General features: G+C 42.8%; 1 protein-coding gene across 1 annotated transcript; it reads right to left on the bottom strand.

Annotated features, from left to right (window-relative positions):
• Nucleotides 1-55,782: 55,782 nt before the first annotated feature.
• SREK1IP1 (SREK1 interacting protein 1) lies at nt 55,783-138,071 on the bottom strand (the record flags this gene model as incomplete). Its single annotated transcript, XM_073623569.1, has 4 exons — nt 55,783-56,331; nt 82,482-82,554; nt 134,437-134,583; nt 137,999-138,071. Coding segments are annotated over 4 exons (468 nt in total), but the record flags the coding sequence as incomplete, so codon positions are not given.
• Between the last annotated feature and the right edge of the window lie 6,108 nt (nt 138,072-144,179).

Genomic DNA, 144,179 nt, shown 5'->3' with positions numbered 1-144,179 from the left:
CCCAAAATTTGTGATTTTCTTTTACTTTCACTTAATAATAATGGTAAACAGGACAAATAGATTAATCTCTCCAATGGGGCACAGACAGCAGTAAAACCTGATGTGTTCTAATCCATCTTCACTCTATCCAAACCTAAAAAAAAAAAGGTTTTATCTTTAGTTATAATTTATGATACCTGTGCTTGCTGTAATTAAAGTTCCTTAAAAACAATATATATAACAGAATTTTTAAAAATGTTCCTCCCTCTGAGCCCCCTGATAAGTTTTGTGGGTAAAGCAGTGACCTCTAAAGAAGCATTTTCCTGGTTCAAGGCGGGATGAGGATCTTAGAATAGAAATAGTAGATGGGGGGGGGATGCAAATTCCTACCAAGATTATTGAAATACAGAAATGAACAGTACATGCAGTACCTAAACCGATTGACGTGATAGAGAATAGTTCAGGTTGGAAGGGTATTGGTTCTGCCTATTTTTCTGAAAAGCTAAATATCAGCTTAATAATGAGATTGTTCAGCCTGAAAAGATTAGGCTTGTCATTTTTTGCTAGCTATTTTTAATAGTGAAAAAAAGCACTTATCAAAGGAGATCATCCGAAGTTCCGTATTTCTACTTAAGCAGCAAGGACAAGTTGTACATATAGCATTGACATTCTTTTTAACTATTTCTCTGCCAGACACGTAACCATTTAGCTTGCCAAATAAAATGACTGAAAAGAATAGACAGATCAAAATCCTTACTGCTGAAATGGAAAAAGAGTAATTGAATTCTTAAGGAGAGATCAGCTGGTTGTAAACATCCCACATCGGTTTCAGCTTCGTTGCCATTTAGGCCACTCTATTCCATGCAGGATATGGGTTGCAGAGCCTGGCCATTGATTATTCTATTGGAATAAAATATTGTGAGGAATATTCAGGATGACAGTGCTCTATGTGGATCAGTATTCACAGCAGATTGCATTATTCATACAGAAAAAAAGCAGTTCTTTCAAACTATTATGAGTAATAAGTCTATAAAAATGGGACAAGACAGGGATGCCCATTGTCACCTCTACTATTCATCCTCACTCTGGAACCTCTAATTCGCATTGTAAACAAACTACCCGATATTCATGGTTTCAATATCGAAAACAAAACATACAAATGTGCAGCATACGCTGACGATTTACTATTTTTCATATCCCAACCACACATCACCATGCCCAACATATATAACGTATTCTCCCAATATAGCTATATGTCAAACTTCAAAATTAATTACAAAAAATCTGAGGCATTGAATCTAACACTTCCAGAAACCACTTTAAACAACACAAAAAACAACTGCAAATTTAAATGGGAAACAACATCTCTCACATACTTAGGAATACAATTAACTCCAAAACTAGATTTGATGTATAAAGCCAATTTTCAACCACTTTTACAAAAGATTACCAAGGACCTAGAGAAATGGACATTGAAATATTTTTCATGGTTCGGTAGGGCAGCCATAATTAAAATGACAGTCCTACCCAGAATACTATACTTTTCCAAACAATACCCATATTACTACCTTCAAGCTTCTTTAACCACTTGCCGCCCACCATATAGCAGAATGACGGCGGCAAAGTGGTTTCAAAATCCTGACTGGATGTCATATGACGTCCGCAGGATATTGAGGCGCTGCGTTCCCCGGGGGCGCGCATCGCGTCGATTGTTGTTGCGGTGAGTCAGTCTGACACCCCGCAGCACCGATCTAGGTAAAGAGTCTCTGACGGAGACTCTTTACCACGTGATCAGCCGTGTCCAATCACGGCTGATCATGATGTAAATAGGAAGAGCCGGTGATCGGCTTTTCCTCACTCGCGTCTGACAGACGCGAGTAGAGGAGAGCCGATCTGCTGCTCTCCTGACAGGGGGGGTCTGTGCTGATTGTTTATCAGCACAGCCCCCACTCGGATCCTACCCAGGACCACCAGGGAAGCCGCCCAAGACCACCAGGGAAGCGATCCACACTGGACCACCAGGTATGCCCCTAGACCACCAGGGAAATGCCAATCTGTGCCCAGGCAGCTGCCAATCTGTGCCCAGGCAGCTGCCAGTCAGTGCCCACTTCAATGCCTACCACTGCCAGTGCCACCAGGGATGCCCATCAGTGCCTCATATCAGTGCCCATCAGTGCCACATATCAGTGCCCATCAGTGCCACATATCAGTGCCCATCAGTGCCACATATCAGTGCCAACCAGTGCCACCCATCAGTGCTGCCTATCAGTGCCCATCAGTGCTGCATATGATTGCCACCCATCAGTGCCGCCTACCAGTGCCCAACAGTGCCGCATATCAGTGCCCATCGTCAGTGCCCGCTCATTGGTGCCACCTCATCGGTGCTGCCGTATCAGTGCCTGTCAGTGCCGCCTTATCAGTGCCCATCAGTGAAAGAGAAAACTTACTTATTTACAATTTTTTTTAACAGAAACAAAAGCAAAACTTTTATTTTTTTCAAAATTTTCGGTCTTTATTTATTTGTTTAGCAAAAAATAAAAACCGCAGAGGTGATCAAATACCACCAAAAGAAAGCTCTATTTGTGGGAACAAAATGATAAAAATTTAGTTTGGGTACAGTGTAGCATGACCGCACAATTGTCATTCAAACTGCGACAGCACTGAAAGCTGAAAATTGGTCTGGGCAGGAAGGTGTCTAAGTGCCCTGTATTGAAGTGGTTAAATCCTTACACATTCTGTTAAGAAAATTCCTTTGGGCCACCAAAAAACCCAGAATTAGTCTAAACCTACTAACTATGAATAAACAAAATGGAGGCATGGGTTTTCCTAATTTTAAAAATTATTATCTAGCCACACACCTAACTAGAATCATAGATTGGACATGCCACAAAGAGAATAAAGATTGGGTGGGATTGGAGAATAACATGGGACCTATTCCGACATCACATACACCATGGATACCCTGGAACCTGTGTCCCAAAAAACTGAAACAACATCCTCTCATAGGGGCCACCTTAAAAAAATTACAAACAATCAATCAAAGGCATTCCCTCACCTCATCACTAGGACCACTAACCCCCTTCACAACAAATCCTGATTTCTTACCGGGAATGGATGGTTCTATCTACAACATAAACACACCACTTCTAGTAGCACACTGTTTAAAGAATAATAAAATGAAACCCCTATCAGAATTACAAAAAGAAATAGGACAAACACCTCTACAACCCAGGGAATACCAACAAATACATGAATTCATTATGAATACTCAAAAACAAAAACATTTTCTTAGACCATTAACACCCTTCGAAACGATATGCCTTTCAGCCACTACAACCACTAAGAATATCTCCTTAACATATATTTGGTTGCAGTCCAGCGATTTACAGGAACCTAATAGACACAAAACCTTCTGGGAATCAACTCTAAACAAATCCTTTACAAAAGATCAATGGCTACAAGCATGTGTGTTCACACACAAATGTGCAATCTGTGTAAGATTGCAAGAAACATCATTTAAAATCTTAACAAATTGGTACATCACACCAAATAAAATACACAAATGGTTTTCAACAATACCTGGGGATTGTTGGCGCTGCAACCGGGTAGAAGGCACTTTATACCACATCTGGTGGGAATGTAACCTGATTAAACCCTTTTGGAACCAAGTAATCAAGATCATAAAACATATTACAAAAACGAAAATTCATCTAGACGATGCTTGCTGCCTCATAAATATCACCAATTGCGCTCTAAGAAAATATAAAAACTCTTTGACCAGATTCTTAATCACATCAGCCAAAACAGTGATACCAAGACACTGGAGAAACACCACCGCCCCTACAATTAAAGAATGGCTGGAAGAAATACATCTCCTTAAAGGAATGGAAGAGATCAGGGCAACAACACAAGGGAATATAGAAAATTTTAATAAAATATGGCAACCGTGGATTATTTTTAAATATTCTGATTCTTATACAACTTTCACACAGAGATAAACTTTTTATACATAGAAAAAGCGAATTGCCAGTATTTTTCTTCTTTTTTTATTTTATTTTTCTTTCCTTCTCTTTACTCTTCATCTCTATTACTATACTTATAACTAAGGACACCTCTCAGGGGTCCACAAATTTACTCTCCTTTCAGAATAAATAACACATTTTTCTATACAAAGCTAGAGTATTTCCAAATAAATCATTATTGTAACAATAGGCCGGTTAAGAAACCACCTTGGTGGTCTTACCAGTTAATACTCTACCACTGAAATCAATTATTCATTGTCATATGAAACCTATGTACAAATGTTAATATGATTGTACTTGTGACAGACTCACCCGGGATAGAGGCTTTTGGGGGGACTGAATGTGAGCCTCTTGCCTACAGATTATGGGCCCTGGCATTTGGGGTACCCTTGAGGTGTTGTTACTTTGGCTTCGGGTCCTTGTCCCCCAGGACACACAGACTCTGGGGACCCTGTATTTGCCATAGTAGCAATAGTGACTAGAGTCATACTGTTGGGACTCATACTGTGAGAAGATGCTAATGTCATCAACTCCACTCACCTGTCTGATGTCAGCTATAATGTGTTTAATGTAAAATTAGTTTAGTCTGGCTTACCACAGGTTCTAAGGGTATTCAACTCATTGTTGTTTGTTCTAATTAACCCTGTGTTGATGTTTATGGTAATGTGTGTTGAATAGTCAATGAGCTAGGAGACGTAGTCACCTAGTCTGGGTAAATTATTTAGTAAACTAGCTCATGTTAATTAGGTTACAGTTGTATTGTTAAAGGAGGTTCCAATGGCATATAAAGTTTTGTAATTTTGATTCTAAATAAATAGTCCATGTTAGCAGTGAAGCAAGTCTCGCCTTGTTTTATGCTTGAGAGCAGTTGGAATATCTGATATCTGTATCCAGACTACAAGGAAGTGGTATACTGACGGAAGCACTCAAGCGGAGTGTGGGACGTTCCGTGACAGTACTAATGTTATCTTTAAGCACTAAAAAAAGTAATAAGTCTATAGGTTAAAAAACTAACTTGATTTTGGATTATTGTGGCAGCACAGTGGGTATGTAGTTAGCACTTCTGCCTGGCAGCATTGGGGTCGTTGGTTCAAATCCCAACCACGACACTACCTGCATGGAGTTTGCATGTTCTTCATGAGCCTGCGTGGGCTTCCTCTGGGTACTCCGTTTCCTCACACACTCCAAACACATGCTTGGTAGGTTAATTGGCTTCTGTCTAAATTGGCCTTATTATCTTTATGTATGAATGAGTTAGGGACCTTAGAGATTGTAAGCTCGTTGAGGGCAGGGACTGATGTGAATGTATAATAAATGTGTAAAGTGCTGCATAGTACCTAAAATAAATTATTTATGAATGTGCCATTTTCACTGCACAATTATTAGGCAAGTTGTATTTTTGTGGATTCATTTCATTATTGAACAACTACAGTGCTCTTGGTCAATCCAAAATGTTAATAAACCTCAAACCTGAATATTTAAGAAAGTAAAAGTGAGGTTTTGGCTTTCTTAGGAGAATATCTAAGGAGAAATAAAAGTGAGGTTTTAGCCTTCTTAGGAGAATATCTAAGGAGAAGTAAAAGGAGATTTATTGGGCAGCTATTTGTATGCAGAATTATTATACAACTAAATAAAAACAAAAATGTTCCCACCTCACTTGTTTATTTTTAGCTGTTAAAGTGAGAATAATAAACAAACCAAAATTTACAAAAAAAAAACATACATAAAAAAAATAAAAAATATATCAGTGACCAATATAGCCACTCTTCAATAACATTCATAAGGCTTCCATTCATGGAGTTTGTCAGTTTCTTGATATGTTAATGATCAACTTTTTGTGCAGCAGCAACCACAGCCTCCCAGACACTGTTCAGAGAGGTGTACTGTTTTCCTTCACCGTAAATCTCCCATTCAAGAAGGGCTTACAGGTTCTCAATAGGGTTTGGTCAAGTGAGGAAGGCGGCCATGTCATTATTCTTTCATCTTTAACCCTTTCGCTGCCAGGCCCTGTGCTCCATTTTGTACACCCAGAGGGCCAGACCATTTTTGAAATTTTTCCTTTGCTTTTTTATTTTTCACTTATAGCTTTCAGGGTTTGAAAAGCCCCCCCCCTCTCTCTTGCCTAACATGGCGGCCGGCCTGTGTTATACTTAAGTTAGTTTTGTCCCACATTGTCTCTCTCTCTCTGTTGCCTAACATGGCGGCCGGCCTGTGTTATAATTAAGTTAGTTTTGTCTCACATTGTCTCTCTCTCTCTTGCCTAACATGGCAGCCGGCCTGTGTTATACTTAAGTTAGTTTGTCCCACATTGTCTCTCTCTTGCCTAACATGGCGGCCGGCCTATGTTATACTTAAGTTAGTTTGTCCCACATTGTCTCTCTCTTGCCTCACATGGCGGCCAGCCTGTGTTACACTTAGTTTGTCCCACATTGTCTCTCTCTCTCTTGCCTAACATAATGTCCATTGTCCAGCATGGTGGCCGGCATAGTTACATAGTTACATAGTAGGTGAGGTTGAAAAAAGACACAAGTCCATCAAGTCCAACCTATGTGTGTGATTATGTGTCAGTATTACATTACATATCCCTGTATATTGCGGTCATTCAGGTGATTATCTAATAGTTTCTTGAAGCTATCAATGCTCCCCGCTGAGACCACCGCCTGTGGAAGGGAATTCCACATCCTTGCCGCTCTTACAGTAAAGAACCCTCTACGTAGTTTAAGGTTAAACCTCTTTAATTCTAATTGTAATGAGTGGCCACGAGTCTTATTAAACTCTCTTCTGCGAAAAAGTTTTATCTCTATTGTGGGGTCACCAGTACAGTATTTGTAAATTGAAATCATATCCCCTCTCAAGCGTCTCTTCTCCAGAGAGAATAAGTTCAGTGCTCGCAACCTTTCCTCATAACTAAGATCCTCCAGACCCTTTATTAGCTTTGTTGCCCTTCTTTGTACTCGCTCCATTTCCAGTACGTCCCTCCTGAGGACTGGTGCCCAGAACTGGACAGCATACTCCAGGTGCGGCCGGACCAGAGTCTTGTAGAGCGGGAGAATTATCGTTTTATCTCTGCAGCTGATCCCCCTTTTAATGCATGCCAATATTCTGTTTGCTTTATTAGCAGCAGCTTGGCATTGCATGCCATTGCTGAGCCTATCATCCACTAGGACCCCCAAGTCCTTTTCCATCCTAGATTCCCCCAGACGTTCTCCCCCCAGTGTATAGATTGCATTCATATTTTTGCCACCCAAATGCATTATTTTACATTTTTCTACATTGAACCTCATTTGCCATGTAGTCGTCCACCCCATTAATTTGTTCAGGTCTTTTTGCAAGATTTCCACATCCTGCGGAGAAGTTATTGCCCTGCTTAGCTTAGTATCGTCTGCAAATACAGAGATGGAACTGTTTATCCCATCCTCCAGGTCGTTTATGAACAAATTAAATAGGATTGGTCCCAGCACAGAACCCTGGGGGACCCCACTACCCACCCCTGACCATTCTGAGTACTCCCCATTTATCACCACCCTCTGAACACGCCCTTGTAGCCAGTTTTCAATCCATGTACTCACCCTATGGTCCATGCCAACGCACCTTATTTTGTACAGTAAACGTTTATGGGGAACTGTGTCAAATGCTTTTGCAAAATCCAGATACACCACGTCTACGGGCCTTCCTTTATCTAGATGGCAACTCACCTCCTCATAGAAGGTTAATAGATTGGTTTGGCAAGAACGATTCTTCATGAATCCATGCTGATTACTGCTAATGATATCATTCTTATTACTAAAATCTTGTATATAGTCCCTTATCATCCCCTCCAAGAGTTTACATACTATTGATGTTAGGCTAACTGGTCTGTAATTCCCAGGGATGTTTTTTGGGCCCTTTTTAAATATTGGTGCTACATTGGCTTTTCTCCAATCAGCTGGTACCATTCCAGTCAATAGACTGTCTGTAAAAATTAGGAACAACGGTCTGGCAATCACCTGACTGAGTTCCCTAAGTACCCTCGGATGCAAGCCATCTGGTCCCGGTGATTTATTAATGTTAAGTTTCTCAAGTCTAATTTTAATTCCGTCCTCTGTTAACCATGTAGGTGCTTCCTGTGTTGTGTCATGAGGATAAACACTGCAGTTTTGGTTACTGAAGCCCCCCGATTCACTTGTGAAGACTGAGGAGAAGAATAAATTCAATACCTCTGCCATCTCCCCATCCTTTGTAACCAGATGTCCTTCGTCATTCTTTATGGGGCCAATATGGTCTGTCCTCCCTTTTTTACTGTTTACATACTTAAAGAATTTCTTGGGATTTTTTTTGCTCTCCTCCGCTATGTGTCTTTCATGTTCTATCTTAGCCATCCTAATTGCACCCTTACATTTCTTATTGCATTCTTTATAAATTCTGAATGCTGTGGATGATCCCTCAACCTTGTATTTTTTGAAGGCCTTCTCCTTTGCTTTTATATGCATTTTTACATTGGAGTTAAGCCATCCAGGATGTTTGTTCGCTCTTTTAAATTTATTACCCAATGGGATACATTGGCTAATGCCCTTATTTAATATGCTCTTAAAGCAAACCCATCTCTCCTCCGTATTCTTTGTTCCTAATATTTTATCCCAATTTATGCCTTTTAGCAAGGTTTGTAGTTTAGGGAAGTTGGCTCTTTTGAAATTCAGTGTCTTTGTGTGTTTGTGTGTGTTACATAACTTAGTGTCCCACATTGTCTCTGTTGCCTAACATGTCCATCAAGGCAGTAAATGACTGCTGCTGTTACATAAATCATCATTGTCTCTTGCCTAACATTTTCCTGCATGTGCCTTTCTGAGACGATCCTCTGTTTTTTGTATTGTAGAGATACCGATCGTTGTACCCAACAGATGGATGTCATCATCCCCGCTGGTTTACTTGGCCATACCAAGATGCTGGATGCAGCAGGAACAAACAACAAGCACCGGTGAGAGCAGCTTCATTATTCTAAAAAATAGTAGGCGTTATCATGTGTGAAAAAATCAGAAAACATAACATTTGGGCTCAAAATTTTTTCCCCCCTTAAGGTGGAGAGACTTACTTATTTCTGGCTTTAAGTGCAATGCAAACGGATGCCACTGCCACCAGCAAAATATCAGCTGTCTGGAAGTTTTTTAAAACTGATGAAACCAACAAACGCATTGCAGACTGCAAACTCTGTTCTGCCAAAATATCCAGAGAAGGTTCAAAAGTTAGTTCTTATAATACCAGTAATCTCATAAAACACCTCAAAATGAAACACAAGACTGAGCATGGCGAATTTACAGCTGTCACTAGCTCTTGCACTCAGCAGCTGACACTGCAGCAAACCCTTGCCAGACGTGAAAAATTTTCCATGGATAACCCAAGGGCTAAAAAAAATTCTGAAGTAGTTACCCAATTCATCGTTCTTGATGATCAGCCACTATCAATAGTTGACAATGTGGGTTTTCGGCGACTTATGAATCTTTTGGAGCCAAAGTACGAAATTCCCAGCCGCTGTCATGTCACAGATGTCATGTTGCCACAATTACACAACACAGTGAAAAAAAAACACATTACCAACATGCCACAGGAGGACATAAAGGCTATCAGTTTCACCACGGACATTTGGAGCAGTAATGTGAGTCCCGTGTCTGTAATTAGCTTAACTGCACAGTGGATTGATGCCAATTTCACTCTGCACCAAGTCATGCAGCACGCAAAGAAATTTCAAGGCTCTCACACAGGCCAAGCTATAAGTAGCATACTAGAAGAAATGCTTGACACTTGGGCGATTCCCAAAAGTTCTATCCATGTGGTAGTCGGTGATAATGGCAGAAATATGATAAAAGGTGTACAAGATGCTGGTCTTCAGAGTCTTTCATGTGTGGCACATACATTGCAGCTGGCTGTCTCAGAGGGGCTTTTATCACAGCACAGCATTACGGAGGCTGTGGGAGTTGGGCACAAAATAGTTGGGCACTTTATACATTCAAACCTGGCATATTTTCGGCTGCAAGATATTCAGATCCAGCTTGGTCAACACATTAAAAGACTTCAACAAGATGTTCAGTCTCGCTGGAACAGAACTTTTTACACGCTGCAGTCTCTGATAGAGCAAAAACGGGCCATTGGAGTATATGTGTCAGAACATGAGCTGCCTGCAACGATCACTGCAAATCAGTGGAATCTCATGGAGAAGATGATCAACATCTTGGCTCCCTTTGAAGAGTTGACTCGGTATGTGAGTTGTTCAGATTCTTTTGCCTCTGTTCTCTGACATGGAGCAAAATCCACTTTACTGCATCGCTACCTTACTCGATCCAAGGTAATAAATTATTGCTGGCTGCTATTTTGCATTGTTTTTATTTGAATATTGATGATATGATTTTGTTTTTTGTTTTTTGGATGAAGGTGATCTTTTACAGTGTTATTATCACTTGCTTGCATTAAAAAATGTTTTTGTAATGCAAGTGATAACACTGTAAATCTCACCTTCATAAAAAACACAAAACAAAATCGATAATGACAAACACACTGCCTCTGTGTAATGGTTTTGCACAGAGCAAGCCAGACAACTGTTTTTGCCGTGTCATCACCTTTCCTTCTAGCAGTGCCCCCACAGCAAGCTTCCACAGTTGTTGCTTTGCTTGCATGACGTTGTCTAATGTCTTGTGTTTTTCTTCTAGGTATAAAGATCAGTTCTTCTCAAATGCAGATGCTGGCAGGCAGGCCAAAGAGACGTTCGTGCTGGAAATGCAACAAATATCTTCTGTATAGGCACTACAGGCAGGTACATCTGAGGTGCTTGAGAAACCAGCTACCAAAAAGCCTAGCACTGAGCAAAAGCCAGGTACCGGTGTGACTGTGGACAGTGTTATTTTTGTTTTGTTTTTTTTTTTTTTTTATCAATCAGGAGTGCTTTATTGAAAAGAATAAAATGCAGTACAGAAAAAAAAGAGGGTAAATAAAATGGTACATGTGTATGCAGATACATGTAAAAATAGATCATATAATCGAGTATAGGTAAACTCTTACTTACAAAAGATTTAACATGTTGTATCCAATGCAGTTATATAAACACCTTTGGTAGTGGATTGTTGAACATGCTTGGTAAGCCAATCAGGCTTGTCATTACAACAATAGATAAGGAGTCATGAGAGGCGTCTACTAGACTAGTTAAGGAAGCGTGTAAAAGTTTAGTTACATCCTTATTGCGACATTACCACAGGGTTATCCATCCCCTCCCACCCATAACCCAGTGACCCGCCACCCAACTGAAAGAAGCCAAGGGCAGTATCATCCACCAATCCATGGTAGCCAGACCTTGTCGAACTTCCAGGGGCATCCCCGACTAATATACGTTAACCTATAGAGGGGCAAAGCAGAGTTTACCCTCTTTTCCCAGGAGGAAAGGGTCGGAGGGTTAGCCAAGTTCCAGCCAGCGAGGATCTCCTTTTTAGCGTAATAGAAGAGGAGTGAGATTAGAATTTTGCTATGATGTGTCCTGTGTTCATCCTCGTGTATTCCCAAGAGGGCTAACTCAGGTGTTTTTGGAACAGATAGGTCCATCCTAACATTCAAATGATCATACACTCCCAACCAGAACTTTGACAAGACAAGGACAGTCCCAAAACATGTGTATAAACGTGCCTATTTGAGTTCGACACCTAGGGCAATGTGGATCCCTGTCAGGGTATATTTTGGATAGTCTCGCCGGCGTAAAGTAGACCCTGTGTAGAAATTTAGTTTGTGTCAGTTTGTCTCCAGCTGATATTACCAGTTTGGGGCCTTGTTCCAGACAGGTTTCCCAGTCCTCCCTCTCCAAAGTGGGAATATCTGATTTCCAGGTATTCCATAGCCTGTCCATCTTGGGTATCTCCCTAGGGAGCAGCGTGGTATAAATAGCTGACAGGGGCTTTGTTAGGTCACTGCTAGAAAGCAGATCCTCCAACGGGTCTAATTGTAGGAGAGGAGGAGTAGGAAATTGTGCCCTAGTTGCGTGACGTAGCTGTGCGTATCGGAAGAACATCCATCCCGGGAATCCGTACGTCCTTGACATAAGGGCAAAAGACATCAGTTCCCCATTGGGCATAATGTCTCTGAGGGTTTTGATTCCGAATTCCGCCCAGAGCTGAGGATCAGGTATTGTGCGGAAATGGGGCAACTGAGGGTTACCCCAGAGAGGCTGGACAGGCGCCCATTGCCCCTCAAGGGAAAACCTCCTTTGTTTTGTTTTTTTAATTTTTTTTTTTTTTTTTTTTTTTGCCACATCAGACAACCTTTTCGGGGGACTTAAATCAACTTTACAGTTCATTTTCGTTTAAAAGACCCACCAGAGTCTCATCATCGTGGCCTTTGCTATATCAAAAAAAAGGAAACACAAGAATAGTATAGACATAGTATAAAAATGCTATTTCGTATCACACCCATTAATATACTTAACCACATCTCTTTTCCTAGATTTAACTCCCATTCCCTTTTACTTCTATTTCCTCCCTCCCTATCCCCTCCTACCCCCTCCCCGGGTCCCCCCATCCCTCCTCTCCAAGGTCTGTTTTCTTTTTACTCTCCTCCTTTAGTCTAAGGCTTTGAATTCTTTGGCATAACTCCATGTTTTTTTTTATTTTTTCCAGCGGTCCCACCTACCCATGTTTACACTTCCTGTTTCCTCGAGCATGCTCCCCAAGGTCTCCATATTGCAAGTCTCCTCTACAGCATCGAACCACTCCCATATCTCTGGGGACTCTCTCCTCTGCCAATTCCTCGGTATCGTTCTTTTTGCAGCATTCAGTAGCTGCGGTACCAGCGACTGTTTATATTTTTTTGAGTCTCTTGCCCCCCCCATGGAACAGGACCTCCCAAGGGTCTTCCACCACCTCTATTTCCGTGATCTTTTTAATTAATTCTAGCATTTTACTCCAGAAGTTTTTAATTTTGAGACAGTTCCACCACAGGTGACCCATTGTACCTACTTCTTGGCAGCCTCTCCAACAATTGGCTGACCCTTTCTGGTATTTATTAGTTATCTCTGGAGTGAGGTAGCTTCTACTAATGCATTTGTAGTTCATTTCTACCGTTCGGGTGTCCATTGCTGAATGAGCGATCATTTTCAAAATTCTTTTAATTGTGACTAAATCCTTCTTAGTGCCAAAATCTCTTTCCCATTTGGCTATAAATGGCGGTATCTCCAATTTTTCTGAGGTCATCAAAATTTTGTATATTTGAGAGATTGTATTTTTTGAGATTTCCTTATCACACAACCTCTCAAAGTCTGTCAATTGATCCCCGACCTGATAGGGTGTGGTAACGTATTGATAAAGTGGCTTAATTGGAGGTATCGCCATCTCTCTAATCCCCGTGGTTCCCTTCCGTGTGTAAGTTGTTGGAGTGGTATAATTTTTCCTTCGTTCATAATTTCTCTTAGTTGTAATTTCCCCCAAAGTGCTTCTTTTCCTCTAATATTCTCCATCCCTGGTGCGAAAAAATTGTTATCTATTAGTGTGATCAGTGGTGAATTGTAATTCCCATTAACTTTCTTATATACCCCATCCCATATTCTAAGGACATTTCGTGTTAAGACATGTGTACTGTTATCTAATAATCTAAAGTGTGGGGGATTCCAAATAATAGTGCCAAATTGTGCATTACTAATATTTTCCTCTATTTTCACCCATTTTTTTAGCTTTTCCTTCCTCGCCCATTCTACCACCCTTGATAGTACTACAGCTTTATAAAAAATCTGCACATCAGGTACTGCCAGGCCGCCATCTGTTTTCCTTTGTTTCAATATCTGAAAGGAAACTCTGGGTCTTTTGTTTTCCCAAATGAAGGTCGTAATTATTTTTCTTAACTTTCTCAGATAAAACTGGGGTAGTGGCACTGGTAGCATCTGGAAGTAGTATATAATTTTGGGTAATAGAACCATTTTAATGACATTAATACGTCCGATCCATGACAGGGCCTTGCCGGAGAATCTCTTACAGTCTAATCTGACAGCATCAAGTAGCGGCATATAATTACTTGTGAATATCTTTTGGATTGTGTTAGTTAACTTGATACCCAGATACTTCAATTCCTTAGTCCATTTAAAACTAAATTCTTTTTTCAAAGTCGCTTCCTCTGTCTTACTTATATCTATATTTAATACTTCCGATTTATTCATATTTATTTGGAAGTTAGATACCTCTCCATATTTCCTCACTGCTTTTACTAGTTTGGGCATAGTAGAGATCGGGTCCGTTACATAAAACAACACGTCGTCCGCAAACGCTGCGACTTTGTGCTCTTCCTCTCCTACCTTCACACCTCTAATATCGGGGTCTCTTCGTATTGTTGCCAATAGGGGTTCCATAGCTAAAACGAAAAGCAGCGGGGACAGGGGGCACCCCTGTCTCGTGCCGTTTTCCATCTCGAATGGTTGAGATATTGACCCATTGATTTTTACTATGGCAGTTGGATGATGGTAAAGAGTTTTAATCCTCCGGATCATTTTAGGACCCAGTCCCATAGTCTCCAAGGTCTGGATCATGAACCCCCAGTCTACTCTGTCAAATGCCTTTTCGGCGTCGATTGACAGAAGTAGTCCTGGGGGCCCACTCTCCTTCATTTTTCCCAATAAGAGAAGAGTCCTGACCCCATTGTCCCTCCCCTCCCTATTGGGAACAAACCCTACTTGGTCTGGGTTTACTAACGAGTTCATAAATTCCTTTAATCTCTCTGCCAACACTTTTGCATAAAGCTTTGTGTCATTATTCAGCAGAGAGATTGGGCGATAGCTCGAGCATAGTGATTTCTCTTTTCCTTCTTTCAATATAATTGTAATAGAAGCTTTTAGTGCCTCCCTGCTCATCTCAAAGCTGTCCCCCAGACCATTCATGTAGCGACATAGCCTAGGTACTAATGTTTCTTTGAATGTTTTATAATAAAGTATTGTTAGGCCGTCCGGGCCAGGGCTTTTCCCGGATGCCGTTGCTGCTAAAGCTTTCCTGATTTCTTCTTCAGAGATTGGTCTTTCTAATATTTCTCTACCTTCCTCTGAAATCTTGGGAAGCTCTGCCTTTTTTAGATAGTTGTTATATCTTAATTTTCTATTTTTTTAAAGAGGTGTCTTGCTTGGAGACTGAGTATAGGTCTTTATAGTAGTTCTTAAAGATCTCCGCTATACTTCTAGTTGAATATTCCATATGGCCTTCTTTGGTCTGAATTTTTTCTATAAAATTCCTGGCTTTCTTCTTTTGTACCATTTTTGCTAGCTGTTTGCTGGGTTTATTACCCCATCTAAATCTCTCCCAGGCTATCTTATTAAATGTTACTCTTGACTCCTGCTCCATTGCGGTTTTCAGCTCCGATCTTTTAATAACCATCTGCTGGTGTATCTCTTGGGTGTGCTGGCGCATTTGTTTTTTATGTTTTTGTTCTAATCCTGCCAGGTCAGCCCTTAGTTTTTGGATTTTGGCCCGTCTATCCTTCTTCTTCCTCGCCCCCATTTCCACCAAGACCCTTCTGATATAGGCTTTATGAGCCTCCCATAGTGTAGCTCCCGAAACTTCCCCCGTGTCATTTACCTCAAAATAGTTTTCTAATTCTATTGACACCCTCCTCCTCCTTTATCAACTCCTCATTTAGCCTCCACGGCCCCCTATCGGCCTGGCCTCTACCAGTTGTCATTTCCATGGTCATAGGTGCGCGATCTGAGTAGGTTATGTTTCCAATCTTGGACTCTACTACCTTATCAATCGCCCGATGTTCGACTAGTCCTCAATCAATCCGGGAGTAAGACCCGTGCACAGGGGAGAAAAACGTATAGTCTCTTTTGGTTGGATGTTGAACTCTCCAAATATCCACCAATTGGTAGGTGGAGAGTTTTTGCTTTAACTCTTTCAAGTGAACGCAGTTCCTCCCCTGTGTTCGGCCGTACTGTCTAAATCCGGATTAAGACAAAAATTTAAATCCCCCATTAGTATTAGATGTCCTCTCATGAACTTCATTATTTTCCCCAAAATATTAGCTAAGTACTTCGTCGGATTTTTGTTTGGAGCATAAATGTTGACTAATGTATATTTCGCTTCATTTAGTCTACCTCTGAGGCACAGGTATCTACCTTCTGGGTCCACTAATCTTTCCTCCAGCACAAACCTTATTTTCTTTGCAAAGCCAATGGACTCCCCGTGCCCTATTAGAGATGGTATCTCCTTGGTACCAGACTGGGTATTCGTTTGAGAACAATTTAAGTCTCGATTGGAGTGTAATATGTGTCTCTTGCAAGAACACCACATCTGGTCCCAATAATTTTAACTCGTTGAAGATATCCAATCTTTTCTTGGGGGTGTTTAGGCCTTTGACGTTATATGTTATAAATTTTATTGTGGCCATGACCCTTTTTCCATTCTCCTAAATTCTCCCTTTACCTTAGACCTTGGAGAGTTTTCCCTCTTTCTTGATATTGCGATTGGACGGGACCCCTTCCCTCTACTCCCCCTCCCTCTCCCTCTCCCCCCCCATCACCCCCACCACCTCCCCCTTCTCTCCCACCTTCCCCCCCATTGGTCCTCTCAGGACCCTTAGACCAGTGAGGGTCACTTGTAATGTGTCCCACCATTGGTCTCCTTCTCTAAAGGTGGAGCTCTAGGTGTGTCATCCCTCCAGTCCGTACTGCCTTAGTGACCGGACACGCTAGGTTTCTACTGATGGGTCTTCCTCACTGATATTGTGGATTAATTTTGGTCCTAACCCACCCCCTCCCCCCACAGATCCCCCCCACCTCCGCCAGCCCTCTCACATCTGGTCTACGCTCAACTCAATCCAACGTTCATTAGACCAGTCCAGCATCTGGGGCACCTGCAAGCCCAGTTTCTCACAGAACTCCTCTAATTCTCCCGGGAATCTTAGTCTTGCAGATCTCCTGTCCTTGCTGCCTACCAGGCAGGCTGGGAATCCCCATGTGTATTTTATATTTTGATTTATCATTTGCTCCAGTAGGGGTTTCAAATGTCGCCTTCTCGCCAGTGTGTCTTTTGCCAGGTCCGCAAAGACTTGAATTCTTGCCTCTTCAAACTGTAGTGGGGTATGCCCCTTCAATTTAACCCATATCTTTTCCTTATCTTCATAGAACCTGAATCTCACAATAATGTCGCGACTTCTTTCTACCTGTCTGGTATCGAGCCTACCCACCCGGTGCACCCGCTCGATTTTTGGGAAGTCTTCCCCTCCCAGTCCCAGAATTGGGCCAAAGATAGTTGCTACAGTCCTCCTCAAATCCTCCCCCCTATTTTTCGGGACCCCCCTGAGTCTCAGATTTTGTCTTCGATCCCTGTTTTCCTGATCTTCCATTCTGCAGCACATTTTTATCTGATTTTGTTGAGTTATTTTAAGTTGTTCTTTTAATTCGGAGATCTCCTGTTCTTGTTTGACTGACTTATCCTCAGCTTCTTCCACTCTGGTCAGAAGGTTGCCTAAGTCTAACCTCAACATACCAATCTCTGCTTTGATAGAGGTTTCCAGAGCTTTAAACATTTCTGCTAATTCATTTTTTGAGGGCAGTTGTGGATCCTGTCTATGCTCTTCTATTCTAGATGCCTCCAGCGTGTTATCGGCTAGTAATTCCTCTCTTGAATGATCAGGAGTCTGGTCTTCCCTCTCGTTTAGACCCTTCTTCTTTTTGTCTGCCATATTTGATTTTTGGGTTTCTTGATGGGCACTTCCCGGGCTCCCCCCCTTGGCCAAGTATTGCTTAATTGTACTTCCAGCAGCGTTCCCTGGTAGATTATCTTTTGGGGTTTTCGGTGGTCCCCCCTTCCCGGTTTTAGATGTGTTTCGGCTCATACTAATTTCCTGCTGAGCTATCTCAGTTTGATTTTAGTCTGTGTGTCCAACACTCTCAAAGAATAGTCCCGGGTACAACTCTCCCCAGCTAATTAACCAATAGATCTGAGGTTGTCAGTGTAGATACAAGTGTGGCACTAGTATGCTATTGGCGACTTGAATGAAACTCTATGGCACTGAGTTTGGCCCCGTGTCGCAGTGTCTGGCAAGCATGTTTCCAAGATATTTTCTGGTGTACCAGTATTGTGATAAAAAGGAACTCACAATGGTAGCTTATGAGTATGTTAGACGTAGTCTAACTAGCCTGAGCCTAGCTTCCAATGCTGTAGGAGTGATGCTAGTAGGACAACATAGTGTAAAAGTACAGTGCTGCAATTTCACAAAGTGTACAGAATCCAACCCATAAGCCTTGTGTCTTCTAAAGGCTGCCGACTCTGTCTCCTACAGGCATGTAAACACTTCCACTGCCTCTATTGTGCGTTGCGATGGATACTACTGGGAGTATATCTACACTTATTTACCCGGTCCACCAGCATCGGCTCATCAAACTCCCTAGTAATCTACAGGTACTCCTAAGCTATAGGGTAAGTATACAGATGTAGGAGATGTATTGGTATCTTAGGCTTGTTAATTATATCCCAGCCTTCCCTCCAATTGGGTGCGGAGATTGTAGTATAGCGTGTTAGATGCAGCTTTGGTTGTATCCAAAGGACTTTTATATTTCAGCAAGATATGATATATCAAGCTTCATCCATAGTCAACCAGTGCTCAAGGGTTAACGAATTTTAAATCACATTTCCTTATCACTGGCCAAGTTCGTGCTGCATAGTATATACAGCGGAGATACCCACCATCCCTTCACTACATATACCCCTAAGCCACAGGGTGAGCATACAGGCGCAGGGAATGTATTAGTATCATATGCTTGTTTATTATATCCCAAGCCTTCCCTCCAATGTCGGTGCGGATATCGTGGTATAGGAAATCAGTTGCAGCTTTGATCGTATCTATAAGGTTTTTGTATTTCAGCAAGATATAGTGCCCCTATTTTCATCCGCAGTGTATCAGTGTTCAAAGGTTAACGAGCTTAAACAACATTTCCTTGCATTTGGCAAAGCTCATGCTTCATAATATATACAGTGGAGAGACCCACCACCCCTCCACTGTCTCACCTAGTTTAGTAGGGACAGCAGGAATTACCATACACACGCTGCTCAGCAGATTTCCTAGCTTCGCAATCTACAGTCTTACTTCTCCTGGCGTGCTCCTTATAAACTTTACACTCTTACCTTTGGAGATGAGTATTTTTCGTGAGTCTCTTACCACCGTTACTTGTACTTCTACCTTCTATTCCCAACTATTTCATACTTCCCCCAGCTGGGGTCAGATGAGTTCAGCTGTCAGGCTTGCCTGCCGCTATCAGGGCTCTGGATCTCCCAGCTTTTATCTTCCACTTCAGCGTTCAGTCCCGGTCCTGTCTCGCATGCTGCCAGTACTCAGTGCGGGGGGGGGGGAGGGTGGGCGAGGAGCTCCGGTCGGTTGATCGAGGCCGTCACCGCAACTATTTCTCTCTGTTCTACGTGTACAGATAAATCAGCTCCTAACACACAGGCCGCTGCGCGGTTCTCCCAGCGGGATGGCTCTCCATATCCTCTCCATCCCCCCTGTTTGCTTGTCCTGATATGAGAGAGAGCCGGCCGGCACGCCAGCAGGATGACACACCTCCCACTCCTCCCTTCCCTACAGACGTCTCACGTCCAGTGTTTTTCAAGAAATTGCTTATTTATCTACATTTGAGAACAGTGCTCCCACAGCTGCTACCATACAACTAGAAGCATATCTTGGAGAGGTCACTGTGCCTCGTTCGGACAAACCTCCTGAGTATTGGGCAGTCAATAAACTGCGATTTCCCACTCTAGCCCAAATGGCACAAAAATATCTTTCAGCTCCTTGCAGTAGTGTGGAAAGTGAGAGATTGTTCAGTACAGCGTCACACATTCTGACTGACACCAGAAACCGACTTCTAACTGAACTTGCAGAGATTCTTCTGTTTTTCAAAAAAAACTTGCCACTTGCGTTTGAATTGGAAAGTAATCTACCACATGTTACTGTCCAACTGTAAGGCATCATGCACAGTTGCACGCTGCAGCTCAAAGCAACTGCTCCACCTTGCATTTGAGCGTTTTTTTTTGCGTTTCCTGTTAACTCCCCTCCATGTTGGCCTTTAAAAAAAAAAAAAAAAATATGCCTTGTTAACTCCATGCCACCTTTTTCCTTAAGTGAAAAAGTGAATCACCTATAGTGTGCACATTGCACACTATAGGTGATTCAACGTGCAATGTATGGGGGACACATAGCCTAATATGGAGCGGCATAGAGTTAACACTACAGGCAATCGAAAGGCTCAAAAACAGGGAGCTCAAACGCCTGTAGGAGCAGCTACTTTGAGCTTTATTGTGCATGCGCCTTACTGCTGCTAAGTCCTTGGCTCCTTGGCCTTGCCATCCTGGAATGACCCTAATTTTGGTCTGTGAAAAATGTTTTTTCACGAGTTTCATAAGAAGTTGGACTAGAAGCTAGCACTTTTTTTTATTATTTAAAAAATGTTTACAAAATAATGTTAGTTTTGAGGTACTGTTCAGTTGCTCCTCCTCAGGCCTAACATTATTTAACTGTATTGCACTTGGGTTGGTTGATGTGATGACGTGAACTTGTGATGTTTGTTTTATACGTGGCATCATCAACAATGATGATATTTCATGTTCTGTGTGACATTTGAGCTTTTCATTTTCAAGGCATAATGCCTGTACAATGCAGCTAAAAGCATCTGCTCCTCAAGGAGTTTGAGCTTTTTTCCTGCCTGTTAACGCCTCCCCTCCATGTCAGCCCATTGCACACTAGTTTCAGGAGTTCAGTGGCAGGAAAGTTTATAGGCAGAAAAAAATCCAAAGATTTCCATTTCCAATTTCTTTGGATTTTTTTTTCTGCCTGCTGCCTGTAAGCTGCCCTGCCACTAAACTTCTGAAACTGCATAGTGTTCCTTGGCCAATGGCCATGAATGAACACATAGGCTAACATGGAGGGGAAGAGGTAACAGGTAGAGAAAAAAAAAGCTCAAAAGAGCTAAAACACCTGGAGAAGCAGCTGCTTTACTGCAGCCTACATGCCTACCTAACACACATCCTTGCCATCCTAGAATGTTCTGTCTGTGAAATGTTTTTCTCTTACACATCTGTAAGTTGAACTGGAAACAAACACATGTTGTGTTTTTTTTGGTTTCTGAAATTTTATAAATAATGTCTTGTGTTGTGAGTTGACTGAGGTACTGTACTGCTCTTGCTTCTCCTCATGCCTAAACATTGTGAACTTGCAATGTACATGTCATTGATGACATTGACATTATTTTTTATATAATATATCTGTGCAATTTGCGCTTTAACAGCTTTGTGACCAGCAAATAAACATTTCTTTCATAATCTTTTGACTGCGTTTCAATTCCTCATATTATGGTGAAAATGTGTAATTTTTCAGTATTTAAAAAAAAAAAAAAAAGGTCACATGACCAAAATCAGGTATTGGTAATTGGTATCGGCGAGTACATGATGTCAAGTATCGGTACTCGTACTCAGTGTCAAAAAAGTGGTATCGGTGCATCCTTAGTGAAAATTGAACAGACGCAAAAGTGTAAATATACAAATTTCTCTAAAAATCTGAAGGTTTTAATTTTTCCATTACAGCTTTCAGAATTTGTGAAAGACCCCCAAAACCATATATTTTCTGAAAGCATATGACCTCTAGAATAAAAAGAAGGTACTACTGATTTTTTTAGACCCCGCGACATTTGCGCAAATGTTTATCAAACCAATATATTTGCAAAAAGTACACTAAAACCATTGTTAGCAGATAAAAACACAGCTAATTTCACAAAATTCCTGCTAAATCCCTACTAAATATAAAAGCTTAGCTTGTATTGAGTTAATAAATAACAAATATTTGTAAATTTTAAATTATGCCTTTTTGAGAAATAGTGAAAATCGGAGGAATGCAAATGTTTTTGAAAATCTGGAGGTTTTCCATTTTCACTTACAGCTTTCAGAATTTGTAAAAGACCCAACAAACCATATATTTTCTGAAAACACATGGCCAGTAGAACAAAAAGAAGGTGCTACTTATTTTTAAGGCAGCACGATATTTGTGCAAGTGTTTATCAAACCAATATTTTCGCTAAAAAAACCCACTAAAATCATTAATAGTGCTAAATTGCTACTAAAGCATCGTTCACATATGGCATACTAAAGCCCATGGAGGGTCATGCTAACCCGCACAGGGATGCACAAATGTTCTATGCATCCCCGTACATGCAGTCCCATTTATGTCAATTGGGATGCAACGGAGGCACAGGCATAGTTGCTGTTCCCAATCTGACATCCATATGGGTGTGTAAACATGACCCCGAACGCAGACAGTGTGAGCTCAGGGACTTGCATGCGTACCTAAATGGATGTAAAATTGGGAGCAACGGCTCTGTTGGTGCAATTGCTACATCCCAAATGACATCAATGACATCAATGGGACTGCCTGCATCCCTGTAAAGGTATGCTGTGTATGCCCTGTGTAAACAAGGCCTTAGGCCCCTTTCACACAAGCACACCGATTGGATCTGCCTGTCTGTTTTTTAGGCAGGCCCAATCGGACCACCCATTGTTCTCTATTAAGAGGCTGATATAAATGGACTAAATGGACTAAATGGACATGTGTCTGTTTAAACCCACCTGCATCCGATCAAGTCCAATCCGCTAAAAACAGAGGGATGGGGATCACATTCCCCATCCATATAGCAGATCGGATCGGACTGCCCCATAGAGAATAGAGAAAATAAATAGCTTGGCTATGACTAAGCACCGCATTCGGTGTGAAACACGTCAACGGCTGTGCAGTTAGTCTGTACCCACCACCTATGATGCCTTATATCTATTTTTATATAGTAAAGGTGAATTTTCTAGAGTGCGGCTATCCAGCTATTTATTTTCCCTATTACCTCTGTTGCAAAAAGAGCCAGCACCCTGCTTGATTGTGGAGACAGCTGATTCTAGGAGGTAATTACCTTGGAGCGGGCAACAAAGCTAATAAAGGGTCTGGAGGATCTTAGTTATGAGGAAAGGTTGCGAGCACTGAACTTATTCTCTCTGGAGAAGAGACGCTTGAGAGGGGATATGATCTCAATTTACAAATACCGGACTGGTGACCCCACAATAGGGATAAAACTTTTTCGCAGAAGAGAGTTTAACAAGACTCGTGGCCACTCATTAAAATTAGAAGAAAAGAGGTTTAACCTTAAACTACGTAGAGGGTTCTTTACTGTAAGAGCGGCAAGGATGTGGAATTCCCTTCCACAGGCGGTGGTCTCAGCGGGGAGCATTGATAGCTTCAAGAAACTATTAGATAAGCACCTGAATGACCACAACATACAGGGATATACAATGCAATACTGACACATAATCACACACATAGGTTGGACTTGATGGACTTGTGTCTTTTTTCAACCTCACCTACTATGTAACTATGTAACTATGTAACTTCCATGCCCCATAGAGAATAGCGAGCCGTGTCCGTGTCCGCTCTGCATCAGCGGAGAGGACGCAGACTTGTCATCTGCCTGCTCAGTGGGGATCAGCAAACAGGTCCCCCGCTGAGCAGGCAGATCTGCTTGAAAGAGTCTGCTCCATGTGAAAGGGGTCTTATTAGAAGCGGCCGGTCCATTAGGGGCGCCTCCCCCCTGTAGTGTTCTGGTCTCATGCATTTGCATATGGGTTTTTTTTTCAAGCCACATGATTAGAGCCTGAGGCTCTAATTGGCTTGAAAAAGGTTGGGCTTGTGGCGTAGAGCATTGCACCCCGAACCCACCCACTTGTGACAATAGCAAATGAATATATATTTGAGAGCTGGGTGATAGGAGATCAGAATTTGGTACCACATCCCATTTAAACAGAAAAAAGGGGAGGAAGGGGCAGGTGGAACTTTTAAGGTACCAGAAAATAGAATAATCAATTTAGAAAAATATACATTTTATTTAAACAATTCTTTAAAATCGCAGTAAACATTTACAAGAATCTCGTATCATTTCTTTTGACACGTACAACCACTTCTTACTCTACATGTTTTGCTCAGAAGAGCTTCCTCAGGAGATTTTTGGAAGTGTCGCATGAAGTAATATATACTATAAAAGAAACAACAATTGTAAATGATTGTGCTTGAAAATTGTTATGAATAAAATTGCATGGCATGTCAAGATAAAAACAAGGGGCGGCATTTTCCATCTCCAGTCCTTCGTTTTTTTTGTCGGTTTTATCAGATCATCTTTTCAGTTTAGGGATGGAAGATTAAATTGGTTCCACTTTCCTTATTATCTAGAATCAAGGTAAATGTTTTGCGTTATTCATTACTACACCCCTCACAAGATCACTCTGATTTATACCAATATGTTTAATTTAATTTATCCTCTCTGGTTACAAAAGGTCTTCTCACTTTGTAAATCCTGGCTTCGGTTTATGAATCAAAATTAATACTTCATGAACACAAGCATCCGGTAGGCACTCATTCTCAGTTCATCATTATCATGTATAAAATGTAATTTTTATAATATGTGATTATTTCATTATAACAATGTATACAGGTATGTCTTATTGACATGCCATGCGATTTTATTCATGGCAATTTTCAAGCACAATCATTTACAATTGTTGTTTCTCTTATAGTATATATTACTTCATGCGACACTTCCAAAAAACTCCTGAGGAAGCTCTTCTGAGCGAAACATGTAGAGTAAGAAGTGGTTGTACATGTCAAAAAAAATGATACGAGATTCTTGTAAATGTTTACTGCGATTTTAAAGAATTGTTTAACCACTTAAGGACCGCCTAACGCCGATTTACGTCGGCAAGGCGGCACGGGCAGGCAAAATCACGTACATGTACGTGATTTGCCTCTCGCGGGTGGGGGGTCCGATCGGACCCCCCCCCGGTGCCCGAAGCGGTCCCGTTCTGTTCCCCGGCGATCCGAGATGAGGGGGAGGCCATCCGTTCGTGGCCCCCCCCTCGCGATCGCCGCCGGCCAATGGGAACACTCCTTTGCTGCTGTATGCTAAACAGCAGCAAAGGAAATGATGTCATCTCCCCTCGGCTCGGTTTTTTCCGTTCCAGCGCCGAGGGGAGAAGACATCAATGTGAGTGCACAACACACACACACACAGTAGAACATGCCAGGCATACAAAACACCCCGATCCCCCCCCCGATCGCCCCCCGATCCCCCCCCAATCACCCCCCCCCCTGTCACAAACTGACACCAGCAGGTTTTTTTTTTTTTTTTTTTTTTCTGATTACTGCATAGTGTCAGTTTGTGACAGTTACAGTGTTGGGACAGTGAGTATTACCCCCCTTTAGGTCTAGGGTACCCCCCTAACCCCCCCTAATAAAGTTTTAACCCCTTGATCACCCCCTGTCACCAGTGTTGCTAAGCGATCATTTTTCTGATCGCTGTATTAGTGTCGCTGGTGACGCTAGTTAGTGAGGTAAATATTTAGGTTCGCCGTCAGCGTTTTATAGTGACAGGGACCCCCATATACTACCTAATAAATGTTTTAACCCCTTGATTGCCCCCTAGTTAACCCTTTCACCACTGATCACCGTATAACCGTTACGGGTGACGCAGGTTAGTTCGTTTATTTTTTATAGTGTCAGGGCACCCGCCGTTTATTACCTAATAAAGGTTTAGCCCCCTGATCGCCCGGCGGTGATATGCGTCGCCCCAGGCAGCGTCAGATTAGCGCCAGTACCGCTAACACCCACGCACGCAGCATGCGCCTCCCTTAGTGGTATAGTATCTGATCGGATCAATATCTGATCTGATCAGATCTATACTAGCGTCCCCAGCAGTTTAGGGTTCCCAAAAACACAGTGTTAGCGGGATCAGCCCAGATACCCGCTAGCACCTGCGTTTTGCCCCTCCGCCCAGCCCACCCAAGTGCAGTATCGATCGATCACTGTCACTTACAAAACACTAAACGCATAACTGCAGCGTTCACAGAGTCAGGCCTGATCCCTGCGATCGCTAACAGTTTTTTTGGTAGCATTTTGGTGAACTGGCAAGCAAGCACCAGGCAGCGTCAGGTTAGCGCCAGTACCGCTAACACCCACGCACGCACCGTACACCTCCCTTAGTGGTATAGTATCTGATCGGATCAATATCTGATCCGATCAGATCTATACTAGCGTCCCCAGCAGTTTAGGGTTCCCAAAAACGCAGTGTTAGCGGGATCAGCCCAGATACCTGCTAGCACCTGCGTTGTGCCCCTCCGCCCGGCCCAGCCCAGCCCACCCAAGTGCAGTATCGATCGATCACTGACACTTACAAGGCACTAAACGCATAACTGCAGCGTTCGCAGAGTCAGGCCTGATCCCTGCGATCGCTAACAGTTTTTTTGGTAGCATTTTGGTGAACTAGCAAGCACCGGCCCCAGGCAGCGTCAGGTTAGCGCCAGTACCACTAACACCCACGCACGCAGCATACGCCTCCTTTAGTGGTATAGTATCTGAACGGATCAATATCTGATCCGATCAGATCAGATCTATACTAGCGTCCCCAGCAGTTTAGGGTTCCCAAAAACGCAGTGTTAGCGGGATCAACCCAGATACCTGCTAGCACCTGCGTTTTGCCCCTCCGCCCGGCCCAGTCCAGCCCACCCAAGTGCAGTATCGATCGATCACTGTCACTTACAAAACACTAAACGCATAACTGCAGCGTTCGCAGAGTCAGGCCTGATCCCTGCGATCGCTAACAGTTTTTTTGGAAGCTTTTTATTGAACTGGCAAGCACCAGCGGCCTAGTACACCCCGGTCGTAGTCAAACCAGCACTGCAGTAACACTTGGTGACGTGGCGAGTCCCATAAGTGCAGTTCAAGCTGGTGAGGTGACAAGCACAAGTAGTGTCCCGCTGCCACCAAAAAGACAAACACAGGCCCGTCGTGCCCATAGTGCCCTTCCTGCTGCATTCGCCAATCCTAATTGGGAACCCACCACTTCTGCAGCGCCCGTACTTCCCCCATTCACATCCCCCAACGAAATGCAGTCGGCTGCATGAGAGGCATTTTTATGTGCTCCCGAGTACCCCTACCCAACGAACCCCCCCCAAAAAGATGTTGTGTCTGCAGCAAACGCGGATATAGGCGTGACACCCGCTATTATTGTCCCTTCTGTCCTGACAATCCTGGTCTTTGCATTGGTGAATGTTTTGAACGCTACCATACACTAGTTGAGTATTAGCGTAGGGTACAGCATTGCACAGACTAGGCACACTTTCACAGGGTCTCCCAAGATGCCATCGCATTTTGAGAGACCCGAACCTGGAACCGGTTACAGTTATAAAAGTTAGTTACAAAAAAAGTGTAAAAAAAAAAAAAAATATATATAAAATAAAAAAAAATAGTTGTCGTTTTATTGTTCTCTCTCTCTATTCTCTCTCTCTATTGTTCTGCTCTTTTTTTACTGTATTCTATTCTGCAGTGTTTTATTGTTATTGTTATTGTTATTGTTATTATGTTTTATCATGTTTGTTTTTCAGGTATGTAATTATTTATACTTTATTGTTTACTGTGCTTTATTGTTAACCATTTTTTTGTCTTCAGGTACGCCATTCACAACTTTGAGTGGTTATACCAGAATGATGCCTGCAGGTTTAGGTATCATCTTGGTATCATTCTTTTCAGCCAGCGGTCGGCTTTCATGTAAAAGCAATCCTAGCGGCTAATTAGCCTCTAGACTGCCTTTACAACCCGTGGGAGGGAATGCCCCCCCCCCCCCCACCGTCTTCCGTGTTTTTCTCTGGCTCTCCTGTCTCAACAGGGAACCTGAGAATGCAGCCGGTGATTCAGCCAGCTGACCATAGAGCTGATCAGAGACAAGAGTGGCTCCAAACATCTCTATGGCCTAAGAAACCGGAAGCTACGAGCATTTTATGACTTAGATTTCGCCGGATGTAAATAGCGCCATTGGGAAATTGGGGAAGCATTTTATCACACCGATCTTGGTGTGGTCAGATGCTTTGAGGGCAGAGGAGAGATCTAGGGTCTAATAGACCCCAATTTTTTCAAAAAAGAGTACCTGTCACTACCTATTGCTATCATAGGGGATATTTACATTCCCCGAGATAACAATAAAAATGATTTAAAAAAAAAAAAATGAAAGGAACAGTTTAAAAATAAGATAAAAAAGCAAAAAAATAATAAAGAAAAAAAAAAAAAAAAAAAAAAAAAGCACCCCTGTCGCCCCCTGCTCTTGCGCTAAGGCGAACGCAAGCGGCGGTCTGTCGTCAAACGTAAACAGCAATTGCACCATGCATGTGAGGTATCGCCGCGAAGGTCAGATCGAGGGCAGTAATTTTTGCAGTAGACCTCCTCTGTAGATCTAAAGTGGTAACCTGTAAAGGCTTTTAAAGGCTTTTAAAAATGTATTTATTTTGTTGCCACTGCACGTTTGTGCGCAATTGTAAAGCATGTCATGTTTGGTATCCATGTACTCGGTCTAAGATCATCTTTTTTATTTCATCAAACATTTGGGCAATATAGTGTGTTTTAGTGCATTAAAATTTAAAAAAGTGTGTTTTTTCCCCAAAAAATGCGTTTGAAAAATCGCTGCGCAAATACTGTGTGAAAAAAAAAAATGAAACACCCACCATTTTAATCTGTAGGGCATTTGCTTTAAAAAAATATATAATGTTTGGGGGTTCAAAGTAATTTTCTTGCAAAAAAAAAAAAACTTTTTCATGTAAAAAATAAGTGTCAGAAAGGGCTTTGTCTTCAAGTGGTTAGAAGAGTGGGTGATGTGTGACATAAGCTTCTAAATGTTGTGCATAAAATGCCAGGACAGTTCAAAACCCCCCCAAATGACCCCATTTTGGAAAGTAGACACCCCAAGCTATTTGCTGAGAGGCATGTCGAGTCCATGGAATATTTTATATTGCGACACAAGTTGCGGGAAAGAGACAAATTTTTTTTTTTTTTTTTTTTTTTTGCACAAAGTTGTCACTAAATGATATATTGCTCAAACATGCCATGGGAATATGTGAAATTACACCCCAAAATACATTCTGCTGCTTCTCCTGAGTACGGGGATACCATATGTGTGAGACTTTTTGGGAGCCTAGCCGTGTACGGGACCCCGAAAACCAAGCACCGCCTTCAGGCTTTCTAAGGGGCGTGAATTTTTGATTTCACTCTTCACTGCCTATCACAGTTTCGGAGGCCATGGAATGCCCAGGTGGCACAAAACCCCCCCAAATGACCCCATTTTGGAAAGTAGACACCCCAAGCTATTTGCTGAGAGGTATAGTGAGTATTTTGCAGACCTCACTTTTTGTCACAAAGTTTTGAAATTTGAAAAAAGAAAAAAAAAAAAAGTTTTTTCTTGTCTTTCTTCATTTTCAAAAACAAATGAGAGCTGCAAAATACTCACCATGCCTCTCAGCAAATAGCTTGGGGTGTCTACTTTCCAAAATGGGGTCATTTGGGGGGGGTTTGTGCCACCTGGGCATTCCATGGCCTCCGAAACGGTGTTAGGCAGTGAAGAGTAAAATCAAAAATTCACGCCCTTAAAAACGCTGAAGGCGGTGATTGGTTTTCGGGGCCCCGTACGCGGCTAGGCTCCCAAAAAGTCCCACACATGTGGTATCCCCATACTCAGGAGAAGCAGCTAAATGTATTTTGGGGTGCAATTCCACATAGGCCCATGGCCTGTGTGAGCAATATATCATTTAGTGACAACTTTGTGCAAAAAAAAAAAAAAAAAAAAAAAAGTGTCACTTTCCCGCAACTTGTGTCAAAATATAAAATATTCCATGGACTCAATATGCCTCTCAGCAAATAGCTTGGGGTGTCTACTTTCCAAAATGGGGTCATTTGGGGGGGGGTTGTGCCACCTGGGCATTCCATGGCCTCCGAAACTGTGATAGGCAGTGAAGAGTGAAATCAAAAAGTTACACCCTTAGAAATCCTGAAGGCGGTGATTGGTTTTCGGGGTCCCATACGCGGCTAGGCTCCCAAAAAGTCCCACACATGTGGTATCCCCGTACTCAGGAGAAGTAGCTGAATATATTTTGGGGTGCAATTCCACATAGGCCCATGGCCTGTGTGAGCAATATATCATTTAGTGACAACTTTTTGTAAATATTTTTTTTTTTTTTTTTTTTTGTCATTATTCAATCACTTGGGACAAAAAAAATAAATATTCAATGGGTTCAACATGCCTATCAGCAATTTCCTTGGGGTGTCTACTTTCCAAAATGGGGTCATTTGGGGGGGTTTTGTACTGCCCTGCCATTTTAGCACCTCAAGAAATGACATAGGCAGTCATAAACTAAAAGCTGTGTAAATTCCAGAAAATGTACCCTAGTTTGTAGACGCTATAACTTTTGCGCAAACCAATAAATATACGCTTATTGACATTTTTTTTACCAAAGACATGTGGCCGAATACATTTTGGCCTAAATGTATGACTAAAATTGAGTTTATTGGATTTTTTTTATAACAAAAAGTAGAAAATATCATTTTTTTTCAAAATTTTCGGTCTTTTTCCGTTTATAGCGCAAAAAATAAAAACTGCAGAAGTGATCAAATACCATCAAAAGAAAGCTCTATTTGTGGGAAGAAAAGGACGCAAATTTCGTTTGGGTACAGCATTGCATAACCGCGCAATTAGCAGTTAAAGCGACGCAGTGCCAAATTGGAAAAAGACCTCTGGTCCTTAGGCAGCATAATGGTCCGGGGCTCAAGTGGTTAAATAAAATGTATATTTTTCTAAATTGATTATTCTATTTTCTGGTACCTTAAAAGTTCCACCTGCCCCTTCCTCCCCTTTTTTCTGTTTAAATGGGATGTGGTACCAAATTCTGATCTCCTATCACCCAGCTCTCAAATATATATTCATTTGCTATTGTCACAAGTGGGTGGGTTCGGGGTGCAATGCTCTACGCCACAAGTCCAACCTTTTTCAAGCCAATTAGAGCCTCAGGCTCTAATCATGTGGCTTGAAAAAAAAACCCATATGCAAACGCATGAGACCAGAACCCTGCAGGGGGCGGCGCCCCTAATGGACCGGCCGCTTCTAATAAGACCCCTTTCACATGGAGCAGACTCTTTCAAGCAGATCTGCCTGCTCAGCGGGGGACCTGTTTGCTGATCCCCACTGAGCAGGCAGATGACAAGTCTGCGTCCTCTCCGCTGATGCAGAGCGGACACGGACACGGCTCGCTATTTTTTTTTTTTAAAGAATTGTTTAAATAAAAATTATATTTTTCTAAATTGATTGATTATTCTATTTTCTGGTACCTTAAAAGTCCCGCCTGCCCCTTCCTCCCCTTTTTTCAATAGCGAATTAATATTCACTATTGTCTTCCGGCTTCTCCTCCTGGCCAATCAGGATGGATAAGGTTGGCTGGGAGGAGAAGCTGAGGAAGCCATGCAGGGGTGAGTGCGGTGGGGGGGACCGTCACTGTGGAGGGGTGAGTGCGGGTGAACCTGGGGAGACTTACTAGGTTTGCGTTTAAAAAAAAAAACATTACTTTTTACATTTTTTTTTTTACGGTTAATTTTTACAATTATTATTATTTTTTTTTTTGGGGGGGGGTCTTTGGTGAGAGGTCTAAACAGACCCTCATATCTCTTTTTTTGAGACAGAGAAAGGGACTGAAGATAGTCCCTTTCTCTGATGCACTTTACTTGAATGAATGAGGAATCTGTATATAGATTATATTCATTCAGAAAATGACATGTCAGTAGATATACAGTGCCTTGCAAAAGTATTCACCCCCCTTGGCATTTTTCGTGTTTTGTTGCCTCACAACCTGGAATTAACATGGATTGTTTGAGGATTTGCCTCATTTAATTTACAGAACATGCTCACAACTTTGAAGATGTGTCTTTTTTTTTTTTTTTTTTGTGAAGCAAACAACAAATAGGACAAAAAAAGGCCTTGTGCATAACTATTCACCCCCCTAAAGTCAATACTTTGTAGAGCCACCTTTTGTGGCTATCACAGCTCCAAGTCACTTTGGATAAGTCTCTGTGAGCTTGCCACATCTTACCACTGGGATTTTTGCCCATTTTGCCCATTGCTTGTGAACAGCAATCTTTAAGTCTGACCACAGATTTTCTATTGGATTGAGGTCTGAACTTTGACTAGGCCATTCCAACCCAATTACATGTTTCCCCTTAAACCACTCAAGTGTTCCTTTAGCAGTGTGTTTGGGGTCATTGTCCTGCTGGAAAGTGAACCCCCGTCTTAGCCTCAAATCACACATAGAGTGGTACAGGTTTTGCTCAAGAATATCCCTGTATTTAGCACTATCCATCTTTCCCTAAAACCCTGACCAGTTTCCCAGTCCCGACTGCTGAAAAACATCCCCACAGCATGATGCTGCCACCCCTCACTGTGGGGATGGTGTTCTTATGGTGATGTGTTGTGTTTGCGTCAGACATAGCGTTTTCTTTGATGGCCAAAAAGTAAAATTTTAGTCTCATCAGACCAGAGCACCTTCCTTCATACATTTTGGGAGTATCCCAAATGTCTTTTCGCAAACTCATAACGTGCCATTTTGTTTTTCGCTGAAAATAATGGCTTTCTTTCTTTGGCCACTCTGCCATAAAGCCCAACTCTATGAAGCATACGGCTTATTGCCATCCTATGTACAGATACTCCATTCTCTGCTGTGGAACTCTGCAGCTCCTCCAGGGTTACCTTAGGTCTCTGTGCTGCCTCTCTGATTAATGCCCTCCTTGCCTGGTCCGTGAGTTTTGGTGTGCGGCCATCTCTTGGCAGGTTTGCTGTTGTGCCATGTTCTTTCCATTTGGTTATGATAGATTTGATGGTGCTCCTAGGGATCATCAAAGATATTTTTAACCTAACCCTGACTTGTACTTTTCAACAACATTGTCCCTTACTTGTTTGGAGAGTTCCTTGGTCTTCATTGCAGTGTTTGGTTAGTAGTGCCTCTTGCTTAGGTGTTGCAGCCTCTGGGGGCTTTCAAAAAGGTGTGTATATGTAATGACAGATCATGTGAGACTTAGATTGCACACAGGTGGACATCATTTCACTAATTATGTGACTTCTGAATGTAATTGGTTGCACCAGAGCTTTTTATGGGCTTCATAACAAAGGGGGTGAATATATATGCACATACCAATTATCAGTTTTTTATATCTGAAAAAGTGTTATATGTATATATTTTTCTAATTGTACTTCACCAACTTAGATTATTCTGTTCTGATCCATCACATATAATTCCATTCCCTGAGCTCCGTCCATTACTCCTGATATAATCACTCCTAGACTGCTTGTACTGCTCTAAATTGCTGGATTACCCTCATCGGGACACCTACAACACCCTACACTAACTTCCGGAGCGATTGGATGAACGGCGGCCCGAGCGGAGCGGCGATCCTTTACACGGCGGCCGAATTCAGGCAAGTCCGCGGCTTCGGCCTACTCCTGGAGGTCCGTGGCCATCTTGGTCCTCCCCTGCCTCAGACCTACTCCGAGATAACTGTGCCCCACTACTGCTCAGGTACTGAATAACCACCGAGGGGATCTGGAATGCATTCATCCTTATTCTGATAGACTTTCCTGGCCCCCAGTACCCCAAAAGGAGCGGCGGCCATGTTTAGGCTAGGTCGCGGCCTAGGCCTGTGTGTAGGAGCCGGCGGCCATTTTGGTACCCCTACTCATCCAACCTGTGCTGCACCTTAGGCTTGTTGCCTTTTTGATCACTTGTGAGCAACTTCTTTTGGGATCCCTTTACACTCCCCACTGTAGCCTCAGATTGCCAACACCCCAAATGGAGCAATAACATACTGAGTACTCGCCACATAAGAGCACCCTCTACCCCTGGACATATTAGTGGCCTTGTGACCCTAGCCAGGACTCTCTCCTATCCCACAAGCAGTTAATTTTGCCAACACGAGATTGGGGACTCGCTGTGTGATACCCCAGGCCTTCACAGCATGTCACCAACTAAAGCACAGAAGGCAGCGGCGGCAAAACTTGATCAGTATCGCCGACAAGACAAAGAGGACATGGAGGAAGATGGAGCCTCTGAGAAAACTGGAGGGGGAGAACGAACGGCGAGTGACACTGACAAACTCCTTGAAGCAATCACCTTTTGCAGAACTTCACTCACGGCACAAATTGAGGAAGTCAAGATGGATATTTACCTTATTAGGCAAGACTTTCAAAAGCTCAGAGACAGAGTGAAGGAAGCCGAAACCAGACTGAGCACGGTGGAGGATGCCATACCACCCCTACAAACATCTTCAGATCGCGTACAACGGCAAATACACCAACTCCTTACAAAACATGATGATATGGAGAATAATAATAACAAGGAAAGGGGCGCCTCTGAATATATATCACAAACAAATTTTATTAAAAACAGCAATATCCACTCACATGAGGGTAGAAGAAGTTGCGTTCAGGTCAGTTGGCTGAGCAGTGGAACTACAAGTCGCAGCGGTTCCTGCAGGGGATGTGAGATCCAGAGATGGGAAATAGCTGGTGCAGCCAGATGCAGACTTTAGTAGTAATCAGTCCAACACATATCCTGTGTTTATCCTGGCGATTTCCTGGATATCAGGATAAGGGTTCCAGATAAGAGGACAGGAGAAGGGGGGGACGTCACTGCGACTGTAGAGCCGCGCTGCCGCTCACCGCTGTTAATGGAGCGCCTCTGAGCTGTAACACGGCCGGCCGTGTGAGAGACCAAAGCGAGGCTTGGAAGGCAAACAGAGCGTGGCACCCGGTGATGACGTCACATTAGTGCGACGCGTTTCTGAATCGGCTTGCCTAAGGAACCATGCACTTTTTGATGTGAACTGTCTATCACTACACACGGCAACTTTGTGAATGTGACAGAGAAACGTTCCCGAACCAGCGCAAGTAAGTAGTTTAAATCCTAGACACCTACAGTATAAGAGTCCACTTACTCTCCGGGGCTCCGGAGAGGCAGAAGTCCTACTGACAACATGCATTGTGCAGTGAGACTTTACCCCACACAATACTGGGAAGCAGCACCATGATTACTGGAACTTTTTCTGGATCTTATTCGCTGCAGTTAACTGGAAGCAAGGGGATTGGGAGAACATACCATATCTTGTACAAATTACATGGATGATATCTTTCATTTTACTCAGTCCCAGAGAACTTAACCAGATGTTTCGCATTCTACATATAACCAGGAAGATGGAATGTTTCCCAGTTAGGAACAAGTTAAGGGAATATGCCCGCACCAGTTTGGGACAGTGCAGGGCAGGGAGGGGGGTGGGAGTTCATTTGTTTATAGTTTGGATAAACTTTATTGTGCATACCAATCACAGAAAACAGGTAACATCTCGAATGATATGTCCATGTGAATGTTCATATATGTCGTGCGCTACAAGATTGATGCAGCTATGTTTACATACTAAGAACACGTGTGCCTTACACATACAGAGCAAATTGCTTACCGTAACTGTTATATTAGATATTAAAGGGTTTTGTTTATGGCATCTTTGAAGTTTCTCACATGGAATGTGAGGGGCATGTGTGAGAAATTTAAGCGCGCAGCAGTCCTCACATTCCTCAAGAAACAACATGCTGATATAGTAGCATTGGTGGAGACGCACGTTGAGGGAGGTGACCAGATGGCACTTCGCCGGCCATGGGTTGGATGGGTGTATCATTCTACCCATACATCTCATTCCAGGGGAGTCTCAGTTTTGATAGCCAAGTCGGTACATTTTGAGTTATGTGAGTTGTCCACGGACACACTAGGCCGATATGTCTTTATCCATGCTAAATTATATGGAGAACCCCTACTTATATTGGCTTTTTATATACCACCCCCATTTAACATCTCCATAATTAAAGAGGGACTATCGTTCATGGCCCGTCATCCAGCTATATCTGCAGTTTGGCTAGGCGACTTTAACACCACACTAAACCCGACTTTAGACAGGCTCCAACTTACTTCGCCTACCCGCAATACTCCTAATGAGACTAGGTTCTCTAAGCTCATCTCCACCTTCCACTTAATAGACACATGGCGCCACAAGTTCCCACAGGCCAAATCATACTCGTGCTTCTCGTCTTCTCATGGGTCCATGTCCCGTATAGATTTTATACTCATCTCCCGCAGATTGACACCAAGACTATCAGAGGCTGTATTTTGCCCCAGAATACTCTCAGATCATAGTCCTTATTGGATTACATTAAGAATCCCTATAGCAAAACCACCACGGACATGGCGTTTGAACCCATTTTGGCTCTCTCTTCTACCTGAGGATGATGAGCTTATGGATAAATGGAAAATGTACTTTGTGGAGAATGATAAGTCTGCATCGCCATCCACAGTATGGGATTCCTTTAAGCTATTTGCACGCTCCACATTAATTACTGCTATCAATAAAATTAAGACAAACTCTTCCAGTGCCCTCGGTAAGGCGCTGGAGGATCTATCCTCTGCCGAAAGAGACTTTGCCAACACCCCGTCCCCCATAAACGCAGACATGCTTAAACTACAAACTAGAGTAGTAAACCAACTACAATACCAGAAAGCTAGACAAAAAATATTTTTTTCCAAACAGAAAATGTTTGAACATGGGGAAAAAGCAGGCAAGTGACTTTCCCACAGTTGACAGAGGAACAGATAGAACTACTAGAGGCACCCCTTAGCACAGACGAAATTACAACTGCTATGGCCAGTTTTTCTAGGTCTAAATCTCCAGGTTCAGACGGGCTCCCAATCGAGTTCTATTCCCAATTTAGCGAAATACTAACCCCTAAACTACTAATGTTATACAATCATCTCTTTGAAACTGGGACTTTACCCCCATCTATGACAGAGGCAACAATAGTCCTCATCCCCAAATGGGGAAAGGACCCGGGATACCCAGAATCCTATCGTCCAATATCCCTTTTACAGGTTGATATTAAAATATTAGCCAAAGTACTATCCATTAGGCTTAATCAAGTAATTTTATCATTAATACATGCAGATCAGGCTGGGTTCATGCCTGGTCGCAACACCTCGTTTAACCTCCGGAAACTATATATTAATTTACAGGCTACACACGAGGAGGTTAGCTCACGGGATGTGGTGACTTTAGACACAGCAAAAGCCTTTCTCTGGAGATGCTTGGAGGGTTATGGCTTCGGCCCAAAATTTATTAAATGGGTGCAATTTTTATACGAGGTACCTAGGGCCAGAGTGGTGGATAATGGGTGGTCGTCTCAGATGTTTAACCTCAGCAGAAGCACGAGACAGGGCTGCCCCTTATCCCCATTGTTATATGCCCTTGCGGCAGAACTCCTGGTGATGTCCATCCGAGCGAATCCGGAGATTAAAGGACTTAGAATGGGCTCTTTAATTGAAAAAATGAGCATGTATGCAGACGACACGCTTTTATATTTAGCAGATTCGGGACCATCATTATGTACCGCACTCCACACGATTGAACAATTTGGAATATTTTCGGGGCTGAAAATCAATTGGGACAAGTCCCAAATTTTACCAATTGATAGCTTCCCACCCCAGAATCCCAAGCCAGACTACCGCTTCAGAGAGTTGATGTTATTAAATATTTAGGGATCCATATATCTAGATCCCCTGCAGACTATGTATCCCTCAATATAGATCCTCTCATCGCTACGATTAAAAATAAAATACGAGTTTGGTCCAAACTGCCACTGGGAGTCTGGGGACACATAAATTTAATCAAAATGATACTACTCCCTAAAATACTGTATGTTCTCTGGCATACTCCGGTATACTTACCCTTGAAACATTTTAAATCTTTAGAGTCCCTAGCATGGCAAACACTCAAGAATCCAACGGACCTTGGTGGCACAGCTCTTCCAGATTTTAAACCTATATTACATTGCAGCACAACTGTCACAGATGTTCCACTTAGATAAAACGGACAGCGAGAGATTTCTCACGTTCTTATGTCCAAAGTGGGCGCAACACACCAAGGACTCGATATACGCAATAGCATCGGGCTCAGGAGGGATGGAGATAGGAGAAAATAGACATACCATGTTATATCACTATAGGAAAATATGGGATTTAGCTGCCTCTAAACTTGAAATTCCACAGATCAATGATTACACGCCGATATGGCATAACAAGAACCTCTCCGAGTTTAATAAAATTCATGATACATTTATATGGTCCATGCAGGGAGTATTTTACCTGCACCACTTATTCAAGGATGGACATCTCAAAACCTTTGATACACTTAAGGAAGATTTTACAATTCAGAACCAGATATTCTTCAGATTTTTACAAATCCGGCATGCGTCACAGTCACAATTCCCTGACTCCCTCCCCAACCCCACACCTAATATTCTTATGGCAGTAATTAAGAGTACAGACCCTCATAAATTGATCTCAGCCTTTTATAACATGCTCTCAATCCCTGTATCTACTAAAATAGCATTTGATCTCACACCAAGAGGGGGAAAGAGAGGTGGGACCAATAGAGGATGAGGAGTGGGGAGAGGCATTGGAGTCCTGCAAATTTGTGTCCCCCAAATTATCAGACCGTTTGTCGCAGCTCTACATAATTCACAGGGCATATCTTACACCCCTTAGAGTGACAAGATATAAACGCACACAACCCACCACATGTCAGATGTGTGGGAGGGAGACGGGCACTTTTTTCCACTTGATATGGACATGCCCTAAGATTCAAGGCCTGTGGGAACAAATTGTGACTTTTCTACATGACACAATGGGCTCACCCTTAGCCCTAGACCCAAAACAATGCCTCCTAGGTATAATTTCAGATACGATTGACAAATACACCAAAACATTTCTACATGAAACACTCTTTGCAGTAAGAAAGGTTATAGCCAAAAAATGGATGAGACAAGCGCCTCCTAAAATAGTGGAATGGAAGGTGGAGGTGAATAATACATTACCGTATAAGAAATGCATATATATTAATAGGGGTTGCCCTGCCAAGTACAATAAGATATGGGATCGTTGGCTACAAGAATCTGCTACCTGTGTCTAACGTAACTAAATGGTTATAAGGTGATATCTCGGATGTGAGTTTAGATGTGTAGTCGCACGTGTCAAATGTATGCACCCTGAATATCCTCACAGGACAAGTTTTGTGTACTCAATATCATAAATACTGAACTTACAACAATTAATGTACTGTTACCATGTTCATGTGTTACCACAAGCATATTATGTATGCACCAGTTGATCAATAAAACCTTGTTTGATTAAAAAAAAAAAAAAAAAAAGCCAAGGAGGGTGAATACTTTTGCAAGGCACTGTAGCAGCGACCGCTGCCTATATCCATTGTATGGGGGGGGGGGTTGGTAAACACAGGTTTACTAAACCCCCCCCAAGCCCCAACTTCATCCCCACCATGTTCCCCAGCCTGACAGATCATAGGAGATCAGTGCAGGGTGAAGCTGCGGGAGGGAAGGAGAGATGCCACTCGTAGTGGCCATGGATGGGTGGGGGGGGGGGGCAGTCACATTAGGGGTTAATAACTCTGATCAGCGGATTGTGATCCCCTGATCAGAGTTATAGAATTGTTCAGCAGAGTCTGCTGAACAATTTTGATATGAGCTTATGGTCATTGAAGTGACCATAAGCTTATAGGAGAGGGAGAAATAAGATCCGTACACCGTACGGACTTGGCCATCTGCAGGCACTTCTGTAGCTCTGTATAGCGTACGGACTTGGCAGTGAAAGGGTTAAAGCCTTTACTGGCTAGCCACGCAGTGGAGTACTTCGATGCACGAATGCGATGGAGCATTGCCCTGCATAAATATCATGGTCTTCTTGAAAGATGCAGACTTTTCCCTGTACCACTGCTTGAAGAAAGGGTATACTAAAAACTGACAGTAGGTTTGGGAGTTGATTTTGAGTCCATCTTCAACCCGAAAAGGTCCAACTAGCTCATCTTTAATAATACCAGCCCATACCAGTACCCCACCTCCACCTTTCTGGCACCTGAGTCAAAGTGGATCTCCGTGCCCGTTACTGATCCAGTCACAGGCCCATCCATCAGGTCTGTCAAGAGTCACTCTCATCAGTCCATAAAAACCTTTGAAAATCTGTTTTCAGATATTTCTTGGCCCAGTCTTGACGTTTCAACTTACTGTATTGTTCAGTGGTGGTCAGGTTTCAGCCTCCCTTACCTTGGCCATGTCTCTGAGCACTGAACATCTTGTACTTCTAGCTACTCCAGGTAGGTTGCAGTTCTGGAAAATGACAGCACTGGAGGATAATGGGTTCCTGGTAGCTTCACGTTTGATTCTTCTCAATTCTTTGAAAGAATACAAGGAGAGGAGGCGCCTCTAAGTGCAGTATTAAAACCAGTTTTAATAAAAACTCTGTGCAAAACACTCACATTTTGTAGATTAACATTAAGCATGTAATGTAACTAGAAGTCCAGGAGGAGAGGGGTCCGTCAGGTCTGTCACTAACTGGCGCTGAGTCCTGCTGTGCGTGCGGCTGTGCCCGAACACCGCTAAAGCCGGCCGCGGTGATGAGGTTCCAAAGCGAGGCCTGAGACGCTGATGGAAAGCAGGCGCGGAGCTGTGACGTCACTGGGATGCGACGCGTTTCGTGAGCGTGCAGGCTACGATAGCACGGTAGCCGCGCTCCTTCATCAAAGCTGCAGAGGGATCGTGGAAGTGGTTTAAGAAGAGAATGGGGGCGGGGACTGGAGAGAAAAGGGGAAGAAGGAAGAGCGGATTGACAGGAACACAGTGAGGGGGAGGGAAAAGGACAAAGGATGATGGCTGTGTATCTGGTTTATCCAAAGAATGACAGGGTGTAAATCAATATGTAGGGGAATGTATGTGTAAATAAAATAAAGGTGGATATGAAGATTTAATTAGAAATAAACATGAAAGTGAGAGTAAAAGTAAAAATAAAAATAAAAATAAAAATAATAATAAAAGTAAAAAAAAAAAAAAAAGAGATGATAGTTTGAGTAAAAAGAACATTAAGATTAACATTAAGGTTAAGATTATTAATACATCTATATACATGTACGAATATGTGCATATATGTGCACAGGTATGTATTTTGTCAGGTGCATGCGCACGCATAAGGGGCCCACTACTAAGTGGCCTCCATACATGCGCCGCTCATAACAACATAAAGGGAAGAAAAGGGGCCTATTCAAGGAAAGGGGGGGGGGGGAGCCCATGTAGGTAGAGAGGTACACGGGTTCTATAGAATTCATTTTCTAAAAAAACAGTCAAAATACAGAAAAACAAAAACAAAAAACAAAAACAAAAACAAAAGCAAAAACGGGGAACCCATCAGACCTTCGGAGGTCAGTGTATGATTATCATTAAAACAGCTTACTCATTTGGTTATAGATGGTAAACAGATATAAAATAAATAGATAAAAGAGTACATTGAGGTATAATATTGTGTTTACAGAATAGTTGCAATCTCAATGCTTTCGTTGATTCCTCCCGGCGAGAGTACATCTAAGGTATAGATTCAAAAAGTCTCACGTGCACAGAGCTTTTTGAATCTTTCAGCCGCCGGGAGAGACCTCGGAATTTGTTCAATTACCCACACTTTCAGGCCCTCAGTAGAACCTTGGTGGGCTAAGGAGAAATGTCTTGGGACACTATGAGGATCTGTTCCACCTTCTATGAGCCTTCTGTGTTCCCCAAATCTTCGTCTCAGGGCTCTAATTGTCCGGCCCACATACATTAGGCCACACGGACACATTAGGCCATAAACGACGAAGTCGGATGAACAGTTATAGAATTCCTTTAGCACAAAGGTCTTACCCTTAGTGGTAAAGGACTTCTGTCCATGCTGAATGAATTTGCAGGTTTTGCACAAGGCCTTACGGCACTGGTACATGCCTACTAGGGGGATCAGTGTAGGTACAGACGATGCTGTTGGAATGGATCTGAACTTGCTGGGTGCAATCTTACTTCTAAGGTTGGGATCCCTGCGATAGATCACCTTGGGGCGAATTGGGAGTGATGTTTTTAGATGGGGGTCTTGGTGTAATATCCCCCAGTGTTTTTCCAGAATCTTCTCCATACCTTTGTACTTATTATGAAAAGTGGTTATAAACTTGCTAGACTCACCATAAGTCGACGGATTAGTTTTGGGTTTTGGTGGTTTACCTTGCAGGTAATAACTAAAAGCATCTTCCACCAAGGGTTCGGGATATTTTTTGTCATGGAACTTTCTCTTGAGAGTTTCACTTAGCTCGACATAATCTGAATCCTTGGTGCAGTTCTGACGAAGCCGGCAGAACTGTCCTTTTGGAATATTTGTAACCCATTTGGGAAGGTGACAACTGTTAAAGTGTAAATAGGAATTACCTGCTGTAGGCTTAGTATAATTTTTAGAAGTAATGATGGAACCATCATGTCCTAATTCCAGATCGAGAAAAGCAATGGTAGCCGGGTCAGTAACTGACGTGAAGGACAACCCATAAGGGTTGGTATTACAATGTTGAACAAAGGAGTTGATTAGGTCAATATCCCTAATATCCTAATATCCCTCCCCCTCACTGTGTTCCTGTCAATCCGCTCTTCCTTCTTCCCCTTTTCTCTCCAGTCCCCGCCCCCATTCTCTTCTTAAACCACTTCCACGATCCCTCTGCAGCTTTGATGAAGGAGCGCGGCTACCGTGCTATCGTAGCCTGCACGCTCACGAAACGCATCGCATCCCAGTGACGTCACAGCTCCGCCCCTGCTTTCCATCAGCGTCTCAGGCCTCGCTTTGGAACCTCATCACCGCGGCCGGCTTTAGCGGTGTTCGGGCACAGCCGCACGCACAGCAGGACTCAGCGCCAGTTAGTGACAGACCTGACGGACCCCTCTCCTCCTGGACTTCTAGTTACATTACATGCTTAATGTTAATCTACAAAATGTGAGTGTTTTGCACAGAGTTTTTATTAAAATTGGTTTTAATACTGCACTTAGAGGCGCCTCCTCTCCTTGTGTTCTTTTGCAGATTATTGGGGCTTAGGTTCAGCTCTTCCAGGAAGGCAGCCATTAGTGTGGACTTCGAAATACTTGTTTGAACGTTTTATTTAGTCCCCTTTTTTTCCCCACATAGACTTTTGATGGACTTTATCAATTATCACCTCCTGCCATCTACATAATGGGTACATAGGAATGCCCAGCAATTTTGCGCCTTTACTTGCCTACAGTGGAAAAAATTTTTGAAACCGAACTGTGCTGCATGCTGGTATCCTGTTATAATACCCGATGTTTTTCAAAAATACCTGATGTTTTTAAAAATACCTGATGTCTTAATATTTTAAATAATATTTTAGGTTTATACTTTAGGTTTATTTTATGTTTACTATTCTCTTTTTCTTTTTCTTTGTACTAATTTAACTCATTTCATACACTCCTGAACATTATGTAACATTAATCCTTTATTTTACCTCCAATTGTACCGCACACTGGTTCCCCTTTTTCTATATTTCTATCACGTTAACACCATCTGTACATATGGATATTATTTCTAAAATAACCGCAAAAAAATATGCAACTACCAACGCAATATTTGCAACAATGTCCTCTGCAGTTCATTTTTCTGACACGATTAAGTTGCAAGGTAGGACACGTCAGAGCCTCTGTGGTAAATTCAAACAATTAGAGAGATTGATTTGCACCACCAATTTTCATTGGTGGGACAAATTCTTCCTACAACTATATATCGACTTAAAAGTTTCCCCTAGAGGCCTGCGTGTGATGAAGGATTGTCCCCTCTACCTGAATGAAGAGCTAAATAAGGAATGGACTAGCATTGCAGAATTCTGCACCACTAAGTGGATGGGAACACTCATTTCTCACCGTACGGATAAATTTAACTCAGCCAACCAACAAATCAATTCCCTCATTGAAGAGATATCTAGATCCTCTACCGAGATTCCATCATCATGGTTAGAGATACTAAAAGAGAAAACACAAAAAGATGAGGATAATTTCATAAACAAAAAAATGGGGAAATTGAAACGTGACCTGGATGATTATAACCTCAATAGGATTTTTTCATGGAATAAAAAGAATAGGCCCTATACACCCCCCACTCATACTAATTCTCATTCCCTAAGCCATACTAGGCAGGACCCCGTATCCCTTAGTCACCCCCCCATACCTCTCATGAGTATTCGTTTTTCAAACGATAGAATTTCTAACATACAGCAGCGGAAGAGTCGTCACCTACAGTTTTCCAACCCATTGCCTCGTCATCCCCACAATGGCGATAATAACAAAAAGGATGAACTCATCCGTGCTTTACACCAATTCTACAATAGGCCCCTGAATCCACAAACCCCGACTTCATCCATTTCCTCTGGCCCCAGTGTTTCAGTTGCTCCCATTGAGGTCCCAAACAAGTCTAGTGGTTCTTCTCTCACTCCTAACCCAGTGAATTCCTCCATTCCCACTAAACCAGAATCCTCTCAAATTAAGACACTATCTACCCCGAACAATCCAATCTCTTGTGGTCCCCCATCTGCACCCTCTTCCAGTATTATACCATCTCCTATTTGTTCTTCTTTTTTAGCGCCCAGTCCTCCTCTTGCACAAACCTCCCGAAAAAGAAAACTCATAGAAGAGGATGCAGAGGGGGACAGAAGAGAAAATCAGACAAACACACTAAAATACCCCAAACTATAAAAATATTCAACTTATCTTCACATATGTTATCCCATGCAGATTTATCCCTCCTTGGTCGAGGACTCAACTTTGCGCCAACCAATAAACCAAACCCTTTTGTTCTCTTTAAAGATCTAAATGCTTATGTACGTAATCTTACTTTAAAAAGGCACTTTCATATCCAATCCGAAAAATTAGCTAATACCCCATGCAACCTCGATGCCCAGATCAGTTCCACTATAGTACCACCTGAACTCAGCCCTGAACTCTCTTCAGATGCGGATAGTTCTGACGTATTTGATAGTGATGACGCATTGCTTCACATACTGACCCAGCATCTTGCAACATCCCCTCCAATTATCCATACTTCATTAAAACCGAAGTCTATATTTTTTCCTACACAATCTAAGGGCCCTTATATAGAAGCATTCTACAGAATTGTCTTCTCAGACTTAAAGAAACTGTGCGAATCCTCCTCGGCCTCCAAGTCCAACAACTTATCCCCCCCAGAAATTAAAGCTCTTGACCAAATCATTCATAGAGACGATCTGGTAATAAAATCTGCCGATAAGGGAGGAGGTATTGTACTACAGAATAAAGCAGATTATCTCAAGGAATCATACAGGTTACTTTCAGATAACAGGACATACGTCAAACTTTCTAAGGACCCTACTACCGAATATGCCATGGAAGCTGACCAACTGATTTCCACTGCCCTGCAAAAGGGTATTATCTCCAAAACTGAGAAGTCTTTTTTGCATAAGACCTTCTATCAGGTACCTTATTTTTATCACCTACCTAAGATCCATAAAAGCTTAGAGGATCCCCCAGGCAGACCTATCGTGGCAGCCATGGAGAGTGTCACCACTGGTTTCAGTTTATATATTGACCAATTCTTACAACCCATAGTTGCCCAGCTACAATCATATATTCGGGATGGTACTCACCTTATGGAAATGTTGTCCCCTTACAAGTGGGAGCCTACCTACATCTGGCTCTCACTAGACGTATGTTCACTGTATACCTCCATTCCACACGACTTCGGACTGAAGGCACTGGAGCATTTCCTATCTGCAGATCCTTTGATTAACATGCGCCAAGCAGAGTTTGTTGTGCAAGCAGCAAGGTTTTGCTTGACGCATAACTATTTTTCCTTTAATGGAGAGTACTACCTACATATACAGGGCACAGCAATGGGGGCAAACTTTGCACCATCTTACGCTAATCTAGCGATGGGTCTATGGGAAAATAATTTCATCTACAAAAACAATCCCTTTGCGGCCAACATCATATTCTTTGGTAGATACATCGATGACCTAATTATCATCTGGGACGGGGATATTGACCTAATCAACTCCTTTGTTCAACATTGTAATACCAACCCTTATGGGTTGTCCTTCACGTCAGTTACTGACCCGGCTACCATTGCTTTTCTCGATCTGGAATTAGGACATGATGGTTCCATCATTACTTCTAAAAATTATACTAAGCCTACAGCAGGTAATTCCTATTTACACTTTAACAGTTGTCACCTTCCCAAATGGGTTACAAATATTCCAAAAGGACAGTTCTGCCGGCTTCGTCAGAACTGCACCAAGGATTCAGATTATGTCGAGCTAAGTGAAACTCTCAAGAGAAAGTTCCATGACAAAAAATATCCCGAACCCTTGGTGGAAGATGCTTTTAGTTATTACCTGCAAGGTAAACCACCAAAACCCAAAACTAATCCGTCGACTTATGGTGAGTCTAGCAAGTTTATAACCACTTTTCATAATAAGTACAAAGGTATGGAGAAGATTCTGGAAAAACACTGGGGGATATTACACCAAGACCCCCATCTAAAAACATCACTCCCAATTCGCCCCATGGTGATCTATCGCAGGGCTCCCAACCTTAGAAGTAAGATTGCACCCAGCAAGTTCAGATCCATTCCAACAGCATCGTCTGTACCTACACTGATCCCCCTAGTAGGCATGTACCAGTGCCGTAAGGCCTTGTGCAAAACCTGCAAATTCATTCAGCATGGACAGAAGTCCTTTACCACTAAGGGTAAGACCTTTGTGCTAAAGGAATTCTATAACTGTTCATCCGACTTCGTCGTTTATGGCCTAATGTGTCCGTGTGGCCTAATGTATGTGGGCCGGACAATTAGAGCCCTGAGACGAAGATTTGGGGAACACAGAAGGCTCATAGAAGGTGGAACAGATCCTCATAGTGTCCCAAGACATTTCTCCTTAGCCCACCAAGGTTCTACTGAGGGCCTGAAAGTGTGGGTAATTGAACAAATTCCGAGGTCTCTCCCGGCGGCTGAAAGATTCAAAAAGCTCTGTGCACGTGAGACTTTTTGGATCTATACCTTAGATGTACTCTCGCCGGGAGGAATCAACGAAAGCATTGAGATTGCAACTATTCTGTAAACACAATATTATACCTCAATGTACTCTTTTATCTATTTATTTTATATCTGTTTACCATCTATAACCAAATGAGTAAGCTGTTTTAATGATAATCATACACTGACCTCCGAAGGTCTGATGGGTTCCCCGTTTTTGCTTTTGTTTTTGTTTTTGTTTTTCTGTATTTTGACTGTTTTTTTAGAAAATGAATTCTATAGAACCCGTGTACCTCTCTACCTACATGGGCTCCCCCCCCCCTTTCCTTGAATAGGCCCCTTTTCTTCCCTTTATGTTGTTATGAGCGGCGCATGCATGGAGGCCACTTAGTAGTGGGCCCCTTATGCGTGCGCATGCACCTGACAAAATACATACCTGTGCACATATATGCACATATTCGTACATGTATATAGATGTATTAATAATCTTAACCTTAATGTTAATCTTAATGTTCTTTTTACTCAAACTATCATCTCTTTTTTTTTTTTTTTACTTTTATTATTATTTTTATTTTTACTTTTACTCTCACTTTCATGTTTATTTCTAATTAAATCTTCATATCCACCTTTATTTTATTTACACATACATTCCCCTACATATTGATTTACACCCTGTCATTCTTTGGATAAACCAGATACACAGCCATCATCCTTTGTCCTTTTCCCTCCCCCTCACTGTGTTCCTGTCAATCCGCTCTTCCTTCTTCCCCTTTTCTCTCCAGTCCCCGCCCCCATTCTCTTCTTAAACCACTTCCACGATCCCTCTGCAGCTTTGATGAAGGAGCGCGGCTACCGTGCTATCGTAGCCTGCACGCTCACGAAACGCGTCGCATCCCAGTGACGTCACAGCTCCGCGCCTGCTTTCCATCAGCGTCTCAGGCCTCGCTTTGGAACCTCATCACCGCGGCCGGCTTTAGCGGTGTTCGGGCACAGCCGCACGCACAGCAGGACTCAGCGCCAGTTAGTGACAGACCTGACGGACCCCTCTCCTCCTGGACTTCTAGTTACATTACATGCTTAATGTTAATCTACAAAATGTGAGTGTTTTGCACAGAGTTTTTATTAAAATTGGTTTTAATACTGCACTTAGAGGCGCCTCCTCTCCTTGTGTTCTTTTGCAGATTATTGGGGCTTAGGTTCAGCTCTTCCAGGAAGGCAGCCATTAGTGTGGACTTCGAAATACTTGTTTGAACGTTTTATTTAGTCCCCTTTTTTTCCCCACATAGACTTTTGATGGACTTTATCAATTATCACCTCCTGCCATCTACATAATGGGTACATAGGAATGCCCAGCAATTTTGCGCCTTTACTTGCCTACAGTGGAAAAAATTCTCAATTCTTTGGCAGTTAATTTGCGTCTTTTTTCTCAACACGTTTCTTGCAACCCTGTTGACTATTTGCAACAGAAGTTTGATGGTTCTGTGATCACACCCCAATATCTTAGCAATTCCAAGAATCCTGCATCCCTATCAAAAACTTTTTACAATTTTTTTCTTTTCAGTCAGTTAAATCTCTTTTTTGGCCCATTTTGCCTGAAGAAAATAAGCTACCTAATTAATATGCATGCCTTGATATAGGGCTTTGATCTCCTTAGGCCACACCCTCCCTCATTATGCAAATACACATCACCTGATATGCTTAACTGCTTGCCGACCGCCGGCTGCCAATTGACGGCTAGGCGGCACGACTCTCGTTGAGGGAGGGAGTCATATGACGCTCTCGCCTTCCTGGCCCACCAGGGGGTGCGCGCGCGCGCGCGCCCGCCATGTCACTGAGGACTCAATGCGCGTGCCCGGCAGCTGCGATGTCCGCCGGGCACCCGCGATTGCCCGGTAACACAGTAGGACCGTGGATCTGTGTGTGTAAACACACAGATCCAGGTCCAGTCAGAGGAGAGGAGACTGATGGTGTGTTCTCAGTACAGAGGAACACCGATCGGTCTCCTCCCCTTGTGAATCCCCTCCCCCTATAGTTAGAATCACTCCCTAGGAACAAAATGAATCCCTCGATCACCCCCAAGTTTTAACCCCTTCCCTGCCGGTCACATTTATACAGTAATCAATGCATTTTTATAGCACTGATCGCTGTATAAATGTGAATGATCCCAAAAATGTGTCAAAAGTGTCCGATATGTCCGCCGCAATATTGCAGTCACGATAAAAATTGCAGATCACCGCCATTACTAGTAAAAAAAAAAATAATAAAAATACTGTAAATCTATCCCCTATTTTGTAGGCGCTATAACTTTTGCGCAAACCAATCAATATACGCTTATTGCGATTTTTTTCTATCAAAAATATGTAGAAGAGTATGTATCGGCCTAAACTGAGGAAAAAATTTGTTTAAAAAAAAAAATTGGATATTTATTATAGCAAAAAGTAAAAAATATTGTGTTTTTTTTCAAACTTGTCACTCTTCTTTTGTTTATAGCACAAAAAATAAAAACCGCAGAGGTGATCAAATACCACCAAAAGAAAGCTCTATTTATGGGGGAAAAAAAATTAAAGTTATGCTTACCGGTAACGTCTTTTCCTGTAGTCTTTCAGGAGAGCCACTATGAGAGATAGTCTCCTTCTCTTCCTCTAGGAAACACTGCGCCAGCCCATAAATTCTTACTTCCCCTGCCGGACCTCAGTTTTTTCAAGATCACCTCCGGCCAGCTGGGGAGACACAAGAACACATTAATAACATACTATCCAATAACATTATCATGCTGCGTTCTGGTCTTTTATGAGACCCCCCAAAGTTTCGGATGGGTAACTAGGATTGTCCTGAAAGACTACAGGAAAAGACGTTACCGGTAAGCGTAACTTTAATTTTCCCTTTCTGTCATTCAGGACAGCCATTATGAGAGGATAATCGAGCACTTACCAATTAGGGTAGGACTACAGCTTGCAGAACCTTTCTCCCAAAGGCCTGCTCACCTGCCGACACCAGGTCCAGTTTGTAATGCTTTACGAAAGTGGAGTAACTGGACCATGTTGCTGCCCTGCATATTTGCTCTGGCGTTGCTCCAGCCTTCTCTGCCAGGGAAGTTGCCATGGCTCTGGTAGAGTGTGCCCTTATACCCATAGGGATCTCCTTCCCTGCTAATGCATATGCCTGACCAATAGTTAATCTAAGCCATCTGGCAATCGTGCGTCGAGACGCTCTGAATGCCTTTCTGGTCCCAGAAAACAAAACAAATAAAGAGTCAGACTTTCTTATTGTTTTAGTCTGTTCTATGTATTGTAGGATACATCTCCTTACATCCAAAAAATTAAATTTCAATTCCCTTTCTCCTGAGGGGATGGGACAAAATGAAGGTAGGACTATTTCCTGGCTTCTGTGAAAACCTGAAGCCACCTTAAGGAAAAAATGCCGGATCAGTCTTAAGGACTATCCTGTCTGGAAAAATAACGCAAAAAGGAGGTCTAATTGATAAAGCCTCAATTTCGCTGCCTCCTGGCAGTTGTCACTGCTACTAAAAATAATGTTTTTAAGGTTAGTTCCTTTAACAAACATCTGTCCAAAGGCTCAAAGGGGATTCCCGTTAGGCTCTGTAGGACTAAAGATAGATCCCACCCGGGAAAGGGTGGACCTCGGATAGGTCTCTGTCTGGACACCTGACTTTTAAGGGTACCTATGACGTGAAAAGATCCACTTCCCGGGGTCCCCATTTTTTGGATATGAGATTGAAAACCTCCTGGTTGAGGGCCCAATTTCCCTCTCTCAGTCTTTTTCGACTGAGAAAGTCTGCTATCACGTTCCTCTCCCCTCTCAGAAAAATTGCTAAGAGTGAGAGAGTGTTGGTCTCGGCCCAGTTTAGAATGTCTGTTGCTAGGGCCAGCAGAATTCCGCTTCTGGTGCCTCCCTGCTTGTTTATATAGGCCAAGGCAGACGAGTTGTCTGACCGCACCTGGATATGGTGGCCCTGGAGTTCTTTTTTGAAAAATCTGAGGACTAGGCAAACTGCCCTCAGCTCTTTCCAATTGGATGATCTTTTTAGTTCGTCGCCCTTCCACGTGCCCTGCGCTAGAAGGGATCCCAGATGTGTCCCCCAGCCTTTGCCGCTTGCATCTGTGGTTACTATCTGAGAAACTGGGATAAGCCACAGACGTCCCTGTTCGCTTTCTTCCTCCACCACCAGAGAGATCTCTTTACCTGATGAGGAACATGTACTAAGGTGTCTAGATCCCTCTGACTGTGGTCCCACACCCTTAGTACAAATGACTGCAGGGGATGAAAGTGTAGTCCTGCCCACTGCACTGCTGGGAGAGTAGAGGTTAGAAGGTCTAGCGTTGACATTATGGACCTTTTGGAAATCTGTTGGTTGCACTGGAGGGAGGCTACTGCTCTGTCCAGTTTCATAATTTTCTCTCTCAGGAGAAAAACTCTCAAGAGCGTTGAGTCCAGCAGGTATCCTAGGTACATAATGCGCTGTGAAGGAATGAGGCTGGACTTTTCTAAGTTCAGCAGCCACCCCAGTCCTGTTAGCACCCTCTTTGTTAGATCGAGATCTTTGATTAATTGTTCTGGGGATACTGCAAACAGGAGCAGGTCGTCCAGATAGGCTATAACTGACACTCCCTGGAGTCGCAGGAAGGCCATGGCCTCTGCCAGGACCTTGGTAAATATGCGGGGCGAGGATAGCCCGAAAGGCAGTGCTTGAAATTGTAGATGCAGTATTGCACCGTCCAGGTCTATTGCTATATGGAGAAACTTCTGAGACGTTTCTGCGATAGGGACGTGTAAATACGCGTCCCTGAGGTCCAGAGACACCATAAAACAATTGTGTGGTAGCATGGCTCTGATCGTGAAGATTGACTCCATGCGGAATCTTTTGTAGGAAATTGACCTTTTTAGGGGTTTTAAATTCAGAATCAATCTGAATTTCCCTGAGGGTTTTTTCACCATAAATACGTGGGAATAAAACCACTCTCCTTCCTCCCCCTTTGGAACTCTGCGAACTACGTTCTGAATTTCTAGTTCCTTTAGAGCTTCTAACAAAGCCTCGGCCTTTGCCGTGCAGTTGGAAAGCTGCGTGCTAAGGAACCTTTGCAGGGGAGGTCTTGTGAATTCCAGGAGATATCCCCTTCTTATGATCCCCAGGATGAACCGGTTGGGGGAGATGGTCTCCCACTGTGGAAGGAAGGCCCCCAGTCTGCCTCCCACTGTACCTGAAGAGTCATTGATCTTTACGGGCTTTTTCAGGAGGGCGAAAAATCGCCCCTCCTCTGCTCTTGCCGGAGGAAACACTAATAACTGAGGTCCGGCAGGGGAAGTAAGAATTTATGGGCTGGCGCAGTGTTTCCTAGAGGAAGAGGAGGAGACTATCTCTCATAGTGGCTGTCCTGAATGACGAAAAGGGAAAATGATAACAATTTCATCTGGGTAGTGTTGCATGACCGGGCAATTGTCATTCAAAGTGCAACAGCGCTGAAAGCAGAAAAATGGATTGGGCAGGAAGGGGGTGAAAATGCACTGTATTGAGGTGGTTAAAGCAGAGTTCCAGCCTGTATTAAAAAAAAAAAGTCAGCAACTACAAATCCTGTAGCTGCTGACTTATAATATAAGGACACTTACCTGTCCGGGTATCCCCAGGGGTAGGCACCCCTAGCCGATTCGTCCATCGGCTTTGGGTGCAGGCATCCTTACTATAGGAAACAGGAAGTGAATCCTTGTGGCTTCACAGCCTGTTTCCTACTGCGTATTCGCAAGTTGTGCTGCACTTTCTGAATGGTCTTCTGGGACTTGTGTGTCTCCCAGAAGGCAGCGGTGGGGAAGGAGGGGGGGGCCAAAAGTTTTGTAGATCGCGACATTGTTGTGCGGCGATCTTACCTGAAAGTGGGAGCGGGTACCTGGTTTTGACAAGCGGAGTTTCCCCTTTTGAATGACAGCTACAGCACGGTCAGATAATGATGGCTACAGCATGGTCGGATAGTTCTGGGAGGGCGTACAATGATGTCCTCCCAGAATCGTGCTCCTGGGGCGCCCATGGGAGTGTCCATGCTCGCCAGGTTCTCAGGACCCCGTGCATCACAGATCAGGGTAAAGGGATAATGCGAGCGGCCTTTTATCACGTGATCGCTCCATCCAATGATGGAACGATCACTGTCGACAAACCGGCGTCATGTCTGGTTCTCTCCTCTGCTCACACTGATCATGTGAGCAGAGGAGGGAGAAGCTGCAGTGTGAGGCTGCTTAGATTTTTTTTTTTAATGTATTGCAAGTGCCCAGCAGTACACATCTGTGCCCCATCAGTGCATATCTGTGCCTCATTAGTGTCCACCAGTAAGTGCTCATCAGTGCCACCCATTAGTGGATCCTCATCAGCGCCCATTAGTGCCGTAAAAATGTGTAAAAAATGTGTTTTCATTTTCTTTCCACGTTTTCCAAAAACTTGTGGGAAAAAAATGACATGTTCAAAATACTCATTATGCCTCATAGAATATATGTTGGGGTGCCTTCTTTCCAAAATGGGGTCATGTTGTGGGCGTTTCCATTGTCCTGTTGCTCCGGGGCCTTCAAAAGTGTTATAGGTTGTCAGGAAATTATATATGTAATTTATGCTCCTAGAACGCCTGATGGTGCTCCCTGCATGTTGGGCCTCTATATGTGGCCAGGCTGTGTAAAAGTCTCACATGTGGTATTACTATACCCAGGAGGAGTAGCAGAATGTGTTTTGGGGTGTAGTTGTAAGTATGCTTATGCCATGTGAGAGAAATAACATGTTAATATGACAATTTTGTGAAAAAAAAAAACTTATGCAAAAAATTGTGGGAAAAAAAAAAAAATTGAAAAAACTCACCATGCCTCTTACTGAATACCTTGACATTTCTACTTTCCAAAAAGGAGTAATTTGGGGGGTATTTGTAGTTTTCTGGCTTGTTAGGTTCTCAAGAAATGAGATCCATCAGTACATCAGGTGTGATCAATTATCAATGATTGGCACCATAGCTTGTAGACTCTATAACTTTCACAAAGACCAAATAATATACACTGATTTGGGTTATTTTTTTACCAAAGATATGTAGCAGTATAAATTTTGGCCAAAATTTATGAAGAAAAATTACTAATTTGCTAAATTTTTATAACAGAAACAAAGAAATATGATTTTTTTTTTACAAAATTCAGTCTTTTTTTATTTATAGCGAAGAAAATACAAAACCCAGTGGTGATTAAATACCCCCCAAAGGAAAGCTCGATTTGTATATATAAAAAAAAGAAAGGACAAATTCATATGGGTACAGTGTTGCATGTCTGAGTAATTGTCATTCAAAATGTGACAGCACTGAAAGTTGAAAATTGGCCTGGTTAGGAAGGGGATTTAAGTGCCCAGTGGGCAAGTGGTTGAATCCAATAAGCATTAAAGTTTATACAGCTTGGATTTGGACAATATGCATAAAAATGATGATTTGGTCAAAATACTCACTTGCCTAATCATTGTGAGCACACTGTATAAATTCTAACCGTTAATTCCTAAGCATTACCATACAACAGCATCTTAAGAGGCCCTGCCATCGTAGTGAAGATTTTAAAAGTAGTACCTGTAAAATAAGTCTTAAATAATAAGTTCACCTTTTAACAGAAATTTTTTTTTTTGCGATTTTTTTTTTTTTTTTTTCTTTTGCAGGTAAAAAAAAAAAAGAAAAAAAAAGTGCATTAACCATTTTCGGTTTAAGGAGCCTGGAAAGCATTGCACCCACAATCAGCAGATCTCTGATGCCATGCATGTCTTCCTGCAGACTGTCAGTGTAAAACTGCCTGCCCATACAATGTACAGGCAAGCAGTTTTAAACTGACAGGAAGAATCAATGAAATACCAGAGTGCTCAACAGTGTTGTGCTAGTTCATTGAGAACTACAAGCTAAATGCCACAAAGGTCGTCGGTAGTTGTAATTCATTCATTCACAGATCACTGTGAATAAATTACACGGCCGGAGTCTGTTTTCTTTAGATTTTGGCAGCAATGGGGGGGGGGTTTGGAGAGAAGATCCCGTGCTCAATGCCATAAAGGGAGATTGGGGGGGGGGGGGGGGATTTGGTGCGGGTTCCAGTATATTTGTAACATGTAAAATGTTACACCCTGAATATGGCTGTACTACGTAACATGTTACAAAAGGTGAACTTATCCTTTAAAATATTTGCATGTTGTCTGTGCTACTGTACACCACTCCAATCCTGAGAAATCTTCTGCTAAAGTCCATAGTGAAACCAACACTTACTAGAATGTCAGTCTGATGGTACCGCTAGCTCTTATTTGTTTCTTCTGTTGACCACCACAGGAGAGAGATTAATGGCACAAAGATCAGCAGGAGGAACCAGTGATAGTGGGTGGCGGAGGAGACCAGCACTCCCAAAGTGTCAGGCTCCCTGCTGACTTCAAAAGAAGATTTCTCAGCATCAGAGTGGCTTTCAGTGGCAAGGGCAGAAGAAATTTTTAGGTATTTTGAGACTTCTTTACAGGTATGGCTTCACTTGTCTACTGCAGTCTCATGGTCACTTTAAAGCGGAAATAATGTTTGTGCTGAAAATTTCTTCCATCAACCAATCCTATGCTTTTTTGTGCCAGCATACAATATGCCAGGGGGTCAAAGCTGTGCTGAAATCAACTCAATTTAAGCAAGTATTTACAAAAGATGTTTTATTTACTATTAGATTGTAAGCTCTTATGAGTGGGGCCCTCTTAACCCTATTTTATTGTATTGTAACTGCACTGTCTTTAATTGTAACTGCACTGTATTGTAACTGCACTTTAATGGGAAACAAACAATGATACAATGTGTGCCACAAACTAGCAGACAGATGTGCCACTTTCACCAATTATATAAATGAGCAAGAATAGTATAAACAAAAAGAACCCTCAACAGAGTAAAGAAACGCATCCGTATAAAAATTATCCCATTTCTTTATTCTTTTGTAGTACATACAAAATAATTCTAATCAGGCTTATTCAGTAAAACAGATTGTTATATTTTGCACATCATCAACCCCTGATTGGACATGTCTGGTTGTGTCAATACAATGTGACCCCAATCAGCAGTCTGAAGTTTTTTTCATTGCTTATAACTCAAAATAAACAGCGTGCAAGGCACACTGCTCATAATATTTCATACATATGCTTGTTTGTATAGAATCAGATATCCATGCTTTGCTCCAGTAATGATTTGCTCTCGGTAGCAGTCCTGGCTATTTTCCATAATGACAGAACCCAGGGGCTTTCATTGTGCACAATGTTCTGGCTATACAGCACAAACATGAGTCAGTCACTGCTGGAGGAATCCGATCGGCTTGAAGAAGATGAGGAATGGCTCTCAGGTTTCCCTTTTTTTTTGCCTTTTTTGTGATGTTTTTCTTTTTTAGGCTTTTTCTCTTTCTTGTGACTTTTACTCTTCTTTGCTTTGGGGCCATCTTCTGAATCACTCGATGAATAGGATCTGCAATGAAATAATAAATGCAAAAAGTATTTTTACTTCATAATAGAGTGTGGGGTGCATTTAGAATCTACGTGGGTTACAGTCACATCTTCTTGAAACCTGCAGGTGGACAATACTTAACGGAAGATCAGCATCATCTCTTTAAATATTACTTTTACTGAGAGTTCTTTAAGGCTCCGTTCACATATGTGTGAATTGAATATGTTTTGAACTGCATACGAGCTGGTTCATATATGTCCGGGGTGGCCGCGGCCCATTTTTAAAAAGAGTCCTGTGTGTTTTTTAGTTTAGGTGTAATTTCATATAAAAATTCACACCTGAACCAGTAAACAAAACCACACCGGACTCCTTTTAAAGACCGCGCTGAAACCGCAGCTGGACATATGTGAACCGAGCCTTAAAGTATGAATGATCAATATTCATAAAATCAAAACTAGTGTTTGTATGGAAGGAAATTTCAAAGTGGTTTGCTTCTTTTTCAGGCTGTATTCCATCACAAATACATTCACAAACATGTTAATATAATAAGTAAAACCACAAACGCCTGTTAATGCACAATAAAAAAAAATAAAAATAAATGATATCAACTGTGTTTCTAATTAAATCCTTAAAAGAGAAGTATGAGTTTTTTCTCCCCCTTTTATACTTGCCTAGGTGCATGTAGCATGGGACCGATGCTGCATCTGTCCCCTGCTGTCTCTGCACTGAGAACCGAGCGACCGAACATCGCCGATGTCTCGGTTCTCACAGATCTCCGAGCGGAGAGCTGCTGCCTGTCAATCAGCAGCTCTCCGCTCTGCCCCCCTCACACTCACTGGAGCGCTGAGCTGTTGAGGGGCGGGGAGCGGCCATCTCAGTCTCTTAGCGGCTCGCTGAGAGTCTGAGACAGGCATCAGTCCAGGCACCTGGCGGATCCAGACCGTATTGTTGTGATGATGCGGTGCCTGGACTGATTCCAGTGATGTCATCAGAGAGCGGATTTCAGACCGCTCTATGCTGAAAACGGGTCACAGGAGTGCAAAACGAATTGCACTCCTGTGACCCTTGGGAGAAGCCCAGCCAAACGAGCTCAGGCTGGACTTCTCCTTTAATAACCCTTAGTTACACATTATCCAGTCATTTCTCCCCTTGTCCTTTTAACCTCCCTGGCGGTATGATTATTTCGGATTTTAGGTGCTGAAAGCGGTACCATTATTTTGCATGGAAATTTGGCGTTTTATATTGTAGGTCTGTAAATCTTAACAATAACACACTTAAATCTGTCCAAACCAGAGTCTAGTAGATATCCCGGGTATGATAAAGTTTGAAACACAAAAACATAAATTATAATATAATAAATAAAAATAAATAATTAAAAAAAATTTTAAAAAATAGTAATAAAATTAATTTCCCCACAATTCACTATCGCTCAATTCTGCAAGTGTTCTAATTTATTATCGCTGTTTTCTAGCTGGTCTAAAGCCACTTTTGACGTAAAGGGACACTTTTTGGTTGCTATGGACAATCTCCAGTTTCCAGGCAGAAAGAACAGTGTATATCATGTAAAACTGCATGCAGGGCATGGGCCAGAGCACTGGGGACAAAAGGGATGTGAAATCATTTCATACAGTACTGTAATCTGTAAGATTACAGTACTGTATGTGTTATGATTTTGACAGTTTTTTGAATTTGCCGCCAGGCTCCGCCCCCGTGCGTCGCGCCGCTCGCAGGGAACGGAGCCTGGCACGGAGAGGCTTCGGAGGAGGACGGAGCCCTCGGACACTGCGGGGGACATCGCAGGATCCCGGGGACAAGGTAAGTAACGCCGCCCCAGGATCCTGCAATGCGATCCCGAGTGTGGCTCGGGGTTACCGTTAATGGTACTGAATTTTAACCCCGAGCCACACTCGGGAAAACCGCCAGGGAGGTTAACAGAATTTTTTAATTTGTTCTGTTTCTAATTATTTTTAGTGATACTTTTAAAAATGTGCAAGACTAAATAAAAGTGAATTTTACATTTTTTTTTAATCCTGAAAATACTTTGACATTTTTATTTTTTATTTTTTTAATTGTTTTTATTCAAAAGAAAAAAAAAATCTACAAAAAAGGAAAAAAAAGAAAAAGAAGACACAAAACAAAAGAACAAAAAGAACACACAAACAATAAACCCCCTAGAACGCTACATACTATTAGCAAACTTGTCCCCAAACCCACCCTTTCTCCCCCTCATTCAGAGGCCTCTAAACAGAAGAGGCCCATAAATGTAATTTAACCACTTAACAACCGGCCCATAGCCGAATGACAGCAGCAGGGCGGTTGCTTAACTCTGGGATCACGTACTATGACGTCCTCCCAGAATTCCCCTCTCTCGCGCCCCCGAACACATCAGTGACCGGACCCGGCGCATCACGGATGCCGGTAAATGGCTGCTGATCGCGGGCGTTTACCATGTGATCGCTCCGTCAAATGATGGAGCGATCACATGTAAACAAACCGGCGTCATCTCATGACGCCGGTTCCTCTCCTCCCCTCTCTGTACTGATCGGTACACTGTGAGCGGAGAGGGGGATGGATCGATGGATGGCAGCAGCACTGTGGGCTGGATGTGTAGTGCCCACAGCGCTTCACAGCCATCCATGCATCCATGCTCAGCCATCCCTAATGCTCTGTAATGCCCTGCAATACTCTGCAATGCCCCAGAATACTGTGCAATACTCTGCAATGCCCCAGAATACTGTGCAATACTCTGCAATGCCCCAGAATACTGTGCAATACTTTGCAATGCCCCAGAATACTGTGCAATACTTTGCAATGCCCCACAACACTGTGCAATACTTTGCAATGCCCCACGACACTGTGCAATACTTTGCAATGTCCCGCAACACTGTGCAATACTCTGCAATGCCCCGCAACACTGTGCAATACTTTGCAATGTCCCGCAACACTGTGCAATACTCTGCAATGCCCCGCAACACTGTGCAATACCCCGCAATACTCTGCAATACCCCGCAATACCCCACAACGCTGTGCAATACTCGGTGATACCCAGCCATACTCTGCCATATCCAGCCATACTCTGCCATACCCAGCCATACTCTGCCATACCCAGCCATACCCAGCCAAATACCCGGCTATACTCGGCCTCTGTATGTGGCCAGGCTGTGGAAGTCTCACACATGTGGTATCGCCATACTCAGGAGGAGTAGGAGAATCTACTTTGGGGTGTAATTTTTGGTATGTACATACTATGTGTTAGAAATATTGTATAAATGGACAACTTTGTTTTAAAAAAAAAAATGCGTTTTAACCACTTCCCGCCTGCCGGCTGTCATACGACGTCCTTGACTTTGTGCGGGGATATCTGAATGATGGTTGCAGCTACAGGCATCATTCAGATATCGGCTTTTTTAGCCGGCGATTCCCTACACCATGAGAACGATCATAGCGGCTGTTCCACTGCTTGATCGTTCTTATGGGAGGCGAGAGGGGACGTCCCCGCTCCCGCCGCCCTCCGTTGCTTCTACCGACTCACCGCTATGATCAAAGCCAGGGTCTTTTTTTTTTTTTTCTTAATTTCAGGCTTCCTAGCCTAGAGGTGAGATGTGGGGTCTTATTGACCCCATATCTCACTGTAAAGAGGACTTGCCATGCCATATTCCTATTACAAGGGATGTTTACATTCCTTGTAATAGGAATAAAAGTGGTCAAAAAATTTTTTTGGGGGAAAAAAGCATCAAACTAAAATAAATAAAGTAAAATGAACAATAAAAAAAAAAAAAAATTTTTTTAAAGCGCCCCTTTCCCTGTGTGCCTGCATGCAGTAGCGAACGCATACGTAAGTCCCGCCCACGTATGAAAACGGTGTTCAAACCACACGTGAGGTATCGCTGCGATCGGTAGAGCAAGAGCAATCATTTTGGCCCTAGACCTCCTCTGTAACTCAAAACATATAACCAGTAAAAAATTTTAAAGCGTCGCCTATGGGGATTTTTGAGTAGTGAAGTTTGGCGCCATTCCACAAGCGCGTGCAATTTTGAAAGGTGACATGTTGGGTATCTATTTACTTGGCGTAACTTCATCTTTCATATTATGCAAAAACAATGGGCTAACTTTACTGTTTTGTTTTTTTTTAAAGCACAAAACTTTTTTTTCCAAAAAAAAAAAGTGTTCAAAAATTGCTGCGCAAATACCGTGCGAGATAAAAAGTTGCAATGACCGCCATTGTATTCTCTAGGGTCTTTGATAAAAAAACATATATAATGTTTTGGGGTTCTATGTAATTTTCTAGCTAATAAATGATGATTTTTACATGTAGGAGAGAAATTTCAGAATTGGCCTGGGTGCTCCAGAACGCCTGATGGTGCTCCCTGCATGGTTGTCCTCTGTATGTGGCCACGCTGTGTAAAAGTCTCACACATGTGGTATCGCCATACTCAGGAGTAATAGAAGAATGTGTTTTGGGGTGTAATTTGTGGTATGCATATGCGGTGTGTGAGAAATAACCTGCTAATATGACAATTTTGTGAAAAAAAAAAAACAAAAGTAAAAAAAAAATAAACTTGATTTTGCAAAGAATTGTGGGAAAAAATGACAACTTAAAAAAACTCACCATGCATCTTTATAAATACCTTGGAATGTCTTCTTTCCAAAAAGGGGTCATTTGGGGGGTATTTGTACTTTTCTGGCTTGTTAGGGTCTCAAGAAATTAGATAGGTCGTCAGTAATTCAGGTGTGATCAGTTTTCAGAGATTGGCACCATAGCTTTTGGACTCTATAACTTTCACAAAGACCAAATAATAGCCACTGATTTGGGTTATTTTTACCAAAGATATGTAGCGGTATAAATTTTGGCCAAAATATATGAAGAAAAATTACTAATTTGCAAAATTTTATAACAGAAATGAAGAAAAATGCATTTTTTTTTTAAGATTTTCCAGTCTTTTTTCTTTTATAGCGCAAAAAATAAAGAACCCAGCGGTGATTAAATACCACCAAAAGAAAGCTCTATTTGTGTGAAAAAAAGGACAAAAATTTCATATAGATACAGTCATGACTGAGTAATTGTCATTCAAAATGTGAAAGCACCAAAAGCTGAAAATTGGTCTGGTTATTAAGGGGGTTTAAGTGCCCAGTGGTCAAGTGGTTAATAGGTCTATTTGTAGTTTTTTTTCACTCAATATTGACAACGATCAGCCCAAGCTTCATACATTTTTCTAATTGGATCCAATTAACCACTTGAGTCCTGGAAGATTTTACCCCCTTCATGACCAGGCCACTTTTCGCCATTTAGCGCTGCACTACTTTAACTGTAATTGCGTGGTCATGCAATGCTGTACCCAATTAAATTGATGTAAATTTTTCACACAGAGTTTTCTTTTGGTGGTATTTGATCACCAGTGGGTTTTTTTTTTGTGCGATATAAATGAAAAAAGACCAATAAGGAAAAAAACTAATTTTGTACTTTCTGCTATAAAACATATCCAATAAAAAAATGAAAGAAAAAAAAAAAAAAAAATCGAATTTCTACATAAATTTAGGCCAAAATGTATTCTTCTACATGCCTTCAATTAAAAAAAAAATCCCAATAAGTGTATATTGATTGATTGCATGGAAATCAGAGAGTCTACAAACTATGGTGTATATACTGGAATTTTTTTGATTACTAATAATGGTGGTGATTAGCGACTTATAATGGGACTGCGATATTGCGGTGGGAAAACTGACACTTACTGACGCGGGGGGGGGGGGGGACTGACAAACTGACACTAATACAGTGATAATATACTGTAAACGGTCACTATATTAATGACACCGGCTGGGATGGGGTTAACATCTCCGGGTAATCAAGGGGATAAATGTGTGCCTAGTAAGTGTGCCGCTTTTACTAAAAATCAGTTTGTTTCTTCATCCCACTTTGTCAACACAGGGCTCTGTTTAAAGAGTAAGGCTGGCCATACATGTTCAATTTTCTTGTACAAACTTTCCTTTAGATTTACCAAAAAAACATAATATGAGGTCAAAATTAAGCAACACTTACAATTGTATCAAATTGGGCAGAACCCTTGCACTACATAATTGAAGATAAATCTAAAGAAAATTGTACAGAAAATTGTAAGAAAATTCTATAATGTATGGCCAGCCTACTCCATTTTTGTCGTGAAAAAAAAAAAGCATTCCTATGAGTGATCTATGTACATTGCAAGAATTTAACAAACTTCATTGCAGATTTCTACATTTTGCTATTCTGACAATATAGTTGTTTGTCTGTGTCCAAGTGAATCTGTACGAGAGTGATTTTAGAATTATCAATTAGCTGCTGCACCTACAGGGCTCTAATGAGAAAATTAGCAGGGTTTGCATCCCTTTAGTGACTTCTCTTTGGCAGTATCTCACCAAAAAATTACATTTTTGTTGCAGGGGATATGTAAAATATGACATGTATCTTAGTGCAGACTTCTGGGAAAATCAGTAAACCAATCACAGTATTTTTAGGGGGGGTGGGGGGTGGAATCAGACCTGCGGAAGTTCCATTTCTGGGTGGAACGCCATTTTAAACAAAAATACTACAATTGCTTTAGTCCATAGGGGTAAAATATGTGGCGAGAGTTAAAGTAAGAGATAAATATAAAGATTTTTAATAAGTATATACTGGTTAAAACAGAGATATTTTATTTTTGCCTTTTGCTAGGTAAGATTTTAAAGAGACTGGCAGTGCATTAGGTGACTATTGATCAGCAAAGGTTTGAAAATTGGCCAGCCATAAACCAATCATTATTTGCAGGTGTTCAGTACTGGAAAGTGGTTCTTGCTGTGAGAACATACCAGCTAAAGCTATTGATCAACAATGGATTGAGAAGTGACCTATCAGTGTGCCTCTTTATGTAGAGCATAGCGGTTAGTCTCATCAGTTATAGATGTAAATTTACAGTAAAGAAGTCTAATATTAGGTCATATAAGTGACATTACTAATATGTTCACTTTTTTCCCCACATAAACTATGTTATAAAAACTACACTTAATGCTAAATCCTTAAATAAGTTTGTTTCCATATTTTCCCCTTTTATGAGTGAAAGTATAAAGTATATATAAGCCAAACCACTAAAAGCTCATATCATTTTTAACATGTGTTTTGTTGAGGTGATAATACTCATGTGGCTGATACTTTTTCACCAGTCAAAACTATTTTTAGGGCATGGCAGGTCACTTTTATTGAACAAAACAAAGTTCACATAGACATCAGCTGCCCACGCAGGGGTTTCTACCATCAACATGAAAAGTCAAATGAAAGCACCAAGCTACCTGGCTTCCTTGCCAGCAGCACCAGTGCTCTCCTTACCAATCTCTCTGAATGAATTGTCCAGCTCTCCTGGTTCAATTGGCCTTTGGCTCAGCGCCCCACTGCATGGCCTACGCCTAGCCTCTGGATAGGGGTTCTCCAGACATCCCGATAGCAGCCCACCTGACTCCTGGGAGGAGACCTGCTATCTCCTAGCTGGGGCTCCTCTGACCCTTGAATGATACCTCTTATCTCTAAACTGGGAGCTCTGAGATATCCTCAGGCTTGAGTATATAAGAACCCTGCACACCTGTGTACTCACACAGGCCACAGGCACCCAGCAAAGCCCTGACACAGGATTGAAAAGTTCCTTCCCACCCAATACACTTTGGAACCTTCAAGCTCCAGGCCACAATTTAGGACTACAGAATATAGAGAAAACCAAAAACACAGCTCTCTCCACTCAGTCTGGAACTTCACATTAGATCTTAATGCAAATCCTGTGTCATTTTCTCTTACATTTCCACTGTGGCAGGGCCTTGCACTGTCACACATGCTATTTTAAAGATATTTTTCAATATTCTAAAATAACACATGGCAATCCTACCATGAAAGTTATTGTTCTGGCATTTCCTGTTATGAGGCGACAACTCTCTCACCCTGTCACATGCACCTGTTATTATTACTACAAGCAGCCATGGTGACACACATTACGTAGCCACGGTCCATTTTTTAACGATCAGAAGGTTGGTTCAGAGCAGTGATGTGCAGATAACACAAAAGTAAGTTCATGTAGACAGGAAGGGGCTAAAAGAGTCTGTAGTAGATCAATAGCACTGATAAAAGGATGATAACATGTGAATACAAAATGGTATTTTAAAAAAAAGCTGTGACAAGTATTCATCATACATAGGGGAACATTTATAAAAGCAGCTATTAATGTGCAATCTGCATGCAAAAATGTTAGCATGAATGTTTGCAACTAAGCAACAGATCTAGAGCTGATTGACTATGCAGCTAAATAGTGACTGCCAGGCATCTGCCTATTTTCTTTCTTTTCCCACAATTTAAGCACCTCTTTTGCGAGTTAATTTAACAAGTTATAGACACCGAGTGTACTACACAAACAAAATGTAATCTAAAAACTTTGGAGTCGCAACCCCTTTTCTTACTCTGCAGCTCTCTGCATTTACTGGCAATTCCCAGCTGTCAATATGAAGATGTAATTGCAAAATATCATGCCCTGCTTCTTAAAAACGGGACAGTATTTCCTCTACACGTTTTCTCTAAGTATGCTGAAATTTTGTCTCTGATCATCTGACTTTCTTTGGTCTCTCCTACATAAAGAAGACCTCATGGACATTTTAATGCATAAACCAGATAAGATGAATCACACATGATCCTCCTTATATTGTGACTGGGATGAACCATTTACCTTTAACCGCTTCAGCCGCAGAAGATCTTACCCCCTTCCTGACCAGAGCACTTTTTGCGATTCGGCACTGCATCGCTTTAACTGACAATTGCGCGGTCGTGCGTCGTTGCACCCAAACAAAATTGACGTCCTTTTTTCCCACAAATAGAGCTTTCTTTTGGTGGTATTTGATGAGTAATGGCCGTGATCTGCAATTTTTATCGGGACTGCGACATTATGGCGGACACATCGGACACATTTTTGGGACCATTGGCATTTATACAGCGATCAGTGCTATAAAAATGCACTGATTACTGCAAAAATGTCACTGGCAGGGAAGGGGTTAACACTAGGGGGCAAACAAGGGGTTAATTGTGTTCCCTAGTGTGTGTTTAACTGAAGGGGGGAGGTGACTGTGTAGGGGAGATGACAGATTGCTGTTCATACTCTGTATGAACAGACGATCTGTCTCTTCTCCCCTCAGAGAACCGGAAACTGTGTGTTTACACACACAGATTCCAGTTCTAAGTGTGTCAGCAGCGATTGCGGGAGACCGGATCGCACTCGCATTGGCTCCGGGGGAGAGCAGCGGGGGCGTGCGCACCCCCCCCCCAGTGGTCACAGGGCAAAACGCAGTAAAACTGTGGCGGCTGGTCGGCAAGTGGTTAAAGATGCTATTACAACGATTATATTAGTATTATGATAGCGATGACAGTATTATTTGGGGTTTATTAACACCCACACTTCAAAGTCACAAACTATTCTCTCTATTTTTATGGAACCTGAATGGAAAATGTTATGGCATAAATTCACATTTCTGTTAGTATTCTTCACATAAAGACCTGTATTCAATTCTCTCTCTTCGGATCCGCCTGAAAAACGGACAGGCAGACCCGATCAGTCTGCCCATGTGAAAGGGCCCTTATACATAATTGGATTAGTGCAAACAAAAGATTCCTCATTCATACAGATATTACCACAGGATGGAGTCACCTTAAACCCCATTGTAGTTTCCACTTGTTTGCTGATATAATAAAAAGAGGTCAACAAAATGGAGAATTACTAGTAGTGACATCAGAGCCAACTAATAGGCAATAAGCTTGATAAATTGTAAGTATTGTTATTGCCGTAATATTTTTGGCTTTAGGAAGGAGAGTCCGTAAGACCGGAAAATGAAAAGCCCCTAATAATGATGTGTGAAGATCAACTTCCCAATAGCCAACATTGGCAAACAATTTTTTTTATCAAACAGGGTAAAAACTGCGCTAAAGACCCTAAATATATATGAAACCTCAAACCAGCATCTCTTCTGTGAGATATAGCACAGTCCCAAATTGTATATTCATATACAGAGTTGCACTGTAAATAAGATAGAAACTTAATGCTCCAAACACCAGTGATCTGATAAAGTCCAAACGTGATGCAAATACAGTGGGGCAAAAAAGTATTTAGTCAGCCACCAATTGTGCAAGTTCTCCTACCTAAAAAGATGAGAGAGGCCTGTAATTGCCATCATAGGTATACCTCAACTATGAGAGACAAAATGTGGAAACAAATCCAGACAATCACATTGTCTGATTTTTGAAAGAATTTATTTGCGAATTATGGTGGAAAATAAGTATTTGGTCAATATCAAAAGTTCATCTCAATACTTTGTTATATATCCTTTGTTGGCAATGCCAGAGGTCAAACGTTTTCTGTAAGTCTTCATAAGGTTGTCACACACGGTTGCTGGTATGTTGGCCCATTCCTCCATGCAGATCTCCTCTAGAGCAGTGATGTTTTGGGGCTGTCGCTGGGCAACACAGACTTTCAACTCCCTCCAAAGGTTTTCTATGGGGTTGAGATCTGGAGACTGGCTAGGCCTCCAAACAGATCTTGACTGCTCTCACTAAATCCAAAGAATGTAGTGACTTTTCTTACGTAGAACAGGGTTCTGGAAAAAATGAAGGTAGAACAACATCCTGGTTTAGATGAAAACCTGAAACCACCTTCGGCAGAAAGCTAGGATGAGGATCCAATACTACGCTATCCTTATGAATAATTAAATATGGCTCTTTACAAGAAAGAGCAGCCAATTCTGATACCCTTCTTGCAGAAGATATGGCTACCAGAAAAACTAGCTTCCTTGTCAAAAGGACCAAGGGAATATGTCGTATCGGCTCAAAAGGCTGTTTCTGTAATGCCAACAGAACTAAAAATTCAATTCCCAAGGGTTCAGGAGTGACCTAACTGGTGGATTAAGCCTCGTTACCCCCTGTATGAAGTTACAGACCAAAGAATGTGAAGTAGTCGTTGAAACAATACCGATAAGGCCGAGACCTGGTCTTTGATAGTACTCAAGGCCAGCTTCATCTCTAACCCCATTTGCAGAAAGGCAAAGATTCTACCTATGACATACTTTCTGGGATGCCAACCCCTGGATTCACACCAGGAAACATATGCCTTCCAGACTCTATAATATATGACTCTAGAAGCTGGCTTCCTTGCATTAATCAAGGTAGATATCACGGAGTCTGAAAGCCCACGATTCTTCAGAATGTGGGTTTCAATAGCAAAACCGTCAAATTTAGCGTTTGTAAGGTAGGATGGAACACTGGTCCCTGCGATAGCAGGTCTGGACGTGGTGGTAGGGTCCATGGGGCCCCTACCGCCATCTTTACGATCACTGCATACCAAGATCTTCTGGGCCACAAGAATCACCGACTTCCTTTCCTGCTTGATCCTGCAAAGAAGTCGTGGTAGCAGCAGCAGAATAGGAGGGAATGCATAAATCAGTGAGAACTAATAAATCTGTACCGTATGCGAGTGGATCCCTTGTTCTTGACACAAAGTTGTCGACTTTTTTTGTTGAACCTGGATGCAAACAGATCTACGTCCGGGATCCCCCATCTTTGGCATATAGCCAGGAAGATGTCGTTGTGAAGAGACCATTCCCCCGGGAACAACTGCTGGTGACTTAAGTAGTTCGCCTGCCAATTCTCTACCCCTGGAATAAAGCTTGCTGATATGCACGGCACATGCTTTTCTGCCCAGGTTAGGATATGGTTTACCTCTCCCTGGGCTGCATGACTTCTGGTGCCCCCTTGGTGATTGATATAAGCCACTGTTATGGCATTGTTGGATTGAATCCTGACAGGACAATTCCTCAACCTGAATGTCCAGGCCTTTAGGGCTAGGTGCGCTGCCCGAATCTACAGAATGTTGATGGGCAAGGTCCTTTCGGTTCTGGACCATTTTCCTTGGACAGTCGCCTCTTCCAGGACTGCTCCCCAACCTGAAATTCTGGCATCTGTTGTTACCACCTTCCAGGTAACTGGTAAGAAGCATTTCCCCTTCTGCAGATTCTTGGATATCCTCCACCAACTGAGCCTCTGGCACACTTTTGGCGACAAGCGCATCAGAAAATCTAGCTCTTGGACCTTCTTGTTCCAGGCAGACAGGTTACTGTTTTGCAGCAGTCTCGAATGAAACTGAGCATAGGGAACTACTTCAAATGAAGCCACCATCTTTCCCAACAACCTCATGCAAAGGCGAATAGAAGGACCAGTCTTCGCCCCGACCACCTGAATCAGCTCCTTTATGGCGCTGATCTTTGCCTGGGGTAAAAACACCCTCTTTTGGGCTGTAGCTATAACCAGACCCAAGTACACTAGTCTTCTTACTGGCTTTAAAGAAGATTTCTCTAGGTTGAGGACCCAACCTAGGCATTCCAGGTAGTTGACTTTAGTGACCATGCTTTGGTCTAAGCGGGCTACCGACCGGTCTATAAAGAGCAGGTTGTCTAGGTATGCTATAATTGTTATACCTCGAGTCCTTAATCTGGCCAGAGGTTTTGTAAACATCCGAGGTGCAGTAGCTAGACCGAAAGGCAAGGCTACAAACTGAAAATGACGTTTTTCCACTTCGAAGCACAAATATTTCTGATGAGCGGGGAAAATAAGCACATGAAGGTATGCATCCTTGATGTCGATTGATGCCAGAAGTTCTCCTCCTAGGATGGAGATTACTGATTGGATTGATTCCATGTGAAAAGAGCTTGCTTCAGGAACCAGTTTAGATCTTTGAGATCTAGAATGGGTCTGACATCTCCATTTGGTTTTGGCACTGTGAAAAGGTTTGAATAAAACCCCAACCCCTGCTCTTCCATGGGGATCACCATGATCACTTTTTGCGACAAAAGTCGGTCTAACGCTTGAAAGAGAGACTTCCTTTTCTCTGGATCTTTGGGGACATCTGACCTGAGGAAACGAGGAGACAGGAATTCTCGGAACCCTAGTTTGTAACCTAGAGCTATTGTGGAGACCACCCATTTGTCTCGAAACTCCTCCTGCCAGGCCCTTGAGAACTGCAGAAGTCTCCCCCCCCCACTAGAGCGAGTGGGGCACCCCTTCATAAAGAGGCTTTAGCGTTCTGTCTTGTAGGTTTCCTCCCCCAGGACTTCTTTTGTCCCTGGGGTTGACCCTGAGGTTTACCCCTTGAACCTGCCGGTGGAGGCCATCGCGACTGCCTGGAGGCTGATGCCCCTGGCACTAGAGAAAGAGCCCGTTTAAATGAGGGACGTTTACTTCTCTTCTCAACTGGCAAAAGGGTACCTTTCCCACTTGATATCTTTTGGATATATTTGTCCAAATCATCCCCAAACAGCTTTTCACCGCAGAAAGGAAAACCAGCCAGGAGCTTTTTGCATGGCACTTCGGCTGACCAATTTTTCAACCATAAGATTCTACGCATATGCACCAACCCAAGCGTAAGGCAAGAGGTTTATAGAATAGAATCTCTGATTGCGTCAATTGCAAAACAAAGCCGCTGCTAGCTCGGCTAAATCCTGGGCCTGCTGTTCAGGGAAAACCTTGAGCACCCGTTTCAAATGGTCTCTCAAGGATTGACATACCCCAATTGCCGCCACTGCAGGTTGAGCCACTGAACCTGCCAAAGAGAAAATGTTTTTTAACAGGAATTCCAATTTTTTATCAGTTGGATCCCTAAGCATTTGTGCATTGTCAACCGGATAAGTCAAACTTTTATTCACAGAGGATATAACAGCATCAATTGCTGGTATACTCCACATCTTAGTAAATTTTTCCTCTATAGGATAAAGTGTTGAAAACTTTTTAGGAGAGAAAAAATGCTTATTTAGGTGATCCCACTCAGAATACATAAGCTTTTCCAGCAATGAATGGACAGGAAAGGCACGCAAAGCCTAAGGAGGCTTTAGTGAACCCAAACAAAAAGTGGGGTTTTCAATCGACTCAGTTAAGGGTAGCTTAAATGTGGAGCGGACCATTTCAGTAAGAGAATGCACCAGCAATTTCTCAGTTTTGTCAAGCTGAAGAAGGTCCTTCCCCACTTGATCCCTCGGAAGCGGAGTCATCAGTCTCTTCACGGTCCCCTGAGGGGGATTCGTCTTCCCTCTCCCACTGTTTGAGGATCCTGGGTAGAAGGGGACCTAATGCGTTTTCTTCCACTCTGTGAAGATGCGATTAAAGCTCCTAACCTTTCCTCCAATCCAATCATGGCTGAGGAAAAAACCTCCTCATTAATATAGACAGGGGCCGAACGGTCGGAAGCAATTACAACCCCTGATGACCCCGATGGCTCACTCTGACCAGCCTTCCTAGGCCTTTCGGGGGGGGGGGGGGTGATGCAGAGGGAGGGTCCTTAGAGCCTGAGGGCGACCCCTTAGTGCCCCTGTTTTTTTTGGTATTTGTACCTCCCCCTCTGACCATAGTGCCAGCGCTGTATTTTGGCTTAGGCCAACAAGGCCCAGGCCTAGGGTGGCACTTTGTGGGGGGCGGCGGCCGCCCCCCCCGCACGAAAAAAGGCCGCCTCTGCCTCCCGAGTCAGTCCATTGCTTTGCTGGCCGAGCGTCTCTCACATGGAGCACACACAGCGTGTGCTCACAGTCCCCCCTCCCCTTCTCCTCTGCACAGACGGAGAGAGAACTTGTCAGTGTCTCCTCCGGTGTTGTGATTCCAGGGTCAGATTGTGTCTTCAGTGGGCAGACTCAGCTACAGTCTGCATATCCTGGAGGGTGAGAATAAAATCCCTATCCTCTTCACCAGGGATCCTCAAACTACGGCCCTCCAGCTGTTGCAGAACTACACATCCCATGAGGCATTGTAAAACTGACATTCACAGACATGACTAGGCATGATGGGAATTGTAGTTCCTGGACACCTGGAGGGCCGCAGTTTGAAGACCCCTGCTCTTCACTATCTCTCCTTAAACCTCACACAGGGCTTATCTGTGCTTTGACTTTGTTTCTATTATCATCTCCCTGTGATCTGAAATACGGACTCTCTGATAATTAACCCTTTGTGTCCTTGCTGTGCTTTACTACTCTGCTTCAATGGGCACATGTACACGGCTGCTTACATATATGGGTAACTCTTTACAGCTCAATATCTGCAGGCTGGTGATTCTGGAATCAATGGCATTTAACACCTTAGTGTCTGCTTGTATATGTGGTTAACCTTTCATAGCTATTTGTATCTCTAAGCCCCGGTTCACATTGATGCTACTTTGAAATCATGCTATTTCACTTGAAGTAGTGCGATTTCAAAGTAGCAAGGTCAGCGTGATTTCAGGTCCTACTTGATAGACATTTGTGTGGCTTCATTTACAGATGTCTATTGAAGTCGCACCTGAAATTGGCAAAAGCAGTACAGAAACTACTTTTGCAAATCGGTGCAATGCTGCAAAATCAGTGTCGCACCGATTGGAAAAGTGCCATTGCCTCCAAATCGCATGACAAATTGCTCCAATGTGAACCTAGGCTTAGGCTCAGTTCACACTGGCTTTGATGGGCACTGACGAGGCTGCACTGATGAGCACTAATGAGGCAGCTTTGATGGGCACCGATGAGGCAGCTTTGATGGGCACCGATGAGGCTGCTTTGATGGGCACCGATGAGGCTGCTTTGATGGGCACCGATGAGGCTGCTTTGATGGGCACCGATGAGGCTGCTTTGATGGGCACCGATGAGGCTGCTTTGATGGGCACCGATGAGGCTGCTTTGATGGGCACCGACGAGGCTGCTTTGATGGGCACCGACGAGGCTGCTTTGATGGGCACTGACGAGGCTGCTTTGATGGGCACCGATGAGGCTTCTTTGATGGGCACTGATGAGGCTGCACTTGGTAACCACTTTTAACCACTTCAATACTGGGCACTTTCACCCCCCTCCTTCCCAGACCAATTTTTAGCTTTCAGTGCGGTCACATTTTGAATGACAATTGCGCGGTCATGCAACACTGTACTCAATTTTGACCAAAAATGATGCTACTACATTTCTTTGGTAAAAATAACCCAAATCAGTGTTTATTTGGTGTTGGCAGTGATGGGGGACAGACAGATGTTTTATGGGGACACTGACATGTGTATGGGGACAGGGGTGACAGTGGTGCTTGGTGTACTGTTTGTGGGGTGATCTGTAACAGCTCTCTGTGTAAAATCATTCTCGCACAGAGAGCTGTCACAGATCTGCAGTCCCCCCCACCGCACTGAGCTTGGCGGGGAGAACTGTCACAGAGACATGCGTCTCTGTTTACATTGTGACAGCTGTGATTGGACACAGCCGTCACGTGATCGGGAGGGCCAATCACAGCGCCCATATCCCAATCTCTGCTCAGCTGGATTCTGTGATCATAATGATCACAGGACCAAGCCGCAGCGTGCCTTGTGGCTGTGCTGCGAGCACTCGCTCTTAGGAACGTTCCTGAACGTCCACTCAGGACAAGGAAATCACCACCCGGCCGTTTATGTGCAGTGGCCGGGTGGGGGGTGGTTAATGTACAGAGAGAAAGAGGTGGAGCTCTAAAAAGAAAAGGTGGGGCCTAAAGAGGAAAGGGTGTGGTTTACAGATGACAGGGTGGGTCTTAAACAGGAAGGGACTTGGCATTGACAGGAAAGGGTGGGTCATATTTAAATTAGGGGGTGCACAAGTTTAGTCAGGCCTAGGGCAGCACAAAACCTAAATACACCTCTGCATAGTGCTAAGCACAAATGCAGAGGTATTACCAAAAAAATGCACCCACTGCTGAGCAAATAGTCCAGCAACTGCTGCTGCTATAAATGCTCACCCTGATGTTAAGTTAACGTGCCCTGGGAATGCCTGTGTCACCAACACTCACATGCCCCTGTCTGCTCTGTGTCCCTCCGTCAGCTGAATGCACCTGAAAAATGGTGCACTTATAGCACTCATAGCTAACACAGCCCTGCGTTGTGAATGTCTGAGAGGAGGGGGGCTGATGGACGGAGAACCGCTGTGTAATGTCGGCGGCAGCAGGAGCGGCGCGGCATACCGCCGACTGGCCCGTGCTCCCTCTGCCTCCTGGAGAGAAAGAGATACTTCTTCTCCAGGTGGGGGACGTTAAAAAGAAAAAAAAAACCCCTTCCAACATCTTACCTGGGGCTTGGGACTGGAGGAAGTGTGCAGCTTGTACTGACACAGAACGAGACTGACAAGCATGGAACAGGTACGTGCTTTTGACAGCCCCCGGTGGCGACTTTAGGCATGACAACATAGGAAAAACCCATAGGAATTAAAAAATTCCTTAGGCATCTCCCTTACCTTATCCTACTGCAGGGTTCTGTGGTAAACCAAACAGACCCAATCTTCACCTGTCACGGTGGGCTCCGTTAGAAAACCTTCAAGGACCGGGGCCCCTTTTTATCGGGGGTTCCATACCATTGGACCCGTAAAAGCATCCTGCCAGGAAATATGGCTGAAAACCCCAAAACACTGGGTCCCGGGGTCCAGCTCTCTAAAAAGAGAAGAGTTACAGGCAAAACCTCATTTTTTCCGACACAAGCCTGGGTACCATTCAATTTGGCCTAAAAAGACACTTTGAATGGATCCGGCTGCAAGGCTTGCCCCAGCAAGGCTTACTCCACCTGAGCTCAGCACATCTTTACTCGTGACCAACACCTAAGACACTGGCGAAAAAACTGGAGGTACTCCCAGTAAGGGGAGGGGTTGTATAGGGAGTTAAACTTCCTGTCTAGGGTGTGCCAGTGTCCATCACCTGAAGGTGCCTATATAACCCATACAGTAATTACTGTGGCTCTGTGTCCCGTAATGTACAATAAAGAAACAACATTTCATCTTCCTGATATATGCCTGCTGTACAATGTACTTGTATGAAAAAGTATTCTGTTCTCTTTGTATCAAGACTCATCCACCTTATCAACCATTCAGTGTCCTTCACCCCTCTCTGACAATCCCTCCACTAGCTTCCATTGACCCAACGAATAAAATTCAAAGTACTAATAATAATTTACAAAGCCATCCATAACTCGGCCCCCAGCTACATCACTAACCTAGTCCCAAAATACCAACCAAGCCGCTCTCTTCAGTCCTCCCAAGACCTCCTGCTCTCTAGCTCCCTTGTCACCTCCTCCCATGCTAGCCTCCAGGATTTCTCCAGAGCTTCTCCCACCTTTTGGAACTCCCTACCCCAATCTGTCCAACTGTCCCCTAATCTATCCATCTTTAGACGATCCCTGAAAACCCTTCTCTTTAATGAAGCCTATTCTGCTTCTAACACTGTTTTACTTCCTCCATCAGCTCATCCCCCACAGCCATTACCTTTTGTATCAATTGACCCTTCCTTTTTAGATTGTAAACTCCCAACGAGCAGGGCCCTCCGATTCCTCTTGTACCAAATTGTAATGTAACTGTAATGTCTTCCTTTATTTTGTTAAGCGCTGGGCAAACTGTTGGCGATATACAAAAACCTGTATAATAATAATTACTTCCTTTATGTGAAATCCCTGGTGTTCCTGCCAGTCTCTCTGCATTCCTATTAAAGACTGACCAAACAAAACAGGAGAGCACACAGTGGTCAGTTATCCAGCTACTGTATGCTGGAAATTCAGCCTGCTCTCCTCCAATGATCAGACTTGTCCTGACACCCCCCCCCCCCCCCCCCGCACAGAATTTCACTAGGAAGCTCAGTGTGTACTGTTGTTTTTCCTCCCTCCAGATCTTATGCTGCTATATGCTATAAACAGAGGGAATGTGATCACCTATAAAAAAAAAAAAGGAAAAACGTATTTATCAATTTTTTTTTTTATATCTATACACACGTTTTGCCTTTCATTTCGATTTTAAACTGAGTGGGTTGTTTTACAAGGTGATCGTTTACAATCACTTTAACAGAACTACAGTACAGATTGCAAAACACTACGCTTGCAATTATTTGACTTTGGGCAACAAGGAATGCATTTACCTGGTCTCCGTATAACTACAATTCCCCCCGCCTATCTCTGTACTTCGACAAGTACTAACATTTCGACCGCGTTTGTGGAACCAAAATGTACAACTTCACTTTTGGTTTCTGGTGTCACTTTCCCTGGCTGCAGATAAAGCTAATGAAGCGATGGAAGGGAGGTGAGACACCAGGGTCTAAGAGACCCCTGATATCTCATTAAAGAGAAATATCACAAAGACTTTATATCATATAGGGGACTTTTTCAGGTCTAAAATACAGATTTTACCACGAGCAAAACAATAAAAATGGCCATGGTAGAAAAAAGGTTAAAGTGTTATTAAAGTATAAGTTTAACTTTTAACAAAAAATAATGCATGCACATTTTTTGCAGCTTAAGTGTATCGTTGTGCCCATACATCATACAGGCAAGCAGATACAATATGACAGGAACAGGGCCGTCTTTAATATTGATTGGACCCTGGGCAAAAAATTTCTTGGGACCCCCCCCCTCCATGCAGTTTCGCTCTCCACCTGCTCTGAGACATACAATAAATAGCAATTAGACTCAAAATCCGTTTACTGAATCAGATCAGGCAGCGATTGTGATTGTTTGCCAGAGCTTACAGTGTATCATTACCACTCCCTGACTGGTTGCTAGAGGATACAGCACATGATTTCTGCTTGTTTATTGGTTGCTAGAGATTACTATACACCAATACTGCTCACTAATTGGTTGCTAGAGGTTACAGCACATCACCTCCTCACTGCCTGCACACCATGGACTGGGGAGGTGAGGGGACCCATTAATAGACAGAAAACACTTAGGGATCCTAGGACTTCTGGGATCAGTGGCAGTGCTGGGTGGAGGGGAGGGTGTGATCAATGGCAATGCTGATTTTTTTTTTCACCGACTACCAATATAAAGAGGAGTTTCAACACTGGCCACCAATAAAATAGGGGTTTACACTGACCACTAATATAATAGAAGTATTCACAGTAACACCAATGTAAGGAGGGATTTACATGTTGTACCAGGAGGATTTGGATTTTGTGGGAATTTCAGAGACCTGGTTCAACAGCTCTCATGATTGGCTGGCAAACATTCAAGGGTATACCCTATACTGCAAGGATACAAAGGGTAAAAAAGGGGGAGGGGTATGCCTATATATCAAGAATAATGTACAAACGAATGTGAGAGATGACATCACTGAGGGAGCTAGAGAGGAGGTGGAATCCTTATGGGTAGAGCTCCAAAGGGATGAAGCTAAGGGGAAAATAATACTGGGAGTATGCTATAGGCCCCCTAACCTGAAGGAGGAAGTGGAGACGGATCTCCTATCACAAATTGGATTAGCAGCAAGGATGGGAAGTGTTATCATAATGGGGGATTTTAATTATCCAGACATAGACTGGGCGGAGGGAACCGCGCATTCATTTAAGGCTCGCCAGTTCCTTAATGTCTTGCAGGACAATTTTATGGGTCAGATGGTAGACGCACCAACTAGAAATAAAACATTACTGGATCTACTGATTACCAACAATACAGACCTGATCAAAGATGTGGAAATACGGGGCAATTTAGGTAACAGCGATCACAGGTCAATTAGTTTCAGTATAAATCACACAAATAGGAAACATAAAGGGAATACAAAGACACTGAATTTCAAAAGAGCCAACATCCCTAAACTACAAACCTTGCTAAAAGGCATAAATTGGGATAAAATATTAGGAACAAAGAATACGGAGGAGAGATGGGTTTGCTTTAAGAGCATATTAAATAAGGGCATTAGCCAATGTATCCCATTGGGTAATAAATTTAAAAGAGCGAACAAAAATCCTGGATGGCTTAACTCCAATGTAAAAATGCATATAAAAGCAAAGGAGAAGGCCTTCAAAAAATACAAGGTTGAGGGATCATCCTCAGCATTTAGACTTTATAAAGAATGCAATAAGAAATGTAAGGGTGCAATTAGGATGGCTAAGATAGAACATGAAAGACACATAGCGGAGGAGAGCAAAAAAAATCCCAAGAAATTCTTTAAGTATGTAAACAGTAAAAAAGGGAGGACAGACCATATTGGCCCCATAAAGAATGAGGAAGGACATCTGGTTACAAAGGATGGGGAGATGGCAAAGGTATTGAATTTATTCTTCTCCTCAGTCTTCACGAGTGAATCGGGGGGCTTCAGTAACCAAAACTGCAGTGTTTATCCTCATGACACAACACAGGAAGCACCTCCATGGTTAACAGAGGACGGAATTAAAATTAGACTTGAGAAACTTAACATGAATAAATTACCGGGACCAGATGGCTTGCATCCGAGGGTACTTAGGGAAACTCAGTCAGGTGATTGCCAGACCGTTGTTCCTAATTTATACAGACAGTCTATTGACTGGAATGGTACCAGCTGATTGGAGAAAAGCCAATGTAGCACCAATATTTAAAAAAGGCCCAAAAAACATCCCTGGGAATTACAGACCAGTTAGACTAACATCAATAGTATGTAAAATCTTGGAGGGGATGATAAGGGACTATATACAAGATTTTAGTAATAAGAACGATATCATTAGCAGTAATCAGCATGGATTCATGAAGAATCGTTCTTGCCAAACCAATCTATTAACCTTCTATGAGGAGGCGAGTTGCCATCTAGATAAAGGAAGGCCCGTAGACGTGGTGTATCTGGATTTTGCAAAAGCATTTGACACAGTTCCCCATAAACGTTTACTGTACAAAATAGGGTCCGTTGGCATGGACCATAGGGTGAGTACCTGGATTGAAAACTGGCTACAAGGGTGTGTTCAGAGGGTGGTGATAAATGGGGAGTACTCAGAATGGTCAGGGGTGGGTAGTGGGGTTCCCCAGGGTTCTGTGCTGGGACCAATCCTATTTAATTTGTTTATAAACGACCTGGAGGATTGGATAAACAGTTCAATCTCTGTATTTGCGGATGATACTAAGCTAAGCAGGGCAATAACTTCTCCGCAGGATGTGGAAACCTTGCAAAAAGACCTGAACAAATTAATGGGGTGGGTGACTACATGGCAAATGAGGTTCAATGTAGAAAAATGTAAAATAATGCATTTGGGTGGCAAAAATATGAATGCAATCTATACACTGGGGGGAGAACCTCTGGGGGAATCTAGGATGGAAAAGGACCTGGGGGTCCTAGTAGATGATAGGCTCAGCAATGGCATGCAATGCCAAGCTGCTGCTAATAAGGCAAACAGAATATTGGCATGTATTAAAAGGGGGATCAACTCCAGAGATAAAACGATAATTCTCCCGCTCTACAAGACTCTGGTCCGGCCGCACCTGGAGTATGCTTTCCAGTTCTGGGCACCAGTCCTCAGGAAGGATGTACTGGAAATGGAGTGAGTACAAAGAAGGGCAACAAATCTAATAAAGGGTCTGGAGGATCTTAGTTATGAGGAAAGGTTGCGAGCGTTGAACTTATTCTCTCTGGAGAAGAGACGCTTGAGAGGGGATATGATTTCAATTTACAAATACTGTACTGGTGACCCCACAATAGGGATAAAACTTTTTTGCAGAAGAGAGTTTAATAAGACTCGGGGCCACTCATTACAATTAGAAGAAAAGAGGTTTAACCTTAAACTACGTAGAGGGTTCTTTACTGTAAGAGCGGTAAGGATGTGGAATTCCCTTCCACAGGCGGTGGTCTCAGCGGGGAGCATTGATAGCTTCAAGAAACTATTAGATAATCACCTGAATGACCGCAACATACAGGGATATGTAATGTAATACTGACACATAATCACACACATAGGTTGGACTTGATGGACGTGTGTCTTTTTTCAACCTCACCTACTATGTAAATATGTAACTATGTAACATTGACCACTAATGTAAGGGGGGCATTCACACTGGCCACTAGTGTGAATGGAAGGATTCTACACCAAGCACAAATGTAATGAGATTTACACTGACCACCAATGTAACATTTAGCCTGCGCTCACATTTGTGTGTGTTTAGAACGCATGCAAAATCGCTTTCCTGACACCACAGAAACTACTGGCCTTTAGCAGATACACAGCAGTGCCGTTAATTGTTTTTGTGTAATTTTGAAATAGGGTTTGGGACTTTCTTCCGCATTTGTAGTGCATAGAGCAGCCCGTTGAAATGAATAGGCTGCCCTACACGTGACCTACATCTTTATCCACCCTGTCAGTACACCTTTGCATCCTAAAATCTTTGCTAATCTCTGCACCCCAAACCTCCCCCATCCACTCCACTCCAATCCCCCTCCCCTTTATCTCTACCCGCCTCCTCTGCTCATCTTTGCACCCACCTTCCTTACCTCCATTCCTCCCCTCCTTGCTCACCTGTGCATCCCAAACGGTAATTCCTTCTCTGTCAACCTCTGCACACCCCACACTACCCTCCCCCCCCTAACTAATTTGCTTACCTTTGCAGAACAGGCTGATGTTAGGCTTAATGACCACAGTTGCAGGCAGGACTTTCAAGCATGCCCCTTTACCTCCCCAGTGGGCAGCATTCAGTATAGGTGAATATGATCTCAGGGGGGCATGATATACATATGAATACCGCCTCTATTTACTGTACATATCAATGCTGCTGGTCCGCTACTATTTACATATCAATGCCAGTATTTACATGTAAACACAGGCTCTGCAGGTGAGCCATCTGTACACAATAGGGCACAGCTGGGCAGCATTAGTAACAGAACTTCACACTGAGATATCAGGACACAGCATGGGACTAAAACCTCAAGGGACAAGGGAATTTAAACTGGGATAGTTGGCAAGTATGAGACAGATGCTTTGGGCCCCACAACAAGGACAGGGTCCCGGCCAGCTGCCCCTTTTGTCCTGCCTTAAAGACGGCCCTGGACAGGAACACTCAATGAATTATAACAGCGCTCCACAGGGTCGTAGTAGTTCATTGAAAACTACAAGCCGACTTGTATTTTTCCATTTACAGAGAACTGTGAATAAGTGACACGGCTGGGTGGGCAAAGCCCCGCTCGGCCGTGTTTTTTTAAAAATTGTGACTGATAGCAGAGGAAAGAGGCTGTTAGAGCGGGGGATCGGGGGCCGGTACGTTCGTAACATGTTACGAAAGGTGAATTTATCCATTAAAGTAAATATTTTTTATCATAAACCAATTGTAAGATAACTTACAAGCTCCAAGGAGCTTTCTATTTACACTGTCCCACAGACATGTTTCTACAAAGGTTTGATGCCTTTGCTGGTCCTCTGCGGTGTGCTGCTGCTGACACTACAACTGTATGAGCAGCTGTTCACAGCACTTTAAACACGGGCAGAGGGAGAGGGACACAGAGGAAAGGCCACCCTTCTCTTCCTCCACAGTGGTGAATGACAGCGGCCATTTGCGCACGCATAGGCAGCGCGAGGGCATATACAGGATTCCATACGTCTGAAGTCCTGAGGAAAGATTATTAATTCTTGTATTTCATGATTTTAACAGTTCCTTAAAGTTTAAAGTGGTTGTTAAGCCACTATATTATGATCATGCCATCCCCTCTGTTAAATAACATTATGTATCCAAGTGTCGTTGCTATATAAAAAAGATGCCGACTTCTACCTTATATCAGCGCATCTCCCGGAACTCACGTGACTGCTGAGCTCTCTCCTCTTCCCAGGTGACAGCTATAGCAGGAGGGGCTGAGAACTCCCACTGACGTCAGCCGGGAAGGAGAGAGAGCTGAGCGGTCACGTGAGAAGGACCATCTTAATGAGAGGGCACACCTGGGCACTGCCCAGGGGCCCCAGCAGCATGGGGGGCCCCTGCATTTTCCCCATGCTCCTTGAGCCCACGCTGCCCGGAAATTGGGGGCCCCATGATGGCACAGAGTGATGGATACACAGGGGAGGCAGGCTGGCAGCGGTGCGCCGTGCAGAACGTTACCTATTTCACAACCAGCAGGGAGGGGTGGGGCCGGAGTGCCAGTGATGCTCTGACCCCGCCCCATGCAACTTGAATGCTTGGGACTCGGAGGCTGCGGGGTAGGAGCTGCTGAGTCGGCAGCACTGAGAGCCCACCTGCGGAAGTGGCATTGTGGATGGTGTCATGGTGAGCCCAGCTGTCCAGCGTTACTCTTATGATCCCTGTGTGGGTTTACGATTTTATTGCTTTGACTTGATGTCATCTTCCCCAATATTATGTATATTGGCTTTCTTGCATGTTTGAATTTTGATACTTCAATAAAGCTGTTTTAGTACCAGAAAATTGATCAATCCTGGTGTAGTGACGGTCTTATTTCTTGATTCCCTAAAATGTCAGGACAATACATGTATCTGCCAAATTACCCCTTTTTGAAAAGTAGACAGTCCAAGGTATTTAGTAAGAGGCATGGCAAATTTTTGGAAGTTGTAATTATTTGTCACAATTTTTTGTACTATGAAGAAATTAAATACATTTTTTTTCACTTTTTTTTTCTACATACTGTCACCAGCGAAGTACCTTATCACACTTACTACCCTGGCCACTCACAGTGGCTGGGTACCGAGCAACGTCATCTGCTGTGTCCACCTAGTGCACATGTGCTATGCGACATACCAGTACATCACCTAGCTTGGCTGTGCTGCCTGTCCGAGGTAAATGTACGGTTGACGGCAAGAATAATTTATTTGAAAAAAATACAAGGCGTTTTATGAATGGCAGCCGTGCTGAGCAAGCGACCCCTTGTGGTCAGTGTGCAGTGGGGCAGCCACTAGCATAGAACCTGAGCAGGACATGGAAGATTGCGGCCATCATTGTAATAGCACCGACCACAGTGATTTCCAGCTTCCCCAGAAATTAATCAGGTATAATTAATGCATACTTACATTGTGCCAAGCTGAACCAATGTACTTATGCAAAACAGATCATTTCTGAGGAACAACTTAAAAAAAAAGGACACACATTTTGCTTTTCCATTAGACTGGATTACTTGTTTAGTGCTCCAGTTTATTACTGCTTACGTAATTCAATGTTAAGTCTCTTGTTAATACCCAACACAGGGTTTTGATCAGAAAAAAACTAAACTATATATGTTGCTTTATAGCACTAAACTGGGTGTTCAGGGCGTTCAGCCCCCAAAAAGCCATTACACCAAATAGCAACTATTTTATGAAGACCATTTAGATCTACAGTAAGTAAAAAAAACCCCCAAAAAACATAGTATCGAAATGAAATTTTGAGGTTACGAGTCATATGAAGAAGTATATACAGAGCAGCGCATTCACAAAGCCACATTCTGAAATCATTTTAAAAGATTACCTTTTCTTTTGCTTCTTGGATTTCGTTTTCGCCTTCTTTTTCTTCAGCTTCTTCTTATTCACTTCTACCTCCTCTGTTAAAATGAAAAGCGGTCATATAAAAATCAGAACATTTGATCACTATGGATAAACAGCAAAGCCATTTGAAACACCATATTATCTCAGCAGTACACGTTTGGCTTCCTTTATTCTGCACTAAAAGTTTGATATGAAATGCTTCTATGTGAAATTTCATGGAGTTATACAAAAAAATATTCACAAAAAAGGACCAAAAAAAAAAATCACTGGATTCAGCCTCAAGCAAACCCATATTTAGAGACAAACCGTGAAAATGACCCTATACATTTATAGGTACCAGTATCTTGAGGGGGTAATTACAGTCATTATACCGTACTGCTCATGCTTAGCTGTGCCCTGGAAACCTCTCAATGTTTGTTAGCCACTTCCAGGTTTGCAGGATGCACCGCATCCCACAAAGAAATGCAAATGTATCAGTAAACTGACAGAAACCAGGCTGCTCTAATAGAAATATATCCATGTGGGTGCGTGTCCTGGGACTCACGCCCTTTGCATTTGGGGGGACACGCACCTGCACCCACATGGATGTCAGTTTGGGAGCAGCTGCTGTGTCCTAATTGGCAAGAATGGGACTACCTGCTCGTGGATGCATGGAACACTTGTGCATTCGGTGCAGACAAAACATGACCCTTACACAGGTGTACACTTAAAGGGGCTGTAAAGTCTCCAGATTTTTCACCTTAATACATTCTATGCATTAAGGTGAAAAATCTTCTGTGCTGCAGCTCCCCCCAGAGCCCCGCTTTTTCTTACCTGTGCCTGATCCATTCCAGCGATGTGCACAAGCCATTGACTCCTGCTGCTGTCAATCAAATCCAGTGACACGGGAGCAGGGCCAAGTCAATGGATGAACCCCAAGTTACCTTCTCAGGCAGCCCGACTATGCCTGCCCTTTCTGCCCAGCCACTCCATTCATAAAAAATATTACTGCAGCTTCTAAGAATGAACTGTGATCAATCATTCGCCCGTCCTCCATTTTTAGATCCTGTTTCAGTCATAAAAGTTTTCGTATGGCTTCTATGAATGGAACAGCTGAGTGGAAAAGATCGGGCACAGTCAGGCTCTCTTGATGAGAGCCTTTGACAGACCCTTAAGCCTGGTACCCTCTATTCGTTTTTTCCGTTCAACCCAGTGGGTTGAACAAAAAAAAAAAGAATCTGTCAGCTTCAGTCGGAGCAGCTGTACTAATGATCCAATGTTGGTACAGCTCCCCCACTGAGCTGTTGTGTTCTGACAGGGGGGACGCCCCCCACCGCCAGAACACTTTGATCAGTGCTCCCAGCTATTGGCTGATAGTGCTGATTGGGAGCCGGTCGGCTGCTGGTTTTACAGCATGCTCGTCCGACAAAAGCCAGCCGAATGAACCAGCTGGCATACACACGGGTCGAATGTCAGCCGGTTGTTATTGAACCGGCCGATGTCAGCTGGCATTTGGCCCATGTATACGGGGCTTTAGTTGTATAAATCCCCTATGCACTGAAAGATTGCAGTGGCGGTGATAGGGGAGGCATGGGTGGAAGAGGATTACAACTAATAGAAGAGGCATCAGCATGACTAAGTTATATCCCTTGTGCTGAGTTTTCTGTTTTTTATTTTGCTTCACTTATAGCAAACACAGCTGCTCAGCCCCATCATAAACAAAGAAAACTAGGTAGGATGTTTGGGGGTGTAAAAGTGTTCACTTCCCCCCGAAATTTGACAGTCAACTTAACAAATATAAACATCCTGGCTACTATGCTGGGTTTAAATTCCCTTGCCATCAGCTGCCATTTATAAACACCACTGGAAGAAAAGAGCCCCCCTAAAACCTTATGTTTACTTTCAAAGTACTCCACCAACACCTCTTTTCTTCATCACAACTGAGGTCACATCCTCCCTCATACCAGGTTTTGCAGTGTGCAGTGGCAGCCATGAAGGATCAAGCAGAAGGGGAAGAGCTGTGAAGTTAAATGTAAGAGCCACTTTTCTGTCAGATTAGGCAACCCGTCAGATTTGGTAACGGAAGTGATGCTACCAACAAAATGTGCTTACTGCGCATGTTCCAGCATGGTCACTATGCATTTTAATAGGTTTCCTAATCTGACAGAACACGAAGGCGGCAGCGGAAATCTTGTTACACCCAGGCAAGTCTTGAATATCACACGTATTTTAGCAATAAACTGAGCTTACATATACTGAAATATACTATATCAACGCGACCAACTGAGGGTGTCAAAAAAATGTCCTCGGCTCCTTATGACTATCAGTTTGGTGGTGAGCAGTGCAGGGTGTACCAAGATGGCCGCCACCGTATTCTGACTGCAGCCTTGCTGCTGGTTTTCAAATTTAACATGAAAACAGTATCACAGATTTACAATACTGTATTCCACTATATAAGCTGACTTTACTGCTAAAACCAGAGCTGCAACTAACGATTATTTTCATAATCGATTAGTTGGCTGATTATTGTTTCGATTAATCGGTTAACCTTAGAAAAAAAGTGTGGTGTAGAATTTAGTTAATATGTAAAGTTTAAAAATAAGGCAATTTATTAATAAATATATCTATGCAGTGGTAAATATAAATAACCAACTATATGGTTAGGGAACAAAATATCTAATCCACTCTGAGAATAACAGACAGAAGAGATACACTGTATATACTATTAGAGGAGAGATATACTGTATATACTATTAAAGGAGGCGATATACTGTATATACTATTAGAGGAGATATACTGTATAAAGGGTGAATCTGGTAAATATCAGACTCAGATCAAATATTTTTTTTTATTTAAAAAACAAACAATGTCTTCCTTCAAAAAAAAATTTCATTTTAAGAACATTCATTCGATTTTCTAATCGTTAGTGGGGTCAAATCGACGTTCATTTTAAACTACAGTGACGGGAAAATTTGGAAATAGAAAACTTCTTGGTCAAAGGAATTTTCAGACAGTGTATGTGGTTTTCGTTCAGAAATGACTTTCATTTTAAAAACAGAATGTTAACAACAAGTAAAAATCTCAAGCATTCTTTCATTCAGCGAATGTACAAAGATTTTTCGTCTGAATATTCTCGTCTGAAAATTGATCCGTGTGGCCAGCATAAGGCTCGGTACACACCTATGCAGTTTGCTTTTGATCTGTTTCTGCAGTGCGTTCGGTTTTTGCGCACGTGATTTTGCTACGATTTGCGTTTTTGCAATTTTGTTTGGCCAATTTGTTGTTGGGCAGATTAAAAAACAGAAATTGCTGCAAAAATGCATTACATACTTTTCTGCAGCTTCTCCTTTGAAGTATGTTGAATCAAAAAAGCACAGTTTTGCTTTTAAAAAGAAACCTGACCCTTTCCAAATACGCAGCAGCTGAAAAAAGCATAGATGTGAACGTGTCCCATAGGAAACCATGTAAATGAACTGTAGTGCGTTTCTGCAAAAAGCACCAAAAAACATAGATGTGAACAAAATCTAAGACATTTAGTAACATAATGGGGTTAAAAAAAAAAACTAAAATTAGCCCTTTATAGTACAAAAAAAGCAGATAATCACTACTGCAAGGGGTTAATTTTTTTACTGTAGAACTGTGAAAGTAATATTTACAGTAGCAATTATTTGCTCTTTTTGTACTATAAAGGGCTCATTTTAGTTTTTTAATCCCATTATGTTACTGGCGGATTAATCGATTATGAAATTAGTAATCAATTAATTTCATAATCGATTAGTTGTTTTAGCCCTAGCTAAAACAAGTGTGAAATTCCAGACCTGGGTTTAACAAGGCCATGCTAGAACACATTGCGCATGCGCAGTAAGCAATTTTTGCTGGTAACGTGACTTCCGTTAGCAGATCTGATGGGTCGCCTAATCTGACGGAACACCATCTTTGAAAGTGCCTGCTTAGTAGGAGAATCTGCCATTAAAGCCCAATAGAATTTCAGTTTAGGTCACCTAAATACATTCTAGATGTATTAAAACAAAAAGGTGTGCAGGTTATTTTCTTTGCTAAGCAGCCACAGCCAGGGTACACACAGTGGTCTCTAGGTAGTGTGCTGACAAGCCACCTTCCAAGTCAGACCTACAGCTTTCTAATTAGCAAAGCTCATTTCCTGGCTGACTGAGAAATTCTGCGTTTGACTTGGCAAGGGGAGCGCCAGACACCTGCAGACAGACCACTGCTTCCACACAGTGAGCAAGGTTCCTTCTCTACACCATGCTGGCAGAGACTTTTCTACTTTTGGCTGTGGCTTTCTAAAGAAAAGAAATTGTAAGACTTTGCACATCTTCTGTTTTGATGTACCTGGCATGCAGTTAGCTGATTGGAACTAAAGGATTTAGTATATTAAGTTGATCAATTTAAGGAATTAAACAGTAAAACCTTGGTTAGAGAGTAACTGGGTTTAAGAGTGTTTTGAAAGGCAAACAAAATTTTGAAATAAATTTTGACTTGATATACAAGCGATGTCTTTATATACAAGTAGCATCATATCACAACTGAGTATAGAAGAGAGGCGCCTCTAAGTGTAGCAATATGGTTACATTTAATGAAGGGTACAACATTTAGCAACAGATTGCTACACTTAGAGGCTCCTCTCTTCTCTTTTATACTCTGTAGCTCCTGCTGGATTTTGCTTCTAATCCCCTTGTGGAGGCTTCCATTTGTGGATGGACATTTTATGGCTACACAACCTCACATTGCTATAATCCTTTTATATGGACTATAAGGACCTATGAATAAATGGTTGTGGAACAAATCATTTGAGTTTCCATTTTTTCATATAGAGAAATTCGCTTTGATATACAAGTGCTTTGGATAACAAGCATGTTTCTGCTCGCAATCCAAGGATTTACTGTAAAATCAAGCGGTGGCATAACTGGAAACACAGCAACAAGTAACACTGGCCGTGCGATTCCTTTATAAGTTAAAAACATAGCTACATGTACAGTATCTCACAAAAGTGAGTACACCCCTCACATTTTTGTAAATATTTTATTATATATTTTCATGTGACAACACTGAAGAAATGACACTTTGCTACAATGTAAAGTAGTGAGTGTACAGCTTGTATAACCGTGTATATTTGTTGTCCCCTCAAAATAACACTCCTAAATGAAAATGTCCAAATTGGGCCCAAAGTGTCAATATTTTGTGTGCCCACCATTATTTTCCAGCACTACCTTAACCCTCTTGGGCATGGAGTTCACCAGAGCTTCACAGGTTGCCACTTGAGTCCTCTTCCACTCCTCCATGATGACATCACAGAGCTGGTGGATGTTAGAGACCTTGCACTCCTCCACCTTCTGTTTGAGGATGCCCCACAGATGCTCAACAGGGTTTAGGTCTAGAGACATGCTTGGCCAGTCCATCATCTTTACCCTCAGCTTCTTTAGCAAGGCCATGGTTGTCTTGGAGGTGTGTTTGGGGTCCTTATCACGTTGGAATACTGCCCTGCGGCCCAGTCTCTGAAGGGAGGGGATCATGCTCTGCTTCAGTATGTCACAGTACATGTTGGCATTCATGGTTCCCTCAATGAACTGTAGCTCTCCAGTGCCGATAGCACTCATGCAGCCCCAGACCAGGACAACAGGACATGGTTCCAGTAATCCATGCCCTTAGTCGGCCTGTTTGCAGGCTTTCTTGTGCATCATCTTTAGAAGAGGCTTCCTTCTGGGACGCCAGCCATGCAGACCAATTTGATGCAGTGTGCGGCATTTGTTCTGATCACTGACAGGCTGACCCCCCACCCCTTCAACCTCTGCAGCAATGCTGGCAGCACTTGTACGTCTATTTCCCAAAGACAACCTCTGGATACGATGCTGAGCACATGCACTCAACTTCTTTGGTCGACTATGGCAAGGCCTGTTCTGAGTGGAACCTGTCCCGTTAAACCGCTGTATGGTCTTGGCCACCATGCTGCAGCTCAGTTTCAGGGTCTTGGCAATCTTCTTATAGCCTAGGACATCTTTATGTAGAGCAACAATTCTTTTTTTCAGATCCTCAGAGTTCTTTGTCATGAGGTGCCATGTTGAACTTCCAGTGACCACTATGAGAGAGTGAGAGTGATAACACCAAATTTAACACACCTGCTCCCCATTCACACCTAAGACCTTGTAGGACTAACGAGTCTTATGACACTGGGAGGGAAAAATGGCTAATTGGGCCCAATTTAGACATTTTCACTTAGGGGTATACTCACTTTTGTTGCCAGCGGTTTAGACATTATTGGCTGTGTGTTGAGTTATTTTGAGGGGACAACAAATTTACACTGTTATACAAGCTGTACACTCACTACTTTACATTGTAGCAAAGTGTCATTTCTTCAGTGTGGTCACATGAAAAGATATAATAAAATATTTACAAAAATGTGAGGGGTGTACTCACTTTTGTGAGATACTGTATATTCCTCCAGAATCCAGACCTATGTCTGTGTTCTCTACCAGGATCTGAGCCACAACAACCAACACCATTTTTCAGGTCTGTCCGTTCCTAGTTACATAGTTAGTCTGGTTGAATAAAAAAAGACACAAGTCCATCCAGTTCACTGCTAAACTAGGAGCACCAGTCAATGCTAACTAGCAACCAAAATAAAGCAGAGCTAAAGTGCAGTATGGTGGATCAAAAGAAGGAAAGCCATTACCTCATTATCATAGGCATGAATATCAGCACATAATTAGATAGCAAAATTCAGCCTTGTGGAAGCAGTTGGATTTGCAGCCTGTCAGCTGAAAAAGCTGCAGTAGATGAGCAGTGCTACTACAAATTCCAGCATGCACCAAGACTGCCACCATTCTAAGTTCTTAACAGCCACATGCACTCCCTCAGGCTTCCTCACCCTTTCAACTGAAGCGCATTACTCAGCATCAGAACTCTCCCGATCAGAAAGACGTCTTGGCCACCGCTGTGTCCAGGCAACTACCCATTAAAATGAGATTAATGACTTCAACACAGATACAGTGCTGTGAAAAAGCATTTGCCCCTTCCTGATTTTTTTTTTGCATATTTGTCACACTTAAATGATTCAGAATAGATCATCAAAACATTTTAATATTACACAAAGATAACCCGAGTAAATACAAAATGTTCAATACTGTTCCAAGTTTTCTTCATTTGCTTTCATACTTCAAAGAAAAAATGGATGAAGTTTACATCAGTTTTGCCATGGAGATGAATGGATGCTCATTTTTCATCCATCAACAGATGGATGAAAAACAGGCAAATGGTCCGCATGCGCGAGAGGGTCCCTAGAAATGGCTTTGAGACCCTTTCCAGTCCGATACATGTCAATTACTTTGTTTCTCACCTGTTCTTGGATTTCTTTAAAATGCGACATGATGTGTTGCTTTGAGATCTTTTAGCGTGCTTCACTTTGTCAGGCAGCGATTTCTTGATTCAACGGGTCTGGTATGCAATCTAACTCAGGCTCCAAAAATGGTAGCTAATCACAGTTCATTCATGGGTTAGCAATGAGGAGAGGCAATTGGACAGGTTTACACAGCTTTTTTCTCTTAATAAATGAAATCATCACTTAAAAACTGCATTTTGTATTTATGCGGGTTATCCTTGTGTAAAATTAAAATTTGATCGATTATCTGAATCATTTAAGTGACAAAAAAAAAAAAAAAAAATCATGAAGGAGGCAGATAATTTTTCATTTATAAATGTTTTGTATATAAAATAGAAGGTTATTTTATTATTGGGAATAGTGCAGAAATACATTTAAAAATGAATTCAAGTGAATGTTCAGTGCCCCATTCAGGGGTTCCTAGGTGCGGCACTGAACAGGGTTTTCTGCAAGGCTACTTGAATTGTATCTCAGATTCTACTTCATGTTAGTTTACCAAAGGAAAGGTTTGCTTTAAGCAGCAGTTAAAGCACCAGCCCAGTTCACACAGAGAACAATTTTAGGATAATAAGATATGACTGTATAATTGGTACCCATGTGGCAGCTTTCATATGGAAATTATATTTTTCAGCTTTATAGTGTAGGTAAGCATAAGAATATTTAGAAAAACACAACGAGAATATTTTATGTGATGTGTGCACAATGACATAAATAACACATTATTGTAATCACAAAGCAGGAACCAAGCTTTCTTTGTCTGCCCATGGATGGCACATTACAATGATCATACTCTTAGAGAGCTGAAGCCCCATGGGATATCAAGCTATGTAAACATTGAGGTTTACTTGAGAATAAAGACTCCAAGAAACACTACTTTTTCTTTTATTTCAAGAGCAGCTCTCACTGTTGTAAAAAAATGGCATACTTTTATGTGTTAAATTGAACGAATATTAAACACAAGTATTGCGATGTGTCAAACCCACAAGTATTAGAGGCGCATATATATATATATATATATATATATATATATATATATATATATATATATATATATATATATATATATATATATATGCTCCCTTATATCTTTTATTGGCAATACCAAAACTCCAACTGCCCTTAGAAGACTTGCGCATTAATTGTTAATGACACCCAAAATGCATTTTGCAACTGCAGTGCATTTGAAGTAACCAAACCACATGGTACACAGCACTAGACAGAGAGGATGGGCCAGGAGCACCAGCAGGAGACCCGAGAAGAGGAGGCTCGTGGCCGCTCTGGGCAATTCCATTGCGCAGAACAGGTAAGTATACAGTGGATGTTTGTTATTTTTTTTTACATTTTTACCTTTCCATATGCTTTTTAACCTTTACATTACAAATAACTTTTAATAGGGGGTTAAACCACAGTATTTAGATTGTAGAACATGCAGAGTTTGCTAGTGTGAAGACCCAACACAACTTTTTTTTACTAGTGAAGAGCCAAGGTTTGAACCAAACCCACAGCAAACAAATCACATAATAGCAGACTGTTGGCCTAATTAGCTGTTGTTGAAAATGTAATGCATACTATATTACCAAAAGTATTTGGATGCCTGCCTTTACATGAACTTTAATGTCATCTTAGTCTTAGGCCTGATTCACACCTATGCATTTTTAGTGCATTTTGCAGATTTGCACTGCAGAACGTGTTCCATAGGAAACCATGTTAAATGGGCTGTAGTGTAAATATGCAAAAAGCACTAAAAATGCATAGGTGTGAATCAGGCCTTAGTCTGTAGGGTTCAATATTGAGTTGGCCAACCCTTTGCAGCTATAATAGCTTAAACTCTTCTAGGAAGAGTTTAGGAGTGTGTCTATGTAAATGTTTGACCATTCTTCCAGATGCGCATTTGTGAGGTCAGGCACCAATGTGAATGAGAATGCCTGGCTCACAGTCTCCGCTCCAATTCATGTTAAAGATGTTCTATCGGGTTGAGGTCAGTCAAGTTCCTCCACCCCCAACTTGCTCATTCATATCTTTATGGACCTTGCTATGTGCACTGGTCCAAATCATTTGGTGGAGGGGGCATTTTGATGTGGGGTTGTATTTCAGGGGTTGGGTTTTGCCCCTTAGGTCCATTGAAGGTAACGCTTAAGGTGTCAGCATATCAAGACATTTTGGACAATTTCATGCTCCCAACTTTGTGGGAACAGTTTGGGGATGGGTCCCTTCCTGTTCCAACATGACCGCGCACCAGTGCATAAAGAGGGCCCATAAAGACATGGATGAGTGAGTTTTGGGGTGGAGGAACTTAAATGGCCTGCACAGAGTCCTGACCTCAACCCGATAGAACACCTTTGGGATGAATTAGAGTGGAGACTGTGTGCTAGGCCTTCTCGTCCACATCGGTGCCTGAGCTCACAAATGAGAGAAAGAGATATAAGGACATATACAAACATACTATATATTGTGTAAGTGCAGCAGGGTGTACCAATATGGCAATTAGAAAGGTCCTGATGGAAAGTAAAGCGGTACACACCCATTAATATGTTAAAGATGGCTGCAACAGGAAGCGGAAGTGACGTAATGGTCTGGGAGTACTGGGTGGAGATTAAGGTGTAGTAGGAGTGGTAGATGGCATAAAAGAGGACCAATGGCTGGTGGCTCTAACTTCTAAAGACACCCTGTGGGAGGGGAAGAGCAAGTTAGGTAGAGTCAACTGGTGAGGTCACATCCGGCCTGCAAAACGCATCCGGGTTTGGCAATTACATCTGTCATATCCACCTTTTTAAGTGAGGTATCCAATTTTGTGTGTTTTTTACACTAAAGTGGAATCACGCTATGGGGGTCCCCCTTGTTTATCCTTTTACATGTGAGAGATATTGAGAAGTACTGAATCTAACTGCTGCAGTGGAGGAATAGAGGAGTGTACATCTAAGAAGCCTATGTGAGCCAGAGAATGTCTGCATTACAAGCGTGTATGACTCTCAATGTTTATGCATAGAGTCCACGGTTTTTGGTGAGTGTGGGAACACCAGGAGGAGGGCATGGCACTGTGGCTTTTGTACCAAATCTAGAGAAGCAGCTGCACACCATCACAAAGGAATGGAAGACAACACCAGTTTATTTTGCACCAGCCCAATACTGCAGGGTTAATATTGGACACTGATTAATTATATTTGGGTAATATATGTTTAGTTATTTTGTGGACTGATATTTGCATTAACATATTAGAAATGGATTTAAAAGAGGCAGCACTGAGAGTTTGGGAACCATTGCGATGGAAAATTCCTATCTATGCAGCCCCGCGTAACAAAAGGGTGGGAATGCTGGTGACATAGTTGACCATATGGTATATTTGGGCAATGCCATTTACCAAATTTGGCCATGTGGTCAATGATGTCCCCAGCATCCCCACGCCCCTTTGCTACATGCAGCTTACAGGGCAGGGAATTACCCGGCCGCAGGTGATTGGGCTGATGGCCTGCGATCATGCAACAACTTCCTGTGGGTTTGGACAAAACTGGGTTTGGCTTGACCGTAGCTCACCACTATTTTCACTCTTTTACAGCCTCCGACAAGAATATTGGTCCTTAAAATCTAAATGGTGAAGAAAGATATATACTTAATATATTCAAGCAGCTGTGTGAGTTTGTGTGTGAACTGAATTGTGTTGTAAATTGACTTTAAAAGGGAAGCCACACCCACAATTAAAAACCGGTGAGCAGGCAGCTCTTTATTGCAGAAGGTACATACTATGTGTATTCTGCAATAAGACACACTTGACTTCTACTGTAGTTTTACACTTTACACAGAATACACTTTCATTTTAGAACGTCAGTATTGTAATAGCATTACAATGGTTATTTTTCACAAGCTTAAAAAAAATCTTCTTTTATGTTGTGGGTGTTGCCTGTCTGTTGCCCATCTCTTCCTGGATTCCCTGCATACTTTGTTGCTTCTCTTCTGCTGTTTACTTACAATTTCTAAGGACTACATGTCCCATGGTACCTTCCTATCTGAAAGCATTGAACCCTGCATTGACTCCACCTCCTGGAACTCCTCCTCTCAGCACCTCTGTAGTTTAGAAGGCAGGCTCTGTGAAATGTGTAACACAGCCACGCTTACTCACAGGGTATAGTCAATACGTGTCACTGAGTTCAAGTAAGTAAATGTGTATGGATCTTCACAAAGTAAGTTTACCAACTTTGAAAGATTGTTCAAAGTAATAGGAGTAGCCTAGAAGCAACTGATATACAATGAAAATAAATATACAAATTTTAAACTGTGACCACAGGTTCACTTTAATTCCCTCTAAATGTACTCAGAAATGAAAACTTGTCAATTTATGCTGTAATCGTAAATTATAGTCTAGCTCACTCTTTTGAAAACTAAAATGACACAGCCAGAACATTAAAAAAAAAAAAAAATCTGGGATGTGACTAGTTTATCTGATGAGCACATTAGTTGCCTCTTCCTCCAGTAAATGTTTTTAAAATAAGCCACTGTTCACTTTTCAGTGGCGGTGCGTCCATTAAGGGCGCACGGGCGCCGCCCCCTCTCTCCAGCCACCCCCCCTATGTAAAATAAATAGATTCATGCATTGCATGAATCTATTCATGGCTGGTGTAACCACCCCCTATTCAGGCGTCCAGCCCCTTTTCAGACGCCTGGATTCCAGCAGTGGGGGTGCTTTTTTAAAGCACCTGATTAGAGCCATAGGCTCTAATAGGATTAAAAAAAATGTGAACTGCGAGTGCAGAGCATTGCACTCGCAGCTCACCCAGGTGTGTTAGCAAAGCAAATGAATATTTGCTTTGCTAACACTGAACCACCTCTCAGCCAATCAGGAGGCGTGGATCTAATACCCGTCACCTGATTGGCTGAAGACACAGGTGCCCTGATTGGATGCCAGAATGGAAGAACGGGAGGACAGAGAGCCATGGAGGACACAGGAGCTCGCCGCTGTCACCTGCTGCATGGCTCACAGCTCGCCGCCGTCACCAGGATGGGGTAAGTGTGTGTCGGTCAGACGGTGAGTGGGGGGGGGTCACACAGGCTGCATATGATGGGCACAGAGGCTGCATTTGATGGGGGACAGAGGCTGCATTTGAGATGGCACAGTGGCTGCATTTCAGATGGCACAGTGGCTGCAATTGAGATGGTACAGTGGCTGCATTTGAGACAGCACATTGGCTGCATTTGATGGGGCACAGTGGCTGTATTTGATGGGGCACAGTGGCTGCAATTTATGGCACAGTGAGGCTGCAATTGATGTTTTTTTTCCCCAGTATTTTTCAGAATTCTTCAGTTTGTTTGCGTCCCCCCCCCCAAAAAAAAATTTGAGCACCAGCCAACACTGGGCCATTCAATTCCTTCCCCGAATCATATTAAATACAAATATTAACAATATTAGATATAAACCCCATCACTAAAATCGTGTGTATTCTTTGACTTGTAATTGTAATTTCAAAAGTCATTATAAACTTTTATAAATTTTCAGCTTTCTTTCAAATAAAAAATTGTAAAGCCACGAAGGTTCTTGTTCAGGCATTTCCTATTATAGGGAAAAAACAGTTTGCACCAATCACTTTCCTATGTTGTCACCCTGTCATATATACTTCTGGCGGACAAGTGGTCATGCTAACGCTCATTGTGCAACCATGTTCCAACATTGTCACCATCCGGAAGCCCACCCTGAGTAATGCCAGTAGCCATCGCTGGAGCGCATACATGTAGATAGGAAGTGATTTTAAGAGGCTAGGCTAGATGAGGAGATCAACACCGAGATGCAAAGAAAGGACAAAAAAAAAGTGAGAATTTCTGAAAGAAAAATTAAAGTCAGCTATTTATAACATTGTATTAGCAAAATGAACGCCATTGAGTTAGAGTCTTAATCAGCTTTAACTGAACAAGTTTGATGCAGACTGCACAATCTGTGAAAGTGTATAATAAGCCCAACTACTGTGTTCAGCAAAGTTATAAATACACAGATTTCATAAAACAGTGGAATTTACAATTTTAGGGGCAGGGAAAGTAAAATACCTAAGAATACATCTAAAAATGGACACTATTATACAGCCTTTCCACATTACAGTGCATTTATTTCTAGAAAGTGTACAAATAAAAAAGTGTAGAACGCTCCCATTAAGTGAAAGTGCGGATGTCAGTAAATTGCATCTAAAATAGAATGAAACAATCAATGGTTTCTGTGAAATCCCAGAAACTACACAATTACAGGAGCAGAGATAGGAGATGGAACAGCCAATCTGTCATTTCCAATACCAGCAGTTGATTTTTCTTTTAGTTGTAGCATTAACATAATAGAGCTGTTACATTTCAAGTGAGCTTGTTAAGCTGTGACAATTTAGAGGTGCCATGCAGAGAAAGATCTGAAATCATCCACTTTAAATAATACAAATGGCAAATGTCTAAAATGTCAGATCATTTCCAAAGAATGTTCAATGCTACTCTTCTGTAGGGGTGTTAAATGCAAGTACTAACAGCTGAAAATAAAAGTAACTATCTTGGATTTGATGTGAAAGCACCTTCTTTTTGGGTACGAGCAACTTACCTGACTCATTAAGATTAGAAAGCCCACTATCCTTAAAGTGGATGTAAACCCAATGTCATCCTTTCTAAACTACTGCCATAGGGGTTATCTATAAGGATATACATGCCTCCTGCGTGTATCTTTACCTGTCAAATGTCTCCCTTCTGTCTGTTATTCAACCCGAAAAAAACTGCAGATTCTGTGGGCGGGGTCTGTTGTCTGGAGCTCGGTGGGTGGAGTCGTGATGTCAGTAGACTCCCCGCCCACCTCTACACTCCCCTTGTCAATATGCATTTTCTCCTGTGTATTTCTTACACTGAACTTCCTGTCTTTTCACATCCAGTGAAAAGACAGGAAAGTAACCACATGACTTCAGCATGCCAAATCATGCTGAGGTGTGGAACAGCCAATCCTTACAGAGCTGCTGAAGAAAGGAGTGGGAGGGTATTAAAAAATACTGCATGTCTTAGGCTAGTGCACGAGATATGTAAATCACCTGTCACTCACAGCAAGGGGGAGGATTTGACAAAGTTTTTCTCAGTTTGTCAAGATTTATCTCACTGAACACTAAAAGGGGATTGCTCAGAGCTGGATTAACTCTGTGTGGCAAGACTGGGCTCAAATGATAGGAAATCTTATACTCTACAGTATGATATATATAAAAAATAATTTTGGGTTTACATCCACTTTAAATAAGGAGGAAAAAATGTTTTAGTTGAAAGTTACGACATACAAACACCTTTTGTTGTGAATGCAACCACTTTTTTTCATGTTAAATTTACTGGGAAAAAAAACACGAATGCAAATGTGTTCCACTGCGTAACATAAACCCGTAACAGTGTACCGTGCTGCTACTTAAAGCGGGGTTCCACCCAAATTTTGAACAATATCTGTATGTATTCTCTTCCTTGCCTAGATGCTGACATGCTGTTTAAAAAAAATTAAATCGCTGTAATTACCTTTTATTTTTCTATTCTTCTTTGCACTTCCTGGTTCTCCTCCCGTGGGAGTAGCGTGTTTCTAGCCTCTGAGCCACTGAGCATGTGCGGGAACGAGCGGTGAATGCTGGGAGCACAGCATTCACCACATCCAGGAAATAAATGCTTGTGGGCATCAAATGCCCACAATGAAGATGGAAACCGCCTGCAGTGAATAATATAAGTTATTCTTTCCGACGAAATCTGACACAGGCGGACATATTACACACAATATGTGAGTATGTAATGCTGAGAAGAAAAGTTTGTGAATGAACTCAAAAAAAAAAAAAAAAAAACGATAGATAGGTGGACCCCCGCTTTAATACATAAAATTACCCAAAAAGAAGTGACGCTGTCATCAGTATTCAAACTAATAAATGGTTCACAGTAGCGCGTGCATCACTTGTGAGGAAAATTAAACAATCACAAATATTAGCAGTGAAAAATAATAATAAAGTGTCATCAGTGTACACAAACAAAAATCAGGCGAAAGTCAGTGCAAAGATTAATACAATTAAAAGTCCGTACCAAATTTATCACATAACTCCACAGTGAAAAGTCCAAATATTCATCACACTGCTGTGTGAGGACTTCTAAGAAATCAATACCACCACCACCATGATAAAACTAACCCTTCTCACTTTATAATCGCACCCACCAGACCATATTGCCCCCCATTCTCACGAGAAAGCGCTTTAACTACTTGGCGCCAGCAGTATAGCCAAAAGACGGCTACAGCGTGGGTTTAAATGCCGGGAGGGCGTACATGGACGTCCTCCCGTTCTCGCACTGCGCATGTCCTTGGGACTCGGCTGATAACAGTTTGGATAAAGGGACAATCACAGCGAGGCCCTTTACCACGTGATCATCTGTCAGCCAATGACAGCTGATCACGGAAGTAAACAGAAGCTGGTTATCGGCTCCCCCCTCACGCTGTCAGCTTGAAGGAAAGAAGAAATCCGTTAACCAGCTTCTGTTGGAGGGACATCGGTCTCCCCCAGTGCCCCCTATCTGTGCCTCATCATCAGTGTCACTTATCAGTGCTGCCTATCAGTGCCACCTATCCCTGCGCATCAGTGCCACCCTTCAGTGCAGCCTATCAGTGCCGCCTTATCAGCGCACATCAGTGCCGCCTTATCAGCGCACATCAGTGAAGGATGTAAAAAAAAATGTTTGTTTTTTTGTTTTACCCTTTTTATTGGTTGCAATAGATTGACTTGTGACTGTCTTTTTTCAACCAGACTAACCATGTAACTCAGCCCCCTGTTTTTACTGCGCGTCTGAAATAGGCCCTAAAGAAAACCTGTCACAAACCTGGACAATACAAACTGAGAATATCATATTAAAATAAGCTGAGTTACAATCAGTGAAAACCAGACAGTAGATTCAGACATATACAGTAGACTATAGTAGTTATTTGCAAGTCTTAGTTTTTCCTGCAGAAGTGAAAGACTCTCACGCCTCCTATGTTTTCCTATTTGTAAGTTAATGTGATGAAAATCACTAACCAATAGGCAGACTTGGAAGTCAGCAAGGGGTGAAAAGAAATCTGAAGTTTCCTTTAAGGCCTGGTTCACACCTATGCAGGATTCAGTTTGCATATTCCACGTGCATTTTGCATTTTTCAATACATGTTTTTGATCCATTGAAGTCTATGAACCAAAAACCAGAAAAAAGTCCCTGGCTCTTTCCATAAAATGCACAGATGTCAACATGACCCATAGGAAACCATGTTAAATGGACTGTAGTGCGTTTCTGCAAAACTGAAAATGCACAAAGAAAATGCATAGGTGTGAACCAGGCCTAAAAGTTGAGATTGACAAATTCAGTTGCCTACATGTCTAGGTCTAATTGTTTTGACATGTGATTTTCACTGGAGCCAACCTCTGCTTATTCATTATTTTCATATGTACTTTATAAATCTTACAGATTATGTTTAGTGAGGTTGAATCTAAATGATTGTGCCTGTAGTTTAAGATCCCTTTATTTACATTCATACAAAAGAATGAAGGATCATCCAGACATAAAATGCCACAGAGCCATGCTCTCAGAACAATTTACATAAAAAGAACATTTAACTGGAGCATAGTCTGACACCTCAATGTAAATGAGAAAACTTGCTCAACAATGTGCGCTCTTAGAAAGTAGCGTAGAATTCGGTAGGAAAAGATCTCACATATACACAATACAGAAGACATCACTTAGGAAGGTAGGGGGTTAACTTTAAAGAAAACTTAAAAGGACAAATGTTAAGCTTTAGTCCACTTAAATATAGATTAAAAAAAATGTATGTCTTTAGCATGTGTGTAAAAAAAGCAGAAAAAGAGTAAGTTTTAAGAAAGTTCAATCTTTCATGTTGTATATTAAAATAGTATGTCTCATAACCTTTGATGCCATAGGTGTATGTCATGAGGGGTTTAGTAATATAACCGTCCATGGTAATTACTTGTTCCCACAAAAGTTACAATTAAAATCAATCAGACTAATACACCTGCATATGTGCCAGTCTTGGCAATCTTTAAAATGCAGGGTTTTAAAAGTATGATTATGTCGACTTTTGTCATGTCATGTCAGACAGAATCTTAAAAAAACGATTAACAGGAGTTTAAAAAAATAGGATTTTTAAAACAGCTTACCTGTAAAATCCTTTTCTTTGAAGTACATCACGGGACACAGAGCCATAGTAGTTACTATGTGGGTCATAGACCACCTTCAGGTGATGGACACTGGCACGCCCCAAGACAAAAAGTCCACTGTCTAAATAACCCCTCCCATTACTAGAAGTACCTCAGTTTTTGTAGCAAAGCAATATATGTGTATACCAAAGAAAGGAGGGACCTCTGTGTCCCGTGATGTACTTCAAAGAAAAGGATTTTACAGGTAAGCTATTTTAAAAATCCTATTTTCTTATCGTACATCACGGGACATAGAGCCATAATAGTTACTATGTGGGATGTCCCATAGCAATGGCAACTGAAGGGAGGGAGACACAACAAAATTAGGGCACTAAGACGGCTTTCACACCGAGCCGCCACTATATTTCTATATTTCCACTATATAGCAACAAATAAAAAACACAGTCATGCTTACATAACACTAAAAGAAAGTTCTATCTGTCTCAAAATATCTATATAAAAATTTGGGTATAATGTTGCATGACTAAGAAAGAGCCCTTTCACACCGGGCCGCCTATAGCGTCGGCGGTAAAACGCCACTATTTTTAGCGGCGTTTTACCGTCGGATTTGCGGCGCATTTCGCCCGCTAGCAGGGGCGCTTTTAGCCCCCGCTAGCGGCCGAGAAAGGGTTAAAAGCGCCCGCAATGCACGGCAATAGCGGCGTTTTGCTGGCAGTATCTCAGCGGAGCCCCATTAATTTCAATGGGGAGCAGCAGTGGAGGAGCGGTAAACACACTGCTCCTTCTCCGCTCCAAAGAAGCTGCTGGCAGGACTTTTCCTGACGTCCTGCCAGCGCACCGCTCCAGTGTGAAAGCCCTCGGGCTTTCACACTGGAGACAATGGAGCAGCTGTTTGAGGGCGGATTGCAGACGCTATTTTTAACACTATAGCGCCTGCAAAACGCCCTCGGTGTGAAAGGGGTCTAAGAGACTAGGGGACTTATACTGCAGCCTGCAGTACACTGCGCCCAAAGGCAATGTCCTCATGAACATTTACATCTACTTGATAGAATCTGGTAAATGTATGGACTGCAGACCAAGTTGCTGCCTTGCAGATCTGAGCCATGGAGGCTTGGTGATGCACTGCCCAGGAAGTACTAACAGCCCTGGTAGAGTGTGCTTTAATATGAAAAGGTGGAATTTTCCTTTTTAAACCATAAGCTTGACCAATCACTTGACGAATCCATTTAGAAATAGTAGATTTCGACGCTGCCTGTACTCTTTTAGGACCTTCTGGCAACGCGAACAAAACATCTGTTTTACGAATCTGAGCGGTCGCTTTCAAATAGACCTTGACTGCTCTCACCACATCAGGAGAATGTAGTGACCTTTCTTCCGCAGAACGAGGTTCTGGAAGAAATGAAGGCAGAATAATATCCTGGTTTAAATGAAAACCTGACACTACCTTCGGTAGGAAATTAGGATGAGGCAACCTTATACAACCTTATCCTTATGAATAATCAAATATGGCTCTTTACAAGATAGAGTGGCCAACTCTGATACTCTTCTTGCAGAAGATATGGCAACCAAAAAAAATTAATTTCCTTGTCAAGCGGACCAAGGGAATATCTCGTATTGGTTCAAAAGTCTGTTTCTGTAACGCCGACAGGACTAAATTTAAGTCCCAAGGGTTCATGGGTGACCTGACTGGAGGATTAATCCGTGTTACCCCCTGAATAAAGCTACGAACCAGAGTGTGTGAAGCAAGTGGTCGTTGAAAAAACACAGATAAAGCTGACACCTGGCCTTTGATAGTACTAAAAGCCAGCTTCATTTCTAACCCCATCTGTAGAAATTCAAGGATCCTACCTATGACATATTTCCTGGGGTGCCAACCCCTGGATTCACACCAGGAAACATATGCCTTCCAGATTCTATAGTATATGACTCTGGAGGCCGGCTTCCTAGCATTAACCAAAGTAGAAACTACTGAAGCTCCCAGCCCACGGTCTTTCAGAATGTGGGTCTCAATAGCCAAACTGTTAAATTTAGCGTTTGTAAGGTAGGATAGAATACCGGACCTTGCGAGAGAAGGTCTGGCTGTGGCGGTAGGGTCTATGGGTCCCCTACCGCCATTTTTACGATCTCTGCAAACCAAGATCTCCTGGGGCACAAGAATCACCTCCTTCCCTTCCTGCTTTATCCTGCGAAGAAGAGGCAGAAGTAGAAGAACAGGAGGGAACGCATAGATCAGTGAAAACTGATCCCGCAGAAAAAAAAAGGCATCTGTTCCGCATGCCATCGGATCCCTTGTCCTTGACATAAAGTTGTCTATCTTTTTGTTGAACCTGGACGCAAACAGATCCACTTCCCGAATTCTCCATCTTTGACATATTGACAGAAAGATGTCGGGGTGAAGAAACCACTCTCCCGGGAACAACTGTTGGCGACTCAAGTAGTCTGCCTGCCAATTCTCTATTCCTAGAATGAAGATTGCCGATAGACAAGGAATGTTGCCCAAGATAGGATATGATTCACCTCTCTCTGGGCGGCACGACTTCTCGTGCCCCCTTGGTGATTGATATAGGCCACTGTTGTGGCATTGTCGGATTGGATTCTGACAGGACAATTCTGTAGTCTGAGCGTCCAGGCCTTCAGGGCCAGGCATGCTGCCCAAATCTCTAGAATATTGATGGGCAGGGTCATTTGTGATTTGGACCATATCCCTTGGACAGATGCTTCTTCCACGACTGCTCCCCAGCCCAGAAGGCTGGCATCTGTTGTTACCACCTTCCAGGTAACTGATAGAAAGGATTTTGCTTTTTGAAGATTCTTGGATATCAACCACCAACTGAGGCTTTGACGCACTTTGGGGGATAAACGCATTGGAAAGTCCAGAGCTTGGACCTTCTTGTTCCAAGTTGACAGGATACAGTTTTGCAGCAGTCTCGAATGAAACTGCACATAAGGAACTGCCTCGAATGAAGCCACCATCTTTCCCAACAATTTCATGCAAAGTCGAATAGAAGGATTCTTCTTTGCTTTGACCAGCTGAATCAGTTCCCTTATGGAACTGATTCTTACCTGGGGCAAGAACACCCTCTTCTGAGCTGCATCTATAAACAGACCCAAGCACTGTAATCTCCTTGATGGTTTTAAGGAGGACTTCTCTAGGTTGAGAATCCAACCTAGGTATTCCAGGTAGCTGACTGCGGTGACCAAACTTTGGTTTAAGCGGGCTACCGACTGATCTATCAAGAATAGATCGTCTAAGTAAGCCAGAATCGTTATGCCTTGAGCTCTTAATCTAGCTAAAGGAAGAGCCAGGACCTTTGTAAACACTCGGGGTGCAGTAGATAGACAGAAAGGCAGAGCTACGAACTGAAAATGAAGATTTTCTATCTCGAAGCATAGATATTTTTGGTGAGTAGGAAAAATAGGCACATGGAGAGAAGCATCCTTGATGTCGACTGACGCCAGTAGTTCTCCACCTTGTAAGATGGAGACTACTGATCGGATTGACTCCATACGAAAAGAGCGGATATTCAAAAACCGGTTTAGATCTTTGAGATCTAAAATGGGTCTGACATCCCCGTTTGGTTTTGATACCATGAAAAGGTTTGAATAAAACCCTAATCCACGCTCTTCCAAGGGGACCACCGATATCACTCTTTGAGACAAGAGATGATCCAAAGCTAGGAGAGACTTCTTTTTTACTGGATCTCTGGGAACGTTTGAGGAAAACTGGCCAAGAGCTTTTTGCATGGCGCTTCGGCTGACCAATTTTTCAACCATAAGATTCTATGCACATGTACTAGCCCTAGCATAAGCCGTAAGGCCTGGAAAATAGAATCTTTCATAGCGTCTACTGTAAAACATAATGCCTCTGATATCCCGGCCAAATCTTGGGTCTGCTGATCAGGAATAACCTTGAGTACCTCTTTAAAATGGTCCATTAAGGACTGAGATACCCCAATCGCTGCCAGCGCAGGCTGAACCACCAAACCTGCAAACGAAATATAGGTTTTTAAAAAGAAATTCCAACTTTTTATCTGTTGGATCCTTTAGCATTGTCTACTAGACAAGTCAGGTTTTTGTTCACAGAGGATATAGCAGCATCAATTGCTGGAATCCCCCACTTTTTATTAAACTCTTCCTCCATAGGATAAAGTGTTGAAAACTTTTTTGGAGGAAAAAACTTTATCTGGGTGCTCCCACTCAGAATACATATGCTTTTTTAACAATAAATGGATATGAAAAGCATGAATAGTTTGGGGAGGTTTTAGTGAACCCAAACCAGAAGTGGGCTCATCGACTGACTGTGCTACCGGCAGCAAAAATGTGGAGCGGACCAATTCAGTGAGAGATTGTACCAACAACCTTTCCTGTGAACCTGATCCATCCATATTAGACTCTTCAGAAGAGGAGTCACCAGCCTCTTCCTGGTCCCCTGAGAGATCGTCATTTCTCGCCCCCTGTTCCTCAGTTTGAGGGTCCTGAGTAATGGACGGGGCCTGTTACGCTTAGTCCCACTCTGGGATGCTATTAAAGCATCAATTTTTTGCTCCAAGCCAAAAATGGTTGAGGAAAAAACCTCTTCAGTAATATAAACAGGGGCTGCAGTGTTAGGAGCAGCTGCAACACCCGACTTCCCTGATGGCTCACTCTGACCAGCCATATCACTCTTGCCATCTTTTTTGAGATGGTTTTAGGCTTACCTGTGACTGTAGAAGTCTTTCTAGAGCCCTTTTTTGAGGTGTTTTTACCCACCCTTCCGACCATAGCCCGATGCACAAAGCAGAGGTACTACCAGAAGGAACGCATCAACTGCTTGAGCAATAGTCCAGCCCTGCCGCTGCCATTAATGCTCAGCCTGATGCAATAGTAAATGTGTCAAAATGCCTGCGTTACCAAACCTCTTTCATGCCACCCTTGCTCTTGTGTCCCTCTGCAGCTTGCAGCAGTAACAATGGTGCTTTTAAAACACACTCTCCCACGCTGGACATTGGAGAACGCCAAGCTAAGCCCCGCCCCCCTCCGTCGCCTACGGCCCCCCCCCCTCCTCTCTTTACAAAAAAGAGCTTTCCCAGGCAAGCGCAGGCCTCTGATCCTATGGGATAGCTCCTCGTGAAGAGGGGGAGAAAATAGCACAGGTGGGGGGCGTCTGGTGGGGAGAGGGAACCCCCCAGACTTACCGAGTACTGCTGCTGGCTGGAGGAAAGAAACTGCTTGTTCTGGACACAATGTGAGCTCTCTGAGGAAGCGTGAGAAGGTATGTGCTCAATACAGCCCCCAGTGGTGACACATAGGCATGACAACATTTACTAAATTAAAGGAGACATTTAAAAGACAATTTCAAAAACCTTCTTAGAAAACTCCACTTGCCTTTTTCTGTGGTAAAACCAACAGACCCAATCTTCACCCTTCACGGTGGGTTCCGCTGCAAACCTTCAGGAGCTGAGGATCCTCGGGGAAACCCACAATCCTGGACTTGTAATAGCACCACCACCAGTAAAAATTTTATGGCCTTAATACCAAAAAGTACTGGATCCCGGGGTCCAGCTCTCTAAAAGAGAAGCGTTTACAGGCAAAACCTTGGTTTCTTCAGATACGAGGCCCGGTTCCCATTCAATTCGGCCAAAAAGACACTTTGAATGGATCCGGCTGTATGCCTAGCCCCAGCAAGGATTGCTCCAGTGGAGCTCAGCACAGCAACATCTTTAGTCGTGACCAACACCTTAGACACTGGCAAAAAAACTGAGGTACTCCCAGTAATGGGAGGGGTTATATAGGGAGTGAACTTTTTGTCTTAGGGTGTACCAGTGTCCATCACCTGAAGGTGGCCTATAACCCACATAATAACTACTATGGCTCTGTGTCCCGTGATGTACGATAAGAAAGAAGTGTTCTGCTTAGGGCTGACAAACAGGGATTATTTTATACATTCAGTGCAGCTTTTTCTGGACAAATTTTTGTACCTGCAAGTTAAAGGCATAATGTGCTAGTAGGCATTGCCTACTTGCACATTATGTTAAACTTACTTGAAAATGAAGCTCTTCCAGTGCAGAGATGTCAGCGCTGCAGGTGCTCTCATCTTCCCCATCTTGCTTCCGGGTTCGCAGACTCCAGCTCTGTAACTGGCCGGAGCCACGATGAGGTCACTCCCACACATGCGCGCAGGATCCGCCGTTCATGGCACAGGGCTTCCTTCAGCGCGCATGCGCCAGTGATGTCACTGACTGCATGTACACTAAATATCTCCAGATATTAGTTTGGAATCATCACATTACTACAAAATCTTGGGTTCCTCTTGAGAAATTTTTGGCTGGCCGTAACTTGTCTCATGCTCCGTGGATCTGCCAGGAGTGTCCTATTATTGCCCATGTGCTAAAACTGTGGGACACTTTGAATGCTCAGGGGCACCTGTATTCCCCACTCGCACCCCTAGGGGGTTTCCCCTGATTCATTCCTGGGGAACACCTCTCATGCTTTTGCATGTGGGCAAGGGATGTGGAAGCTTCAAACATGCGCAGGGCCTAGTCTCTCTGGACTGGCTCTGTGCTCAGTTTGGCTGATGGACGATTGGCGTTATAGACAGTTACATCATTTTGTTCACAGCCTACCTCATGCCATTAGACCCCCATCCTCCTTGACTCCGTTTGAGAGACTATGTATGTCAGCGGCTCCTATCCCTCACTATTTCGGTTCTCTAGGAGATGTTACAGTCTTCCTAATCTCGGAGCAAGCCAGTCTATATATGGGAGAGAGACTTGCGGCATATGTTCACGGAGACTCAATTGGATCACCTACATAGCCTTACCCACACGAGTTCTGTGGACACAAAGATGCAGGAGAATAGCTTTAAGCTATTGACCAGGTGGTACCGAGTCCCTGTCACCTTGGTCAGGATTTATCCAGCAACCCCGGATGTCTGTTGGAGGGGCTGTGGGCTTCGAGCTACCTATTTACATATATGGTGGGAGTAGGCTTAGGCCTTTTTGACTAGATATTAGAGCCCAGATAAAGAAAATACTGGATATTGAAAGGAGTGACTCTCCTTTGGTGTTTTTGCTCCACATGCCATCCATCCCCCTGAGTAATTACCGTAAATTGGTACTGCCCCACCTTCTAATTGCAGTCAGGCATTTGATCCCCATCCACTGGAAGTCAGACCATATTTCTGGACTGGCTGACTGGATCCATTTGGTTAATAACATGATGGCAGCGGAGGAGTGGGTGACAAAGTGTAGGGACAGACATGGCAAGTTTTATAGTGTTTGGGCTATCTGGATAAATTACACCTCTAGTGCCCCCGCCACAGGCGCCCTAGCCTTTTTCCTCTGGACTCTATTTGTCTCTATCTTTATTGCCGGAGACCCAAACTGAATTGACTTTGTATATTATTGAGATTAAGACAGGCTTGCTAAAGACCCCCAGACCACCTTTAATACCAATATTTATGATCCTGGTTATAGTGCCAACCGCTTTTGTTTCATTTAAAGGTTGGTTGGCTGCATAGTCTATTCCCCTTCACCCCCTCCCCCTTTTTTAATCTTACTTTAGCCCACTCCATACATCCCCTCTTATTTCTGTCCCATGTCACATTCTGTTTATGTCGTCATATATAAGTGTTCAGCTCTTGTTTGGAACGATAGCTCCTAAGTCCTACCCCTAGTGAAAAAAAAAGGATCTGAGGGTCCTAGTAGATGATAGGCTCAGCAATGGCATGCAATGCCAGGCTGCTGCAAAGCAAACAGAATATTGACATGCATTAAAAAGGGGATTAACTCAAGAGATTAAGCGATAATTCTTCCCACTCTACAAGACTCTATTTCAACCACACCTGGAGTATGCTGTCCAGTTCTGGGCACCAGTCCTCAGAATAGATGTGCTGGAAATGGAGCGAGTACAAAGAAGGGCAACAAAACTAATAAAGGGACTGGAGGACATTAGTTATGAAGAATGGTTACGAGCACTCAACTTATTCTCTCTGGAGAAGAGACGCTTGAGAGGGGATATTTCAATTTACAAATACCATACTGGTGACCCCACAATAGGGATAAAACTTTCTAGCGATAGGGAGTTTAATAAGACACGTGGCCACTCATTAAAATTAGAAGAAAAGAGGTTTAACCTTAAACTGCGTAGAGGGTTCTTTACTGTAAGAGCGGTAAGGATGTGGAATTCCCTTCCACAGGCGGTGGTTTCAGCGGGGAGCATCAAAAGTTTCAAAAACTATTAGATAAGCACCTAAACAACCACAACATACAGGGATATACAATGTAATACTGACATATAATCACACACATAGGTTGGACTTGTGTCTTTTTTCAACCTCACCTAATATGTAACTATGTTTTGCTTGGGGATCAAATAAATACTTATTTTACTTATTTTTACTCACTGAACGGCAACTCAATTTATAACATTTGTATCACGCGTTTTTGTTCTGGATATTTGGTTGATATTCTGTCTATATCTCTATTTTCCCCACTGTATGTGCCTTGCCCCCCACCCCCACAGACAATCGAGCATTTACCCATGCATTGCAAGGTAGAACCCAATGCATGGGAATATTTAAAAAGCAGCCAGAAGTTGGGCTTTATAGTAAAAGTTACCAGTTTTCTGTGATGCAGTTCATTTTTTTGAAAAAAAAAAATGTATTGGGTTTTTCATAGTACAATTATATAGAGTACAATAGCTCTAAAACAGTTATATATATTCAATTCAACAAAGGAGGTGAAGTTCTGAGTAGGGGGGGGATTGGAACAGGTGAGTCATATCTACCTATACGACAATGTTAAATCAATGTGACACATACAGAAGTTACATAGTAGGTGAGGTTGAAAAAAAGACAAGTCCATCAAGTCCAACCTATGTGTGTGATGTATGTTGTGGTCGTTCAGGTGCTTACCTAATAGTTTCTTGAAACTATCAATGCCCCCCGCTGAGACCACCGCCTGTGGAAGGGAATTCCACATCCTTGCCGCTCTTACAGTAAAGAACCCTCTACGTAGTTTAAGGTTAAACCTCTTTTCTTCTAATTTTAATGAGTGGCCACGAGTCTCGTTAAACTCCCTTCTGCAAAAATGTTTTCTCCCTATTGTGGGGTCACCAGTATGGAATTTGTATATTGAAATCATATCCCCTTCTCAAGCGTCTCTTCTCCAGAGAGAATAAGTTCAGTGCTCGCAACCTTTCCTCATAACCAATATCCTCCAGACCCTTTATTAGCTTTGTTGCCCTTCTTTGTACTCGCGCCATTTCGAGTACATCCTTCCTGAGGACTGGTGTGCAGAACTGGACAGCATACTCTAGGTGTGGCCGGACCAGAGTCTTGTAGAGTGGGAGAATTATTGTTTTATCTTTGGAGTTGATCCCCTTTTTAATGAATGCCAATATTCTGTTTACTTTGTTAGCAGCAGCTTGGCATTGCATGCCATTGCTGAGCCCATCATCTACTAGGACCCTTAGGTCCTTTTCCATCCTAGATTCCCCCAGAGGTTTTCCCCCTAGTGTATAGATTGCATTCATTTTTTTGCCACCCAAATGCATTATTATACATTTTTCTACATCGAACCTAATTTGCCATGTAGTTGCCCATCCTATTGATTTGTTCAGATCTTTTTGCAAGGTTTCCACATCCTGTGGAGAAGTTATTGCCCTGCTTAGCTTAGTATCGTCCGCAAATACAGAGATTGAACTGTTTATCCCATCCTCCAGGTCATTTATGAACAAATTAAATAGGATTGGTCCCAGCACAGAACCCTGGGGGACCCCACTACCCACCCCTGACCATTCCGAGTACTCCCTATTTATCACCACCCTCTGAACTCGCCCTTGTAGCCAGTTTTCAATCCATGTACTCACCCTATGGTCCATGCCAACGGACCTTATTTTGTACAGTAAACGTTTATGGGGAACTGTGTCAAATGCTTTTGCAAAATTCAGATACACCATGTCTACGGGCCTTCCTTTATCTAGATGGCAACTAACTTCCCCATAGGTTAATAGATTGGTTTGGCAAGAACGATTCTTCATGAATCAATGCTGATTACTGCTAATGATACCGTTCTCATTACTAAAATCTTGTATATAGTCCCTTGTCATCCCCTCCAAGAGTTTGCATACTATTGATGTACTGATGTACTGATTAACTGGTCTGTAATTCCCAGGGGTGTATTTTGGTCCCTTTTTAAATATTGGTGCTACATTGGCTTTTCTCCAATCAGCAGGTACCATTCCAGTCAGTAGACTGTCCGTAAAAATTAGGAACAATAATCTGGCAATTACTTGACTGAATTCCCCAAGTACCCTCGGGTGCAAGCCATCTGGTCCCGGTGATTTATTAATGTTAAGTTTAAGTCTAATTTTAATTCTGTCCTCTCCTCTTAACCATGGAGGTGCTTCCTGTGATGTGTCATGAGGATAAACACTGCAGTTTTGGTACTGAAGCCCCCCGATTCCCTTGTGAAGACTGAGGAGAAGAATAAATTCAATACCTTCGCCATCTCCCCATCCTTAGTAACCAGATGTCCTTCCTCATTCTTTATGGGGCCAATATTGTCTGACCTCCCTTTTTTATGGTTTACATTCTTAAAGAATTTCTTGGGATTTTTTTGCTCTCCTCCGCTATTTGTCTTTCATGTTCTATCTTCGCCGTCCTTATTGCACCCTTACATTTCTTGTTGCACTCTTTATAAAGTCTGAATGCTGATGATGATCCCTTAACCATGTATTTTTTGAAGGCCTTCTCCTTTGCTTTTATATGCATCTTTACATTGGAGTGAAGCCATCCATGACTTTTGTTCGCTCTTTTAAATTTATTACCCAATGGGATGCATTGGCTAATGTCCTTATTTAATATGCTCTTAAAGCAAACCCAGCTCTCCTCTGTGTTCTTTGTTCCTAAGATTTTATCCCAATTTAGGTCTTCTAGCAAGGCTCGTAGTTTAGGGAAGTTGGCTCTTTTGAAATTCAGTGTCTTTGTATTCCCCTTATGTTTCCTATTTTTGTGATTTATACTGAAGCCAATTGACCTGTGATCGCGGTTACTTAAATTGCCCCGTATTTCCACATCCGTGATCAGGTCTGTATTGTTCGTAATCAGTAGATCCAGTAATGCTTTATTTCTAGTTGGTGTGTCTACCATCTGACCCATAAAATTGTCCTGCAAGACATTTAGGAACTGGCGAGCCTTAGACAAATGTGTGATTCCCTCCGCCCAGTCTATGTCTGGATAGTTAAAATCACCCATTATGATAACACTTCCCATCCTTGCTACTAATCCAAATTGTGATAGGAGATCTGTCTCCCCTTCCTCCCTCAGGTTACGGGGCCTATAGCATACTCCCAGTATTATTTTCCCCTTAGCTTCATCCCTTTGGAGCTCTACCCATAAGGATTCCACCTCCTCCCTAGCTCCCTTAGTGATGTCATCTCTCACATTCACTTGTACATTATTCTTGATATATAGGCATACCCATCCCCCTTTTTTACCCTCTCTATCCTTGCGATAAAGGGTATACCCTTGAATGTTTGTCAGCCAATCATGAGAGCTGTTGAACCAGGTCTCTGAAATTCCCACAAAATCAAAATCCTCCTCGTACAACAGTATCTCTAGTTCACCCATCTTCTCTTTCTGAGAATACTACCTTGAGGTCCTTTGCCTCAATTTAGCTCCTAAGTCCCTAAAATCGTTCTTTAGGACACTCCATCTGCCCTGACTTTGTCATTGGTGCCAATGTGCACCATGACAGAAGGGTCTTTCCCAGATCTCCCAGTAATCTGTCCACCAGATCCGTGATGTGCCGAACTCGAGCGCCCGGTAGACAACATACTGTTCAGCGCTTCAGGTCTTTGTTACAGATTGGCCTGTCTGTCCTAAGAATTGAGTCCCCTACCACCAGAATCTGTCTTTCCTTTCCCTTCACCCCCCCCCACTCTCACTGGAGGAGTTCTTCCTCCGGCAGCTAGGAGAGTCCCTCAGCTTCAGCAGTGCTGGTCCCTGACTGGTTTCACAAATGTCACTCAATGAAGTGTACTTATTGGGATGCTCCAGCCCTGGATCGGCCTCCCTGGCACTTCCCCCTCTACTCTTCCTGTCACCCATTTACTCTTTGCTAGTGCCTGCACCCGCCTCTGTGCTGGCACCTCCCATGTACGTTCCTGGCTCTCCTTTAGTGTGGAGGGACTTCTCAGTGCTGACAGTTGCTTCCCCAGATTCAGAACCTTCAGAACCTTGGCTTCCAGGGAAACAATATGCTAACATTTTGCACAGCAGAATTCACCCTTGATCGCATGATCAAGAAACGTATACATGTCGCTAGATGTACACTGAGTCTGCTCTCCACACCTGCCGGGCATCATACCTATTAAATTTAATGAGAATTGGGGATTATACCCTGTTCAAATTATCTAACAACTAGCTTCCTGACACTAATACTCAAGACAATACACAGGTACTCAACAATACACAGGTACTCAACAAGACACAGGTACTCAACAAGACTATACACAGGTACTTGCAGACCTACGTGCACTCGCAGAACTAAGCGCACTCGCAGACCTACGTGAACTCGCAGAACACTCACAGACCTACGTGTACTCGCAGACCTACGTGCACTCACAATACACAAGTACTAATGATCCACACACACACACTACTCAGACAGTACTCAGGTACTCACACTACACTGGTATTACGACCCCCTATAACCTCCCGTTTTAAACTCTGGTTTTTAACTCACCACTTAGACCAGTTCCACTAACTCTGGTTTTTAACTCACCCCTTAGACCAGTTCCACTTGGACAGAGTTCCAGCAGACTCAAAGTTGAGCATGATAACTTATACCATAATACCCTCTGGAGTGGAAGCATGGTTTGGATATGAAAGACTGGTGATCTCAGATATTGGCCTAGCAGTAACAATAACTACGGGAATTACTAGTTTTAGATATAAGAGAGTCATGGACATGAAAGAGCTGCATGAGTCAGTGAATGTCCTTTGGCGGTCGAAAGGTAGCAGGGTCGGACAGATTGGATACTTTGAGGTTGCCCAGTGAATTGGTGAGATCTCTTTTCAAATACCAGTCGGTATAGCGGAATGGTTGCATGACTTCTTGTAAGACTTTCTGGGTTAATGTGGCCTCTATATATTTACGCCATCTCGTGAAGAAGCGTGAGGTAGAATGAAAGTTCAGTGTAATGGTGTCCAGCCTCTCTAAGTAGAAGAGCGATAGCATAGCGCTTTTCACTGCCGGTAGACTGGGTGGTGTTGGTGAAATCCAGTGGGACATAATAGTCCTGCGAGCAACCAAGAGACACAGATGGGCCCACTGTGGAATATTTGGGGGTCCCAATGCAGTTGAAGAGGATGCTGGTGGTGTGTAGCTAAACAAACATAGTAAACGATCTTTCGGAATCCGTGTTTTATTGATTTTGCAGATGTGGGCAAGTACAGAGTCCCAGTAGGTGGTGATGGCTGTGCAGTCCCAGAGATGGTGTAGCAACGTGGGGCGAGATAGGGAGCACCAGGGGCATTGCGCTCGAGTTGGGTCCGCTTTGTTGATGCGGAACGGGTAGTAGGCCCTGTGCATGATCTTAAATTGTGTTTCACGCCACGTTTCTGATATAATAAGTTTGCGGACTTGTCTGTATCCCTCAAGGATTTTTTCCGACAGTTCATTGTCACCAAATAGGTTAGACCATTTTCGGAATGGTTTGAAGTGGTATTTTTATGATTGGTGTTTTATAAGATAGGAGTAAAGACTGGAGATGGAATAATCGTTTCTCTGAAGCACAGTATCAATGAAGGACTGTTGGAAGGGATCGGATTTAGATCCATAACAAGACATCAGATAGTCAGTTAATTGATGATAGAAGAAAGTGTGTGACGGTGGCAAGGAAAATTCCCTTGACAGGACTTGGAATGGTTTGAACTTGCCAGGTTTGTCATGGTATATGGAGGTTACTTTCGTGAGGCCCTTGATTTGCCATTAATTAAATGCTTTGTGGAGAGTGGATGGGAGAAACATAGGGTTGCATTGGATTGGTAGATAGCATGTGATACTTGATGGTAATCCCAGCAGTTTCCGTACCTCTCTCCAAGCGGTGACTGTATCTCTGATGAGGACACTTGATTTGAGGTGTGGTGGTAGAGCGCTAGGATTGGAGTGGAGGATGGCTGAAAGGGTGTGTGGGGAGGTCAAAGCACCTTCAAGTAAAATATTGCAGTATTTAGACTTTCTATTCAGCCAGTCTAGGCCCTGTCTAAGTAGGCATGAGAGATTATAGAAACGAATATTGGGTAGACCCGCCCCACGCTCGGACTTTGGGAGGCATAGTTTTTGTAACGCAATGCATGGGTTTTTGCGGAACCATATAAAAGTTGTTAATGCCCTATAGATTTTTTGTACATCAGAATGTCTTAATAAAAGAGCTATGGTCTGCATTGGGTAGAGTAGGCATGCAAACGACACCATTTTAAAAAGGTGACATCTCCCAAAGAGCGAGAGGGGAAGGACCGCCCAACTCCTTAACAATTTTTGTTATAAATGGGGGATAGTGGAGTACATATAGACAGGAGGGCTCATGTCCTATACGGATGCCTAGGTATGTGATATATTGGGTTGCCATAGCAAACGGGGATAAAAGTCTCCATTTAGCAGAAAACTGTGGGTGGAGTGCTAGAACTTCGCTTTTATCAAAATTTATGCGAAAGCCAGAGCTTAGTCGAAAGGCCACAAAAAGTTCTTGGAGTCTGTCAAAGTCTGTGAGGGGGTGAGCGGAGAATAACAGTATGTCATCTGCGAATAGAGCGGAGAACTTGGTTACCCATAGTGATACCACTAATCCCGTCGTGTGAGTTGAGTATTCTGGATAGGGGCTCAATGGCGATATTGAAGAGTAAGGGGGATAGGGGGCTTCCCTACTTTGTTCCCTTTGTTAAGGGTATCGAGTCCGAGACGAAGTCAGGAGTGACAAGATGCGCAGTTGGCGATGCGTACATTTGTTGTAAAAATCGCATGATTGGGCCCGAGAAGCCAAGTTGCTCCATTACTCTGAACAGCCAGGACAAACTAACGTTGTTGAAGGCTTTTTCGGCATCCAGTGATATAATAGGGACGCCTTGATCGGGGTGTGTTTTGATGTGTTCTAGTGCCATTAAAACCTTACGTATGTTTAGAGTGGCTGAGTGTCCTGGAACAAAGCCAGATTGGGCCGAGTGTAGTAAAAAAGGGAGTAGGGGGGCTAAGCGCAATTCGATGATTTTAGAAAGGATTTTGACATCCACGTTAATTAGGGAAATTGGGCGGTATGAGCCCCGTAATAAAGGATCTTTCCCTTTCTTGGATATCAATTTGATGCGTGCCTGTGTTCCAGTAGGGAGGTAAGGGCCCCCATCCCACATGGCTGCATAGACATGTTTCAGGGTGTCGGGAATAAAGTCGTTGGTCAATTTATAGAATTCAGCCATGTAGCCATCTGGACCTGGGGCTTTGGCAGATGTCATATTTTTGATTGACAGCCAGATATGGTCAGAGGTGATAGGAGTGTTAAGTCCCTCTAGCTGTGCAGTTTGATGTTTGGGCAAACGGGTCTTAGCCAGGAGATCTTCCGCAGTAGCTTGGTCAGTCTGGTCGGCTGTGTATAGTTCAGTATAGTACTCTGCAAGTAGGTTGCCGATTTTGGCAGGCGAGGTAACCAGCAAGCCAGTCGCATCTCTCAGGGTAGAGATATGGGTGGGTTGCCTTGGTCCCGAGCACAGTACGACATTTTAGCTGCTTCCTGTTCTGCCCAAAGTTGAAATGTACGTTTAGCCTGACGCCATGTTCGTATATTATCAGGGGTGTGGTTTAGAGTTAAGCGTTTGTGTGCCAAACGTAGAGCTTCACTGGCTTGCCTGTATTGTTGCCTGGCATGTTTTTTAAATTGGGTGGTATAGGAGATGATTTTTCCCCTCAGGAAGTTTTTACCAGCTTCCCAAAAGAGGTTTGGTTCGGTGATGTGAACTCCATTAGTGGAGGTGTATTCATTCCATGCTTCATATAGCATGTGGCGGAAGTCTTCATTGTCTGCCAGATATGAAAGCGCATGCGGGTGAGGGTTTAGCATGTGTCATGTGTATTACGATGGGACTGTAATCAGAAATTCTGGCATCTGTGATTTCCGAATCGCATAAGGCAGTCATTAGTGCAGGGGAGGCAAAGAAGTAATCGATGCGGGAGAAGGAGTTATGTGGGGGCTAGAAAAAAGTATACTCCTGATCTGTCGGGTGTATTAGACACCATGAGTCTACATAGCGCATGGAGGCGATGGAGTGTGCTAGAAGAGTTGAGTCAGGTGTAGGGGGGATAGGTTTATGTGTTCTGCGAGTTGGGTCGCTTGTACAGTCTGCTAGTGTGGACATGGCAGGGTTGAAGTCCCCACCCACTAAGTGAAGGGTTTCGGGGGCAGTAAGTATCCACTGCACCATGTCTTGGAAGACGGAGGTGTCTGGAGAGTTAGGAGCATAGAGGTTGGTAATAGCAACTTGTTTGGTCCCTAAAGTCACGTGTAGGGTCAATTTGCGGCCTTTCGAGTTGGCCTTAACATCTCTAACAGTGTGTCTTAGGTTTTTGTGTATCAGAATAGTCACTCCAGCCTTACGGCCAATTGCTGGTGAGCCGTACACCGAGTCTACACATAGTTTACGAAGACGTGCTAGATCATCTGCGGACAGGTGTGTCTCCTGTAAGCGAGCCACATCTGTCTGGAGACGCTTCAAATGTCTAAGGATTGACATACGCTTGTGGAGTGGAGGCTTGCAAAGGTGCCCCCCTGTAGGCAGAGCATCTGCAATCTGAGAGTCACCAAAGTATCGTAGGTCTCCTGAGGGCATAAGTACAGAACAGGTAAATATGGTCAGTAAACAGTCATAACTGCAATATAGAAAAAATAGCATAACACAAATTTAGGTGATAAAAACACCTAACACATATTAAAGACTTCACTTTTTTCAACATGAGATTCTACTACCTAGCTTGGCTCCCGCCAGTTTTTAGCTCCTCTTCTGATGCCCGTAAGTGGGCTACGGGGAGGAGGGGAGAAGGGAGGAGGGGAGAAGGAAGGTGGGGGAAGGGTGGTGGGCGACATGAAAGTCAGAGGGATGGAGGTTTGGGAGGGAGCGTGACTCCAGACAGGGGGGCAGGTGCTAGTGGGTGAGAGCTCAGCTTATCGGTGGGTTCATGGAGGGAGCAGTGGAGCTGAGTAGCAGCTGGAGCCTCTATGGCGATTTCTAGTGTGGGCCATAGAACAACTTGGTGGTAACAGGAACATAAACATTTAACTATTAAACATAACCAAGCATAAGTAGAATAGCAGGTTAGCTCAATTACCGCAACACAGAGTCAGATAAAAAAAAAGAAAAAAAATAGGAGCATGAACAAGGGGGGGAGAGGGGGGAAAAGAGGGGGGCACAATACTACCCGCATTGTTGTTTGGGTAGTGCGGATGGAGAGGACGCTAATGGAGAGGTTGAATTCTCTGTAGAGTTGGTGTGCTCCATTTCCATGCCCAGGGCATTGATGTAGCTTTCTGCTTCGTCAGGTGTGGTGAAAGTAAGTGGTTCACCTTAGTGCATTTGGACGTGGAGGATTGCTGGGTAGGCTAATGAGAACTGGATTTGGTTGTTGTGCAGTGGTAGAGATCAGAGAGAAGGATTTACGCTGTTTTATCACCTCCATTGAGTAGTTCGCAAAAAGCAGTAGTTTTGCACCATCTATGGACAGCGAACGTGTGCGGCAGAACTTCTGCATTGGCAGTCTTGTCAGCATAGTTGAGATATTTGACTATGACGTGGCGAGGTTTGACACGACTTTCTGAGTATTGCCCAATGCAATGCGCCCTTTCAATGGTGCAGGGTATGCGGAGACACAGTTGCTCAGGAATGATTTTTGCATAGATATTTGTGAGCAGAGTAGTGGAAACTGATTCAGGGAGTCCAATTATGCGTAGATTGTTTCTTCTTGAACGATTTTCCAAGTCGTCGAGTTTGTCCCATATATCTCCATTTGTGGCAGTCAAGCGTGCTAACATAGCCGATGCGGCTGTGAATTCATCCTCCAGGGATGAGATCCTTTCTTCTGTATGTGTGAGTCTCTGTGCCTGTACTTCTATGTGCAGCTGTTCCAGCCCTCTGTGGACTGCTGCATCCACAGTGGCAGCGAGTGTGGGGCCTAGCAGAGTTACCACTGCCTGTGCTATTCCAGCAGGGAAGGCAGGGTCAGCAGCTGTTGTTGTCCCTGAGGCTGAGGGAAGCTGTGGATGTATCTGCAGATGTGCCTGCAGCGTCTCTGCTGGAGATGGCGCGGCCGCCATTTTGGCTTCGGCCGGCGCCATCTCTCCCGCGGGGGGTATCGCGGACGATGCCGCAGGTACTATTGCTCAACAAAGCGATCCAAAGCGATTGCCCACCAGGTAGTGGGGGTGGAGGGGGGTCTCCCCGAAGCGTTTGCCGGTGGGTGTGGCCGGTTTTACGAGGAGCGCGGCGGGAGCTGAGGATATCTACCTCTCCCTCATGTGGTACCGGAACGGGAAGTCCCAGTTCATTTTTTAACTAGGTGTCCTTATATGTCTGCATTAATTTAGGAGCTCCCTGCTGTATTTTTTTGCATCTGACAGATTCTCTGATCCTTTCCTTGTGTAAGACATAAAAACCCCCAAAGTACAAGTGCTTTTACCAACTTGCAGGAAATAAAAATATAAAGATACATGGGTGTATACAGCATTAAAGTTAACTTGACCTGATTTAAAATGTTTCTAAGGCAACAACAGTGCTAAAGTGCTGCATTTGCGATGCCTACAAGTACCTGTGTTAGTCTTTGTCTAATTAAGTCTTAATTAATCCTGTGTTCTAGAAGCAACTTAGATCTAAGTGAGTCTCAAATTTCTGTCCCTGCTACCTTATGTAACAAAGCCCACCCTGTAAATCAACAGTCATGTTGGCTCAAGTCAGGGAATGTTGGCTAGGGTCATAGAGAGGCTGACAAAGATATGAACATTCCCAAACCATCTCATCCCAAATGGCCAATATGGGCAAACATTCTATAAGGGCCAGTAAACACAGGGAATCACATAGGAATGCATTGTGCGTTCCTCTGAAATTCACATGCAGTTCTGTGCAGTACAATTTTAGCCCATTCATGTTGGCCAAAATACAGAGGGAACATGTTCCAAAGAAGAACTTGGCCTTTAGGTCTTGTTTACACTTGCTTCAAAATGTGGCATTGGACACGATTTTTTAAAGCACTCTGAATGCCAATCAAAAGCATACGTCACTAAATAAAATGGTAAGCTTACAGTCCCGTTTGCTTTGCTTCAAAAATGATACCTTCTTGGTGCTTCAAAGCCTCCATAGAAGTCTACGACGATGCTTAATTACAGCACCTGCAGCTTTTGAAAGGTTTTAATACAGCCTGCACTGGTAAACCAACGAGCTAACCGGAAAGATGACTTCAGCAGTTATTTGCAGTTCATGTGTATATATTCTGGAAGGGTCTGTTTAGACGTCACATCTGGTGTTCAGAGTGGAGCAGCAGCAAGGTGAGCAGGGCCTGGACTGGAGCGGAGCAATTAACAGATGACACACATGGGTCGGAGTGGGGATCGGAGAGAGAGAAGGAGAGAAGGATCAGCAAACCAGGGGATCAGCAGAGCTGGGGGACTGGAGCAGGAGAAACTAGCAATGGGAGCAATATAGTGGGAGGTGAGCGGGGACCAGAGAGAAAGGGATCAGCAAAAACCAGAGGATCAGCAGAACTGGGGGTTATTACCTAGCAGGGGGGTGTGCCGAACAGGGGTACTAATGAGCTGGGGATCTGCTGGGCCCTTTAAGGAGCTGAAAACCAGGCAAAAGTAGCAATAGTTATAGGTATTTTGGTTACCTGGCTTTTAGGTGCCTCTTACCCAGAGTAAGAAAACCGGTGGGGACAGACAAAATAAGTATCAAATAAATATTTTTTGTTTTTAAACCAGTGAACCTGTGACCCTGATGATGTCAGTTGTGACGAAACGGCTGTAGGGTCACAACGTGAACTTGCATTGCGCATCCGCGTTTTTACTTTAAACGGCGGTGGAGTCTTTTTTTTCTGTCCTGCAACAGTCTCACTGCTACGGTATACTGGCACTTTATACGTAATCCTGTGCAGTGTATTTGCAATTTTTAATAAACGTTTTGGCTCTCTGCACTATTGGAGTCCCTTTTTTCTTTTTTATGGCTTATCCTTGCTGGAACACTGGCCATTTGAGTTTTCCTGGAACCAATTGTTTGCCCTGAGTGTTTGCTGCTGCTTCTGAGAAGCTAACATCAAAGGCGATCAGAGGGACATGGGTTGCGGTTCCAACAGGATATCAACGGTGACCTGCTGAGCCTGTTTTGACCCCCCTGAATAAGGGCGGTCGCAGGCTTTCTGGTAAGCCTCCATTTTCTCCGGTGGTGGGTGGCACTATCGATTGGATCATTGAAGTGTGATTCTGCACCTTTATAATATTTTTTTTGGACTATTTTTTATTCACTATTTTTTTGTTATTACTGTTTGGATTATACTTTAAGCTTTTTGAGCACGTTTTTTATTGATCAAAGTTTACACACTGGTGGTTCATTATTATTATGGATTGCTTATAGTATCTCATTTCCACATCTTCTTTTGTTGTCAATATTTTTTATTATTATTATCATCATCACTATTCGTCATTTCACTTAGATTTATGTCCAGCGCTACACTGATTATTATCCATACTATCTTTGCCTTATATCGGGGTTATAGTGTTTAGCAGCAGGACTCCTATCACGGATTTTTTTCATTATTGATTTTTAATTTTTTCACTATTTATGCACCTAGCGCAGTTCTTTATTTATTTAAAGATTTTTGCTATCTTCTAAAAAAAAAAAAAAAAATAAAATACTTTCAACAAAATCCTGAAACATCAGAATAATGGATATACTGCCAATCAACAGAGTCTTGAGGAAACACTGGGAATCCAAACACCTGATGTATTTAAAAAATGTAATCTTCTATTTAAGTTGTTCAACTGCCGAGATCGCAAAACAAACTTGAGCATAGCAGAAATATAATTCTCACCAGGATACTAATATATACATACAATGAATGTCTCAGGAGTTACAGAATTAATAAAGCGGTTTTATTACATGTTTTATCAAAGGTAATTAGAAAAATGCTGTTAAAAAGGAAATTAGCATTTATAAATAACTTCTAATGGGGTAGCTACAATTGTGAGCCAAGTGTAATTAACAGATTACCATTTAAGGAAACATTTAAGAGAACTGAAAATCCACTTGTAATGGGATTATAAGTGTTGAAATACTTTGCACAGTTTGGAATTAGACAAAATAATTGCACATTTTACTGATAAAGATAATCCATACAACGGTAAAGCAGAGTTCCACCCTAAAGTGGAACTTCCGCTCATCGCCCCCCCCCCTCCCCCCCCTCCGGTGCCACAATTGGCACCTTTCAGGGGGGAGGGGGTGCAGATACCTGTCTAATACAGATATCTGCAGCCACTTCCGGGCTTAGACAGCCGCAGAATATCCGCAGAAGCCCGCCCCCCCCCCCCCTTTTGTGTGTTGGGAAACACACAGTTCCCAGCACACAACGGGGACCAGTGCAGAGGCGCAGCGCGACTCGCGCATGCGCAGTAGGGAACAGGGCAGTGAAGCCGCAGCGCTTCACTTCTCGATTCCCTGACCGAGGATGGCGGCGGGGGCAGCCGAGAGCCGAGCGATTGATCGGCTTTGGCTGCCAACATCGCTGGAGACAGGTAAGTGTCCATTTATTAAAAGTCAGCAGTTGCAGTATTTGTAGCTGCTGGCTTTTAATATTTTTTTTTTAAAGGTGCAGCTCCTCTAAGTTTTAAAGGAAAAAAAAAAGGACTAAGCAAGCTAAGCATGGTTTGGACCAGTTCATACTGTTTAGAGAGATCCTAGTCCCGTAGGAGTGATGGAGCTATTACAGCCCTGGGGACCACCATGTGGCTTGAAAGTGATGTTGGTCTAGTGTTGTGTGCACACAACACTACTGTTGTATAAAGGTCTACTTTCACTGGGCTTCCATGGAAAGTTCCAATAATTAAAGAAAAAAATAAAAATGTGTCTGACTCTTATGCAGTCAGCATGTAACAAACAGTTTATTACAGAAAGGAAAGGGAAAAAAAAAAAAAAAGGAAAAAACACATAAAAGTGGTCACTGTTAAAACCTAAACAACTTTCAAAGTGATCATGTGCTCCTTTAAAAACAACCACACCATCTTTTTCCAGAGCAGCCTGTATTTCTCCTGAGGCTACCTGTGGGTTTTTCTTTGTATCCCGAACAGTTCCTGTGGCAGATGTGACTGAAATATTTTTTGATTTACCTGACCTTGGCTTGGTATCAAAAGAGCCCCCAATTTTCCACTTCTTAAGTGATTAAACAGTACTGACTGGCATATTCAAGGCTTTGGATATCTTTTTAAATCAGTTTCCATCTTTGTAAAGTTTCATTACCTTGTTACGCAGGTCTTTTGACTGTTCTTTTCTACCTCCTCATGGCTCAGTGTCTAGCCTGCTTAGTGCATCCATGTGAGAGCTAACAAACTCATTGACTATTTATACACAGACACTAATTTTGATTTAAAAAGCCACACATGTGGGAAATGTACCTTTAATTGCCATTTTAACCTGTGTGTGCCACCTTCTGTGTCTGTACCAAGGCCAAACATTTTAGGGTATGTAAACTTTTTATCAGGGCCATTTGGGCGATTTCTGTTATCATTATGATTTAAAAAGGATCTAAAAAAAACTATGTGATAATAAATGGCTTCATGTGATTGCTATCCTTAAATAAAACACATATTTTTTGGCATGATCAGTCATATTTTCAATATTAATGCCAAAGTTTCACAATTTCTGCCAGGGTATGCAAACTTTTGAGCACGACTGTATATACATATACACACACACACACACACACACACACACACATACATACAGACATACACAATACACATACACACATTTTATACCATATTTTTTGTTCCATAAGATGCACCTAGGTTTTAGAGAAGGAAAGCAAGAAAAAAATATTCTGGAGGTTACTACACATTACCATTCACCAGTTGCTAGAGGTTACTACACATTACTGATTGGTTGCCAGAGGTTACTACACATTGCCACTCACCATTCAGTTGCTAGAGGCTACTGCACACTAATTGCCTGCAACTCAGTGTCCTCCTCTGCCAGCTGCTCAGTCCTGCTGCTACTTTAATTCCCACCCCCCACTGACAGAAGTGTGAGAAAATAGAATGCACACACAGCCCGCTCTGTGTGTCTTTGATCTCCGTGCTCGGCTCGCGCTGCTGCCCGGAGAAGGGGAGTGGGGGGGGGGGGGGGGGGAGGACACAGAGAGCCCACTCTGCACGGAGAAGGAACGCAGAGAGCCCTCTCTGCCTCACTCCGTGTCACAGACACTCCAATCCTGACAGGGAGACAACCCACAGCTGAGGAGCCGAGCGGCCGGCCCGGTATTTGGCAGCGGGGGGCTGGTCTATATTCGCTCCATAAGACGCACAGGCATTTCCCCCATTTTTTTTTGGGGGGGGGGGGTGCGTCTTATGGTGTAGAAAATACGGTTTAAAATAATATATATATAAAAGAGGCTGTCACGTTTGTTATCGCTTGTCCCGCCCCCTCCGAGGATGCAGATAGGCATAAATCAGGCTGCACTGATGGCAATGGTGGCACTGATGGCAATGCTGCATTCAGGACAATGGGGGTGCTGCATGCAGGACAATGGGGGTGCTGCATGCAGGACAACGGGGGGTGAAGCATTCATGGCAACGGGGGTGAAGCATTCATGGCAACGGGGGTGAAGCATTCATGGTAACTTGGGTGCTGCATTAATGGCAACGTGGGTGCTGCATTCACGGCAACGTGGGTGCTGCATTCATGGCAATGTGAGTGCTGCATTCATGACAACGGGGTTGGGTTTGCTGCATTCATGGCAATGGTGGGGCTGCAGATGGGCACTGATTAGGCTGCATTGATGGGCACTGACCCTTATTTTGCTTCACTGTTCTTTATTTAAAATGTAAGATTGAAACTTCCCTCTTAAAGTGAAGGTGCATGTTATAAGCCGGTAAATATATATCCATATAACAAGCCCAAGCTCATCTCTTCACCACACACAGCCACAAAGGCAGGAGAATTCTTGTTGGGCAGTGTATAAGTGCTCGGACAAACACACTTAGACCGAATTTTAATGGTTCAAAGAACGTCAGGCAAAATAGTCGGCCCTCACGCATGATCATTTCATTAAACCTGGCCCTCTTTGAAAAAAGTTTGGACACGCCTGACCTAGGGGGACTGGATTATAATATAGATAAAGAGATAGAGATAGAGATAGAGAGATCTAACAATGAGCTGCCTTATGAGGTACCAAATGGCCTCTAGCATTGAAATGCCTGTGTTCATATCATGTAGATTTTTGCACAGAGTGGCTTTTCTGGACTTGAGTAATGTGGGAATGATCGAGTCAGATATACCCCAGTCCCTTAAAGTGATACTAAAAACACTGTTTATTTTACATTTTCCCTATATATCTGTATGTGGATGATGGTACCTTTCTTTTTCCTAAATCGATGTACAGCTGTCACAAGACCCAGGTCATTCCCAGCCTGTCTGCAGGGAAACATAAGCAAGAGGAACTTCTAGTCCTCTGCTGCTGGACACCTGTTCAAAAAAAAAAAAAAAAAAAGCCTTTGCAATACAGGGTAAAAATAAATATTCTAAAAACTGTCATACAAATATATACCGGTATTTGAAATCAAATCTTTATTATTATGTTTAAATAACATGGTGTGGGCAGATTTCTGCCAGTCACAGGCTATTTTATGCCCCTCCAATCTGTATTTTAAAACAAGAGGGAGGTGAAGCTTTCATCAATCTACAAGTACTATCCGCCCACATTGCGTTTAACTGGTTAGTGGGTATGGAGGAGGGAGTGAGCTGTCATTTACCACTGTGGATACGCCCACATGTGTGACTCTATAGTCACATGGGCTGCTCAGATGTGATAGGGAGGAAATGCTCAGAATATAAACTCACTGAAAACGGGAGCATGTGCAGAGCTGCCACTACAGGTGCAAAATCCCTAGCTGAATTAGGGACATGAACAGAAAGTGGAGATAGAAAGCAGCAGGATCAACCACATTTTTTGCAGAAAACAAATCTCAGTGACTGGGTGAGTATGAACAGCATGTAATACACCATTTATCGATAGTTTTTTTTTGAGATTTTAAGGCCTGGACTTCAATAGCCATGTCATTAAAGCCAATAACATATACAGGGGGCACGGGACAGCAGATCTGGCCTGTCTGGGAGATGTCCGGGGTCGTCTCCTAGGAGTTTCAGTAGGTCTGTGTACCTGGTTTATCTGTGCCAGTTCTGTGTGATGAGATGCGTTGTTTTCTGCTCTACCTTGCAGATCGACCACAAGGAAGAAACCGCACTGAAGGGGAGGCATATTATAACTTGAACATGGTATTACCAGAGTATCAGATGCCAGTTCTAGAGGATACTTGGTCCTGGCCACAAATAAGGGCAACTTGTTAAACCTGGAGGCCAAGATGTCTGGGTCCCTTATTTCTGACATAGGAGCGTGAAGATGATGGGATGGAGGGACCACACACAAGGGGATGAGTCATAGCAGTAAATCATTCTCCTTTTTTTCCCTTCCCTCTGTATGGCTGATCCATACACAGTTTTGAACTGAGATAACTACTTTCTGTTAAAGTGATTGTAAAGCCTGAGTTTTTTAAAAATTAAAATAACAAACATGTTATACTTACCTGCTCTGTGCAATAGTTTTGCGCAGAGCAGCCTCGATCCTCTTTTTTTGGGTCCCCCATCATCTGCCCCCATAGGAAGTCGCTTCCTATGCGTGTACTTGTGCTTGCTCAATCCTAAGCTGTTTGCTTCTATTAAGACACACAGCCCTGCTCGACCCTGCCCCATGCTCTCAGATTTTGACTGACAGCAGCAGGAGGAGCCAATGGTTCCCACTGCTCTCAGCCAAGCCTTTGAGACAGGGGAGAGGGGAGAGGAGCTGCTGCAGACATGCACAGCGGTGGACCAAGATCGGGCTGAGGTATTTGGGATGTAGGAGGGGAGCTACTACTAAAAGATTTGTAGAGAATGCAGGTGAAAAACCTTTGACCTTTAAAACAGCTTTAAGGACAATACTACTTTTTGTTTGGTAAACCCTAAAAGCTCCTTTTAGCAGCTGTCTTAAATGGTGCGAAGGCTGTGGTGCTGTTGTGTTGGAAACGGCAACCTTTTTTTCTCCAACTTGAATGAAATGTCAAAAAGTGACATTTTATTAAGTTCTATCCTCCACAATGAGATATAATGGATTGTGTCACGCTGCACTGAAAAAAAAAAAAAAATTATTTATTTAAATATCCTTGATTAAATTTTTTCTTTTAACAGATTGAGACAGTAGTCCGGTGTACCTTGTGGTACCGTTTTATAAATTCTAATCTTTAAATTTATATTTTTATAATTAATTCTGATTATTGTGGTTCATTTACCAATATTCCAAAATACTTCAATGTATGGGCTATGTAAAAATGTAATTTTCAGGCCCCTCTATTCCTTCAATTTTTTCGGTAAAACTCTTAGTTACTCTCATACTTTGTTCTAAGATATTCTTTTCACATTTCTCTTCTTCCGGTTGCATTTCTCCTTCTATTTAGTCATTTACTTTTTTTTCCTCCTTTTTGTTTCAGAGCTATTTATTCCATCTTTATTGTACCTAAGCTGTTCTATATCTTAGGCGCCCTCCACCATATGCTCCGAGTTCATTCTCTTAAGTATTTTGTCTGAAAAATCTCTATCTACCATAGATTCAATTTTTATGCACCACCTTGTGATTTTGGTGTGATTTTTTTAAATCATTAATATTGCAAACGTGGGTTTTAAGTCCCCTTTTTTCCCATTTTTTTTTTTGCATATTAGCCTGGTCATTGTGCATCCTCTGTGGCCGCGTAGTGCCTTCCCCCTTTTGGTGGTCCCTTTGCTGGCGGTGGCCCTCTCTGGGAATTTTGAGGTGGTAAGCTCCCTTTTTTGGGGTGGACATTGGCAAATGATGTAATTTTGTTTGTTATATGCATTGATGTATGTTTATATTTGATATATTTTGTTTATGTTATATTTTCTATATTTTTTGTACAGTCTCACGTAATCATTGGTTGATTCGTATATCCCCTGATGAAGCCATTAGGAGAAACATGTCAGGTTAATATACAAACATGAGATCCCTGTCGTGACCACCGTCACAATGAAATGTTAAATATTACTCAACAAAGGGCTTTGTTAGGTTTTTAATTTTGTTTCTATTAAACTTTAACTTTTTATATACCGTATATACTCGAGTATAAGCTGTCCCGAGTATAAGCTGAGGCACCTAATTTACCACAAAATACTGGGAAAACGTATTGACATGAGTATAAGCCGAGGGTGAGAAATGCAGCAGCTACTGTAAGTGGAAAAGAGGGTCAACAATGCCCATCTGCAGCTGCGTACCTCACTGTGTCTATTGCATACCTCCCTGAGCAGATCTGCCTACCTCACTGTGTCCATTGCAGCCTTCCTGTGCCGTTCAGCAAGCTCTCTGTGGGGGATTGTCATTTAAATGTAGTGGTGAGCGGTCAGAATGTCCCCCTGATCATTCTGCATACCTGATCAGCGTGTCATGCAGGTCAGACGGCGGCCATTCCAGTGTACAAAAGCCGCGCCTCCTCCTCGGCCTTGTCTGTGATAGGCAGAACACTCATTTTCCCAGCAGTCAGTGTTCAGCCTATCACGGACATCCTCTCATCCTCGTCCGTGGGATGAGGAGGAGAGGACGTCCGTGATAGGCTGAACACTGACTGCTGGGAAACTGAGTGTTCTGCCTATCACAGACGAGGAAGAGGCGCGGCTTTTGTACACTGGAACGGCCACCGTCTGTCTGCATGACACGCTGATCAGGTAGGCAGACGGCAGTGACTCGAGTATAAGCTGAGGGGGGCACTTTCAGCACAAAAAAAATGTTCTCGGCTTATACTCGAGTATATACGGTATATGGTTTCCATTATTATTTGGAAGCCTCGTGATAATCCCCTTCCAACTTCTCCCTCTTCTTTGAATAGTGGTGTGAACTGACCTTTTAGGAGACAAGGCACTTGCCTTGTTTATGCATTGGGACAGTGCCAGGCAAGGATGCCAAGCACAGTCTCAAACACACTGGTGTAGATGTGCCCTTAGCCCCCGGTCACACCGGCGTGACTTGTCATCGCATTACAAGTCGCAGCCTGTTGTCCACTATCCTGTGAATGGATATTGTCCAGTCACACACACAGAGCGTGGCTTGGCTCCACCCCGTTCTCTCCTCATTAGCTCACTGGCTGTAATTGACAGCAGCAGGAGCCAATTTAGACAGAGAAAGCCAGGAGAGCTGCTGCTCTCATGCACATTGCTGACCTGAGATGGGGGCTCAGGTAAGGATTAGGATTGGGGGTGGGAGCTGCATCCAGAAAGTTTTTTACCTTAATGCAGGCAATGCATTAAGTTAAAAAACCTTCTGCCTTTAGAACCACTTTAAAGCAGAACTGAACTACAAAAAAAACTTACTAGTAGGTAGTTTTCAGTAGAAGAAACTTTATGTATGCCCGCAGAGCATGTGCAATACAATGTGTGTTCTACAGTGGGGCAAAAAAGTATTTAGTCAGCCACCAATTGTGCAAGTTCTCCCACTTAAAAAGATGAGAGGCCTGTAATTGTCATCATAGGTATAACTCAACTATGAGAGACAAAATGTGGAAACAAATCCAGACAATCACATTGTCTGATTTTTGAAAGAATTTATTTGCAAATTATGGTGGAAAATAAGTATTTGGTCAATATCAAAAGTTCATCTCAATACTTTGTTATATATCCTTTGTTGGCAATGACAGAGGTCAAACGTTTTCTATAACTCTTCACAAGGTTGTCACACACCGTTGCTGGCATGTTGGGCCATTCCTCCATGCAGATCTCCTCTAGAGCAGTGATGTTTTGGAGCTGTCGCTGGGCAACATGGACTTTCAACTCCCTCCAAAAGGTTTTCTATGGGGTTGAGATCTGGAGACTGGCTAGGCCATTCCAGGACCTTGAAATGCTTCTTACGAAGCCACTCCTTTGTTGCCCGGGCAGTGTGTTTGGGATCATTGTCATGCTGAAAGACCCAGTCACGTTTCATCTCCAATGCCCTTGCTGATGGGAGGAGGTTTGCACTCAAAATCTCAAGATACATGGCCCCATTCATTCTTTCATGTACACGGATCAGTTGTCCGGTTCCCTTTGCAGAGAAAAAACCCCAAAGCATGATGTTACCACCCACATGCTTCACAGTAGGTATGGTGTTCTTTGGTTGCAACTCAGCATTCTCTCTCCTCCAAACACGACGAGTTGTGTTTCTACCAAACAGTTCTACTTTGGTTTCATCTGACCATATGACATTCTCCCAGTCCTCTTCTGGATCATCCAAATGCTCTCTAGCAAACCTCAGACGGGCCCGGACATGTACTGGCTTGAGCAGGGGGACACGTCTGGCACTGCAGGATCTGAGTCCCTGGCGGCGTAGTGTGTTACTGATGGTAGCCATTGTTCCGTTGGTCCCAGCTCTCTGCAGGACATTTACTAGGTCCCCCCATGTGGTTCTGGGCTTTTTGCTCACCGTTCTTGTGATCATTTTGACCCCACGGGGTGAGATCTTGCGTGGAGCCCCAGATCAAGGGAGACTATCAGTGGTCTTGTATGTCTTCCATTTTCTAATTATTGCTCCCACAGTTGATTTCTTCACACCAAGCTGCTTGCCTATTGCAGATTCAGTCTTCCCAGCCTGGTGCAGGTCTACAATTTTGTTTCTGGTGTCCTTCAACAGCTCTTTGGTCTTCACCATAGTGGAGTTTGGAGTGTGACTGTTTGAGGTTGTGGACAGGTGTCTTTTAAACTGATAACAAGTTCAAACAGGCGCCATTAATACAGGTAATGAGTGGAGGACAGAGAAGCCTCTTAAAGAAGAAGATAAAGGTCTGTGAGAGCCAGAAATCTTGCTTGTTTGTAGGTGACCAAATACTTATTTTCCACCATAATTTGCAAATAAATTCTTTCAAAAATCAGACAGACAATGTGATTGTCTGGATTTGTTTCCACATTTTGTCTCTCATAGTTGAGGTATACATATGATGACAATTACAGGCCTCTCTCATCTTTTTAAGTGGGAGAACTTGCACAATTGGACTAAATACTTTTTTGCCCCACTGTAGGTCCACTCTCAAGATCTGTAAAATGGGGAGTGTGAAGTCAGCATGGGATAATGTAGCTCCAACATTCATACAAAGACCAGAAGAAGAATTCATGAAGATGGCTATGGCTATATTGTAGTGGTAAGAGTAGGAGAAGACCTGTGTCATCACTGGAGGAGACCAAAGAAGGAGGTAAGCTTGTCATAGTGTACAAGCATGGCATGTACACTGGCACATTGTGGCAATAGCTTATGGGGGTCCCAAAGTGACCTCAGCTCCGTTCACAAAAAAGGACCCACAGTATTACAGAGCAACACTTTATAAAATACTTCATATCAATAAGTTTACTTAAAGTCTTGTCATAAGAAACATGTCTATACAGACATTAAATACATAAACACAATTCAGCAAATATTTGCAAACAAAATGAATATACTGTAGGCACAAACTAAACACAAACAACCCAGAAGCAATAACTGTACACTAAAAAAAAGCAGTTATAGATCACGCTAAAGTCACCTTGATGTACCTTAGGATCAGCACAACTTGAATTTAAAACTCAAAACCTCATTACAAAAGCCCACGAAAATAATTATTCTCTCTGTGTTCAGCATAATGCGGCTGAGAACAATTAAACAGCTAATTACAGTTCAGTAAGTGGCACTCATGATGGCACCCGTACATCTTGTCCTCTCACACAAGGATAAAAGTTTCAAAATGGAAACAAAACAATGAAGCAGCTGTCAGTTAACTACACTTAAAATAAGCAAAATCATATTTAATATCTGCCAGCTGTCCTTTGATGTTTTTAAAAGCCTAAATAACAGCTTTTAATAATTCACTGAGTGACCACTTAATTGGCTACACCTACGTGGCGGTGCACATTGTCATTAGTGATACTCAGATATGCTGTGGGATCAAAATATGCTTAGATCCTGTGTCAATGGGCTTTGTGCTTGTGTTTTTGGCATCAGTTTGAGATGTTTCTGAGACCATTCACTTGATAAGTGCAAATGACCTGCAGGTCGACTTTCTTCTGACTTGCAATCGACCTTTAGCCTAGGTTCACATTGCTGCGGGTTAGAAATCATGCGAGTTCAGCTTCAACCCAGCAATGCAGTCCGACTTCGGGGGGCAAATTGACAGACATCTTTGCGGGTTCCTGCACAGATGTTTATACAAATCGCCCCCCAAAGTCGTCAAAAGTAGTACAGGAACTACTTTTGGTAATCGGTGTGGCGCCGCACTGATTTGGATGGTGCAATAGCCTCTGATTTGGCATGCAATTTGACATGTCAAATCGTACCAATGTGAACCTAGGCTTAAGCAGGTGTTATAATCCGATACATTAGTATGAGAATGCAAAACCCGTTTCATAGTGAACAAAAGTCTGTCAGAGACACTTAAAGCTGAACTCCAGGTATTGATTGTATTGCCTAGTTACATTGGGCAAGTTTTGACCAATATAAGTGTGCATATTCCATACCTGTGGGGCTGCTGTGGAATTGGATAAGCATTATAGTAGTCACCACTATTACTATCATCAACGCTTTCTTCCAGGTCCTGTGCCGAGTGGCTACCCAGCTGCATAGTAACCTCAGGGGGTCGCTCGCTCAGCACAAACACCAATTACAGACTTACATTTCAACGAGGTGGAGATTGTGATGTCACCACCCAGACTCTTCACAGTTACAGGACTCTTATAACCTTTATTAAAAACAGCCTACAACTCAAGTAACAAATACATGTGTATAAAATCCCCAACATAATTGAACATTACTGGATTAATGGCAAAGCGAATGAAGCGTTATACCTTTTAATCTGATTTTATACTGTGAAACTGTTATAAAATGGCAGATTGGGGGATGGTTCACCCACTGCTATTTATTAATGCCACTGTAGGAAGTACAACAGCAATTGATGTCTTGCCACAGATTCTCAATTGGATTTAGATCTGGACTTTGACTGGGCCATTCTAACACATGAATATGCAATGATCTAAACCATTCCATTGTAGCTCTGGATGTATGTTTAGGGTCGTTGTGCTGCTGGAAGATGAACCTACACTCAAGTCTCAAGTCTTTTGCAGACAGGTTTTCTTCTAAGAAGAAAAGCATCCCCACAACATTATGCTGCCACCACCATGTTTCACGGTGGGCATGGTGTGCAGTGTTAGTTTTCCACCACATATAGCATTTTTTTTTAGCCCAAAAAGTTAAATTTTGGTCTCATCTGACCAGAGCACCTTCTTCCACATGTTCTTTTGCGGTGTCCCCCACATGGCTTCTCGCAAAATGAAAACAGGAATTCTTATGGCTTCCTTTCAACAATGGATATCTTCTGTTCACTCTTCCATAAATTCCAGATTTGTGGAGTGCACGACTAATAATCCCCACCTGAGCTGTGGATCTCTGCATCTCCTCCAGAGTTACCATGGACCTCTAGGCTGCTTCTCTGATTATAGCTCTCCTTGGACGGTCATGTCTTGGTAGGTTTGCAGTTGTGCCAAACTCTTTCCATTTTCGGATGATGGATTGAACAGTGCTCCGTGAGATGTTTAAAGCTTGGGATATTTTTTTTAATAATATAGCCTTGCTTTAATTATTTACAGCTTTATCTCTAACCTTTCTGGTGTGTTCCCTGGCCTTCATGATGTTGTTTGTTCACTAAGGTTCTCTAACAAACCTCTGAGGGCTTCACATCACAGCTGTATTTATACTGAGACTAAATTACACACAGATGGACTCTTATTTACTAATTAGGTGACTTCTGAAGGCAATTGGTTCTGCTAGATTTTAGTTAGGGGTATCAGAGTAAAGGGGGCTGAGTACAAATGCACTCCACATTTTTTTAGATATTTGTAAAACAAAATTGAAAACCCATTTATCATTTTCCTTCCACTTTACAATTGTGTGCCACTTTGTGTTGGTTTATCACATAAAATCCCAATAAATTATATTTATGTTTTTGGTTGTAACATGACAAAATGTGGAATATTTCAAGGGGTATAAATACTTTTTCAAGGCACTGTATATGTAAAATGCTGTGTAAATTGACAGCTCTATACAAGTACCTGTAATAATAAATAGCTATGTGTCTCAACAAAAAATCATATCAAATTATATTAAATTATTTTGGGTACAGTGTTGCCTGCAGGGTAATTGTCAATCAAGCTATCACAGCACTGAAAAATGACCTGGTAATGAAGGGGTATTACCAGCTAGTATTTAAGTGGTTAAATAACAGAAAATGAATTGCACTCTGATGACACTTGTTGAAACAAAACAACTCAACAAGCTCAACTTGGCTCAAACATTTTTCTGTTTTGAGTGGAATGTCCCATTCCCAATTTTTTACCATGTCTTGGATCCACAGAAAAACTAATATAGCATTTCTTAAACTGTTACTAAACCCAGGATCCTGCATTCACTATATCTGGCCTCCCACAGTACACATTATATGGAAATGCAATTATTTGATTAAATATAAACTGCTAAATACCTTTTCTCATCAGTTGTATATAGCAGTCTTGTGACTTCTATCAGTGTCCGGCTGAGCTCTGGTTAAAGCTTGTAGGAGGAGTTTTCATTCTCCTCTGAGGCAGCGTGACCCCTAACCCTCTGTCTGGACAGTGCTGATTGACCCTGAACTGATCACATGCACTCCCCCCCTCCCCCCAAAAAAACAAAACAAAAACTCTCCAGCAATACACATGAAAAACTGAGAATGTGCAGAATGCCCTCAGGGCTCTGTACTAACAGGATATGGACTGGGGATAGTGGAAGGAGGGGAGGATCAGATAAGACAGGATCAAACAGCATTTTTACACAATGCAGAGGATTAACCCCTTTGGTATAACAAGCATGCTTTACTGCATATACAGACTGATTTTATTGCTCTGGGTTTAGTAACATATAGGTCTCTAGTGTACTTTTCACAGGGATATATTGAGATTTTGCTGATCTAAAGACTAAATTTGGCTGCAACCATGAGGAGATGGTCCCATACATCACACCTGAAAACAGAGCACAAGGGAGAACTTTGGAGCTATTCACACGGATACAGTAGGATCTTACTTTTCTTATCTGCAGAAAGTTGAGGTTTAGCTGGGATGTCGTCCTCCTCATCAGAGTCCTCACTGCTTGTGCTGCTCACATCTAACACAATATCGCGCTGTGGGTCCACTCTAAGGAAGTTTCTACACTCAAACGTAAGGTGGCCGGCTGAAAAGGAGGAGCACATAAAACATGATGTAACATACTTGCCTGTGGTTCAAACTATTGCAATTAGTGAATAAAAGTCAGAGTTCCTATAATTTTCTCAATCTATTAAACGGTTTCCAAAAACAAGGATTACAGTTTGCATAATCTGTCCATATAATTACTATGCATAGGGCCTACCTGCCAAATGATTTTTAAAATAATGTGCATATCCTTGTGATCCACCTTCCTACAGTATAAGGCACAGCATAAGTACAGTGCCAACACTAAGGACATCAAATACTACTATCTTACCCTTCACTGTCAACTACAAACATTCAAGTATGCTACCTGGGGCTGTCCCTGTAGCTTACCATGAAGAGCAGAGTTTTTTTGATTCTGCAAGGAGAGAAGTTCACACGGAGACATACCAAGTATATTAGGCTTTGTATATTCAGACACATTTTTTGTTTTTATTTAAACAATATTTTACATTTATTTTGCTCATTTCTACCATTAGCCTGCAAGACATGTTCACACATATACCGTATGTATACACGCATATACATTTAAAGCAGCTAGTATCCATATTGTGGCAGTGGTATGGGGGGGGGGGGGGGGGGATTTACTCAGAAGAGACTGTGTATTGTTGTTTTGTGTAACGCGTATGTGTTTGTTGGAAAAAATGCGTTTTGAGGAGTGCTAAGCCCCAAGATCAGGAAGTTCGCCTACAGTGTAACTACTTCCTTATGTGACACACATACATTCACCGGCCACTTTATTAGGTACACCTTGCTAGTGCTGGGTTGCCTTCAAAAATGCCTTAATTCTTCATGGCATGGATTCAAAAAGGTGTTGGAAACATTCCTCAGGGATTTTGGGCCATATTGATATATGATAGCATCATGCAGTTGCTGCATATTTGTTGGCTGCACATCCATGATGCAAATCTCCCCTTCCACCACATCCCAAAGGTGCTCTATTGGATTGAGATCTGGTGACTGGAGGTGATTTGAGTACAGTGAACTCATCATCATGTTCAAGAAACCAGTGGTGAGATGATTTGAGCTTTGTGACATGGTTCATTATCCTTCTGGAAGTAGCCATCAGAAGATGGGTACACTGTAGTCATAAAGGGATGGACATGGTCAGAAACAATAGTCAGGTAGGCCGTGGCGTTTAAACGATGCTCAATTGGTACTAAGGGAAAATAAGAAAATATCACCCACACCATTACACCACCAGCCTGAGCCGTTGATACAAGGCAAGATGGATCCATACTTTCATGTAGTTTACGCCAAATTCTGACCTTACCATCTGAATGTTGCAGCTGAAATTGAGACTCATCAGATCAGGCAACGTTTTCCCAAACTTCTATTTTCCAATATTGGTAAATTGATAAAATTCCACAGTTTGAAAAGATTTGGGAACCTTGGATTAACTACCTGATAGGGCACTCGTAGAGTCTGCAGGCACTTCTGGAGTCCACGCTTGGCGTATCATCATCGCACCAAACCTAACATACCCTTTTTCCTTTTTTATTCTTATTCCTCGACTGCACCCCCAGACTGGTTATCTGGAGCCTGGGAATTCTTCTATTTAAGGGGGGTAGGCACAAAGGCTTATTCTCAGGTCTCTTTCTGTTTTCTGGAGGCTATCACTGGTTGATCTTGATGGATAATCATTCTCTCTATTAGACATTTGTCTTTGTTTGATATGCTGCTTTACCTGAAATTTTCTGCAACACACCTAACCCTACCTCATGTCACTGCACAACAGCTCTGTTGCAGTGCATAGGAGTAAAAAAATATGTGTAAGGTATGAAGAATATAGTAGAGAAAAAAAAAAGTAACAATACATGGCACTGCCTCCAATGCCCGTACACAACTAACAGCAGCCTGGTTAAACGGTAAAAACGGCTGATTATAGTGTGCGGCTGGTGTGAGCAAGCCGTGACACATGGCAAGCCTAGATGCCCTAGCCAAATATAGCAGTGTCAGTATGCATCGGTTACATATTGGGCTTTTTACCTGGTACACTACTGAAAAAAACCTTGCTTTGTTTGTTTTTGTTTTTTTTTTTTTAATAGGTTGACATGTTACATGTTTAAGAAACTGGAACTTTAATGAAAAAAACAAAAAATTGTGGACAGGCAGGATTTTAACTGCAGAAGAGACATACCGAGCCTCTTCCTCATTTAAGGCTGGATTCAAACCTATGCATTTTTAGTGCTTTTTGCAGATTTGCTCTACGGTCCATTTAGCATGGTTTCCTATGGAACACGTTCTGTAGTGCAAATCTGCAAAATGCAAAAAGCACTAAAAATACATAGGTGTGAATCCAGCGTAAGTTCTCTTTCCTGCCAGTCTGTGCTGTACAATGGAGTTGCGCACACACACGGCAGGGTCGAGGTGGCTAAACTCCCACACATGCGTGGGAGCGAGGTCATCTCGAGCATGGAATTGATACCCGGAAGCCGCTGGGCTGAAGATGTTAGTGGCTGGTGGGGAGCTCTGGAAGAATCACAGAACTGGAGAACAGGTGAGTATAGTTCTGCTTTAAAAAGGTTTTTTGTTTTTTTTTTAATACTGCAGCTGAATCTGACAAACAATATTAAAACAGATACCCACTGCCACCTTGAGACTGAGGTCACAGCTGTCCACGCTGGTATACCACTATGATTAGTGGTTTGTGGGGACTGGAAAGTCAGTGACAGCTAGGATTGAAGGCCACCAGCTGCTCAATGTGTCATCTGGTAGCTCTCAAAGAAAGATTGTTTATTAACATATCCTCAGCACGATGCCCGTTAACAACAGATTACAGGTGGGAAGGAGTTAAGAGTATAACTAATATTAAAGTCCACAAAATGACGGATTATACATAAGATAAAAACCTTGAAATGTATTGAATGTGGGAGAAAATTGCCAATACACAAAGGATATACTAATTGCAAAAGAATATGATGTTTGCACCAAACAAAAAGGGGTGAGGGTGGGGAACATCTCGTGACATCATTAACCTAATGTGGCCATACTGAAACTCTGAAGTGCACATTACTGGTGGCAAAATGGTTACCAGGACAGACAGAAGGGTAAATGCCCAATGGAGGACCTGACAGGGTTGAACACTCCCCACTCTATACAAAATAAATAAAAATGTTGGCATTATATATACTTTTAAATTAACATAGGGTGCAACAGAATGGTTCAATTACTGCCCTTTTAGGAGAACACTGAAAACACTGAAGTCCTGGCTTTTGCAGGAAGTAAAAAAATTAGTCAGGGGTGATAGAACTCCTGTGACTCATAAACGATTAATTGTCCTAACATAGTTTTATCAATATCATACACCCAAAATCGATAAAAACATGTGCTGCATACAACAGTGTTGCATCTTCTTTACTAAAATAGGATGAAAGTTAGTTTTAAACTATACTTACGATATCCACACTTTTTACATCCGGCTCGGATATTATCCTTGTTTACACCTGCAGAGAAAACACAAAATACGCCTTACTGTATACTTGAATAAAAAGAAAAATAGAATTTTGACTTACCCGTATAATTCCTTATCGTGGAGTACAATACAGGACATAGGACTCATTCTTAGACCATGGGATATATGCACCTTCAAACATCAGTTCTTTATTTAGCAAGCAGTGATCAATACGCAGAGGGGAGGGGCCGGTGTCCTGTATTGTACTCCAAATCAAAATTTCTATTATCTTAATTGTACAGTACAGGACTTGCATTCTTAGACAAAGACATGTACCCAAGCAATAAACTGAGGGTTGGACAAGAACATAGCAAAACAGAACCGCCAACAGACCCAGGGTTAAAGGACATGAAAAAGAAACAGTTTGAACAGCTTGAAGAAACTGGGTCCAAAGCTCCCATCAGCACAGTCCTGAACATCCATCTGGTAGTACTTTGAGGCAGCATGAACAGAGGACCAGGTGGCAGTCTTGAAAATCTAGGAAGCGGTTGCTTGATGCGACAATCGACAGCCTCAGATGGAATAGACCTTGACAGCAAAAGAAGACTCTGTCCCTAAGGGTATAGGCCCTGTAAATGAGTTGCTTGATCCACCTAGCAATGGTGAAACAGGTTGCCTTCTACTAGGGCCCACAGGCAGAACAAGGTGGGACTCACCTTGCAAATAAAGGCTGTGGCCTTCAGGAAGACCCCGTCTGTCCTGACACCACATTTAGGCAATGTAGGGCGATTTCCTTGTCATATATTGGGGCAGGACAAAGGGAAGGTAGAACAAGGTCTTCATTGAGGTGGTACAAAGAGAACACCTTTGACTAGAATGAAGGTATTAGGTCTCAAAACGTTAGTCCTAAGCGTGTGTAAACCACACTTAACAGATGTACTGGCTACATGGAAGGCAACCTTACAAGTGTAGCCTTTCAATCGAATATCGCTAGTTGGTTCTAAAGCGAAGTCTCTGCAGTACAGAGAGCACCAGGTTGAGATCCAAAGGTAACAAAAGGAGGTTTAATAGGGAGATTTATGGGGTGTGTCCAGAAAGAAATAAGAATGAGAATGATATCTCTCCCATGAAATCAAATCAATGTTAATAGATTCCAGAAGGTGCAAGAACAATGTTAGAAATTCAAAGCATGAAGTGTTAAAATGAGATAAATTTAAATATTTTTATTGAAAAATTTTACAGTTGAACATTGTGTCCTTCAAAGTATGCACACAATGCTCCCAGTGATTTTTTTCATGCTTCATAGCATCCCCGAGTGGGATGGACATTCATCGCTCGTGTAGTGGCTTATTGGATGTTATCCACACTACCAAAATGGTGTCCACTCTCATGTTCTAATACTGAGTCACGATTTCATGAACAATTGACTTGGTAATTTACGTTTCTTTTGCAACCATTCTGAAAGTGAGCCATCAATCAAAAACAGAACGTGGATGCAGTGAGGTCTGTTCTCAACTGTGACCGACAGCTTAGTATCAGAATGATTGCAGAGGAAACGGGTATTACCCGTTCATGAAATTGTGACTCAGTATTTGAACAAGAGAAAGATTTTGAAAAGATCTGAGTGCAGAGCGCTCCCTTGGGTCTGGGCATTGGTGGCCGAGAAAATCCACTTGCCAATGGTCCAGGGATGTGGACGATCCAAGAGAGCTAGAATGTGATTTTCTGCCTCAGAGTGTCAGGTTTGCTTCTTTTTGACAGCCTGCTTTTGGTACCCCATTTATGGTTTATGTAGGCCTCAGCTGTGGAATTGTTCAACTGAATCCTGACTGAGTGAGAAGGGAGGTCCAGTGGTACAGAAACTGATGACTCTCAGTTCCAGGGCATTGATGGGAATCTTTGGACTACTTTGGGAACCAGGTCCCCTGGACAGCCAGAGAGCTGTAAACTCCACCCAAGTATCCCTTGTCTCCACCTTCCGAGATGTGTAAAAGTAAATACTTTTTCAATGCTAGGGTAGGATTGGAGATTTTGTCCCAGGGACAGCTTTTTCTGTCTGGGCAGAAGCATTGGGCAATCCAAAGACTGAATTTTCTTGTGGAGTATGTTGAAGAGGTCTGGAGTGAAAATGAACAGGAACTGCTGAGAACCCTAATGCAGAAGAAAACCGAGGGGGTGCTGTTTTGACCCAAGGTCCTCATGGGACTTTAAATGGGAAACTTTTTCCTAGAGAAGGAAACATCTGGCTTAGCCTGTGTCCAAGATTAAACCCAGGTACTCTAGAAGATGTAAGGGCTGGGGAGCAGATTTTGAATAGTTGATTATTCAACCAAAGGTTTGAAGAACTGAATGGTCTACAGATGCTGGTAGCCAAGTTTGTGGCTGAGGAGTCCTCTAGCCAGAGGTCAAGGAAAGGAGGTTCCACTCCTGAATAGGGTCAGAAGAAATAGAGGATGTGTAGAGTTTCTGACCTCTGGAAACCAAGGTTCTAGAAGTGCCAAGAGTTTTCCAAAGAATTCAGACATAGTGGCAAAGAAATATGCTTTTGATAGACAGGCCACATGTTGTGTGCCTAAGAGAGAGCCAGGGTCAGATAACGTAAGCAGTTTCATAAAGGAAATTCCTCTGGGATGAGGGAACAGTTAGCACCCTAAGCGGCGCTTAGATGTTCCTGTAGGTTATCTGTGGAACACTATTTGGCCCCTTTGTCTTAGCTCCTTTGCGCCTGTGATCCGCCAAGTGAGGGTATCCCCAGCAGGGTACTCGTGATTATACATTGTGGAATGGATGGGCTTGTCCAGATACAGGAGCTGCTATAACCCAAGCACTGACTGTTATCGTGGCTTTGTCTCTGTAGAAGATGGCACAAGGAACATGCAACGTGTGTGTCTTATCCTCTTGGGACTAGTACTAAAATCTAAAATAGGAGGCGTAAAATAAAATTCAATTTTAAAATGCTTGTGTTGAGAGACAAAATGACTGGGGTTACCACAATAAAGTGATTAAAATCCAACTCCTCTGCCTATAGAATCACATAATGTGCTATGCACTGTAGAAAAAGGAGGTAGTAAAAGCAGGGAACCGGTGTAAACGTATCTTATGCATGATGCTTGGCCTACTAAGGGTCGAAGCTTTGTCTGTCATGATGGGCATACCCCTGAGGGGGTCTTCAGGATCTGGGAACCATAGAAATAGATCACGGCCCTGAACCTCTATGGCACCCTGCAGCTAACTACACATTCTGCACTACATGCCAAGGTGGGTGCCTAATGCAGGATCCAGCGCCCATAGCAAACCTTACAGGCCAGCCCCACACAGTGGAGTCCAGGTACGGTTTCCCCAAGGTACAGCCGTGGCCAAAAGTTTCGAGAATGACACAAATATTACATTTTCACAAAGTCTGCTGCTTCAGTGTTTTTAGATCTTTTTATCAAATGTTACTATGGTATAACTGAAGTATAATTACAAGCATTTCATAAGCGTCAAAGGCTTTTATTGACATTTACGTTAAGTTTATGCAGAGAGTCAATATTTGCAGTGTTGACCCTTCTTTTTCAAGACCTCTGCATTTCGCCCTGGCATGCTGTCAATCAACTTCTGGGCCACATCCTGACTGATGGCAGCCTATTCTTGCATAATCAATGCTTGGAGTTTGTCAAAATTTGTGTGGTTTTTTTTGTTCACCCGCCTCTTGAGGATTGACCACAAGTTCTCAACATTTCGATGTTTTGTTCCCCAAGCCACTTAGTTATCAGTTTTGCCTTATGGCAAGGTACTCCATGCTGAAAAAGGCATTGTTCGTCACCAAACTATTCTTGGATGGTTGGGAGAAGTTGTTCTAGGAGGATGTTTTTTTTTTTTTTTTTTAATACCATTCTTTATTCATGGCTGTGTTATTTATTATTAGGCAAAATTGCGAGTGAGCCCCCTACCCTTGGCTGAGAAGCAACCCCACACATGAATAGTTTTAGGATGCTTTACTGTTGGCACGACACAGGATTTATGGTAGCACTCACATTTTCTTCCCTGGGCAAGTTTTTTTCCAGATGCCCTAAACAATCGGAAAGGAGATTCATCAGAGAAAATTGCTTTACCCCAATCCGCAGCAGTCCAATCCCTGTACCTTTTGCAGAGTATGAGTCTGTCCTTAATGTTTTTCCTGAAGAGAAGTGGCTTCATGGCTGCCCTCTTGACACCAGGCAATTCTCCAAAAGTCTTCGCCTCACTGTGCGTGCAGATGCACTCACACCTGCCTGCTGTCATTCCTGAGCAAGCTCTGCACTGGTGGGGTCCCAATCCCACAAATTAATCAACTGTAGGAGACGATCTGGGCACTTGCTGGACGTTCTTTGGCTCCCTGAAGCCTTCACAAAAATTGAACTTACATAGTTATAGTTACATAGTAGGTGAGGTTGAAAAAAGACACACGTCCATCAAGTCCAACCTATGTGTGTGATTATGTGTCAGTATTACCTTACATATCCCTGTATGTTGCGGTCATTCAGGTAATTATCTAATAGTTTCTTGAAGCTATCAATGCTCCCCGCTGAGACCACCGCCTGTGGAAGGGAATTCCACATCCTTACCGCTCTTACAGTAAAGAACCCTCTACGTAGTTTAACGTTAAACCTCTTTTCTTCTAATTGTAATGAGTGGCCTCGAGTCTTATTAAACTCTCTTCTGTGAAAAATTTTTATCCCTATTGTGGGGTCACCAGTACAGTATTTGTAAATTGAAATCATATCCCCTCTCAAGCGTCTCTTCTCCAGAGAGAATAAGTTCAACGCTCGCAACCTTTCCTCATAACTAAGATCCTCCAGACCCTTTATTAGCTTTGTTGCCCTTCTTTGTACTCGCTCCATTTCCAGTACATCCTTCCTGAGGACTGGTGCCCAGAACTGGACAGCATACTCCAGGTGCGGCCGGACCAGAGTCTTGTAGAGCGGGAGAATTATCGTTTTATCTCTGGAGTTGATCCCCCTTTTAATACATGCCAATATTCTGTTTGCCTTATTAGCAGCAGCTTGGCATTGCATGCCATTGCTGAGCCTATCATCTACTAGGACCCCCAGGTCCTTTTCCATCCTAGATTCCCCTAGAGGTTCTCCCCCCAGTGTATAGATTGCATTCATATTTTTGCCACCCAAATGCATTATTTTACATTTTTCTACATTGAACCTCATTTGCCATGTAGTCGCCCACCCCATTAATTTGTTCAGGTCTTTTTGCAAGGTTTCCACATCCTGCGGAGAAGTTATTGCCCTACTTAGCTTAGTATCGTCTGCAAATACAGAGATTGAACTGTTTATCCCATCCTCCAGATCATTTATAAACAAATTAAATAGGATTGGTCCCAGCACAGAACCCTGGGGAACCCCACTACCCACCCCTGACCATTCTGAGTACTCCCCATTTATCACCACCCTCTGAACACGCCCTTGTAGCCAGTTTTCAATCCAGGTACTCACCCTATGGTCCATGCCAACGGACCCTATTTTGTACAGTAAACGTTTATGGGGAACTGTGTCAAATGCTTTTGCAAAATCCAGATACACCACGTCTACGGGCCTTCCTTTATCTAGATGGCAACTCACCTCCTCATAGAAGGTTAATAGATTGGTTTGGCAAGAACGATTCTTCATGAATCCATGCTGATTACTGCTAATGATATCGTTCTTATTACTAAAATCTTGTATATAGTCCCTTATCATCCCCTCCAAGATTTTACATACTATTGATGTTAGGCTAACTGGTCTGTAATTCCCAGGAATGTTTTTTGGGCCCTTTTTAAATATTGGTGCTACATTGGCTTTTCTCCAATCAGCTTGTACCATTCCAGTCAATAGACTGTCTGTAAAAATTAGGAACAACGGTCTGGCAATCACCTGACTGAGTTCCCTAAGTACCCTCGGATGCAAGCCATCTGGTCCCGGTGATTAATGTTAAGTTTCTCAAGTCTAATTTTAATTCCGTCCTCTGTTAACCATGGAGGTGCTTCCTGTGTTGTGTCATGAGGATAAACACTGCAGTTTTGGTTACTGAAGCCCCCCGATTCACTCGTGAAGACTGAGGAGAAGAATAAATTCAATACCTTTGCCATCTCCCCATCCTTTGTAACCAGATGTCCTTCCTCGTTCTTTATGGGGCCAATATGGTCTGTCCTCCCTTTTTTACTGTTTACATAC

This window comes from Aquarana catesbeiana, linkage group LG01 (assembly GCF_042186555.1).
Source record: "Aquarana catesbeiana isolate 2022-GZ linkage group LG01, ASM4218655v1, whole genome shotgun sequence".
In the NCBI taxonomy this organism is placed as follows: domain Eukaryota; kingdom Metazoa; phylum Chordata; class Amphibia; order Anura; family Ranidae; genus Aquarana; species Aquarana catesbeiana.
The sequence above is the reverse complement of the archived record's forward strand: the minus strand, read 5'-3'. Positions and strand labels throughout refer to the sequence as shown.